This window comes from Mauremys reevesii, linkage group 4 (assembly GCF_016161935.1).
Source record: "Mauremys reevesii isolate NIE-2019 linkage group 4, ASM1616193v1, whole genome shotgun sequence".
Lineage (NCBI taxonomy): Eukaryota > Metazoa > Chordata > Testudines > Geoemydidae > Mauremys > Mauremys reevesii.
In genome coordinates, this window is record NC_052626.1 from 53455311 (window position 1) to 53599489 (window position 144179).

At 40.5% G+C, this 144179-nt stretch overlaps 2 protein-coding genes across 8 annotated transcripts; both read right to left on the reverse strand.

Moving 5' to 3' along the window:
* Window positions 1-2059: 2059 nt before the first annotated feature.
* On the reverse strand, window positions 2060-95886 carry AQR (aquarius intron-binding spliceosomal factor). The gene is made up of 35 exons (XM_039536986.1): window positions 95800-95886; window positions 93639-93695; window positions 89747-89787; window positions 88629-88664; window positions 84545-84665; window positions 82785-82925; window positions 80120-80188; window positions 77570-77670; window positions 76654-76730; window positions 73545-73609; window positions 73251-73367; window positions 69299-69412; window positions 68133-68236; window positions 67403-67505; window positions 65580-65700; window positions 59875-60016; window positions 58779-58957; window positions 56086-56253; window positions 55605-55774; window positions 50118-50359; window positions 47468-47614; window positions 46990-47059; window positions 41470-41580; window positions 39085-39194; window positions 36180-36315; window positions 35005-35214; window positions 33943-34080; window positions 32455-32526; window positions 27982-28169; window positions 19958-20129; window positions 16647-16817; window positions 15889-15974; window positions 14999-15173; window positions 13815-13928; window positions 2060-3911 (listed from the first exon to the last, which is right to left on the reverse strand). The coding sequence occupies exons 1-35, from the start codon at window positions 95884-95886 to the stop codon at window positions 3684-3686; spliced, it is 4383 nt and encodes a 1460-aa protein (XP_039392920.1). The 3' UTR covers window positions 2060-3683.
* A 20329-nt stretch (window positions 95887-116215) lies between these two features.
* On the reverse strand, window positions 116216-124240 carry ZNF770 (zinc finger protein 770). 7 transcript variants are annotated; one of them, XR_005598481.1, is made up of 4 exons: window positions 124017-124126; window positions 117510-120481; window positions 116799-116883; window positions 116216-116405 (listed from the first exon to the last, which is right to left on the reverse strand). XR_005598481.1 is itself a non-coding variant. In XM_039538821.1 (3 exons), exons 2-3 carry the CDS (start codon window positions 120341-120343, stop codon window positions 117569-117571), a joined length of 2019 nt encoding a protein of 672 aa, XP_039394755.1. In that variant the 5' UTR covers window positions 120344-120481; window positions 124017-124126; the 3' UTR covers window positions 117469-117568. The 7 variants fall into 7 exon arrangements, 4 of the variants coding, with proteins under 4 accessions (XP_039394752.1, XP_039394751.1, XP_039394753.1 ...); XR_005598479.1 differs by having other exon boundaries at window positions 116216-117669; window positions 117743-120481; XR_005598480.1 differs by having other exon boundaries at window positions 116799-120481.
* Between the last annotated feature and the right edge of the window lie 19939 nt (window positions 124241-144179).

The window sequence follows — 144179 nt, forward strand, 5'->3', positions numbered from 1 at the left end:
TTGTTCATATTCTAACTTATTCATGATGACGACAGCACTCCCTGCGGGAGGGGCTTCTGGCTTGGGCCAAGACAGCTGACCTTGGGACAGCACCGGACGCGGTGCTGGTTTCTCCGGTCTCTCACTCAGAGAAGGTGCAGGTGGTCTGGACACCGTAGCTTCCTGCATGGAGGAGCGTCGGTGCAGGGACCGGGACCGGTGCACTGAGTAGCTAGCCCTGGAGGGAGGCCCCTGCCGCTCCTGGTAGGCCCAAGGGGTCCAGAAGGTCCAGCGTCCTGGCAGTCCCCACTTGGGTTCCACCCAGCCTGGTGTTGTCTAGTGCCCGGTGCAGGTAACTGTATTGGCCTGAGTCAGCACCGGACTCCGGTGACGCCGAGTGCAAAGGCCATGGTGGTGCCGTCGAGCTGTGCTGGCAGGAGGTTGACGAGCGGCTTCTTGCTGATCGGGACCGGGATGGGTATTGGTGCTCCCGAGACCTGGAGCAGGACCAGTGACTTCTGGAAGCCTTCGGCGATGACCAGCTCGCCTTCTCCTGGTGCCAGTCTCTGGGGGATGCCGGAGAGCATTGGGTCCCTTGCACTAAACCCGTGTGCTGACTCACCTCTGGTACCGAGACTTCCCTCTGTGTCAGGGGTAACAGAGTCCACAGACTTGAAGCTCAACCGGGACCAATGCCAGAAGCAATGCTGGGATGGTGTCCTCAAACGGCGCACCATTGCCGGCTTTCCCCTCAATGGCACGGGCCAGCGGGGATATATATGCATGGCGCAGTGGCACCACTCAGGCGGGGGCCCCGCCGGAAGTCGCTAAGGGAAAAGTTTCTGATGCTCGTGCACGCAGTGCGCACACACCTAATGTGGAATAGACGTGAACAAGCACTTGAAGAACAGGTACAAATTGCTTCACGTGCACTGGGGACCCAAGACTCCTGGAGACCATGCAGAAGGGTCTTCATATGTAGCGCAGCTCAAAGACTCTGTGTGCATCAGCGTGTGGAGTGGGCATTGGGGTCTGCAAATACATTCAAAAGTATCTTCTCATTCCTTTTTCTAAATCTTCTCCGGTTGCTGTAGGCATTCCGTCAGGCTCTGTACTCTTATTGCTACTGAGAGAGTTCCTGACTCCATATTGTGGGCCAGCTTACCTCTATTATATTCTCTGCTTTGCATTATACTCTGCTTTATTATATTCAGCAGTAATGCAAGGAACCTAGAGGCTTGTATACTGTAAGACATTAGCTTCAGCAGTTAGCATGAGGCTTGAAGCCTACGAACTTTGGCATAGATAAACGTAGGTAACCCATATGTTTTGGGGAACAGGAAGTAGAATGTAATGGAGAATTCTGACTACGACACCAGCCAACCATAGAAACATGAGCTAATACCAGCTTCTGGAAAGTTTTGGACAGAACATCCGACCACAAGAGTGCCAGGGCAACAAATTAACATATATGATAATTGCATGAAATCAAATATATTAACCTATTAAAAAAGGACACCTTAACATTGGTAAGGAGAGTAAATGCAAATAAGGAAGAGGGGGAAATCTCCTACTGAATATGCATTAAACATGGTGACAGCATAACATATTATAAAAGCAGCATCCCAGGGCAGTAGGAGAGGGAGATGTAGGCCTTAGGAGGAGCCAGAATGATGACCACTGGTGAAGATGAGGAAGGTGAGAAAGATGATGGGTAACATTTCAGGTTGTTCGGCAAGGGATGGTGAGAGTATGGATGTTCAGATGCACTTTCTGTATTATCTCTATCTACCTTATTGAGTTAGAGTGTTTGTGACTTTGCTAAATGTATTAATAAATTATTTGTAAATATAAGCATTCCTATAGTGTGAAAGTTGCACCTGTGCACATCAGGGTTCCCAACTATATAATAATTTTAATAATACTGGGCCTGATCTTGGGACCTGTCAACCCTCAAAGTGATAACTGCAAATGCTTATTCATAATCTATAGATCAGGCTACCTATTTTAGAAAAAATAAATAAATCCCCCCCCCCTTCAGTTGCTTCATTAATTATGTACAAATACCGCATGCTCTTGCTCCAATTTTTTTTTTTTTTAATTAAAAGAACCAAGATAGATGATTGTCAAACACTCAAATATTTATAGAAAATAGGTTGGGAAGCAAAGACGACCCTCAGCTGAGCTGGTCACATGTTGCCCGAAGGCCTTGTACTATTCATCCCTGATTAAACATATGCACGTTAGTTTATGAAACTGTATCACCCATATATTTAACTCTGCACCATTCACCCCTCCACTAGCAGATAATTTTAAAAGAACCTGTGCATTTTTTTTTCCTTTCTGTTAAAAGTGAAGGATGGAGACACACATGCTTCTCAAGTGATTCATTTGCTGATTTGGCTGAGTTCAGAAAACAAATGCAGCAGCTCACAAAAAGGCTGGAGTACCAAAACTAGATATTGTGATGTGCAATAGTGGAGACATGGGAAGGGAGATTGATTTTAATGAAGATGATGGGGGAGGGGTTATAATACATCATGTTGGCAGTGTGGGGAGGGCGGGGCAAGTTTTGCTTCTAATTGTTTTTCTTTACATTTGAGTCTCATTTTACTATAAAGATATTTAGGAAACTTGAATGTTTTAATTCATTAGTATGAATGATTTTGTCTATATTTTGTGAGGAAATCCTGCTGGCAATTTCACAACCAAATTATCTTTCATTTGTCAGCAACGAATATGAAGGATGGTCCTATGGCTACTGCTTTGTTTGCAAATCTACTGGGAAAGAAGCGTGTGTTTAATTGAATCAATTGCCAAGCTGGCAGATGCTGAATCAGTGGAAAACCTTTTACTCCCTAGGAGCTTATGAAGGATGTGTGTTTGGAAGTTACCCCAGAAAATCCACTCAAGCACTGTCTCACTATGTGTTTGATGTTTTGCAGACCCAGTTCCTGTGTGTGGAAAATGACCTTCACCTTTATTCGATGTTACTTTATCATGGGCAATTACTGTCTCTCAAAATAAAAATGAAAAAAGTTTTTTTTTATTGCCTATGCTGACATACTAAGAATAGCAGCAGAAGACAGCAATGAAAAGAGCACAGCTAGCACATGGTCTTATGCTGCTCTCAGAGGCCCGTGTTCAGCAAAGCACTTAAGCATGTATTTAACTCCCACTGAAGTCAGTGGGAATACTCATGGGTCTAACATTAGGCACATGCGTAAGTATCTCGTTGAATTAGGGCCCATACCAACATCTCTGCATAGAGGCATAGGCAGTTTGGTTCCAAACCTCTCCACTGTCCACTTTATATATCAGCGTTAGGGAAAGTGAATGTGAAGTGGGCCTGAAGATAATTACTTAAAAATCACTAGAAGTTTGATGGCTGAATCAATGAACATATTAAAAATTTCTACTTTTTCTATCCAAAATATTAAAAACAAGTATAAAATATTTTTACTACATTAAAGAAAATCACCAGCCACTTCACATGAATAACTACAAAGTATTGATACTGATAAGAATTCAGTACTCATTAATATTTGCCACTATATACCAATCATTAAATTTGTCCACTGAAATATTCAGTGAAAAAATATGCAGAACAGGTCGCACTACACAGCCAGCTATTAATAAGGTCCAACTTATTTTGGCTCTGTCACCATCTCCAGTCTGTGCCCAAAACATACTGAGGGTAAAGATCACTTTTCAGTCTCAGTCTCAGCTTCACTGTCTTCACTATCACTATCTCTTCCTGGATGTTCTGGCATTTTCCGATGCTCTCCCTCTTCCTTCACCGTCTCTCCCTCTTCCTTCACCATTGTCTCTTCACTCTCCACTAGTGTGCTTTTGGTTTCAATTTCCGCTTCTGCTTCCTGATTCTGAACTGTTTCACTTTCTTCAACCAAGGATGGTGGGGGCAATAAATCCTGATAATATAAGAGGAAGATTATTCAATACACAAACATAACTTCAGGTTTTATGAAAAGACTTGTATACCAATTTCTGTTTTAACTCTAATTGCCCACCTTAGATCTAAAACCTAAATACCTTTAACCATTTGTGCATAAGACCGGAAACACTAACCACCAAAGTCATAAAATGTCTTTCTTCTTTACATTCACAAGTATTTACTGTTTCTGAACGTTAGGAAACAATTAATGCAACTCCTATTGAGATATGAATGAAAATGAATTTAGCATATATTCATGTCTTACCAGTTCATGCATTCCAGATTAACTAAATCCTATAAAAGAAGGGGGGAAATTCACCCCTAGTAAATTGGGGGTAGTGGAATTCACTCAAACACCCAGATAAGGATAAAAGGGGTAAAAAACCAAACAAACAAGGGTGATGTCATGGAGGGGTCTACTTAGATCACCTAAGTAGGAAGAAGAGGTGGATTACACATTTTTTAAACAACAAAATCATCCAAAACACAGGACTTGGTGGTGATGGGGGACTTCCACTACCCAGACATCTGTTGGGGAAACAATACCGCAGGGCACAGATTATCCAGCAAGTTCTTGGAATACACTAGAGACAACTTTTTATTACAGAAGGTGGAGAAAGCAACTAGGGGAGAAGCTATTCTGGATTTGATTCTGACAAACAGGAAGGAACTAACTGAGAATCTGAAGGTGGAAGTCAGCTTGGGTGAAAGCAATCATGAAATGACAGAGTTCATGATTCTAAGGAATGGTAGGAGAGAAAACAGAAGAATACAGACAATGGACTTCAAGAAGGCAAACGTCAAACTCAGAGAGTTGGTAGGTAAGATCCCATGGGAAGCAAGTCTAAGGGAAAGAACAGTTCAAGAGAGTTAGCAGGTTTTTAAAGAGACATTATTAAGGGCACAAGAGTAAACTATACCAATGCATAGGAACGATAGGAAGCCACCCTGGATTAAACAGGAGATCTTAAGTGACCTGAAACTCAAAAGAAGTGGAAACTAGGTTAAACTACAAAGGATGAATATACAAAAACAACACAAGCATGTAGGGACAAAATTAGGAAGGAAAAGGAACAAAAAGAGGTTAAACTAGCTAAGGATATAAAGGGTAACAAGAAAGCATTTTACAAATATATGAGAAACAAGAGGATGCCCAGGGACAGGGTAGGCCCATTACTAAATGAGGAAGGAAAGACAATGACAGAAAATGCTGCGATGGCCAAAGTCATAAATGCATTTTTTTACTTCAGTTTTCACCAAAAATGTTAGCAGTAATTGGACGACTAACATAGTGAACAGCATTGTAAATGGGGTAGGATGAGGCTAAAATAGGAAAAAGAACAAGTTAAGAATTACTTAGATGTCTTCTAGTCAGCAGGGCCTGATGAAATATATCCTAGAATACTTAAGGAACTGGCTGAAGAGATTCCTGAGCCACTAGTGATTATCTTTGAGAACTCGTAGAGGATGAGAGATACATCAGAGGACTGGAAAAGGGCCAATACAGTACCTATCTGTAAACAGGAGAATAAGTACTCCTGAGGGAATTGTGCCCCAAACCAAACATTCTGTGCACAATATTTTAAAATTCTGCATATTTTATTTGTCAATAAATAAACGTGGAGGCTCCAGCATGGCAGTGGGGAGCAGAGGCCACTGGCGCACGGAGGTTGAAGATCACTCTGCAGTCTCCTCCATCTTCTCTCCTACCCTCAGGACACGGACTCGGCGGTGAGGCTGCACCTGACTCCTGACACAGTGCAAGGGCCCAGCCTGCCCCAGAAACACCACAGGGCCCTGCGCTTCTGCACCAGAAGCACCAAGATAGCGAGCAAGAAGGACAGAGTCCTGCATGCATGCCCAGCCCCTGATACAGGTGTGGGGCAGGCAGGTTCAGCTGGGCTGAATCCAAGTGTGGAATGGCTAAGTGTTGGGGGATCCAGGTGTGTGGTTAGAGGGTTCTGTGTGGGGCAATTTGGATGTGGGCGGCTTGGTAGGGGGCATCTGGGTGTGTGTGGGGGAATCTGGATGCACAGGGGCTCACGGGGGGGTTTCTGGGGAGCAGGATGATTGGGACTCTGCAGGGGGGTCCAAGTGAAGGTAGTTGGGATTCAGTGGGGGAATGTGGATGGGGGGAAATGGGGTTCAGCAGAAGGGTCTGGGTGTGGGGGGTTTGGGCTCCTTGGGATATGGGTTTGAGTGGGGCAGCTCAGCAGGGGGTGGTCTGGATGCAGGGGAAAGGGGCTCAGTGTGAGTTTGTATCCGGGGGGGAAGGGGAGGTGGAGCTTGGCAGAGGGTCTGGGTGCAGGGGAGGGTGGGGCTTGGCATGGTGAGGTTTGGGTGCGGGGGTTCTGGGTGAGGGGCAGTGAGGCTCATCGGGGGGGTCTGGGTATGGGAGAGTCTGGATGCAGAAGGGTTGGGTGGACAGGGGAGCAGCTTCCCGTACAATTACCCCTTCCCCATTGCTCCTCAGTCACAGGAAACAGAAAATAGGGGGAGGAGAGGTGTGCAGAGCTTCTTGCAACTGGGGGAGGTTTCTGGGGGTGGGTCTGCCTCGGCCCTGGCCACTCCTTACAGGGGAAGAAGAAATCCCATTCCCCCACCCCACCCCCAGCACATCCGGCACTAGCTGTGAAACTAGCTGGGAAACCCAGGGAATTATAGACCAGTCATCTTAACTTTGGCACCCAGAAAGATAATGCAGCAAAGAATAAAACTATCAATTTTTAAGCACCTAGAAGAAAATAAGATGATAGGTAACAGTCAACATGGATTTGTCAAGAACAAATCATATCAAGCCAACCTAATATCTTTCTTTTACAGGGCAACAAGCCTTGTGTATAGAGGGAAATCAGTTGATGTCATATTTCTCTACTTTAGTAAGGCTTTTGATAATGTCTCACATGACATTCTCACAAACGAACTAGAGAAATATAGCCTAGAAGAACCTATTATAAGATGGGTGCACTACAGGTTGGAAGACTGTACTCAGAGAGTAGTTATCAATGGTTCATAAATGAGTTGCAAGGGCATATCAGGTGGCTCCCACAGAGATCTGCCCTGGGTCCAGTTCTATCCAGTATCTTCATAAATGACTTGGATAGAGTACACTTATAAAGTTTGCTGATGATACCAAGGTAGGAGGGGTTGCAAGGACAACTCTGGAGGACAAGATTAGAATTCAAAATGATCTTGACAAACTGGAGATATGGTCTGAAATAAATGAATGAAATTCAACAATGACAAATGCAAAATACCCCACTTAAGGAATAAAGAACTACACAAACACAAAATGGGAAATGACTGCCTAAAAAGGAATACTGCAGAAAAGGATCTGAGAGTTATAGTGGATCATAACCTAAATATGAGCCAACAATGTAATATTGTCACAAAAAAAGAAAACACCATTCTGTGATGTATTAGCAGGAGTGTTGTAAACAAGATACACTTCCAATTTACTCAGCACTGAGAAGGCCTTAACTGGATTACTGCATCCAGTTCTGGGCACCACACTTCAGGAAAGATGTGGACAATCTGGAGAAAGTCCAGAGAAGAGCAACAAAAATGATTCAAGGCCCAGAAAACTTGACCTATGAGGAAAGATTGAAAAAAATGGGTTTGTTTTAGTCTACAGAAGAGAAAGCTGAGGGGGGAAGACACAATAAGTCTTCAAGTACGTAAAAGGTTGTTAAAAGGGGGAGGGTGATAAATTGTTCCCCATAACCACTGAGGACAGAACAAGTAGTTAGATTTAGGTTAGACATTAGGAAAAAACTTGCTAACTGTCAGGGTAGTTAAGCATTGGAACAAACTACCTAGGGAAGTTGTGGAATCTCCATCATTGGAGGTTTTGTCAGGGATGGTCTAGATAATACTTAGTCCTGCCTCAGTGCAGTGCACTGGACTAGATGACATATTGAGGTCCCTTTCAGTCCTACATTTCTATGACTCTATGGAAGATCACTGGGCTGCACTATGCCTTCTTCCTACTCCACCTATGGCTTGAAACGAGAAGCACAGCCCCTTCACAAACCTTGGTGTAGACATTTACAATCACTGGATAGTCTTGAGATCTGATCCAGAGTTCCTTTTCCAGGTCTGTCTTCAACAACTCTCTGTACCAACCTATTTGTAGCTAGCATGATGCCCCTTCCAGGGAAACACTATCACATAGATTAAAAGGTGTGTGTAGCAGGGTGGACCCCTGCTCCTGGGTGGAAGGGGTTTAAAAAGCGGCTTGGCAGGGCTTGAGAGCAGCTGCTCTCAAAGCTGGGCTGATTGGGGAAGTAGCCACAGCTGGGCCACACCCCAATCAGGCCACAGCTGGCCCCTATAAAAGGCTGTGAGCCAGGAGCCCAGACAGTCTCCCTCTGCCTGTAGAGGGAGAAGGGCCTGGCTGCAGGGAGCTAGACATGGTACCTGAGGGTGAAGCAGGGCTGGGGAAAGGCAGAGGAGCAGCGGAGCTCCAGTCTGGAAAGCCCCACGCTGCGGCCTAGCAGAGGGCTAAAAGGTACAGGGGGTTGCAAGGTACAGCCCAGGGGTAGGCCAAGGCAGCAGGTCCAAACCCTCCTTGCCAATGATGAACAGGCTGATACTGCAGTCTGCCCCAGGACGTGGGGCTAGAGAATGACTGGCAGTAGCCAACACTGAGGCAAAGTGGGGATAGTAGGGTGGGGGTTCCCCTGGGAGGGTGAAACCCAGTAAAAGGGGCACCGGGGTCCTGGGAGGGACACAGGGCCAGTAGCAAACAGGTGGATCACCGGCCTGCAGAGGGCGCTCCCGGGCTGGAAAGAGCTAATTCCCCAGAGTCACCAGCAGGAGGCGCCGCAGGGGTGAGTCCAACCCGTTACAGTGTGGAACGTGTTATACAGGCTCTCTACACTTGTGTGAATTTTATCCAAAGCAAAGCACTTAGAACACAAAGTCTGAGTAGTTGATAAAGCAATCCTTAGATAGCTCATATTCCATCACAGCAATATTGTGAAGATTAATTATTTTATATGCAAAGTGTTTTTGTCCTCAGGTGGGAAGGCACTATGTAAGTATAAAGCATTAAGAGCAGTAGTATTAACAGCATTATGGATACCTGGCAGAGAAGACTGAAGATACAATCAGCTGAAAAAGATTGCTAGTGCTGGGCACAACTCCAGGTTGAGGAGAGATGTGAATGTATGATTCAGCTACATGAGGGATACTTTTTGCCTATACTGAGATTAGTTTTAATGAACCCAAAGTTCAGACAAAGGGAGTTTTCCTTCACACTATAAATTATGTATTTAATTACAGTGAAATCTTATCTACAATTAGCTGACATTGCTATTACGTGTTTATGACAACTCTGGAGAGATCTATATAGCTGTTATTATGGCTAATTATGGAGGTAGAGAAATAATCTTATGAACTTTGAAAATAACATATGGGTCTTTATAATGTATGGTGAATACCAATTATGGACACGTGAAAAAGATGAATTTCTCAAACTGAGATTCTTTTATCCTTACTAAAGATATGCTTCCCAACGGCAGATGTAAACTGGGACTTCTATGATGCAGCTGGTCCCATTTTGCCTCCTGTGTGATTACTGACTCTTTCTTTTTTGTAAGAATGGATTAATATAAAATAAAAAATAACTTCTTGTACTAAAATAGATTATGGAAAACATATTACAATGCTTTCTAATATCTGCATATTTTTTTTTTCAATTTTTGGCTCCATTTTTTCCTGCAGGGAGAGCATGACTCACTGTCACAGTAGGGAACAAGTAGCTGCACTGCTAGTGTTAGCTATTCATGAGTTAGTTTGAGATGCTAGCAATGGTAAAGTAACTCCTCACTTAATGTCCTAGTTATGTTCTTGAAACATGCAACTTTAAGCGAAATGATGTTAAGCGAATCCAATTTCCCCATAAGAATTAATGTAAACGGGGGGATTAGGTTCCAGGAAAAAAAAAATTTCCACCAGAAAAAAAGACATTATATACATATACAGTGTAAGTTTTAAATAATTTTAAAACAATTTAATACTGTACTCACCAGTACAGCAGAAGTAGTATTCCAATGGGGTTGGGGGTTTGCTCACTCCCCGGGAGGAGCGCCAGGCGGGTGGAGCGGGGCAAGCCCCCATGCTCCGACCCTGGTCCCCAGCAGGAGCACCGGGCGGAGCGGGGCAAGCCCGTGCCCTGACCTGGTTCCCGGCAGGAGCGCCAGGCAGGCAGAGCAGTGGGAGTCAAACAATATTATAAGGGAACATTGCAGGACTTTAAGGAGTATGTTCCCTAATAGATCAGCAACCTAATAGTGAAATGACGTTAAGTGAGGAGTTACTGTAGTGAGACGCTAGCAAAATTATGAATGTATCTAAGTTCTTTTACATTCTCAGGTGCAAAGAGCTATGCAAGTGCAAAATATCATCATTAGTGCCTGATGCCACACACAACTGTTTCTAGCATGTAGCATTAAATGATTATTTTTATTATTTCAACTGCTGTAGCAGCTAAGGACCCTAATCAATGATCAAGGCCCCACTATACAAATCACCACAAAGACAGTTCCTGCCCCAGAAAGCTCACAGACTACAATTTAGACAATAAGAAGCAGGTGAATAAACTGACAAATGAGGAGGGAAGGGATAAGAAGGGGGAATGAGGCAGACACGTGTTTGAATAAATTAGTGCCCACTGATGATTGCTGTGTTGGCTGCTAATCAATACGTGGACCCTTCTGCCTAATTAACTGCTAGCAAACCTTATCCCTGACTCTTTTCATAAATGCTGAACGATCTCTCTATCCACCATATGGAACTCCAGAACCACATCACCACTACCACATAGCAAGAGAAAGACAGACACACTTACATAGGTTTTGGGTAGTTGTGGAGATAGCCAGACAACTGGCTGTAGAGGGAAGGAGAGGAGTGGGCTGGTTTGCCTCAGGTGAGAGTGGTGGTATTGGAAGAGAAGAAATAACTAGGGGACAAACTCCATACCACATGATGTGTATATTCTATTTTCCTTTAAAAATGAAGATTTTTATTATTTCAACTGTTTCTTTTTAAAAATAGTGCTCACACACTGTATTATGAGTGAGTCCTCCACTGAGTGAGTCTTCCATTGAGTTTAATGGATGAGCTAGTCACTTATTGTGGATCCTGGGATGAGACTAAAGTCCAATTTCAGACTTGCAGCCCCATCTGCAAGTGCCACAGGTGAAGACAATTGTAGATGAACGTGTGCTACTTTTAACTTTACAGATTTCACTTCTCTCCTTGATTGCAGCAATCAGTTAGCTCTTAACATTTTTCAGTCTGAGGTGGCGGAGCAAATGCTATTGGATTTTGTCGTGACCTAAGGGTTCCCTGGTCAACATTGATAGACAGGCCTTGAGAAAGTCTTTGTAATGTTTTCTTGGTCTGCCCCTAAAATGAGTTCCAGTCTGCCATTCTCTGTAAAAGATCATCTTCAGTATTCTACTGTCAGATATATGGACCACGTGATTGCACCACCTTGGCTGCGCTCTCATAAAAGCTTCAATGCCTGTGATGTTGCAGCACTCAAGGATTTTGGTGGTTTGAAGTAAATCTTGAACCAAATCTTGCAATATCCACTGTAGACTTCATAGGTGGGATTGATCCAAGTGATTTATGTGGCGTTGATAGTCCACGTATCACAGCCATAGAGGAATCTGGTGATGATGATGATGGCACAGCAAACATAAATTTTTGTTTGCAATCTGGCACCGTGTTCATTCCAAAGATGACACTAAAGTTTTACAAAGGCATTGCTGGCTGTCCCAATGTATTTTCTAATGTTGTTGTCAAATCATTCTATTTGGTGAAGCTACACTGCCTAGGTAGCAAAATCTGTCAATGACATTGAATGATACATCATCGATAGACATCTGTCTTTCCTTTTGTAAAGGTGAATAATGTTGGAATCTGTAAGTTTCTGTGGCACAGTCTCCCATTCCTAAAACCTTAAGTAGAGGCCAGTGATGTTCCTGATGAGCTCGTGGTCTCCATATTTGAAGATCTCCACAGGAATACCAGCTGGATTCACTGCTATTTACCACCTGCTTGACAACTTTCCATATTTCACGTATGTTCGGTGAAACTGAGAGTTGGTCTTGAACTGAAAGTTCTTCAAGATTATCAAGTGCTGATGCTGATTGTTATGTATGGGCAGTTCAGAACCTTAAAGTGTTCAGCCATCTTTTCAGAATTTGACCACAGTACTTTTGCAGCAGAGACTCATCTGCATTTCATACAGGGGTGATACCATTACACTGCAGGCCTTACGCAATCTTCAGCTCATAAAAAAAACCAAAACACATTTGGAGTCTTTTTAGTCTGCTGCTGATTGAAGCTGTTCGACTTTCATTTTCCACCGGCTGTTCTTCATATGGGGAAGCTTAGCTTGCATGTTATACTTTAAGTAGCTCATTAACTATACATTACATTAACTATACAATACATTGTTGTATACTTTCTCCCACATACCTAGTGCAAAATTTGTTTTAAAAAAATAACACTTGTATGAAGAGGCCACTGCTCAGAAATGTTAAACTTCTTTAGTTCACCGATGGTAACTAACTTCCAGCTGTTACACCCCAGCAACTGCTGCATTGATACTCTTGTACTTGAAGACACCCGAATAATATATCAGTGTTGGTTTTCTGTGTTTTGTTTTTTTTTTAAATATAGAAATGGTTCTTCCTCCTTCCTCCAAATAACTCTTGCCAGCAACAAAATTTGATTCCTTACCACCATTTTGTTTCTATCCATCGCACTCATATATTTGTTAAATCAAAGGGAGTTTTGAGTGCTTATGTTGCAGGAAGCATTTTTAAATTTAAAAAAGGAATCACTTTCTCCCTGCCTCGCTGATTAAAAAAGCTACAGGGACTATGGAAACTAATGTAAGATGCATCAAATTTTAGCCTACCCATCTGTGACAAAGTGGGGGGTTTTCTTGGGTTTTTCTGTGTGTTCCAGTGGTTTTCATGCAGCGGGAGTGAGACTCAGTGTCCCTGGGTGTTACTGGTTTAACGAGGTGAGGGGAGAGGGAGTTTGTTGTTACAGAGGACTGGAAAGAGAACTTGGGACCCCAGCTGATGGCCTGGAGGATGGATACCCCAGTGACTGGTGACCCGAAAACGCAGCTCAGGAGTCACAGCTGGTTCGGGCCCGTGGGAGGACAATGGGCTGGGAAGAGAGGACCCCAGGACCTAACCAGCCAGTTCCAGCCAGAGAGGGCCAGAGGAAGGCTGAGAGAAGAGGAGGCCAGGCCACCCTGTTTACGACCCTGTTTACCTGGAAAGAAAACAATAGACAGAGACTGGGCTTGGGGCCGGGGATATCAGATGCCCAGCTGGGAAGCAGGGGGGCTCTGGGCTGGAGAGGGGGAGCAGGCAGAGCCCACCGGGATGCAGGGAGACTGGGATATGCTGTGCTGAGGGAGGCCAGGCCTGAGGCCCTGAGAGTTTCCTCTGCTGTGTTCAACTTTCAATAAACCCTCCTGTTTTACGCTGGCTGAGAGTTGCTCCGGTCTAGAGAACAGGGTTGCATCAACCCCTTCAGGTGTGGAGGCCTGGGGGGGTCCAGAGCGAGTGGACTCCCTGAGGGGGCCCACGGCGAGAAACAGGTGTGCTAAGGCTCAAAGAGGTGCGGCTCCGGAAGATGGAGGGGCCTAACCCCGAAAAAGGGTGGACCCCCGAGAAGGGCTGTCGCACTGAAAGGGGCACCCTCCCACGGACCGCCCGTGGCCACAAGTGGGCACAATCTGTGAGTCCGTGACACCATCTCAAAAGCATTCCCTGAATGAGTTATTTTGTACAGTGAATTACATTTTAGATGCATGCTTTCCAAAATTTATAAGCCTGCTTACCTGTCTGTAGTGGCGTGTACTCTGTATCACGTGCATATACATGTTGTACACGAAGTTAGCCATCTGAGGCATGTTCTTTATAACATGTACTTGGTGAGAAGGCCTTTCTCCATTCTAGGGGAAAAATAAGAACAGTTAATATTCAGTAATAGAGAAACACCACAATGGATCTTCAGAAAGGTGCTTTTCCCATGTTAGGGAAGAAATGGGAAAGCACAAAAGTGAAATTAAATGTATTTTAAACAAGACTGTGTGGAGGAAAGGGGACTAGGTTCTTGTCTAGATATGCAGATCCTATAAATGTAATGGAAGGTTATCTATCTATCTATACATCGAGAGAAAGAGACATTTGATTTGGAAAACTTGCAAAGGCATAGGAAAAAAAATTACTAATAGTCTCCTTAGAAACACCTTTCTTTTTTTACATGCACATATTGCTATGAGGGCTGAAAGTCCCATTGCTATGCAGCATCATCTGTTTCATTTAATTTATGGTAGCAACATTAACCTAAGGGTTTGGAATATTAACCTCTTGATTCCAAGATACCAAAGTGGCCACTTGCAAAAGGAGGAACAAATACCATTATAATCTAGAAGCACAGCCTAAAATTCCACTGTTATATTTGTAACTTCTATCCTATCATTCCAGGAAAACACATCTATTGGATTCTAGATATCTCAATTCAATATATATGACACAATCACACAAAAAGAATTCAAGGTAAAAGACAGCGATGATTAATAGATTAAACAGTACTTCTCAATATGTTGTGTCAAATATTAAATTTATACTTCTCTTATTAAGAAGCCATGTGTTTTATTTCAGATAATTTACATGACTCCAAGTAGTGGTTTTAGCATGAACAAAATATCCAACATACTGTACTCATTGTACTTAAGTGGTTAACGTAAAATAAAATATACTGTAGATTCAGTGTTGCACAAGCAAAGCTCAATAAGAAAACACGCATAACTGAACTAAACTGTGCCTATAACTAAAATACAAACAATTCAATTAATGACAGCTGGTGCAACATGGCAAATTCCTGGGCCATAAGTAACAAAACAACATTTGTCTGTAATGAGGAAGCTTTGAAATCCTGTCTCTTACTATGCACCCAGTAAAGAAAGTGGACTGCTAACACACTATTCTATGTAGTACAATTTAGAACAGATGTGCTTACCTGTCTGATTGTTGGAAAATACTCTGAGGGAATTATATGCAGTTGAAGGGGTCGAGCTGTGAGTTGGCTGAAAGCTGGAGTTAGCTCAAAGCAATTCTGGAACAGGGATACTCTTGCAAAGATATAAAGCCCAAGCCGGGCTCTTGACATAGCAACCACTAGACGTCTGACATCCCTTCAGGAAACAAAACATCAAATAGATCATGGTCTTTTTACTACCTATTGTGCTTTGATTGCCACTGAAACACCTTCATAAATCTCACAGCCACACATAATTAAAGGGCATATACAGCATTAGGGAATCTGTAGATATAAGGGAATATCTTTCTCAGTTTTTTCAATATTTTATTCTAGTATTTACAGTACAGATTTACATCCGAGCTCATGTACAGTAACAAGATGTTTCTACAAAACAGTGTCCATCTTCTTCCTCCAAAGGCTCTTTTTTCCTCCACAGTTGAAGTGCAGACATTTTAAAATGTGCACATCAGAAGGATACTACACAAAGGCCAAACACCTCTGATACACAAATCAAGCTCAGACAGACCATTTTCTCAAGATTATTTCAAGACTTTACTTGAACTAGCATTGCATTCTCTACTATTTTAATAAGGTAATATTAAGTTCACTGTACCTGCAATAATATGCACAAATTACAGTATTTAGATAAGACCCAATAGTGAAGGGTCTGTGAAGTGGGTACCAGACGGCTATATATGGAACTGGTTTTGAGCGTCTTTGAATAAGTCACACTAAACTTTGTTACTACAATTTATTACATAATTTGTACATGTAATATGGACACTCATTACCAGAAATTCTGCTCTGGTAAAATTAGGCAAAGTGAATTACACATTTTAATGCATTTGTGAAGATATTTTCTTACATACCTAAGATGACCAACAGCTTTGGTTCGCACTAATGAAAGGATAATATAATCATTTTGTTGACCTTGAAATCTGTCGACAGTTGTCACCTAAAAGGTAAAAAGAAAGATAAATTAAGATTAACTCATCTACTGTATCTTCCAAAAATATTTGCATTTCCAAAGGTATTAAGAACAGGTATTTTGAAATAAATTACTAAAATAATTGATGTTCGTGTGATTAGGTATTTTGACAAATAAAATTTTCAGAATTTTGCAGGGTTTTAAAATCTTTTGCGCAGAATTTTTATTTTTTGGCACAGAATTTTTGGCGCAGAATGCCCCAGTAATAAACGGACTCCTAGAGTTATGTTAGTATTTCTGCTAATTAGGATTTTTAACCAGATATTTCACCAAGTGGGCATCTACACTTTGGAAAGATCTTTTGTTAGTAATTATGATCCTTCTGTTGTGTAACACTGCTAGCCATCTAATTTATCCTTCCTGTATAGCTTGCAATCTGGGATCACCATATTTCATCTAGTTATACAGCCTACACAAGAGTCCAAACAAACAAAAGTAAGCGAAAAGATTACATGTACTGTCGAGTAACATCTTGGGAACAGTGGTCTATCCACATTATCCCAGTGAATATAACATTTGTAGTCATCAAAGAAAGAACTCATCATGTAGATATTGGTGAAACTATATAATTATATTGTTCTGTAATGTATAATTCTAAAAAGTCAGAGAATGGTAAGTATTTGGTTATTTGAAAATTACCTTGTTTGGTCGGCCTATAATTGGGTTATTCCCACAACGCTGATTAATGATATCCCGGATCAGGTGCTTTTGTCCATTATAGGTTGTCAGAATACTTATCTTGTCTGCAGGGTAACCAAGCAGGCACATGTACATGAAGAGTGCTACAACATACTCTGCTTCGCCAAGATTCTGCATTTTAAAAGGAAAATAAAATGTTAGTTGGCTCATTTGTGCCTCTGACTTTGGGAGTGAGTTGACCCTACTGAGGCATCCTGGTGCATTTAGAAGACCCATATTTGAAATAAATCAAAGCATTGAAAAACAAGCTAATTGTAGAAAAAGGAGGAACGAACCACAGATAGTCTTAAATTTCGTCCATCTAATTTAGGTTCCTCATGAATAAAGAGATTGCCAAAAATCCCAAAGTTACCATATTATTGTTAACTGATGTTTCTGTGGTTACAACTGCTGATGCACTGAGCAATTAAAAATACATAAATTGAATACAAATTCTTCTGTGACTATGGGTGTGATACGAACAGACAAATCAAGAAAATATTTACATGAAAAGCTTAAAATCAATAAGCTATGTGTACATACATTAACTCCCCACTTAACGTCCTCTTGCTTAATGTTGTTTTGATCTTACGTCCCTGCTCCATTACAGAACCTGCTTGTTTAAAGTTGTGCAATGCTCCGTCATTTGGCTGCCTGCTTTGTCCACAGCTGGCAGCACCCTTATCAGTACCCTTATGCCTCCCCAGTGCCTCCTGCCCGCCGGCGAACCCCGTGGATCGGTGCTTTCCCCCGATCCCCCTCGCCTCCTGCCCACAGCAATCAGCTGGCTTGCGGCGTTCAGGAGACAGGACGGAAGAGTGAGGATGCAGCGTGCGGAGTAAAGGGGGAGGTGGTGGTGGGGGAGAAGAGCTGGGTTAAGGGTGGGGGCATGAGGGAAGGGGAGGAGTGGGCAGGCCGAGGGTTGAGCCCCCTGCCGCTAGTGCTTGCACAATACGGGAAGCTGCAGCTGTTGCTGCACAACGTGCTTCTCCTAGCCTACGGCACCTTGCCAGCCTCATTGTCTGCAGTGCCAGTGGGCTGTGCCTGTGTGGGGTAAGGCGGGGGCACCTCCTATTGCTTCAAACTCAGCAATTATGACTGTAATATTAAATTGTTTCTTTAAAATTGTTTAAAATGTATATAATACCTTGTGTCTGGCAAAAAAAACATTTCCCTGGACCCTAACCCCCCCATTTACATTAATTCTTATGGGGAAATTGGATTCATTTAACATAATTTCGCTTAAAGTTGCATTTTTCAGGAACATAACTACAACGTTAAGTGAGGAGTTACTGTATGCATAATCAGGCCCACCTACCAGTAACTTCTTGGGAAATGCTCAAATACTCTTAGTTCATTTCAATATATGATTAAAACTGAAGTTATCAAGAAGTCCTTGAATCAGGGACTGTGTCTTGCTTTGTACAGTGGGGTCCTTATCAGGACCTTTGAGTACTACAATATACAAACTGTAATTTTTCATTTCCTCTCATGGGAGACAATGTGAAGTTACAACTCTTATTTATACTGCCTCAAAACCATGGGATCATAGTATACAGATACGTCTAATTAAGTATCATAGTTCTGAGTAAGTTTTAAGGCTGAGATTTTTCAAAAGTGCTTAGCAGTGATTTAACACTGATCCTACTGAAGCCATTGGTAAAACTCCCACTGACTTCATTGGCAGCAGAACTAATCTAATGCTGAGAATGTTTGAAAATCCCACTGTCAACCATTAATCCAAAGAACTTCATATTACAATTTGAAATTGTAATATTTATATAAATACATCCCTCTTTTCCCTGTTTCATTTCTGATTTACTTGGTTGAACTTATTGCTACAAATACTGGAACACTTTACTCATGGTCTACATCTACAAATTCTGGTCACCTTTAAGTCTATATAAAAAGACATACTCATACATTCATGAACACAAATAGCACTCTGAACGCCATATTCATCACCGCCCATTAACAAACCTTGAATCACCAATTACACATTCCATGTGCTATAAATACACACATAGTGTGTATACAAACCCCACACTAAAAAAAAAAATATCAGGAATTACATGGAAATGATAAAAAACATTATGATGAGAAAGTGTCTACATTTTTTAGTATTACAGCTTCCACAAACTACAGAATAATTAAGTTCTTATGAATAAAGATAATGAAGGGAACATGGTGTTATAACAGTGATACATTCACTATACTCAAATATTGATTTAATTTTTTTAAAAGTAAAAGAAGACCTATCCATAGTCTACAAAGATCTTTATAGACCATAGAAAAATTACAAGATTCAAAAATAAAATCTTCACAGACACATACACATGAAAATCCTTAACTTTGTAAATTATATCCAAGACTTTCACAATAGGAACCATAACATAGGATCCTATTTTTGTACATCTGTACCACAGTTTTTAATACAAAGCTTTAGGTAAGAAAGGAACAAAGAATTGAAGGTATGGGGCATGTGATTTTCAGTGCAATAGAGGATGCACATGTGATTAACGGAGCCAGATGACGATTGCGCTTTATCTAAGCTGGTTGTTGACTGCAGTATAGCATTTGACATAATTGAATTGTTAATTTCCTAGTGTTTTAATGTTTGCTTTTGTGGTTATACTTGAGCAGCCTGAACTGTTACACAATGTAATATTACACAACATTGTGTTGAAATATACATATCCTGCACACAATATAGACATAGTACAGTTTGATCCTTTTGTGAAGGCTGTTTTGGGAAACCATTTTTTGGAACACTATATACAGATCAATAAAAACAGTGACTCTCCCAGTCTGGACATGTGTCTCAAAGCAAATCCTCCCTCTTCCAAGGACAGAGAATCTCTGCCACGTATTTTAATGCTGAAGCAGATAAACAAGATTATAACTGGCTGTATTTGGCATTGGTCCAAAAAACTATCTGCAACAAAATATGCAGTCAAAAAAAAAAAAGTGACATTCATTTCTACTTTTGCGGGGTGGGAAGGGAGACTCAAGGAAAATCATAGTTCAGTGTAACAGGCAAATACCACAGAATAATTATTATAATTTTATGACCTCCATAACTAAATAATCATAAGGGTTGATCATTAAAAACTGAATTCCCACTGTGTATGGAAAAATATAAAAAACATTTTAATGCTCTGAAAGCTTACTTAACTTCCGTTACAGAAATCAATATTCTATCTTCATTTCTTTCCAGATTTAATAAGGCAGAATGCTGCATTTCTAACCGGGCAGTGATTCTCTTTTCTTACCTGGTAGAAATAAGGATTGGGTTCAGACTCTCCCACACCATGGAAATCTTCTACATTTATAAGCTGAAAATCATACAGAAATCCAGCATTTGCAGTTCTGAACTCTGGCAGAAGTTGCACATGAGGCAGATTACCCAAATTCTTATAACGCCAGTTGTAGAGGTTACACAAGCTTTCAGAAAAAAAAAAAAAAAACAGTAAGAGGAGCTTGAACTCCTTTCTGACACAGATGAAAAATATTTCTTTAAAGTGATATGCAAACCAGATAGATACAATGATGTTTCTGTTTTTCTCATTACTATGCCTTGCTATTTAAAGGTTGCCTGGTATATTTGCTTCTTTTTCCACAGTAGGAAACTTGGGGTCTCACTTCTCTCTGTTTAATGGGAGGAATCTGGCAAGGTATTTGGAGGATGTGAATGGTGATATCGCACTTGGCTGTAGTCTGAGCTACAAGTCTCCCTTTCCTCAGCTGAGGGGTAAGAGATCATGGACATATCTTGCCAAGGTCCTCTGGTAAAGAGTGACGTGAGGACCCGTCATTCCCATTTTACAAATGGAGAATGCAGGCAGAGACACGCTAATGGCAAAATTTTCAAAAATATTTTTAAATCCCATTTTCACAAGTGACAGACATTTAGGAGCCTAAGTCCCAATTAAAGTCAATGAGTCTTATGCTGCTAAGTGCAAGTCACTTCTGAAAATAGGACTTAAACACTTTTGAAAATTTTGCTGTAAGTAATCTCCCAAAGGTAGCGAAGGAAGACTGTAGGGGAGCAGGAAATTAAACTCTAGTCTCTTGAATGCCAGGCTAATGCCCTAACCTTTGGATCATCCTTTCTTCTGAACTAACCTCTTCCAAGTGCAAAAGACTGTATCTCTCTTACTGCAAATACTAGAAGCAGTTAGGTTCATCCATGGGGATTGAACGTGCCCAATCTACCTTTATACAAAGCCACATGAAAACACTAAATTATTAGTAGATTAAATATAATTTACTGATGACACTTGGGGGCCTTGAAAAGACCATGGTATTATAGGGATATTAAAGAGGGTACTAACAGTGATTCCCCCAAGTGACAGTGACCCCCACCCCCAGTTTCACCAAGTGCAGAGGTCTTTTAGTTCTTCTGTTGGGGCTTGTGGGCTCCTGTCTGCAGAAAGCACTGATTGTATCTGTCCTGTGAAAGATAGTAATAGAGTATGTAAAACTTACAAACAAGTTAATTGACTTTGTTCTTAAAGTAAACACTATGCTAGCCTTAAGCTGTAATTGATACAATGTAAACAAACAGACTCCCACCCTCTGTGATTACGGGGCCGGGAATCTCATAGGAATTAACACACACCCCAAAAGTGGTGGAGACAGTAAATTAAAATATGGTTAAGATATGGAATGTATGTTGATGAATGTTTGATGTACGTGAATGGTTAGGGAGGTGCCAGCCTGGAAAAGATCCATCGGCTGAAGAATGTGTCAAGCGGACCACCAGACAACCCCCGGAGGAAACTGGGATCCACCCCAAACACCTGGAAGGAATGTGCCACTTTAGACAGTGTGGAGCCACCAGGAACGTGCCATCTGCTAATTGAGCCAACAACAGCAGGATGAAACGGTTCCCATAGACTAACATAGGAATTAATTCCTATAAAAATGGACTCTAAAAACTGAGGATTTTGAGTCCCTAGTTCTGCTGCCAACCTCCAGGAGCATCAGGTGCATCTGACACAGACTCGGCTCCATCCTCATGACCAAGATACCTGGCCAGTAACTTGGCATGAACAACTTCTAGCTGGTAACTATAACACCTATACAGAACCTGAATGAATGATTGTGTGAATGAAAATTTTATATATGTGTGTGTGTGTGTGTGTGTGTGTGTGTGTATAAGGAATAAGTAGTAATAGGAATAAGTAGTTAAACAATGTTGTTTATTTTTATCTTTTGCCTTATTATTATATTTACAATAAATGTGGCATCTTTGCCTTATCCTTCTTAATAAGATCCTGCTGGTTTTTATTATATTGGTATAACAGTATAGGGAATTGGAAACTGTATCTCAGATGGGGCAGTCTGAGGAGGAGAAGCCAGTCTCAGAAATAAGGTAACATATGTTCCATTCTGGATTCTGACTGCTCTCCCAGTCTGAGACGTTTGGGATGAAACTGCATTAAGAAAAACTGGTAGGAAAGACGGAAGAAGTGGAACAGAAGAAAGAATGTTCTTCCACCTCCTCCTCTAAAATTAGTCTATTTTCGGCACACTGCTCAGAGAACCTTCCTGCCAAAGGATGTTTCTGCAAAGGAATGCAGGTCACGCCTGTGAGGCTTTTGTAAGAGTGTTGATAGATGACCAGGTGGCAGCTTTACAGATTTCCTTTGTGGTGGCTGATGCCCTTTCTGGCTAGGATGTTACCATGAATGTGCTGAGTGGCCTCTTATCCCCTCTGGGATCAGTTTATTGGTAGCTGAATACACTGCTAATACAGAACTTGATCCACCTAGCCAGGATTGGTTTAGATGCTTCAGACCCAGGTATGAAAATAAAAGAAAACAAAAGATCTTTTCCTATATGGACAGGCTCCACCAACGTACATTTTAATATTTTAAATGCTTTTTCTTTTGGATAGTGAGGCTTTGAGTAAAATGAATGCCTAGTGGATAGGGCACAGGAATGAGATGAGGATCTATTCCTGGCTTTGTCAAGGGCCCACTGGGTGATCTTGGCAAATAACTTCACCTCGATCAGTTTCTCCATCCATAAAATGTGGACAACACTGACCTCCTGTGTAAAGCGCGTTAGAGAGTTAATGATGGAAAGCACTACACCAGAGCTAGGTATTATTTTTATTAATAAGGCAGAATTATTTCCTGTCAGGTACCAAAGGAAGAAGTCATCTTGATACAAATGACTCTGGAGAATGAACAACAGTGTTGGTCCTGTGGAAGATGCAGTAAGGCTAGCGTGTTCTGAGAGCAGATATTTCAGAAACTCATCTAGTTATTATTATTATTTATAAAATGGAAACACAAAGAGTTAGATCCCATAGAGGTTTGAATGCCTGGATCATGAAAACACAGTATTGTGTACAGATCCCAGGTAGGAAAAAAATCCCTAATTGTTGGCTTGGGTAGTCATGCTGCACAAGGAAACTGTTACCATCAGGTATAGGAGACTTGGATGGGCTTGCATTTATGCCGCTGTTTAATGTTGAGACATGTAATGAAATGATGGAATGTCTTGGGCCCAGGTCTAGGTCATGCTGTAAGACAGCGGTTTTCAACCATTTTTCATTTGTGGGCCTCTAAAAATTTTTTGAAAGAAAGAAAGTGCAGACCCCTTTGGAAATCTTAGGCTCCCCACATGTTGAAAATCACTGCTGTAAGAAAATCCTGGCTTCAGAGAGTTGATATATTTCTGTTCTGATACCAGTAGAAGGTTTTTTGTCTAGACTCTTGCAGGACAAATGAGTGAAAAACCTGCACAAAGCTAGCAGAATCTATTATTTGGAGGAGTATCTTGTTTTGGACTTGCTGGTCAACTAACCAAGCTATCAGATTTAGTTAATCTTGATTGAGAAGTGGCAGACAGAAGAGAAAATTCTGCCTGCAAGGAAGACTGAGCAGAGTAATAACTATGCATAAGACCAGAAGACCTAGGAACAACAGATAAAGATGAATAAGACTGTGACCCGAGATGCCTAAGGTAGCCCACACTGAAAATACGAAGGTCAGGGCAGGCTGCTAAAAGGAGAGCAAATTGTACTTGTGAGTCTTAACAGCATTGGTGAGTTTGCTGGCTTGTAAAGTCCCTGTGGAACACATCCAAAGCTTGGGTGGGTCTATCAGTCCTTTGTTCAAAACTTCAGTTTCTAGAGAAGATACTCCAGAGGTGAGAAGCAGGTTTGAAGGCAAAATGGAAAAGATGCAGCTGCTTTTTTATATCCTTTGCCATGTGGCTTGTACATCCTCTGTCCCAAACACAAGTTCACAGCACATGGGCATGGAAAAGCTCTTGGAGTTCCCTGTCCACAAGCGTGTCCCTACAAGTCCTGCTGTCTCATAGGCGGGTTCATTGTACAGCTGATAGCCCTTGATGGGCCATCAAACAGGCTAGATAGCGTTGATGACAATCTGTCTAGGAGTGTCACTCAGAAACACAGCATGGGCTGGAGATGCAAATATACCACACATATTTGTAATTCACAATATAAAGATAATACATATAAACCAGATTATCATACTTAGCAAATCATAACATTTCCACTGATATCTTACATGGCATATGTTGTAAGATTCATTATAATTTTGTAATATTGGTACCAATAATATTATAAATGATCACCCATATTCCATACAGCATCACACCTCTCCACGCAAGACCTCAGTGCCTTGATCCTGACAAACCTTGTCTAGTTCATGAAAACTGGTCTTCATTTTGCTTATCTCAACTGTTAGGGGGATCGTATGGTCACATAAAAACAGATGTCTGTGAAGTAGGGTATCTTGCTATTACAGGTCTGTTGCTGATAAAGGCAGACCAGAGTTCCCTGATTCTACCTTCCCTCTGGTGGTCTTGGGCAAGGTCTTAAGCTATGGAATAAGTAGAGTCCCTTCTCTGATACCTTTGTTGCAGTTAAGAACAAAAATAACTTCTGTCCTCGTATGAGGACTCATTGCTTTTCACTCCAGCAAAGTCCAAGAAGGGCAAACACTCATCTGTGTGTGTCCTCAATCCCATCCTACCAACCTTCTTCCCAACCAGGATTCCACCCAAGAACTTGGAGGCACAGTGGGGATTTACTTTCAATAGTTATCTACTGTTCAAAGGAAAAGCCAGATTTGGCTTTCATTTAGTCTCATGGATCAGTCCTTCACTAACAAATTCATCAAGGGATCAAGGCTTTTTAGCTTATTACACCAGCACACTGTGGTGCTAGAGATTGCCAGGGTGGCTCTAAGGGCTGCTAATGCTTCAAAGTCTCTTTTATGGATGGCTTCTATGTTACTTTCTGCAAGATCTTTTGTGATGAAATCTCCCTCAGCAAAAAATTACTGCCTTTTGCTATGCATGCCACTGTTACATCAACTCTTGGTAGGGTGAAGAGTGTGTGAATTTGGGTTCAAGGGCCCAGTATAATTCTTGATCATTGTGAATGGTCTTTTTTTTGTTGAGTCCCAAAAGATGGAGAGGATGGAATCATTTTTGCAGAGATATCTCCAGAAGAATCCTGACTAGTTTGGGCAGGGGAATGCAGAGATCCCAATAAATTGCCCTAACTTTGAGCTCTTTCCCTTTGCACAATGAGGCTCTTCAAATAAGTTCCGCATCCATGATTCTCAAGGCTGTCACTTCACAGATTGAGCACCTCCTAACTATGGGCTTGCACCCTTTGGTAGGCTATATCATGATGGGGAAGGAAAGATGGAACAAAGGATTTGGTGGGTGGTACTATTTGGGGAGCAAAATGTTAGGGAAATATTGGTTTCCACCCCCAACCCTCCAGGGAAAAGAAAGATGGGGGGGGGAGAAGGGATTTTGCCAACAAATCATTTTAAAGGTTAGCAATCGATAAGGTTCAAGTGCTGCTGTTTGTCCACCATATGCAAAGAATCTGGCAGAAGGGGAACACTCAAACCTGGAGCATCACTGAGAAGTCTAAATTGTTTCTTGCATTTTCAGAAAGGGAAGCCTATCCCAAACATCTCCAACAAAAGGGGAAATGGTCAATATCCAGAGAGACAGAATATTTAAAATAAGTAGCTTCCCATAAAGTGTCCATTACAACTAAAACCGGGGAGGTGAAGGGAGATGGGGCAGGATAAGTGAGAACCTTGATCAGGAGTTGTTTGCATCAAAATGTAGGAATTCTTCAATCCTTTCATGCAAATTTTCCAGGGAGATGCAAAGCAACAGATGGCAAAATTTAACTTTATTTATCGTTTAGTTGCATTAGATACTCAAACATTATAATTTAAAAATGCAAATCTTCCTGAAAAATATTTATAGTGAATATGCTCAGAAAACAAATATTCTGCAAAGCTTTTAATTTTTCAATAAATTTTTATAATGGAAAAATTAATTTTAAAAGTTCTCATTTATTATGTTCATTTTACTTTGTTTTAAAAAAAAGACTAACTTACACCTCACACACATACCCTCGCGTTTGTGTATTGTTTTCTTTCCTAATCTTATTTCTTCTCTTTCCTAGCCCTCTCCTTTTGCCTTCTGTCTAATAAGGGTCTGGCTTAGCCAGGCAAGACTGCATATTTTGCATCACTCCTGTAAGTCTGTGACCAGAGAGAGGCAGCTAAAAACAATGCCCTGAACAGCCCTATGCTGGTACGAGTTTGCCAAGTCTTGGAGTGGATGATAAGACCATGTCGGTGCCAGTGTTGGTACAGCAGTGAGGTTGCAAGTGAGAGTCAACACCAGAAACAGAAGCTGCATTTTTCTATCTTTGTTGTTTTCTCTCCCTTCTAGGAATCAGGATTGAGCTTTAACAGCAGCAACAAAAACAGCCCATCTCATCTTAACTACTTTTCTCAATTTTCCCTAAAAAGGACAGTTTTCTCCATGTAAGAGACTGTAAAAAAGGGGGGTTTTCCTTTAGAAAAAACTCTACAGCTAAAGGGAACAAAGGTTGTTGTTAAAATGAAAGCATTATTTAAAACATTTCAAATGCTTTAACTGTTCTTCTTTCTTTTATGTATTTTTAAATAAAAGTTAAAAGGATTTGAAATAGTGTGTTTGCCATGGTACTAAGCTGGCTGAGGTCTCTGTATACTAAACCCTGAGCCTTGTTTAAAACTGTTTTATGTTGGACAGCTCCAAGGTCATGTTAACACCTTTGACTATCTGGGCCCTTCATTCCATATAAATGAATACAACAGGACCCACTGGGGGGTATGGAATACTGCTATGATGTACTCTCTAGGGCTAGGTTTCAGAGTAGCAGCCGTGTTAGTCTGTATCCGCAAAAAAAACAGGAGTACTTGTGGCACCTTAAAGACTAACAAATTTATTTAAGCATGAGCTTTCGTGAGCTACAGCTCACTTCTTCCGATGCATAGAATGGAACACACAGACAGGGGATATTTATACATACAGAGAACATGAAAAGGTGGAAGTATGCATACCAACAGGCAGAGTCTAATCAATTGAGATGAGCTATCGTTAGCAGGAGGAAAAAAACTTTTTGAAGTGATAATTAAGATGGCCCATAGAAGGTGTGAGGAGAACTTAACATAGGGAAATAGATTCAATTGGTGTAATGACCCAACCATTCCCAGTCTTTGTTTAACCCACAGTTAATAGTATCTAGTTTGCATATTAATTCAAGTTCAGCAGTTTCTCTTTGGAGTCTGTTTTTGAAGTTTTTTTGTTGCAAAATTGCCACAAATTGCCACAAATTGCAAATGTTCTCTGTATGTATAAATATCCCATCTGTGTGTTCCATTCTATGCATCCGAAGAAGTGAGCTGTAGCTCACGAAAGCTCATGCTTAAATAAATTTGTTAGTCTTTAAGGTGCCACAAGTACTCCTGTTTTTTTTCTCTAGGGCTAGCCATTCCCAGGCTCCTGAGTGTTGAGTTTAAGGTTGACCTTATTGATAGAATAAACTTGAGAGTTACGGCACTCCAGCCCTGAAATAACAAATGTGTGAATCATGGATGCAAGGGAGAAATGGAATGTATTGTATGATAGAGGTATTATGAAAATATGAAGATTCAATCATGAATGCCTCTTATATTTAAGAGCTGAAGGCCATGTCATCATAATGTTACATGAAAGGTGCATTTCTCTAGATTTGTAATGTGATCTTGAATTTGATTTCAATGTTCTTGAAGTCTGGGCAATGTACCAGTTCCTAAGAAGGATACTTCCACCTCCACTAGCTGTTAAAGCGATACCGTTAGATCAAATTTGGCCTTAATACTTAAGGAAGTAAGTTATTCAAAACTATATGTTTTTAACCTGGTACCTGTGAATAAGACCTCCTGACTTTTTTCCTTTATCTTACCTTGCTCTTGCTCTGCCTTGAGCATCCAAGTCAACAGTTGGCACCCCCACACGAACAAAGCGTGTAAAGAGAGACTGTTCCATGTTGGAGTATTTTTGAAAAGCCATGTTCTTAATGACAGGTGGCAACTGATGGTGGTCACCAATCATAATCCATCGTTTCAGTCGGCTGAATCCATCTTGGGGATTCTATTAAAACAATTAAAAAATTGCAGAATTAACCTGGGTTATCATATGACCAGGCATTACCTTTATTAAAATAATTCTAGTAAAGTAAGGGTCAAACTGGCTTTGTTATAAGCACTAATTTTCAATATTTAATATCATTTGTTTTTAAACTGCACTGAACTGCAAATGAAATGTTAGTCTAAAGCAGCAGTGGACAACATGCGGCCCATCAGGGTAATCCGCTGGCAGGCCGTGAGACAGTTTATTTACATTGACTGTCCATAAGAACACCTGCCTGCAACTCCCAGTGGCTGCGGTTCACCATTGAACCGCAGATGGTCAATGTAAACAAACTGTCTCGCGGCCCGCCAGTGGATTACCCTGACAGGCAGCGTGCTGCCCACAGGTTGCCCACCACTGGTCTAAAGGCCTCTATTACTGCCCTTCCAATGTCTCCCATGACCTGAAAAAAGGAGAGTTTAATGTTTTATGCTAAATTGCTCATGTTTAATTAACATAATCAGATACATTTATCCATTAACACAGTAAGAGTTATAGCAAGAATGAATTTGACCCACTGCAATGATAATATAACAGAAGTAGTAATGCTCTATTACAGAGGGCAAAAGGAAGAATCATATGTACCTTCAGAAATTCTGGATATGACTTAAAGGAAACTACAGAAGCAATACAACCGTGGATTCAGCAGGCCTTATTGTGCTCCTAGTTTTTACCTTTGACAACACCTCCACTTAAAGGGAGGATGCATGGGGCAGCCAATCAGGGCCCAATGAGAGCTGCAAGGCAGAGCAGGGTAAGTTGGTGTTGGGAGCTAAAGGACTGAGCACTGCTCCTTGAGAAAGCTGAGAAACCTGCACCTTGGACAGAGCAACTGCTGCCAGAGACTAGGGGAGCAAGAGGAGCTGGGTGCCGGGACTGGGTAGTTGCATGCCCTGAGGAAGGGTGATGAAGGTGCAAGGGGCATGGGGAGATATGGCAACTGTGAGAAGATTAAGAGGCACGGCAGGAAGCTGTTATCCACAGGTTCCCTGGGCTGGGAACCAGAGTAGTGGGCAAACCTGGGTTCCTCCCACTCGCCACTGGGGAAGTGGCAGGAATTAGACTGACATAACTGCCCCTCCTCCCTGCAGAAGAGGGTAAACACGGATGGTGGCTAGAGGGCCGAGTCATGAAGAAGACACTGTGGGATTTTGACTGTGGTGGGTGGGTCTGCAGGCAGAGATGACAGAGCTAATCCCCAGCATGGCAAGCAGGAGACGCTGCAGTGAACCTCGAGATACAGGAAGAAGAAAGAGGAAGAGGGAAACAACTTCAAGATATTTTTCTGCAGAAATCAGAATCTTTGTTATATTGGTCACAATGTATTAGTAATGTTAGGTCGCTTTCAGAATGATCCCTTTACTTATTGAGGGATCAGACACAAACTACTTTTTGGAAATCCAGTTAATCAAAGTTCTCGCCATCAAACTGGGTTTTCAAAAAGTGTTTGGATGATTCTTTATGCTGCTAAGAGTCATTGTCCAGGGGTGTGCTGGCCAGAGCAGAGCCCTAAGGGGCATACATTGGCAAAGGAGCAGAATCCCTGCCCCCTCCCAACCCCCTTACATCTCCTACACTTCAACTCCCGCCCCCCACTCCTCTGAACCCCTATATGCCCTAGCTCTGCACCAAAAGTTATAAGAATCTGAACATTTTATGAGCAGTGCATATTAGAGGGCTGTATATCAGGAACCCCTGGACAAAGTAACTCAGCAAAATGCTTTTTTATGTTTACACTCAGGTCCATTGTTCAGGAACAGAGTAAAGTTGTGATTACATGTCTTTAGTATGCATTTAGCGTATTTCATCTTTCCTCCATTTAAATGAATGCTAATTTCCTTGACAATACTTCTAAATTAAAATCAAAACCTGCATGTGGATTTTACAGCACTTTATAATATTGCTCTTAAACAAGAAACTTTGGTCTCAGTGCAAAGTTTCCAAAAAGAAACCCTACAGCACAGAGGCAGAGAGCTAGGAACACACAAAACACATTCTCAGAAAGCTGCCATGGGTAGGGTTTGAATTCACAGAGCTCAGATTCAATGACCACAGCATGTCATCTTGAGTGTCCCAACTCTTCTAGCTGTTAATAGAGACCTAGTCTTGCTGCACATGTGCATTTCACTTTTAGGCATGGCAGTTTAACTCGTGCTAACCTGGAGTTACAAACTTTGCCCTTAACTTTTGCAATGTTGCTTCCCCAAAGGGGCAGTGGGAACTGTGCACTAGCGGAGATCATTCCAGAGTGGCTGTGATCAGTTTGTGGAGGACTAGAATCATAGTTTGAGCCCCAGGTCTGTACAAAGAGAGTGTATGAAAAATCGGGTGATTTGGTAAACAGCTGATTTGGGGGGAGGAGGGAGGTTGTATCTCAGGAACCCCTTGTTCAAATGACTCAAAAACTGGATCAAAATGTCTCACCTGGCTCCCAAGAGGTACAGAAAATGTCAAGAAAATTCAAGTAAGCATGTCTATTTTAGAGCACTTAGAATAGTCAACTTGAACACACAGCCTTAATTACAGCAGAGCTGGTGATTTGCTATAATTATTCCACAGGTTACAAGAACAAAAAAGGAGAGGTCACATGAAATAGCTACATTTATTTTATATGCAGAATATTGTGATTTCACAGTTGCCAATTTTGAAATAAGCAATTGTTATGAAGTGGCAGAGAGGTGCATATAGCTCAGACAAAGATGAGAATTTAGTCACTGAGCCATAGACTGAGCCTGATTCTAATCAGCATGTATCAGGAGCAAATCATGAGTAACTTCATTTATACAGGAGTAGAAACCTGAGATCAGAATCAGGCCCATTATACCCAAATCCACTATACCATTTCCAAACACCTAATTGCTAAGGACAGAGTTAGTTACCGGAAGGCCTGCCCACTACTAGACACCAAGCAGCTATTTTTGCTTCTGCAACTTATGACTTACAGGAACTACGGAGTTCTCTTTGCTTCCTATTACAAATTAGTGATGCATTGAGATGATCCATGTCAAAACTATTCATATATTATTTCAATGCAGATGGGACCATATAGTCACAAACTCTTCTGTTATAAAAAGTCTCTGTACCATTAGTCTTGTCTTTCCATTATCTATATTTATTGTAAAATATGTATGTAGGTATACACAACTTTAAAAACTGCCTGTTTTACAAAAACAAAGACTTTGATAAAATACACTCAATGTTTCTAATATGACGCAGGAAAACATTAAAATTCATAATAAATTCCTGTACTTTATAGCAAAAAATCTTCTACAAAATACTTCCCAAAATCTTGTTAATCAAGGTAAGTAACAAAAGCATTTCAAACCAAAGGGCCTGATCCAGCTATCATTTAAGCCAGACTACATTTCAACCAAAAGTTAGATAAACTGCATAACAAAAAAAAAAAGTACAGAAGAATCAATAACTCATAATAAAGGCTACGATTTAGTCAAAGATTTTTTTAAATAAAAAAGTCATGGACAGGTCACAGGCAATAAATAAAAATTCACAGCCCATAACCGGTCCATGACTTATACTATAAATACCCCTGACTAAATCTTGGGGGTGGAAGGGGAATTGCTGTAAGGGGCAGTCAGGGCCAGCAACACCAGCTGCTGGGGGCCACTGCTCCAGCTGCCCTGAGGGCCACTGCCAGGGGCCACCGACAGTGGCTGCTTCAGCCACCCCTAGGACTGCTGCTCGGGTAGTTCACAGGGCTAGCTGCACCAGCTACTGCTTGGGCTGTCCCTGGGGCCAGCTGTCCAGGGCCACTCGAGCAGCAGCCAGTGTGGCTGATACGGGGCTGCTCCAGCAGCGGCCGATATGGCTGTCCCCAGGGCCACCTGAGCAGCTGGCCCTTGAGCCAGCTGCTTGGGCAGCCCTGGGGTCAGTCACACCAGGCACTGCAGAAGTCACAAAGGTTGCAGAAAGTCATGGAATCCGTGACTTCCACGACCTCCATGATAGACACGGAGCCCTACTAATAATGAAGAGAGTTTATGAACTGATGGCTTGATCCTGAAAGTGCCAACCCTTCCAAACTCCTACTACTTCAGTGGAAACTGGAACTTTCAGTACTGGGCCCTCTTCTGGAGGATGAAACGGATACACCCATGATGCCAAAATCATTTAAGTGTAACAAGCAAATACTATTCTCAAGAATGCATATCACACTTTCGGTCATTAGCAAAAACCTACTGTTCAAGATTTGAGAGAGCAGTAATTTATTTTACAATGAAATTCTCACCTGCAAGAGGAGAGGTATAAAGGTTTCTATCTCCAGAATCTGAGCAGACTCTTCCATTAAGATGTTATCATACTGAAAGAGACGGGGGATTAAAAATTCTGATCAATAAAAACATAAAACAAGAACAGAAACTGGAGTACATTTTTGATGGGGAGAAGTTATTTCAGAACCAGATATACAGACAGTTGAAATTAACTTTTCATAGACTTGTACCAAAGGAGCAGCAACATTTCTTTTCTGTCTGAGAAGCATCGATGAGCATGAAGACACATTTCCATTAGAACCTAAATAAATAAGTCCACATGTATTCGTCTGTGACTAAAATCTCATTATCAGCATCAGCCTATAATGCTGCTCAGTACTCAATCAACAAGGTTCTAAGATAAAACGAATGCTATGCCTACCTTTTCTCTTCCTTTTCAGAGGAAAGTGTGGCTTGTATCAATGACAGAATAAGTTGAATACCAATCTTATTATATTAAGTTCTTTATTTACTTTGCATTGGGTCTCTATTTTATTTTCTCCTTTTCTTTCTTGTTCGAGGAATAAGCCCTAAGCTGCTTCTTCCATTCATATTTCTGAAGGTCAACTGGCAGGAAAGGGGGAGGGGGGGAGGAGGAGGAGAAAACTTGCTGATGAAGACAGATTCACCAGGGAGACAAACAACTCCATTTCTTCTGTTTATCCTACTCCATTCCATTACCCACATAATAGCCATATCTAGTTTGGAGGTAGGGAGGACAGTCCTGCCCAGTCCCAACTCCAAACAGATCTGCCTACTTTGGAAGAAGGACCAAACTCCAAAATCATTTACTTACATTTTTTTAAGTAAACCAATTTTGGTCTAGAATTTATTCTCTCTCTAACTGAAATAGCTACACCAGTATAAAAACTGTGTGCTGACTAAACCTAAGTGAAAATGCAGCACTGATATTTACACTCTACAATGGAAAAAGCAAGTGCTGCTACATGAGCCTCTTCTTCAAATTGTTCATTATTTAGCTAAAGAACATGTTAACAGGGTCTTATTTATTTCAGCTCTCCACCTGCTTTTATCTTGGCATGCAATCACTACAATTTATCACATTAGTCTACTACTACAGAAATGTACAATTTCTTCAAACAGAATGATATACATTTATGGAATGCATAAATAGTAAGAAAACAAGTCATGACCACTACACACAAGCACACAGTTTCATATATGCAAGCAATATTCAAATTAACATCTTTATGCCTTTCAATACTCAAAATATCTTAAAGGATCTCAACTTTTTTTGTTAATATTGATAGTTAGGTTCAATCCTCCTTACCAAGAAGCATCATATAAGGTACTTATGTTGATTATTTTTCATTAAAAGGAAAACTAGGTAATTTAACAGATTAAAAATTGCAGTGAGTCAACATAATGGTCTAAGTTTACAATATAGGATGTTTAATGCAGGAAAATATTTTAGATTAGCATATTGCCATTATTGGAATCATTACCTTGAAGCCTAATTCAACCAGGTCATGTCGTTTCAAGGCCGCATGAGTACAAGTCATTGCAATGATCTTTGCTTCTTTCACCAAGAGGTATTTGGATCTATCCAGGCCACTGCGGAGGAGTTCAAATGCCCTGAATTCCTACAAGAAGAGAAAAAAGCACTCAAGAATGAGAATACAAAATGATATTGCTTACAACAGAACTATGCACTCAAAAGCTATCTGACTTTATTCTTTACATTCTTAACCAAAAAAGATATAGGTAAAAAGTACTAGTCTACAACAATTTCATATCTTAATTTCTTAGCTCTAACGAAACATAGCTATGAAATTTCAAAAGGACCTATAAAAATACACCCACAAAAAACTGGAACACCTATTTATGTCTGCAAATTGAAACATACACACATACAAAATTGCCTGATAGTCTGAGGACACATTCATTTTTAGAAACAACTGGCTTTCAACTGTTCCCTCTTTTTTTGAGCATTGTTTTTTATTGCTTCACAGGATCAAATTTAGAGATTAGAAAATTAGGCTCATACAGTTTTAAAGTCACCAAATACACTGACTAGATCAGTGACTCTCAAACATTCTAGACTACTGTACCCCTTTCAGAAGTCTGATTTGGCTTACGTATCCCCATGTTTCACCTCATTTAAAAACTACTTGCTTATAAAATCAGACATAAAAATACAAGTGTCACAGCATGCTATTACAAAAATGCCAACTCTCTCATATTTAGCATATATTATAAATCAATTTGAATATAAATACTGTACTTACATTTCAATGTATAGTATATACAGTATAAAAAAGTCATTGTATGAAATTTTAGTTTGTACTGACTTTGCTAGTGCCTTTTATGAAGCCTGTTGTAAAACTAGTCAAATATTTGGATGAGTTGATGTATCACCTGGAAGACCTCTGCATACCCCCAGATGTGCACATACCCCTGTATGAGAACCACTGGTCTAGATTTCCTTTTATACTGTCTGGTTTAAAAAAAATGCCCCCTCAAATAATTCCAAAAATGCCAGTAAATTGAAATTTTACAAATCTTACCTCAAGTTGAGTGAATATTTTCTTAATATGTCTGAAACACCCTTCAGCAATTTCCATATCCTCTTCATAAGATTTGCCTTTAAAAATTGGTTGAGGGGCATTTGCAAAATACTGGTGAAAAGGGAAGAAACTAGAGACATCTGCAACATCAGGAAGCTTGCCACCTTTAACTTTCACTTTGCTAATATACTCCTCCCAACGAGACATTACCTGCAAAAAACAAAGGCGTCGTGATGGTGTATATATTTTTCTATTCAACAGGCTTTTTTAAAACCTTAGGCTACCTATTTTTATTTAGTACATATTTGCATAAAAATCACAGGTTTATATTTGGTTTTCAACATAACTTCAAAAAAATAATTTACAAATATATTCAAAGGAGAGAAATTGCATTTTTTAGTAAGACTAAACTATCTCTAAAAGCAGCAGAGTCTCCTGTGGCACCTTATAGACTAACAGATGTATTGGAGCATGAGCTTTCGTGGGTGAATACCCACTTCGTCAGATGCGTATTCACCCACGAACGCTCATGCTCCAATACATCTGTTAGTTTAATATCAGCGGTGTAGCCATGTTAGTCTGGATCTGTAAAAGCAGCAAAGAGTCCTGTGGCACCTTATAGAGCCTGTTAGTCTATAAGGTGCCACAGGACTCTTTGCTGCTTTTACAGATCCAGACTAACATGGCTACACCGCTGATATTAAACTCTCTCTGAAACAGATAAATTACGATTTTGATGCTGTACTCTACCATAAAAATCAAATGTAAAGTGAATTTCCAGTTGTGTGTACCATTTGTTTTCCTTCATTTAGTTATCTAACAAAAGCAAAAGCAAGTTACTGCCTTGAGATCTATCATCAAGAGCATGAAGAAACTTGCTGAGATTGTCTTATCTGAAGAGGAAAATCAAGATCAGAAATGTTGCCAATAGTTGTACAAAAATGCAAGAATGCTGGTGTTTCAATTTGTGAGTCATTAGGCACAGAGTTAAAAACAATAGCAACACAAACAAGTAACATTATAATTATAGCTTCAGTTGCTGTCTACATTTTGAGCCACCAAACAAAACCATTTCTTTAGACTCAATTCTGAGAAATTCACTCCAATATCCACATTGTGCTTTATAACAGAGGGAGATCCAAATCTGCTCTTTGGAAAAATATTTAATCTCTTACTTGGTATAAGAAGAAGTGGCCAGCTGTTTCACAAGTATAAGAAACATCTCCTGGGACTCCCAGGCTCTCTTGTAATCGTCCAACCTCCCGTAGAAGCTCTAGTCTTCGACCTAGGACATAATTAACTCTTCCATACCTACAGAATGGATGCAATGTGATACAAAGAATTATGTATTCTGAGTTTCTTTCTCAGGCGAAATGAATTTTGCTGAATGCCAACACTTGGATGTCGCAAAAATAACTATACAGAACAAGCACTGGACTTTTCTAGTTACCAGTAAAAACAGAATAAAAAACTGCTACCTGCCAGCTGTTACTATATATCTAGGTAATACTTCAATGCCCCCTCTCACCACAGAATCAGAGTGCCTCAAACATGAATGAAGTTATCCTCACATATTCCTGTGAGGAAGGGAAGAATTATCCAAATTTTACATGTGGGGAACTGAGGCAGAGAGATTCAGCAAACTGTCCAGAGTCATACAGGAAGTCTGTGGTAGAACTAGAAATTTCACCAGTAATTCCCGAGTCTCACTCACACAAACCATGATTCCTTATGTGAATGCCAAAGCTCTCTGCAGTTATCCTTTCATAATGCAGCCCCAGCATTCTTAGAAGCACTTCTGTGTCCATCCTCTGATGGCCACACCCTAGACAGGTGATTGGACCCACTTGCGGGGGTAAGGGGGATACCTTCTGTCTGTGCTCTGAATGTTCATTTTACCCAATTCAAACCCATAATGGTTTCCTTTGCACAGCCAGTTTTCCCAATTTAAGTCTTTCACACAACAATGGGACAGAAAAATATTAAAATAAGAAAATGTGACTAAAACTATAACAAGTGGCATAGGAAATCAGGGGTGGCAATAGTATGTGATACTATTTTAACTCTTTCCCCTCTCACTCAATTATACTGACCACACCCCCTAAAGGTCAAAACAAAAATGTGTTATTGAGCTTAATGAGTTTTCCATACGTGTGCTTTTAAAATATTATTTCTGAATGTGAGAAAAGGATAATTTTGAAAGACAGGAAAAGCTCCTAACAAAACATTTATAAATGCAAGTTTTTTCTCATAATGACTAAAAATGGAACCTCCTAGAACTCATGATTATTTCTATTTTCTTACTTATCAAAAAACAGGGAAGCTGAAGCTGGAAATTTGAATACTATAAGTTACAGAACTGAAAAGAGCATTATTTTACAACTGAAGCAACGAAATTACTTTTCCAGTAGCCATAATCAAATATGCTTTCTGGAGTGTTAAAAACAAAATCCAGCCTCCTGAGTTACAAGTGGCCACAACCAGATTTTTCACTAAAAAGAAAAAATGTTTTGATTCATCACAATTCATGTCATGTGCCTAGTTTTGCTTAAATTAATATGTAAAATAGCATTCACACAGGGCTAGAACCACCTTTCATATGTTAAAAAGACAATTGTACTGGTATGAAGAATGAACCCAGGAACAACCGAAACACCAGAAAGTAATCAGTCAGAGAAAAATACCAATCACCCCAAATCCTTCTCTCCTGCCCCAAACCTCAGCATATTGTTTTCTCCCCCAAAAACCTAGGCATAGAGCAGTAGCTTTGCAGCAAGACCTGAAGGTCAACAGTCTTGGATTATTTTGTAGAGGGAAATGTTAATGTATTATGTAAATTACTGGGTGTTAATATTTGTCTGAAGTGTTACTGTAGCCAAATAGATCTCAGGATATCAGAAACACAAGGTATGTGAGGTAAGTCAAGATATTGTCAAAATAATCCAGTACTTGTTCACTTCAATTATTTTCCAATGCAAGCCTCTGATCCTACGAACATTTACTAACGTGTAGCCCCAATGAAGTCAGTGGGACTACTCACATGTAAAATTAAGCATGAGAGTATTTACAAGAACAGGGCCTACATCTGTACAAAAGTTAAGCCGAAGAACTGAAAACTTTATGAAATATGTATAATTGTTAATCATGGACATATTCTTCAAAATTTATTATTTACTATTACAGTACAAGCTCTTTAGTTCAAATGGATGTTAAAAAAATGCTTTAAAAATGAACTATTGTAAGCAATTCTGTAAAATAATTACGAGCAGAAGGGATCTGAGTTTGAAATTTCAACCATTCTATAATATCCAATATTCAGCATATTGCAAGTTAAAATAACATGAACAGCTGCAAAGAAATTTAGAATTGCAAAAAGTACATTATTTTAGCCTTCGATTTGCATTTCATTAAATAAAAACTCCATAAAATGTGTACATGCTTAAAATATATTTACAAGTTCAAACATATAGATGAAGATAGGTGAATACACAACTGCCTTGATGTGTATAAAAATAGAAAAGTGCAGTTTTTTAACCTAATTGGCTACAAAATTGGGGGGAAAAAAGAATTAGCTAAGAAACTATACTGAAAATAAAAGCCCTATACTCAGGGCTCGAAGGGTATGTCTACACTGCAATTAAAACCCACAATTGGCCTGGGCTTGGGCTAAGGGGCTGTTTAGCTGCAATGTAAATGTTTGGGCTCTGGCTGCAGCCTGAGCACTGGGCCCATCCCACCTCACAGCCTGAGCTCTGGTACCATCCCACCTCACAGATCCTAGACACCAGGCTCCAGCCCGAGCCCGAATGAATGGCAATTAAGCAGCTCTGTAGCCTGAGCCCTGCAAGCTCGAGTTATCTGACATGGACCAGTCAAAGATATTTAACTGCAGTGTAGACATACCTTAAGTTACAGTTGCAGTAACACTATGTTAGGACATAATTTTATGGGAAAGGAAGCATGAGTCTAAGCAAACTGCACATTGTTTATTACCAATGAAAGCAGGAATTTAAACATACACTTGCCATGTTTACACAAATTAGCTTATCATTAGCACCTTCCTCTTGCCCATCAGCTCACCTGCTGAAATCTTTCTCTGTCTCCAATTCCTCCTCTCCATGACCGAGACGCAGGAGGTGGCGCTCATCAATGTCTAATGCCATGATTTTCTCAAACAGCTGGTTCAAGGCCTAGAGATTGACAAGAACAGGGGAGAAGGTAGTTTTTAGAAGTTCAGAGGCTCTTGCAGGGAAAACTGAAGATTTACTATTGAGCATGCTAGAAAAGGATGCCTAGTTTGGTAAGAACTGGAATCAAAGCAAACATGAAGGTAACTCTTAAATCAGAGCTCTTAATCTCGGGGAGGAAAAGAAGTCAGTCTACTGATACTGCTGCCTTTACATGCTATAGATACAAAGTTTAAAAAAAAACAAAAACAAAAACACATTCACCTCTACTTCAAGCCTCTGCTTAAAAAAATTGGCTATCAGCTTACAAAACTGTTTCAAGTACTAGACTTCTTAGCATCCAATTATTATTTGCTATGAAAGCAACAAGTCATGAAGAAATGACACCCAAATCAAATTTTGTCCATTTACCATTTATTGTATATGCTTTCCTAAAATTCCCCTGCAGTTTCAACTGGAAAGAATATACTTCACTTTCTGTCTTAAACAGTTATGGAGTAGTGCTGTTTATAGGCTATCACCTCAGGTATGGCTTCGTTTCACTGATGACTAAAAGGAATCCCTGTATACAGAGGTTTGCAAACACTAGCCTATATACAGGTAATGAACTCCCTAAGGCTTACCTCTCCCATCACCTTTTACTTCATCAAAGGCAGGACTGCTTCAGACTCAGACAGAAGCCACTGTACCAACACAGCCTGGATACCATTATCCCAGATTGTAGCCAATCAACAGAAGGGTGGGGAGAGCTATAGGTCAACTGAATGACTGCTTATATTTGTTTTGATGGAAGACGCAGAAGTAGTTGCTCTCTTGTTGCGCCAATTAGAATGCCAGTAAAGGAGTGAGGTGGGATGTGGAGAAAGTTACTTAGAGAGGTTGGGAGGTATGTACAAAGAATGGCTGAACTCCCCCAGATGATGATAAATGTTACATGGCCTAATAACTGATCTGAGCAAAGGGGCAAGCAGAATTGGCGGTTTTATAACGCCTGAAGTGAGAGGAGGCTGCTAAGTAGGGCTTAAGGACACTTTCTGACTAAGAAAATAAGAAATGCAAGGGTGTATGGTGTAGTCTATGGCCAGTGATGAATAACTATATATATATATATATATATAAAACTCTATCTATACATACACACACAGACACACACACGGTGGATGGGTTAAAGGTGCATCTCTGGACTGCTATAGGGGTAGATTTTCCTGATCACATTTGGAAGATGAACAGATGAAGGAGACAATTAGATTTCTTGACTACATAATAACAGGAAAGGTAATTAGGTCTCTGTGGCCTGTGATGAGAAGGTGGATGCAGGGAGGTGTTGTGTCTGGTCTGTATGTGAAAGACAAGACAAGTGTTATAGGCCTGGATTCTAGTCACACAGTGCAAACCTTAATATAGACACACTTAAATGAGTTTAGTTTTGCCCAAATTAACCTAAACTGACTTAAATAAGGATTAAACTGACTTAAGTATGTCTATGTTTGGGTTTGCACTGGTATAGCTACATGAATTTTATATTAATTTAGTAACACTAATGCATCTTGCCTGATATCTGAAAGCCCACAGTATCTGGCTTGTCAAACGAAGTTGGACTGGGATGGTGGCTCAGTAGTAAATGCAAAATTGAGATGTTATTCTGTAGTCCAGATAGGGCGACTGGGGCTATAATAGGTATTTCAGATATAGCAGAAGCAGAAAAGTCCCATACATTTAATAGGAGAACAATACGTAACTTTTTGGATTTCCACCCTAATCACTTAAATGTCCTAAACAGAAAATGCATCTAACATACTCCAGAACGTTTTAAATTTTGATTTCATCATAACTTCTAAATCTGTTTTTATCTAGTTAGAGAGTACATCCACACTACCCACCGGACCAGCGGGTAGCGATCTATCTATCGGGGATCGATTTATCGCATCTCATCTAGACACAATAAATCGACCCCCCAACACACTCCCCGTTGACTCCAGAACTCCACCAGGGCGAGAGGCGGAAGCAGAGTCGATGGGGGAGCCACAGCCGTCGACCCCGCACCGTGAGGACGGGAGGTAAGTTAATCCAAGATACGTCGACTTCAGCTACGCTATTCTTGTAACTGAAGTTGCGTAAGTTAGATCGATCTCCCACCCCCACCCCACCCCAGTGTAGACCAGGGGTAAGACTCCACACAAACCTGTTCAAGTCCACATCAATGGAAATAACTGTACTATTGAAGCCACAGAAAATAGAGCAGTACAAAAAATTTGTCATACAGAAGTTGTTCATTTACCTGGTTGGAATGTGTAACTATCAGGGTTCTCTGTTCTGGGAAATTATGATAGAGATTGGATATTATCTGCACAGCCACATCAGTTTTACCTGTACCAGGTGGGCCCACTACCTACAAAATGAAAAAAGAACAAGACTAGATGTGAAGTAATTTGTAACATATGACAACTATCCAGTTGGAAGCATAAGAAGTTATTATGAGTTGGGTAGAACAAGATGGTTTGCCAAGTAGTATCTTTATTTTGACAAAGCATTGACTTAGGAAGCTGATGACAAAATTCTACTCTAAATTGCACCATTCATTGTCAAATGTGTGCAATTTGTTACTTGTTTCTGTAAACTCCAGACACAAATACAACAAGATACAGTGGAAAATTTAGCCCTGTGCTAATGCAGAATCCTGTGCAACGGGAATATATCTGACCGTATAGACAAACTGCTGACTCTGATTCCATGGTGCGCAATCTGAAACCAGTAGGCTGTGACCACTGCTTAATTTGTCCCAGGGCTTGCCAGGGCTAAGCCCTGGCATCTCTAGGGTTGGCAGTTCATTGCTCCAGCATCACTGTGCTTGCTGCATCAGTTATAAATGTAAAAAACTTGCTTGCGTCCCAGCACCCCTTTCATTACAAATTAAGCACTGGCTGTCACTGAAACTTCCTCATACATGTAGAGTGGTCACAAGAGGCTGGGGAACCTCAAATACTAGTGAGACATGAGGCAACACAGAAAAGCAAGAAAGAGCAGAGACTTAAATATCATAGATAAGAAAGGAGGAGTTGGATGGATTCATAGGTTGGGTGCTAGCTTGATGAGGCCTTGCCCTTTTAATTTACAATAGGTTCCTGCAAAATCTAAGACTGTCTCTGTTGACATTATCAATATATCCGAGATCAATACATTTATAAGAAACTGCACAGAATTTAACATTAATAAATTCATTATAACTCTGCATCTCAGTTACAATTCTTCATATTAAGAGTTTGGTTTTGAAATTCAGACATATTTCACTCCACGCCACGTATTTATGATCACAAATGTAGTATGTTCATTTTTATTCACGTGATTTAGTTACCATTGATGTAGCTGCATTATCCTTAATACCACCGCTTTTTGAAACATATGTATTTAAAAGCAGTTAAATCATCTGTCTCTGTCTATCCAGGTTCTTATATTCACATCTGTCACAAATATATTTTAATTTACTTTACATTTACCCAAACTCAGTAAAGCTGCCAAATGCTATCCTTGAACCTGAGGGAGCTAATGTGAGGAATACTCTGGAAGAGTTCTGTGGAGACTGAGCACCTCACATTTGCATCCTGGAGCCATCAGATTCACCCCTATATATTGAAGCAAACTAACTTTCTCTACACCTAACATTTTAAATATGAGCAAAAATCCAATTTGAGCAAGGTTTCTAAATATGATGGACAATCTCAAATTGTGGTATTTTGAAGAGAGTTAAGAAATACAGCACGCATCAGATTAGAATGTCACAAGAACCTACATATGACATTTCAACCAAAACGGGCCAAGTCCTGCTTGCCTCCTTCAGACAAGCAGTCCTAGGGACATGTAATTTGGACTCCTCATATAGGGACAGCAGGATCACACCTCATTACCATAAATAAGCACAATATACTCAACAGCAGTTCATCTTATTTATCATAACTGGAATGAAAATATGGGTTCACACTGTAAAGTGAATTGGAAAGAGACAGGCTCAAACAGCTGCCAAAAACCAAAAACAAAAGATGATCTTGTGGGCTTAAGCAAGCAAAAATTGCAAGAGGCTTGTTATTTAAGAAATGCTCATTTTAAGTGTCATTTTTCCCATTATGTTTAAGAGAATGCTCTCTGAAATCAGAGAAGATATTTTTAAACTGAAAATAAGTGATTAGCAAAATATAGCCAAAAATTTACATGATTTCTCTCAGTAGTTATTTTTTTTCCTTATGGACTGCTGGAACTACACACTATCAGGTACTACAATTTATCCCTAAAAGCCTTCCCATAAAAATATGCAGATGGTACTTCATAATACATTGTGCTTATACTGGAAAAGTTATTCTTACTGATTCATCAAAGATTAAATTATTTTAATTAACAGCGCATAATATTAGATTTAAAAAAACAAGATTAAAACAAAGAGCGACATCACCTAGAGTTTTTCCCCCCATGTATTTTATGTTTTGATTATATATTACAAAATGGCAATAAAGATTTTAATTTACAAGTCATCTTTCCAGCTGACAAGTAAGGAATACTGGTATGAAAGGAGACTCCCATACACAAATGTGTGTATTCTTAGCCAAACGCTATAATTATTAAAAAGCCAGCAGTTCAAATCAATGGGCTTGTTCCAGAAAAAGTCATTATTAACTAAGCAAATTTTAATCACTTATCACTAGTGAATTTTACTGTCGTCCAAAAACTATCTGACATGGAAAATGTCTTCTTTCATTTTAAAAGAACCCATCAGAAACTGCAGATATAGTCTAACTATAAGCCATTGATTTATCATCATTCACAGGGTCATCATTCGTCTTACTGCAAACTAAGTTGTTAACCAATCCTAAAGCCTTTACTCAGATGAGTAGCCCCACTGATTTCAGTGGGCCTACTCATGTGAGTAAATACCGCAATATCAGTCCATGAAAATGAACTTAACTGTATCTTCAAGATGTATGGTCCTTATCTGTATTCCACACAAGGGCACCATGCACCTGAGTCCAGAGATTGTTAGTAGTATTCGCTGGTCTGCACGTGCAGTTGTTCTCATGCTCCAAACCAAGAGTATAAAGGGCAGTGTGACTGATGCCATCTCCAGTTCCTTTTCTTACAATGAATCTGATTATGATCCGCAGGAAAGGGGACGGAGGGCAGGTAATGGACTACGATCAGGGACCACACACACACACACATCGAAGAACTTCCAATTATAGGTTTTGGAAAAAATAGCAATAAGTAGATGGTCTGATTCATGTGAAACTCTGAAAGTACTTTAGGGATGAATTTTGGGTGGTGGTGAAGAGAGATCTGTTCTTTATGAATGATGATTCATGGCAGATCTGCTGTGAGTGCTCCCAGCTCGCTTACCCTCTTGGCGGATGTGATGGTGAAGGCCACTTTCATTGAGAGACAGGACATAGAACATGTGACTAATGGTTCGAAGGGAGGTTTGGTGAGAACTGAAAGGACAAGACATATCCCAATGTGGTGTTGGTTTCACTCTAGTGGGAAAGTTCTAATAAGTGCCTTCGGGAATCAAGTCATCGTAGGATAGGTAAAGATAGTATGGGCTTTGATTGGAGGATGAAAGATGGACCCACCAGGAATTGACAAAGGCCCAATGTCTTAAAGGTAGTCTACTGGGATTCCTTGTATTCTAGACTATGGAACTAACCGGCATTGACTTGATCAAAAGGAGAAACATTTCCATTTGGTCAGACATTTCCCAGTAGACTCTTGCCTGCTTTGGTTGAGACAGGATTGAACCACCACTGAACATGAGCACTCTATGTCAGATGCCCATCCAAATACCAGGCCTTAAGCTGAAAAGGTCCTGGGTTGGTGTGCTGGATTGTATCATTGTATTGTGTCATCAGATCTGAAGATGATCAGATGTGAATGGGTTGAAATCCTCAGGTGGCCAAAGAACAGAACTGTTTCAGACAGTTGAGTGCGATGAAGATAACCCGAGCCATGTCATGATGGATCTTTTGCAGGACTTGTGGTATGAGTGGAATGGGAGGGAAGGCATATCTGAGATAGTCCATCCAGGACAGTAGCAGGGCATCAATCACCCTTCAAGCTGTGGCACAGAGCTGCTCTGGAGTACTACAGAGGTAATTTCTTGTTCTCGTGGGATGCAAAGAGATCCCAAGATGGTGTTCTCCACTGAGTGCAGATGTCATTCAGAACAGAACCATGCATCTCCCATTCATGGTGTGTGGAAAAATGTCTGTTGAGCTTGTCTTGCTAGGGAGTTCTGCACCTGTTAGGTATGCTACCAACAGGGTTATGGGTTTTATGATATACCAGTTCCAGTGGCTGACTCTCTCTATACACAGGGGAAGGCACATGGTGGGCATGTGTACTCATGTGTGGAATACACATAGGACCATCTCTCAAAGAAAAAACGGTTACCTTCCTTTTTATAATGGTTGTTCAAGATGTGTTGCTCCTGTCCATTCCATTCTATGTGTGTGTGCGCCCATGTGTGCGGTCGGAGATTTTTGCCTTAGAGGTATCCATAGGGTCAGCAGTGGTGCCCCCTTGAGTGCTGCGCTCATGTGTCAGTAGGGCTGGCAGCACCTTATATACCGACGCATGAGTGTGGCACTTGAGGGGCATGCCTCACTTGGGACTCTAACTTCTAACTACACTTAACTACTTCAAACTACTATCAACAAACTATTTACAAGGCCTTAAGTCTCAAAGTCAGTAAAGATGAAAAACCGCTAGCCTGTGGCTATGCAAGGAAAGGCGCTCCGACTAACCACCACAGGTGGTAAGAAGGGACTGAAAGGGCATATGAATGACAGCGCCTGATATACTGACACATGAACGTGGCACTCAAGAGGGCGCCACTGTCGACCCTATGGATACCGCTAAGACAAAAAACTCTGATGACTGTGCACACACCTAGAATGGAATCGACACGAGCAAGCACTCGAAGAACAGTAATTAAGTTTCATTTTCTTTCCTTCCTCTGTGTTTGTGTGCTACATAAGAAGAGATGGAGAGGAAAGCAAAGGTAGCATGAGGCCTAATTCCAAAAAGCAGCATTGAGTGTCTAGACACTCAATCTCTTTGTTGAACAGTGGTGTGGAGAAGAAGAGTCAGTGAGGTATTCTGAGTAGTTAATTTAAGGAGAGACAACAGCTGGCTGGTGAAAAAGACACTCTTAGCAGAAAATTTACTTATTAAGAACTGTGACCCCTGTAAACCCTTCACTGGTCATGACTACATTCAAGCAAAATCAAGTTCAATACTATAGATTATGTCCTCAGTTTTGGAAGTGAGGAACTGAAATTCTCCTGAGGAGCCCAACTGAAGCTCACTGAAGTCAACAGAAAGGTTTTCATTGCATGCAGTGGGTACTGCATCAGGCCCAAGATATTGCAATTACTGTAAATACAACCAAAACAGTCACAAATTCAGCACAGAATCGCTATACTCTAAAATTAGTAATCCCTCTCCCCCCGCAAACACACACACACACACACACGCATGTTAATTCAGTGATCCAGAAAGAATCCCCAACCACTGGAACACAGGACAGAATTCTATTCAGAGGTTTTTTTGGTTTGTTTGTTTGCTTTTTGTTTGAGAGAGAGGATGTTATTGGGTATTTCCTTTTCTTTATCTGCTGGTAGGAAGAAAACACAACACACAATCATAGTAGACATAGAAAATGGAAGTTACCTGCACTTCAGAGAATCTCTCCTAAACTTAAACAGCATAATTTTCAACAAGAAATACGGTAACAACTCTTTATTATTATTGTCCTTACCATAGTCAGCCCAGGTTGCATTCCTGCACGTATAGCCTCAATCTGAGTATGAGTAAACTGAATAGTATTGCTGTAATGAACAAAAATAGGTTCAGTAAATGCAGAAAATAAAAACTTTTTTTTTGTAAGGGACTGTCTATATGGGACACAAAAAAAATTAATCCAAATTAACTAAAGGTCTGAATTTAAAGTGGATTAGCTAAACTGCATTAAACTCCTGTGGACACTCATTCACAATTAAAGCGGCCTTAATTCAGTCTAGCTCACTTCTACTATCTACTGAAATCAATCAATCAATCAATCAATCAATCAAAATAGAATAAATATCCTCTGATTGTTTTATAAGCAGAAATTATTCCTGATTGTGTAACCAAACCAACGTGGAAACTCATTTGAAACCTACAATAAGATTTCAGTCTCCCAGACACTGGATTGTTACTTATGTATTTGCACAGACACAAAGTTATAACAATATTACCGTTTGGGTTGATTGTATGGATATGGTCCCCTGTTGGGAATAACATGAGGTTCCACAATTAATGTTTTAGCTTCTTCAGTCTTTTCTTCATTCCCATCCTCTTCTTTCCGTTTCTTCCCTTTTCCTCCCCTTAGTGGGAAAGTTATCCTGTAAAACATATTTGTAAAGTTTCAACTTCATTTCCTTCACAAGTAGGTCAGATAGTCTTTCATATACATTTTTAGAGCACCAGCAAATGATATGGCACTCTATATACATAAATAAGCCATTCCATTTCCCAAAGATCTTACAACCTGTAAGACAAAACTCAAGACTAGAACAGGCTGGAAAATGCTGATTCATTGGAGTAAAATGTTTCACCAAGTCTATTCCTCACTTGGGAGTAGGACAACCTGTGCAGGCAGCTGGCCCGCAAGTCTGAAAGCCCTGGGGTCCTCAACACAAGGCAGTCCACGTGGCCCCAGACCCTGGGAGCCAGTCTTAAAATTTCCAGGCTCCAAGCTCCACAGCAGGGATTCTGGAAGCTCTGGTTCAAGCAGGGAGCCTAGCAGCCCTGAAAATGCCAGCAGAATGAAAATGACATTCTTTTCAATTTCATGGCTACTATTCAAGAAGTAGCAATCAGGAAATTGACACGAATGTCAATTTCATACCATTGGCCTCAGGAACACAGTATTTTGGTGTTTCAAAAACCAATTTTTCAGGGATCTCTGGTTTGCCAAGAGATTTTGGTAATTTTGCTTTGGTTCCAAATTTGAACCAAAAACAAATCTGGAAATACCAAAACTTCTCCTGAACCAAGACCCGAGTTTCGGCCAGCTCTACTCAAGACAATAGGACAACAATCCAGGAGAGAGAAAATGTGGGATTATTGATGAGGCACAAAAGGATTTGGTTGAAGAGGTTAGTTTTAAGGAGTAATATAGAGGTGGAGAGAACGTGTACTTGGCAAATGAGCACAGGGAAAGTGTTCTAGTCATAAGACATGGGGTAGAAGATAGAGAATTGGAAAAAGAGATAATATGAATAAACAGTAAGGTGAGATAGAACGGAACAGCACAGAAGGAGTGGAGGAGCAGAGTAGGTGGGGGTCAATATAAATATACATTAATGATAGAAAATAAGACACTCTACAGATAGAAGCAATGGACTCTTCTGTAAACATTGGTGATACCTCACTCCTTGTAGTAGTGTTTCCTTTGCAGATCGCCTACATTATTTTTTATGACGACACTAGCACAAAGAGCTCCTGCATCCTCCAATTCCATTTAATATTGTATCATGACAGGCACCTCTTCATGGTACAGCATATTAGTAAGAAATATCTTTACAATGTAATGGGGCTATAAATTAAGGTGAAGGGCTTCTTTTTGTGGCAAGGCTGTGTAAATCAAAGAAAAAATCTGTGATAGGCAAAAAGTGCTCTCATCTTCTCTTTGTGCAGGGACTACATCTATCATCAAATGTTACAGATGAAGCAGCATTTTGAAAGACTTTAATGACTTATAGTCCGCTAAAGACAGGAAATCCTTACAATTCATTTCCCAAGAGAAATTAAAAATAAATGCTACATGGCATTTTGAGATTTATTGGAATGAAACTACAGAAATGCAATTTCTAGTTGTTAGAACAGAGGTTCTCAAACTAGGGGTTGGGCCCTCAGGGGATTGTGAGGATATTATGTGGGGGGGTCGTGAACTGTCAGCCTCCACCCCAAACCCTGCTTTGCCCCCAACATTTATAATGGTGTTAAATATATTTTTAAAAGTGTTTTTAATATATTGGGGGTGGGGGGAGGGAAGTGTCGCACTCAGAGGCTTGCTATGTGAAAGGGGTCACCAGTACAAAAGTTTGAGAAACACTGTGTTAGAACAGATCATCTTGCACCTCACCCACTGGTTGTATATAGTTTCTCACACATATATTGTCCCATTATTATATTGAACCTCCCTTTCCCCTCAACTTATTCCATCACCTTATACTTAGATTGTAAGGTTTTCGAGCCAGGAATCATCATTTTGTGTGTGTACAGTGCCTAGGCTCCCATCCACGACCACAATACAAATAAATAATAAGTAGTCTGGGTGCCTTATGCTACATTGCCCACTATAGATCCACTTCTTCCCTACTTCACATCCTTCAAGACTCATGTCTGCCAAAACACATATCTAATTAAATGATAGCTAGATTGACAGATGGGAACAGTTGACACTTTTTATATTTATGATAGAAAAGATGTCAAATGTAAAATTATATATAATACATACACACACACACAGATTGTAACCTCACCCTTCGTATATCACTTTCCCCTATAGACTGTCAACTGTTTGGATCAGGGACAAGGTTTTCATACACATTTCTATAGGGTGTGGCACAATGACATCCTGATCCTAATTTTGACCTTTGGATGCCACTGCAATATAACATATTAATAATAAATTACAATAGCAGCTCTTATGAGCTATTTTCTCAGGCAAAAGAACATACTGAGTCACTGAACTAAACTGACTTACTTTTCCAGTACCAGTTTCACTATGATACTTTTTAGGAATGAAACTGAAATGACTTAGATTTACACCATGGTTTAATTGGAGAATTATCTATTCAGACTGTCTGAGACCAAGTACATGTGAGATTCTTAGATCACCTGAAAGGGGGTTTCTGTAAAGCTGGATTGTCAACAGTTACTTTTATGTTATATCCAGGAAAACTGGCTTTTAAATGATCAATGGAGAGGAAGGTGTCATTAAAATCCAGAGAAGCAATCTGATTTGGCATTTTTGAATAATGAGCGCTGCTTGGGTCTCCATATCCAAGGATGATGTCATGCAACCAATCAGGAACCACACAGTCTGTGTTCATCAGATTCCTAATAGTCTCCAGAACAGCCTGTGAGTGACAAAACAGAAGATGAATCAGTAAAAGTGACATCTTATCATCATAATGTAACAAACTGAAGATTAACTTTCTGAAGTACCCCAGCATCCCAGTGTGTTTGAGGAAAAAAAAAAAAGTTCTTTTCCACTGACAGGTGTTTGGTTAGATTGAATCAGTTGCTATATTTTCTGCTGATGTCATTACATAGCCTGTTCAACAAAATGTCAGTATTCAAGCAGAACAGTCTAAATACTGAACTATCCCATCAGCGAGCGCTAATTTAGCCCAAATGAAACAATGGATTTTTTGGTTCACAATGGTGTCTATACAGTGCCACCAATCATCATTATCACTTAAGTGTCAGAGCTATCAGAAGTGTGATTCTTTAAAAGTGGCACTTGGATGCTGTAACTTTTCTCCTGTGTGTTTGACCATTATATGCTGAATTTACTAATAATGGCACTTTCCTTTTCTCAATGCTGCAAAGCAAATATATTGTATCTACAGATGGGCATGCTGTATTTTATTCTGCCTCAAACATCATCATCAAAATTTCCAGGAAGTTCATTCCAGAATCCTTATGGATGGGGAAGGTGTCAGAAGCAGAAAAACAACAACAAAAAATAAACAAAATTATTTTGAGATATAAGTTACAGACCAGGAACACAAGGATGTGATAGCGTTATTTTTATAACAACTGTTCCATTTAGAAACTACTGATCTTCCTATTCAGCATTTCATTAACCTGAGGTAATATGTAATTTTGTGCTTGAGCACTGTTCAGGCACTGTACATTTTGGAGCTGTGGATCCCTCAGGATGATTCATTTTTCAGAACTCAACAGTCTAGTACCGGTGTCCCTGAAGAATTATTAATCTAAAACCAGTCCTTAGCTCAAAAAGCAAAATCAGATGAGCTATGTAAAGCTGTCTGCCCTCCTAAGCTTCATCTGAGTGCATACACTACACACAGTACAAGCACTCACAGGTTTAAGCCAACTGAGAAGCACAAATCAGCAGGAAACATCTGGAATTTCATTCTGGGTATAAATGACAGGTTTCCTGGCTGATAAAGCAACTTAAATGCATATTAGGAGTAGGTCAATTTATAATACTTATTTCACTTCCCTCAACTTTAACAGCCCACGATATCAGGAGGACAGGCAACTCAAAAGGCAAATCGAAGGAGCTTGTAAAGTTAAGGACTAGTTTATATTCATGACTTCACAGAGATGCCAGTACACGATGTCCTCGATGCTTCCTCAAACTTCTTTTGACATGAGTCAAAAACATAACAAATGTCACATCTAGAGGATGATGCTGCTTAATGATGGGGGAAAGAAGGGAATAGATTGTGTGGTTTTGCATAATTTTGAATTTAGTGAGATCTTATTTCTCAGAAGCAGTACAACTAATTACAATACAGGGATATCCTAGATTATCTTTCTAAATGATTATATTCAGTCTTTGGGTGGAAAGTGTAGAAATATGTTCCTGATGTTAAATATTACTTTGATGAATGCACAGACATGTAAACTTGGTAAGATAACCCATATAAGATAACACTGCTGACTATCATATCTAGCAATCTGATTATGTTTGCACTTCTGCTGCTGTCATAGTTGCTTAATTTACAACACTGCACAAGTTTTTTGGCTGCTCTCTCCCCTGCAGGCTCAGCATAAAATCAGGCTGTCTTCTATCTGCCTGACACATTATTAACATTAATCATTCTAGAGTAATACCTTGCTTTCTGTTAACTGGCTGAAGTTGGTGAGAAGATATACCCAAGATATGGATAATCTGTACTCCAATTTATGAAAAGCTAACAGCTAATTATTTGTTTTGGCTTCACTGAATAAATATGAAATTAAGGAAAACTAACAAGTAATGCTTTGTGAAGGTGATTTTTTTTGTTCTGTCCATTGATTGTAAATACCCTGTACAAAACTAAAAACTACACTTCCATCCTTTGCCAAACACAGACCAAACTAAAGTATCCACTACTGTTCAAAATTAACTTTGTTTTATTTCTTTATTTGCATCACAACACAGACCTGTGAACTAACTGCTGCTATGACAACAGTAGGAACATAAGACTTTTTGGTGTAGATGAAAAAATGTTTAACTAAAAATTCATCTGCAAACATTAATTTAATGGTTTTCTGACTTTTCAGGGCTTTGCAATTGTAAGCATAGTTTAAAAAAAATAAAAAAGAAGAGTCATGAGTCTGTTTTATTTCAGATACACTCTTCCATATAATATTAAAAAGAGAAGGATCTTTTTGCCTCCCTTCTTAAGCATCTTCACAGATCATATTCCACAATCCCCTATGAAAACTAGAATTTCATTCAACTTTGTAGTGCATGGACATACATATTTCCAATAGAATCTTACTATATCTATTCAATGGCAATTTCCCTTTGGTTAATATTTGCACTACGCACTTTGGCCATGGAATATACATAAAAACCATAACTTAATGTTCTGTTTTGGGTTTTGTTTGTTTGTTTTCAAATCTGAAGGTGTTTGACTATCCAATTGATAACAGGAAGATACCTTCACTCTTAACTGGAGCAGCAGCAGCTGAGATGTTGAGTGATATGTCAACTCCTACAAAATGCACACTCATGAGAATTCTTTCCTCAATTTGGTCTTTTATTTAAAACGACAAAAACTATGTTAAGTAGAAAAGAGCTGAACTAAGATGCGTTTCCCTTCAGCACTTTGTGCTCATGGCACAATAGCTAGAAATTAAGATTTAAAATAGTTTCCTTTCTCTTGCATTATCCTTCCATTCTCTGAACAATGAGAATCTGTACAAGAGATAAGTCAAGGGCTATATCATAGGTTTGTGCTGGGCACGGCTCAGCTATGCCTCTGCTGCTGCTATCCAGGGTAGCAAAACTATACTGCTATTTATACTCATGCTAGCAGGAGCATCTGTACGCAAGCAGGGGAGTCACTTCCCTAGTTTGGATAGTAGATTAGCCAAAGTCGACTAACCTGCACATTTTTAGCCACAAGACCTCTTCCCAACAGTAGCCTAAAACACACATCCTTATTTGGCAACAGAGTGGCCGGAAAAGGTCCTCAACCTCTTGGAAGAAGTCAATACTAAAAATCTCGGAACTTGAACAAAACATGGATAAAGTGGAAGAAACAACAAGTGGGGATAAGATAATAAGCAGTGATACATAATAAGAAATCTGAACAGATAAGTGATGTAACGTTACCTCAAGGCCAAAGCAAAACAACAGATGACATAGATAAGACTGCAAAGAGCAAAAGGAAATACTGCACATATGCACTGGAGACATAATGAAGGACAAAGAAGCTCTTACAGTAAAACAAACTGGAAAATCAATACTGTGCTTCAAACATAAAAATACTTGGATTGTCCAAAACTAAGCAGGCCCTGAGCTTTCTTGACACATGAATTCTTACTTAAGGACAGCTATACCAAGTCAGACCTTAGGTCTATATAGCTCAGTATCCTGTCTTCCAACAATGGCCAATGCCAGATGCCCCAGAAGGAATGAACACAACAGGTAATCATCAAGTGATCCATCCCTGTCCTCCCAGCTTCTGGCAAATAGTGGCTAAGGACACCATCCCTGTCAATCCTGGATGATAGCCATTGATGGACCTATCCTCTATGAACTTATCTAGCCTTAGCCTTCACAACATCCTCTGGGGCAAGGAGTTCCACAGGTTGACTGTGTGTTGAAGATGACTATATCAGAGTGTTATAAAGTATATGGAGTTGCCCCTTCATAATTCTACAAAGAACATGACGATGGTGAATCAAGTGAAATTATTTGAGTGACAGTGACTGTTCCTGTACTGATGTGAAAGTAATGGCCCCTCCTGATCCCCATCACAGCATAGTGACTTGAGTTTCAGTCATTTTATTTCCCTTTGTGGGTCCCATCATTCAGGCGAAACGTTGCGTGCTTATCTCACTAAATGAGCTGACTTTAAAAAAAAAAAAAGTTTCATTACTATACTCAGTCAAGTTGTGGATGGAATACAAAGCAAAATACATACCTTTTATGAGGCTCTGAAAGAGTGATAGGCAATGGAAATTAGAATACAGAGTGCATACAAAGCAGAAGGGAATGATCTCATATGATATGTAGTGGTTTCTCATTAGAGCCCTGCACGGATACACAATTTATATCCGTGGATATAAAGTGGTGAAAGCAGCAGCATGCTGGGCCGCTGCTCACAGAAGCCAGCGCCCAAGCCCACTCCTCCTTTCCAGACAGTAGTGTGCATCTCCTGTCCGGGAGCGTGCGAGATGCTTGCACACACTAGCATGACCAGGGACACTTGCTGGTGAGCCTGATGCCCATCCCAGTGGGCAGGGCAGGGGGTGGCACAGCTAGTCTAATTCAATGTCACTAGAGCCCTGCAGCTCTGTGGATATCTGCCTTATATCCCAAATATAAATTGTGTATCCATGCAGGGCTCTATTTCTTACTGTTTTCTAGTTGCATCATTTTTTGTGACCTTTATATCTGTAGTCTGAAACTTATAAACAGACTTTCAGTAAATATTACCCTCTCAATTGTGTATAGGTTCATTTCAGAGGTTGGCTGAAGTTTCCTAGCATTTATTATTTTTAAGATGCATCTTTACAAATTTTCTTTGTATTTAACATACTGTCCATACCCAAATTAACATGCACTGAGTGCACCTGCAGAGACCCCCCCCCCCCATCTCAGGGGGACCCCGACCACCAAAGGGTAAGGGGAGCAACAAAAACACCTGCACACACAAAAACCCAGGGACAGGAAGGAGCCAGGGCCCCAACTGCGCACTCTGGCAAGAGCCAACAGGCCAGAGAGGTGAGCCAGGCCAGCCCTGCAGGACAGAAGCTGCTCTGGGGTGAGTGTTGGGTGGGTCTGTCCTCCAACCACCCCACCCTCAGGCCTCCCATCTCCTGAGGGCAGGATCCAACCCCACTTGGAAGCCTCCCACTCGGGAGGGGCTGGACCTTATTTCCCCTCCCAACCTCAGGGCATCCCACACCCGGGGGGGGGCAGTCCCAATTGCCATTGTGTACCAGGCCCCAAAACTCTTTAATTCAGCACCAACACTGTCATTGAACAGTTTAGGGAAATAAATTCTAGCCAGCTTTTTTCCACCAAACAATCTTAGTCAATGACATATCAGACATATATTTCAACAACTCTTCCAACTCAGCACATTCAAAAACTATTATCCTAAGAACAGCTATAACGTAGCTTACCTTAAAGTTGTTTTCTTTTGGCTTTCTCCTCATAATTATATTGAATGTCTCATAGACATCTTCTGCTCCATTTTGGATTGTGTTTGTCATGTCCTGTTGATACTGGTTAGGATCCAGAAATACTCTAAATGTTCTTGAGTCTCCTTTAAGTCTTGGTTTGGGTTCTGGTCCTGTTCATATTTAAAACACAAATCAAAAGTAGATTAAAGCAAGAAAAACAGTGTTGAAAGCAGATTAAGAACCACTTTTTAGGAGAAAAATAATCACTTTTGAAACAGAATTAAGACAAATTCACTTTGAAGCTCATATTTACAAGTATGATTTATTGGCATGCTTCCATACCATTTCTAATGTTTTCAGAAATAGGTCTATTTTGTTCTAAAAAAACAAAGACCAATTCGTACCAGCTAATAGACTGGTTCATTATTTGTTCCAAATGATTATATAGATATATATAGTTTAAAAATCATCATCATCATACCTTCTTCAATGACACGTCCTTTATCATCCAACATGCCCTGGATTTCACATCCCCTGACGTACACCAGGCCAGTTTGCTCAACAAAAAGTCTCCTTCGATCAAACTTTGTGCCATAAGGCTGTGTTGGACGCACCGTAACTAAAAAACAAACATCGTGCTTGCGCAGACCTGATTGAAAACAGGAAAAAGTTGAATTATTTGGTTTATTCACCAACAACTGCTGTGTTTGTTCCTTAACAAGCAATAGGAAAGGTGTACAACAGGCAAGCTTCTTTTTAACCTTTTGGCTATGAAGTGTCATTTCCTTTTAGTGGTCAATATAATTTGTACTGGGGGAGTATATCCTGCTTTTAGAGGATATAGAATCAACAGTCTTTTTTAATCTGTCTTTGATCCTACAATTAGGCTAGAATACTTCCAGGTTTAGGGATAATAATGTAAGACATTTTAAACAAAATTCTACAGAAAGTTAAGGAAAATTTGGTGCTCTAGCTAGGTCTCTTCCAATTCTACATTTCTAGGATTCTATAATTTTCCTCCTTCAAAACTCTCCTTTGTCATGATGCCCATAAAAAAACCGTCAACAAGGCCAGTTGTTAAAGGCCATTAAAGGCCACTGCCTATAATGCTGACTAGTATTGTCTCACTGTTTTCTTGTACTCCCCCACCTCTCTATATCCATTTGGTGTCTCTTGTCTTATACTTTGACTGTAAGCTCTTTGGGGCAGAGGCAGTCTTTATTCTGTGTTTGTTCAATGCCTGGCATAGTGGGGTCTTGGTCCATGACTAAAGTTCCTCAATGCTACAGTAGTGCAAATAATAAATACTCTAAAACCAATCCAGACTGGATCAAATGGTTAGGTAATCAGAGAATAATTAAAAAAAACTAATTAAAAATACAAGTAATGACTTCTGGAAAGAGTGTGCTTAACAAACAAGATGGAAATGGAAAAAAAACAAGAAGCAAAGACAGAACGGGGAGCTTTAGACAATATAGTTAGAATGAATTATTTTGCAAAGAAAGTGTAAAAGAAAAATCCATCTATGGAGACATCAGGGAAGAGAGACACGGACTGCAGAATGTTTTTTTAAAATAGACAGTGTGGATTCAGGATACTTGTCTGAGTTCCTAGCACAAACTTCTCAGATGTCCAGCATACATCAGACAACCTGATTTTCAGACAATACACTAGTCCATCTTTTGCCATGCTGACATTGATAGTCAATAATAAATCATTGATCAGAAATATCTGAAACTATATAACCATTGTAGTTGGCTTACTGTACTGTACATAAGGTACTTATCCTTTCCATGTGACAACAATAAACTTAATATAGAAATATCTATTAATACTACTGAGAAGCTACTATGTTACAAAGCCATATCTGAGCTAGGACTTAAACTCATATCACAACCCAAAAGTTATATCTATTGCCATAAACTCAATCCATTTTACTGCCTGTTCTGCATTTAGCATTTGTGCTATGTGACAGCCTACATAGTCAAGTCAATTTAAGGACAATCAGTCAATGTCAGTGCAGAATATGAATAAATGCTTCTATGCAGCTTGCCAACAAGGTCAACTCAAGTGTAATTCCCTAAGCACGAAGTGTTGCCTGCTGATACTACACTAGGAAACATAGGATATACAGTGCCAGCTTGCAATTCCTGATGATATTAAAAAGCGCAACCGGAAAAACACTGGCTTTAATCAAGTCAACGCCCATCACCTTTCCATTGTAATATAAAAGGGATCAGATTTGCTCCGTAACTTTAACAAAAGAAGACTACCAGCATGCAGACCACACCCTCTCTCCACACTACTTCTCTGCTCTGTTCTTGTTAGCAAGCAGGGTATTACTTTTACAAGAGGAATGGCATCATGGTGTAACACAGAAGGTATACAACTGAAATATTCAGCATGTTGGGCTTGCTGTCAGTGTGCTTATCCAACTGAGTAGTTTTCACTTGAATAATCCTGCAATTTTAATTTTGGAGGGCTCTTGATTTCTCAACAGTTTTGGAGGATTTTAAAGTGACCTATGGAGTTTTCCATCTTGATATCCCATTAAAGTAAATCATACAATATAAAAGAGTATTATGGCAAGCTTCATTTTAAAAAATAAATATTGAAGGCAGATCTTATGTAAAATCATTACACCATACATTGCAGACACTTTCCCTATTCATGTTAATCATTCCAACAACAGTATAGATATAGACAATTTTTATTTTGGAGACATATTCCCTTTTCAGAGTCAATGCCAATAAGGGTCTCTAAATCAGTACATCCAGAGATGCAAACATAAATAAGATTTTCAACTACTACTTCTGCAAAAGTGACAGCCAGGCCTTGTCTAGATATAGCGTATGTCAAGAGGAGGAGTGCTTCTGCCAGCATAGTAACGTCACCTCCCCAAATGACATTAGCTAAATGACAGAAGCATTTGTTTATATTTGGGTTTTTTAATATTTTAATTAGATTTTTTACAAAATAAAGGTTTAAATCTCCTGTTAAAACTGAACTCTGTATACCAACCTTAATAGCGTAGCTACTTCTGCGCCATAATATTGAGCGGGATCAGAGTACTTTAACACTAATATTATGAGAGCTCTACACTTATCCTAAATTCTGATAGTACTGTATCTATGATGGGACCAGAATGTTCATTACTGACATAAAAATGAGCACCTTGCCATTCATTTTTGATGTGATCTCTGACGTTCAAATGAATTGTAACATCTGCTCGTACTCGCATTGGCCAGTTTTCACCAATGTTGGGCTTTGCCACCTCTACCACAGTGAAAGACACAATGGGTTGTGCCATTCGAGCCCATCCACCAAACACAATGCCTCCATATTCTGATTTCCTAAAAATAAATAAATAAATGGTGTTGTGTTAGAGCCATTAACCATTGCTTCATTCAGATTTTCTTTAACCGGTGAATAATTTAAAAATCACATAATCAGTTCCAATTTTTGAGAGACATGAGGAAGCAGAATTCCAGAATTTAAAGGCACGAAGTTTCAGCATATCTTGTAGCAAAGAATCAACATATAATGTAAACTAACATTTTAATTTCATACTCTGATCTCCTGTGTAAATGTAAAATTTGTGATGACATTTCAAACATGAAGTCATCCAAGGAAAGCAAGAAGATGAGAACACCACAGAAAGATTTAATGGATATGAAAGGGAGACTATACCCTATGCACTACAGAAAAAGTAGTGAGAAAAAAAAAAAAAGAGTACTGGTGACATATAGGTGGGATTTTCAAAAGCACTTAGCACTAGTGTAACTCTGCTCCTAGTGAAGTGAGTGATAACACTGACTTCACTGGGAGCATAGTTAGGCCAATACTGAGTACTTGTGAAAATCCCACCAGTATTCCCCATCCATAACACTAATGCAAATGATCAACAATTAAGAACAATTGTTAATACAGTGAAGTTCGCGCTTAACATTTAACACAAACAAGGTTTTAATGTTACTAAAGGAATACTAGTCAGCACATAGTAGTCACAACCGTTCTTCATGGGCAACCATACCCAAAATATATTTTCATAATATTATTAGAAGATTAATCTTGCATGAAACAGTATTTTAGAAAAGATTATGGAACACCACATTTAAATCTTTATAACAAATGGAAACAATTGGTCACTACTTAGACGAATGTATCCATTTTATACTATAGACATCACTAATTAATTATTCCCCAAAAAACTTTAGCTACTTCCTACATTGTGGTGTTTGGTTTGTTTTAGTTAATACAGAAATATTACCAAGGTTTCATCCTACTGACACTATCCTCAATGTCCTGTCTGATCTCATATGTAGACTCTAAGCGGAAGAGATTGAAGTTCCGTAGAAGGTAGTCATGAAGAGTCAGAAACTGTAAATTCAGTTTAGGAAGAGCGAGGCAGCCTAAGGAAAAAAACATTAAGTCCATCTTCTGTCTATAAATGTAACAAATTCATTGGTTTTACATATTCATAAACAGTATATAGAATTCCATCATCACGCTTAAGTTATGATACGAGGAGATTTAAAGAGTACTTCCTTCTAAAGCCACATACTACCAAAAAAAGGAGGAAAGGGGAAGTGCACAAAGGCCATCCCTCTCTCCCCCTTTGTAAATCACCTTCAAGCGATTTAACTGTATTATTTTATTCTTGTTGACCATCTCTCTGTATGCAACTGTTGTACTTAAAAGGCACCTGTCTTTGCATTGCCACAGCAAATTATTTGTATTCATTGGTTTTAAAAAAAACAAAAACAACTCACTTCACCAGAAGTAACCACATTTAGGACAACAATATTGGACAATTCTCCCAAAAAGTTTCTGATGTAGAAGAACTGGTCCTGTGACACATGCTGTGGACAAGTCAGGTGGTTTCTTCGCTAGAAACCAAAACAAGAAGTAAGGCTGGAAGACTGATGACTAGAGAACTAGAGCCAAGAGTGTGCCAAGCTGAGCAACTGAAAGAGGAAGGTTTTTTTATTACTATTAAATTGATCTCTTTATTTTCTATGAAGAAATAACATTTAACTAAAAGCTGCTTTGTCCAAAGATTCTTCACCATCATTCCTTCGCTGTATTAGGGCTCACAACAACAATCACCAACACCTATCAGAAACCCCCCCATAAAACGAAAGAACCAAACTTGACATTAACGATACACCTGAAGGAAAAAAAGGAAAAAATCCCCATGCCTTCTGTTCTTCTATAGACACTATGAAGCAGCAGAAAAAAAGTTATCTGAAGGTCACCGTTAATCTTCCTATCATTAATATAGTAAAAACATTTAAGGATAGGGTTCTCTCCATTTTTAATACATCATGGTAATAGTGATATAGAGGCAGAGTAAAGGTGCTTTAGTGACTAACATTTGTGCTAGTGTTCAATGTTTTCCCCCCTCCTTAAGTAACTGATACATTTGTGTTGATAGAGCTACGCAGAGGGAATAGAAGGAGCAGGAGGAGAAAATTTATCTATGAGAGAAGTACCTATTCTAATGGGCCCCTTTCACTGTCCATACTGGCCCCTATCTCACTCATTCAATACTATCCCTCTCACTTCTCAACTAAAAACCACACACCTCCCACCCAGCCCACATAGTTCCCTGCCTTATCTTCCCAGCATTGTAGCCACCCATACTTAGCTCCATGTGGCTACAGAGATTATATTTTATGCAGAAAATGCTTTAAAACAGCTAAATAATGACAGCAACAACCTCTCCAACTATCATTGGCACCAGGTTTGGAGATTAAATAAATTTTGGAGTTTCTATCTGAGCCAAGCTTGTGGAGTTACCATGGGACCAAAAAACAAACAAACAAACAAAAAAAACGATAGGAAAATGTTCTAGAAGTAAAATCACTGCATACTTCAAGCCATCTTGTCCCTCAAATACCCTGCCCAATTAGCTCCAAACCATTTCCACATTGGCATAGAATCATTCCTATGAAATTTCAAGTGGATGGATTACGTTTAATTAAGTCAAGCTAATGGAGGGAGACCTAAGTGTGTTAAAAATTGGGGACAGAATGCCCAAAAAAAGAGCAATTTTGTTGTATCTATGTCAGTCCCAGGATAATAGGCTACTTAACCATAAATGGTCCCTCAGAATATGTGCTTACTACTTATGCTAATCTATCTGTTTGACCTTGTATTTAGCTGTGACACTCCGAGTACCTTTCTCAGAACTCAAGAAGAGCTCTGCACAGTTTGACAGCTTCTCTCTCTCACCAACAAAAAAGTTTGGTCCAATAAAAGTTACTACCTCACTCACCGTGTCTCTCCAAAATACATAGCTGTATTTTTAGCCTACACGATGAAAATACTAGTGTTGCTCCACAACTCAAGTTCTTACACATGGCTCATTTAGAAGGCCTTTTGGTTTTGGTTTTTAATTTTAGCTTCCCAGGAATTTACCAGGTTTTATTTAAAAATGGGAGAAAATTGGTAAACAAAACAAACCACCTCGGGGGGGGGGGGGGTTTATGCACCAAAAGGCAGGTGAGGAAGCCTTCCCTTCCATGTAATGGCCAGGTGGTCTCAGTCGCCAGGACCCAGTTCCCTGCTCTTCTCACTCCCATCCTGCGCACAGGAAGCAAACAGAAGTCATTGCAAAGGGCCAGGATGAGGAGAGGAGTGGAGTGGAAGGCTGCAGCCCATGAGTACCACCCCCTCCACCATTACCCCCTGACAGAGCCCCATCTGCTTTCCCCCCAAAAAATTCCTAAGTCCCAAAAAAGCCAAACTTCCAGTGAGGGGAAAACAAAACAAAACTGTAAAACCCTCTTCTCACATTTAATACTTTCACTTGACTACTGTCCCAGTTTTACACCTTTGTTTATGAACTGTGAAAGCGTGAAAACTCTTGCAACATGCAATATTATCCTTGAAATCTTCCTGGAACACAGTACATGTTGGCTTCCACAAGCACAGAGACACACTGCCAATAAAGAAAGGCGATAGAACACAATTATTTCTATTCCGCGAAGCTATATGAAGATAAAATGTCTGGAGGAATGGGCCAAAGAGTCTGTGCCTAGTACAGCATACACCTCTCCAGAGCCTGGAATGAAACCGAAGACTTCAGAGTCTCACCAGTCCTCTGCTGATTGCAAACATCTGTGAAACCCACTGAAAGTATCCAAACACCCCGTAGTATCAGTCCACAGAGAATGACAGTCTTCTACTGCAAACAGTTACTCCCTTAACTCAAGTGGCAAAGGTTTGTGCAGTGGATCTGAAGGTTCCAGCCCTGCTGATGGCCCATGTGGGTGTCAATACAGCACACAATGGGGTGATTGGCAGACAGTATCCTGTACTACCCTGAAACGCCCTATGGAATTAAGATTAGCTTCATTTAATTAAGTTAAAGTTTACTGAATTAGGAGTAATACCTATTGTGGCATTGCATTTACCTTCTCTAGTAGAAAGTAGGGGGAATGCTAATGTACTTCCTCTGTTATCAACCCTTTGGAACACCCCCAGAGAGATATGCATATACTAGTTCAAACTGGATTCTTCAGGGACCAACCAAAAAAAAAAAGTGTTTTGGGATAAACATTCTGGTTTAAAACTGGCTCATGGCCTTCTTACTGATCCAGCAAATAGGCAGGAATCCTGGTCTGCGGACCCACTCAAGCACGCAGAAGTTAGGAAATGCCAGAATTAAGTTCTGGCATTTCCTACTTTTGAGTGCTTGCCTTTGCAACCTTAATAATGTTCTTTTAACAAAGTTTTGTGTGTGCACAATTATAGACAAATTATATAAAGGGCTGACAGAATTAGCCAGAATGGGTAAGAATGGTGTCCCTAGCCTCTGTTTGTCAGAGGATGGAGATGGATGGCAGGAGAGAGATCACTTGATCATTGCCTGTTAGATTCACTCCCTCTGGGGCACCTGGCATTGGCCACTGTCGGTAGACAGATACTGGGCTAGATGGACCTTTGGTCTGACCCGGTACGGCCTTTCTTATGTTCTTATGACAGCAATTCAGCATAGTATCTTTATAACAGTATACAATATTAATATTTTGCAATGTGAAAGTATGAAACAAGCAACACAGAAATAAGTAATCACACAGGATGACAGGAAGTTTTTCCAGACATCGGTTAAAATTAGTGTTTCAGTTTACCAACGTGAAAATAAGTCTGTCCATTTTTGTTGCATATATGGTTAAGAATGCCATATACTAATAGATATAAGAGCATTTGAAATGGAAGTTTCACTAAAAAGGGCACCACTGCAATAAGGATTACAACAGACTCTCCACTATGAGAAGCAGCACTGGTGCCCTTAGCTAATCTACATTCTGCTGGCAATGAAAACTGTTACTGTAGCTATTCTATTCCATGTCACCCGTTGGCTTCAAGAATACAGATAATTTTTCAGGCTTAATTTTCAGAGGGCGTTCTCCATTTCTGTGTGCAACAACTCATGTACACACTGCTCCTCCACCCATCGTAGTAGGTTTTACACATGACAATTCTGTCTTTTGTAATGGAATCTATCACAGCTAACAGTGCACAAAAATGCATATGCAGGTGTGCACAAACACAAATATGATTCTCTGAAACATGTTAGACTGTTTCAAAGAATGGTCTTCCACTGGTGTCCGTATAAGACTGTGTTGTTGGAGAAAGCTTTACAAGTGCATGGCCTTGTACCCAGTTAAGAATGTCGTCTGTTCTGGAACGTAGCCAGCATGTTTGCCTGATTAAAAAGAAAACTTGATTTTCAAGGAGTATAAGTATTACCTTCCTGGAGAGATTAGAGTGATCAAGTTAACACTGCAATTTCCAGATATCACTGCTATAAGGAAAAGGGAACCTCTTACTCTGGAGAATCTCAATCATGTTACAAGACAAAATACTGCCATAATACTAGTGCTGTTGTCAGTATAAGTTCTGCTCTGTGTGCTCTGATCTCCAAAGAATATCCATGTGGCTATTCAAACTGGAATTTGTTTGCTTTTTAAAAAAGAATTCAGATTAAAAAACACAATTTCAGTTCAGAGAACAATCATGTCCCTAATTTAAATATCTTCCCTGACTATTCTGTTCTCCATCTCAGCGAAGGAAGAGATATGGCTCTACATTTCCTACAGTACTAGCAGTGGCAGAGCTCCAGGCTTTATCACATTACTTAGCTGACAACAGGAACAGATCTATGCCAATGAGGGAACAGGTTAAACCGACATTAGAAATTCCATGAATTCCCTGACTGCCACACAGACTATGGATTCCATCCTGAAGTGCCCAGTGGGACATTCTGTGACAAATGTAGATAGGCACTTTTATCCTTAAAACCATATAAATTGGTTCACTGACAAGCCATTACTGGCAAACGTATTTAAAATATTAAAAAAATTAATAGCCAATATTGAGCATAAGCAATTTTATAGTACAGATGTTAGTTTTCAGGATATGTATTAAGAGTTTGGGACTTCAGTTTAAACTGAAAGTGACAAAACCTCACCACACTAGACTGACTTTTCAAGAATCAATATTGAAATAGAACAAAGTTATTTTAAAAGAACTCAACAGAATTCACTTGCTGCTCACTGTAAAACTATGGCATGAGTCACTTCTCTCTCAAGCTCTGTACAGTTCACTTCTTGGGAGCAGGTAGTAGCAATGTGGAAAGCAGCTTTTTCCTGTGCTTATATATAGATGGAGTAAGTGAGATTGTTTTATGATTTACTCCAAGCTTTTATTATTCTTTTTTAATCTATGTTTATCTAATTGATAATGAAGACATTCATTTCAGATCAAATTTATGCAGTCCGATTCAAATAAGCCTATAAAAATGGATTTTTTTCCCTTGGAAGTTAAAAGGCACTAAAATAGCCAAAAGTAAATATTGTCCAGATTTAGAAGCTATAGAATAGTTCTTAATGAACTAGAATTAACTACAAGTCCTCAGAACTATGAAGTTTTAAGAGCAATCCAAATATATCTGAACAAATATACCTTCTCCAGAATAGTACTCAGTTGGGACAATATTTTCATCCCAAATAATCTTCTCAGTGGGATACAGAGGCATCTGGTTAAGCTGCTGAATCTGAGATATTCGACGTGCATGACGGGACACCTAGAAAAGCGAAAGTGAACATTTAAACCAAAGCCTAACCAAGTCAACATTTTGCTATGCAAGTGACAAATAATATATAGGATGATCATCCAGGAAGTGAACACTAAAAAGATCACGTCTTCAACTAGCACAACAAGCTGAAATGATAAAAGTACCTTAAGACTTCAGAAATTAAAAAGTTACCTCTAAATTGTCTATGTTTTATTTTCCTTCAGTTAATCAATCTTGTTTGTACATTGAAGGAAATCATAAGATGCATTACTAGCAACGTGATGTGGGCTATTTCTTTAAAAAACAATGAAAGAGATCCCATTTTACTAAGAGGACAAACAAGTTGAGGTGTAATTTTAGAGGCCAGGTTTATGCCTCTTTGAAAACTAGGCCTGCTTAATAATTCATTAATTAATGGCCTCATCCAAAGTCACCTGTAATAAAGACTCCCATTAACTTCAAAGGGCTTTTGGATCAGGCTCTTGGAGAGCACAGGTGGTATCCAATGATGCATTATCAAACACAAATGAAGTCATATAATTATCACAGAATAGTCAGCATGTAGCTCAATAGTATCAGATCATAAATAGTTCAAGCATGGATCTTAATACTGGAGTGTCCCACTATAATTTGGATGTCCTAGTTTTAACATTACTCTTTGACAAGACAGGAGAAGAAAGGTTCTCTTTCCCTATTAAAAAATGGCATTTTTTCCCAGTAGATTTAAATAGCATAAAAAAGGTATGAATTTCCCTCACAAGGTTAGAATTTAAACTGAAGAAACAAATTTTCACTATATTTTTTCTGAACACCAATGTTTGCCTATAGTAGTTAAGTCTGATATTTATTACTGTGTATAAAGTATTTATATCAAGTGCCTATACAGAAAAATGTATCTGATACCACTGCATCCTGTTTGAATAGGCCTTGTATTAGCAGGAGGATCAGTTCACAATCTGACTTAAAACTGCTCATACAACATCAAGAAAATATTCCAAATAATTTTAAAATATGATCAGCTACAGCAACGTCAGCCTTCGAAGAGGAAATGGAACAATGGATATGTTGAGAAGTGTCCCATCATTACAACACAGGTTAGAGTTCCTTGCTCAGAGCAGTATCTACTCAAGTCAATTCCTCCCCCCACCCCCACCCCATTTCTATACTCGTGGAGATTTTCAAACCTGCCTATGGGATCTGAATGCTCAATTCTCACTTTAATTTATGGGAACTGAACGTTTAAATGCCTCTAAACAGCACTGAAACAAAAAAATCACAGCCTAAATATATTTTAAACAGGTCTAAACAACTAAGGACGCAGGTATCATGCAAGCATCTACACATGCTGTAACAACTTTCATGATATGTGGAGCTTAAGCAACTGCTGATGAAACACTGGTAACAGTCCTCTACAGTTGCCATTATTCAGACACACCACTACTTTCCCAGAGAAGCCATATTTCCTAAGTCATCCTTTTCCCTGTTTGAAGACTAGTCATTAATTACTAGATTTGAATTCACATCTGTTTCCAACTCACTCAGTCATCATACTGCTATAGTTCATAAGGCACTCCTAACTGTGAAAGCCATCATGTGGCTGGCAGCATTAGCATTGCAATTGTTGTGATTTTATTCAGTTTGAGGAAGTGAACACAAGCCTTCTTGCAAGAAAAAACATAGGTGATCAATTTAATTTGCATGTGCGGTTTACCAGTAATTCTAGCAGAAATTCTTTGTCATAGCTTGTATCTTCCCCTTCAGGTAGAGCCGGTAACAAGCAGAGGTATGATGCCACCTGGTGGAGTGTGTTTGGGCTGCATAATATGCGGGGGAGAGGGGAAAAATACAAAAGTCACTCAGTAATTTTTTATATTTTATAAAAGCTGCTGTTTAAAAACAAACAAAAAAAAAGACTTTAATATTTGCTAAAGTGGTCAAGCTAAAGCCCAGGGTAGAGCCTGTGTGTTAAAGGCAGAATACCTGTCCACATTAGACTTTTAAAATGTGTTAGCACATTAGCTAATATTGCTAATATCAGATTTTTAAATGTTAGTCTAGAAAAGGTCTACATTTTTCAGGATGAGGCTATTATGCTTGAACAGGAGAAAGCCAACTCTAACAAGTAGTTCAAGAGAAGATGGCTTTTTTGTTCACTGCTTCTGCACACTCAGATGTGGCAAGTAGTCTATGTAGTAGGTTCCACAAATGAATAAACTGAAGCACAAATGATTTGCCCAAGGTTAACCAGCAAGTCAGAAGCAGAACCCAAGAGTCCCAACTCCAAATGCCTTCTTCCAACCAGGAGTCATAATTTGCAATGTGACACATTTAATTTCAGCATTACACATGTATACTACAATATACATGAAATTAAAAACAAACAATGGGGAGAAATAAACTTGAAACAGAAGAAAAATTGAATTTCCATCTTTATGGCTTACCTCAGGGGTCCACACAGCTTTTCCAATGAACCACGAGTGTCCACTGCTGCCACATTTGAAAGTGCAAAATCGTATAGTTCTGGGAAATGTGCAAAAGCTGCTCTCTAGAAAGGCCCCCAAAATTTAATGAGAGGTTAAATTGACCTTTTCATAGTAACTTCAAGTTTATTACCGGGGGGGAGGGGAGGGGGGAATTGCACTGACAAGAGTTTAATAATAAAGGACCCTGATCATAAACATGTAAGAACTCCATCTTCCTCTGCATGTGGCAGCACCTAGCACAGAGTGGGCACTATTGGAGTAAAAATAATGAAAAAGCAACTATTTTTCTGCTTAGTATATGTGATTTACTATTCTTGTGCTTCTGAGATGTATTTATTTTTCTAACACATCTAATAAACACTAGATGTTTTGGCTTTACAATAGCCTCCTAATTGGCAGTAATGAAATTTGGTAGAGACTGATAAGGTTGTGAAACTCAGGGATTTCACTCATCAAAGTTCATCTAGTTCTGAACTTTAAAGGACATGAAAATTTCAGTGAACCTCCAGAGGCGCAATTCAAAACTGCAGTGAAAACCCAAAAAGAAATCTCTTAACAGTCCTAATTAGCACCATGTGAAACATGCATAATGCTCTTGTGAAAAGTCCCATAATGACCATAGGTAGTCAGGATTTGATTTCTCTCTCACCTGAAAGACAGCACTATTAGCAGCAGGTGCTGTCCAATGCTCAGTACTTATTCTGGGGAAAAGTGACAATACCACTTCCTTCTGCACCTAGGTTTCCCACACAAATAAGTCTTATGGAGACTGACTCTTTTTAGTTAATGAGTTGACAAGATCAAAACTGGAAGTGGTATTGTTTTGCTGAATCAGATAATAGGCTTACTAATACTGACTGTTACTTTAGTTAGGTTCTCTGCACACACATAGGCTATTTGCTGTTTTATCTGCTCATGCAATTTGAAGTGTGTGTTATATGAAGTTCTTCAGGATATTTTTGAACAAAGCTAGGATGCAAATATAGGAACTGAAAGACTAGCACCATTCCTTCAATACAGCAGAAAAAGCAAGATGTTTCCTTTTGGAAAGACCAGAATCACCACCTTACTTGCAAATTATATTTAAACAAATACATTAAAAATTAAACCGAATGTTTGCCTACCTGTAAGGAAGTAATTCTATCATAGTGAATTGTAGTCATCTCATTCTCTGTCAAAGCATTCCCAGTCTGGTCATTAATTTCAAAGCCAGTGTAGAATTTAAGCATGTCTAAAAGCTGAAACACAATACATGTAAATTAGTGGCGTATGAGAATGGGACCAGCAACTACCATATAAAACCTTGAACAAAAAGAGATGGAGGCTAACATCTCAGCTTCAGGCACCCCTGTACAATATATATCTTACCAAGGTACCAATAATTTAGACAGAGAAATATGCATGGACTGACTAATTACATGTTTTGTGCATTAGCCAAAAATAACTTGAAATCAATTTTATTTGAGATTCTAGCTACAGTTTAAGGAAGTCCTAGAAATGTCCATAATACCTATCTCTGTATGCAGAGAGTTGTAAAATATTTCATATAGGAAACCCTATATTGAATTTATATCCACATGGCCAGCCACATTACCCTGAATGCCATTCATATTAATTCTTGTAAAAAGACTATACATGCAAATAAAAATGAACTGTTCAAATATCACTTGATACATGTACAATACAACATTCCACATGTGTGCACAATGAACTTCAAAAGTGACAATATATCTCATAGGAATGCAAAGGCTACAGTTCCAACCAAAAAGTAAAGGTCTACTATGAAAGTAATCTCTTAAGAGACTAAAATAATTGCTGATTAACTTTTTATCAAGGAAATTCTCCTAGGAGCTGCCAAGAGTTAAAGTTGAGACTAGTTACACAGGGAATGTAGCTTAACTGCCATGAGATAAAGCTGCAGAGAACATCTCAACAACAAATAACTTCAAGTACATAAAGTGAACTTCTAGTGCCTGCAATAAATGCATAACAAGTGAAAAACATAAAACCCTAGTCATCTGCCATGAAGTGATGAGTTATCATAATCTGGTAGTGTTTGCTTCAGTAGTATCACAATGAAAAAGTAGACTTAATTTTTGAATGCTGCACTAGGATCATAACCACCTCTTTACCGAAAAAATTAAATGAGATTAAAATAAGCTAGAACATCTTGAAACCGCCGGCACACTGTTTGCATAGATGCAGAGGCCTGGTACGCTGACTGTACTGCTATATGCTATGGGGTTACTGGCTAGCCTGCTTTGGCCACAGAAGGCACCTTTCTTTAAAGAGGATGCTAACCCCATACAGCACGTCTGGAGGGCAAAGCTCCTCCTATCAACAGAGGGAGACTATATCTGGATACATCCAGGTAACATGGAATTTGCTATGAAGGCAATGAAATCCAGCTGAAAATGATGGGATCAAAGTTCATTCTCTTATGATTCATCCAGGACAATTGCTACAAATACTGGTCCTGAAAATACATCAAGAGGACTCAAGCCTTTCTAGCTTTGACAGACCTCAAGATAAAGGACCTGAGCAGAAAAAAAATTCACATCACTCTGGTTACCAGGTTTCTTTTTCATTTCAAGCTGGACTTGATTAACAGCTGCTAGAGTATTAAATTTAGAAATAGAAACAACAAGGAGTCCTTGTAGCACTTTAGAGACTAACAAATTAATTTGGGCATAAGCTTTTGTGGGCTAGAATCCACTTCATCAGATGCATGGAGCGGAAAATACAGGAGCAGGTATAAATATATGAAAGGATGAGGGTTGCTTTACCAAGTGTGAAGTCAATCTAATGAGATAAATCAATTAACAGCAGGATACCAAGGGAGGAAAAAACTTTTGAAGTGGTAAGAGAGTGGCCCATTACAGACAGTTGACAAAAAGGTGAGATTAACAGTAGGGAGAAATTAGTATTGGGGAAATTAGGTTTAGGTTTTGTAATGACTCAACCACTCCCAGTCTTTATTAAGGCCTAATAGGACGGTATCCAGCTTGCAAATTAATTCCAGTGCTGCAGCTTCACATTGGAGTCTGTTTTTCAAGTTTTTTTGTTGAAAACTTGCCACTTTTAGGTCTGTTATTAAGTGACCAGAGAGATTGAAGTGTTCTCCTACTGGTTTTTTAATGTTATGATTCCTGATGTCAGATTTGTGTCCATTTATTCTTTTGCATAGAGACTGTCGAGTTTGGTCAATGTACATGGCAGAGGGGCATTACTGGCACATGGCCTATATCACATTGGTAGATGTGCAGGTGAACGAGCTCCTGATGGTGTGGCTGATGTGGTTAAATCCTATGATGGTGTCCCTTGAATAGATGTGTGAACAGAGTTGGCACCGGGGTTTGTTGCAGGCTTTGGTTCCTGGGTTGGTGTTTTTATTTTGTGGTGTGTAGTTGCTGGCGAGTATTTGCTTCAGGTTGGGGGGCTATCTGTAAGCAAGGACTGGCTGGTCTCCCAAGGTCTGTGAGAGTGAGAGATCATCCTTCAGGATAGGTTGTAGATCTTTAATGATGCAGCTGAAGAGGTTTTAGTTGGGGGCTGTAGGTAACGGCTAGTGGTGTTCTGTTACTTTCTTTGCTGGGCCTGTCTTGTAGTAGGTGACTTCTGGGTACCCTTCTGGCTCTGTCAATCTGTTTCTTCATTTCACCAAGTGGGTATTGTAGTTTTAAGAACACGTACTAGAGATCCTGTAGGTGTTTGTCTCTGTCTGAGGGATCAGAGCAAATATGGTTGTATCTTAGAGCTTGGCTGTAGACAATGGATCGTGTGATGTGGTCTGGATCAAAGCTGGAGGCATGTAGGTAAGTATAGAGGCATGTATAGGAGAGTGCTATTTATACCTGCTCCTGTATTTTCCACTCCATGCATCTGATGAAGTGGGTTCTAGCCCATGAAAGCTTATATCTAAATAAATTTGTTAGTCTCTAACATGCCACAGGGACTCCCTGTTGTTTCTGCTGATACAAACTAACATGGCTACCACTCTGAAATTTAGGAATGTTTTTTTACCAGCTTTCTAATGGTTTAAAACATTTGTGAAATATTAACTGCTAAGACTTTGTCAGCACATTAAAAGAAAAGAAGGATGGCAGTTAGAATAATGTGATTCTAATGTCAAATTCAGTAGGATGTTCATGAAGCCTTGTCAGTTTTGGAATTCGCTCCCCAGCTGTCAGGATTCATGGCCTGCAGCAGGGCTAGTCTCCACCTAGCCTCATCAGTATAGCAGGCCTGCAGCTGGCGGCCTGACTAGTCACACAACCTGATTGGTTGCAGAGGCCAGCAGGGCAACTCTTAAGCCAGCAGCAGCAGCTCACTAGCTTCTCAGTGCTCATACCCACCACTGTGCCTGATCCTGCCTTGCACTCAGCCTTGTCTCTGTCCTGCCCCTGCCTTGAAACCCTCCTTGCCTGATATCCTGCTCACTCCAATTCCTGACCTCCAATTTGACCCTCAGCTCCTGTTCCGATTATGGACTCCAGTTCAACTCTTGGGTCTGGTACCCAGTTTCTGCCTTCCAGTTTTACCCTTGGCTTTGGCTCCAGCTGCTAGACCTGCTGCCCACTCCAGCCGCTAGGCCGAACTGCCCTCATCCCATTCAGCTGACACCAACCCTTGGTCAAAAGTAGCCTAAACTGTTGAACTTCTGGGCATGCTACATAAATCATTCACTTCCTATGGCTTCTGGGGAGGACTAAGTTGTGCAGAAGAAAATCTGAGGTCACAAATACGGCAGAAGATTTAAACTGATTTTTGTTTTATCTGTGTTAGGACACATTGGGTGAATGCTGTGTAGACTATTTTTAAAACTGCTCAAAACACAGAAACAAGGATATAAACACACACATACATAGGTAATGCAAAAATAATGTTTTGAGGATTTAAAATAAATCTGGGCACAAAGTGTACTCAATAATAATCCAATTTTTAGTTTATTTCCAACAAAATGTGACACAAAGTAATCATTTTCAGCAGACAAAGACAGATAACATGAGAAGAGGCAGCAAATATTTTGAGCTGCTTCAGAAATAAAGAGCTCTCTTCAGTAAGATCAAAACTCACCTGGCAGAAGAGATGGCCCTCCTTTTCCCTTTTAGCAAGGCTAGACAGGTAACAATGAACAACAAGGTGGGAGTCATCTAATACTGTATTAAACCAGCGCCGTGTGGGAAGCAAGGCCTAAAATAAATATCTTGGCATTAGTAGTAGTCTTAACATACATGATTTTGAAACCCTTGGCTTTCCATCTGGAATAGTCTGTGTACAGTTAGAGGTAAATGAGCAGTATATGTTCAGAAAATATTCAGTATGTTCTCCCCAAAGCTTTGGAGAGACACTGCCTTATAGCTATCTTACCTCTAGATCTATCATGAGTTCGATGAATCTTTCACAGTAATGAACTTTGTCCATGGAAAGAGGACCTAAGCACAAAAAACAAACAAAAAAAATCCCTGCAACTCATCATTTATTCCTCAACATTGTTGTTCCACCACAATTCAAAAATTAAAAATATATCACATTTAAACAAGAACTAAAAAGCTGAAACTCTCACAGTAACACGGTTGTTAGCCAATAATTAACATTAATGTTTCTTAAAGAGACAAGGTGGGTGAGATAACATCTTTATTACCTTGCCCACCTCTTCTCTCTAATATCTGGGATGCAACATGGCTACAACAACACTGCAAACATTAATGTTTCTTAGCATTTAATCCGTATTAGATTTATACATTTACTGGCTCATTCTTCCAGTATTCTGAAATGCTTCCCCAAAACTAAGACAGATTTTCAGATGTAATGAAGTCACAGGCCAAGATTGTCAGAAATAACTAGTGAGTTTGAGTGCCTCAATTTAAGACTGGCCAATCTAACAGACCATGAAGGGACCAGATTTTCCCAAAATGCTGAGCACCCATTCTCCAAAAATCAGGCCTCTACATTATGTCAAAAGCCGAGCACACAAAATTGAGGTTCCTAAAGTCACTAGTCACTTTAAAAATTCTTGGCCATGACTTTTTTTTAATAAAAGGTCTTTATAATTTCAAAGCACTCAGTTCTGATTTTTGGAACTGCCTATTAGAGCTCAATTATGGATCCTAAGACTCTGAGTTGCACTAGGAAGTAGGGGAAGAACAAACAACAAGCAGCAAAACAGATACCCTCTTAAGACTCCTGTTCAGATCTAGCAAGTGTACTCAACTTTAACACAGATCACTCATTGGGCTTCCCAGTGCCTGCAAGCAAACTGTGGCTATCCAATATAGGGCACAACTAACATTCAAAAGTAATAAAGGACAGTGAAACAAGAAACTAGATTTCACTTGGAGAAAACATTTTGTTTGATAATTAAATTTGAGATGCAAGTTATCCTTGGACCAGTCACCTTCAAGTCCTTTCCCTAGCCTGACTGTATAATAAACATACATACTGTGGCGATGCACTTTCATCAGATAATACAACTGCATTTCCATAAGCCAGCATACTGTAGTTAAGAAAAGCGGTGTGAATCCAGTGCATGGAGGGTATAGAAGCATGCACAGGATGAGGACACTATGGAACCCAGCTTCAAGAGGATTGCCTGAATGGCTCTGCATAGCAGCTAGGTTTGGAGGAGGTTGACAGCGGTTGGCCAGGGAGGAGCAAAGTCAATGGATCCACTACTATACAAATCCAGTAGATTTTGCCCCTGGACAAACCAAGGACATTGGAATGGAAATGGCTGCTGCAGCAGCCACAGCTTGGATTGTATAGTGGAAGATTCTTTCCCCTAGCCCTCATGGAATCCCCCTGCATCAAGCTTGATTACTCTAGATTGGTGCAGAAAACAGCCTTAAGCGACATTCACAAGGTCACACAGCAAGTCTACAGCACAGCTGTGAATCATAAGGTTTTATTTAAATAAAGCTTCTCCTGCTAAGGTATTACGATAAAAATATACAAGACAAGCACAAGATAAAAATATAATTAAAATACAGTTAAGAATATAATAAACCATTACAACTCAAAATTCAAACAAATAAAACCAAATCACAAGGTTCCAACATAAAAAGGGAATAAGGGCATGGAGAAGGGGGCCAAAACAGGGGGCCAAGACTAATCTTTCTAAAAATAAACTCTCAAATGAAATAGCCTTGAGGCTTTTATTATTGGGAAGAGAGATGAGGACTGACAGATGTCACTGTTATTGATTTAGGAAGTATCTTTTCCACTTTCCCTGCTGCTTTACAAGATGAATCACTAAGGGTTACACTGACCCAGAAGGAGGAGGCATGAGCAGAGCAGTCATACAGGAGCCTCAAATAGGCCTGTGGGGGAGACTCTTAGGATCACACCAGTGAGGAGGGTACTGGGTCTGCATTAATGAATATCCAGTTTTCTAGCATCTTCCAGATGCACAGAATTTTGGTTTCATAGAAACCTAATGCACTACTACAAGCTAACGTTTTCCAAAACTAAGAACAGGGGTCCTGCAGGAGCTATAGCAGGGGTAGACAACCTATGGCACACGTGCCAAAGGCGGCACGTGAGCTGATTTTCAGTGGCACTCACACTGCCCGGGTCCCAGCCACCAGTCTGGGGGGCTCTGCATTTTAATTTAAGCTTCTTAGACATTTAAAAACCTTATTTACATACAACAATCGTTTAGTTATATATTAAACATTAAAATGTATTACTGGCACGTGAAACCTTAAATTAGAGTGAATAAATGAAGACTCGGCACATCACTTCTGAAAGGTTGCCAACCCCTGAGCTATAGCCTAAGCTGATGCTGAAACTGGCAGCATTGTAGTAATAGCCTTTATTGGAGGTTTAACACTGCTTCCTGTACTAATACATTTTCCTTCAAAATCAGGCATGCATATTTTCTTGTCAGACCAATTTTCTGGTGAAGACACGAGACCCCACTTTTCTTACATGTGTTCTCCTTACTGTAACCCCACAGTACTGAAAGTGCAGGTTTATGTTGTGGATTTAAGTGCTTTGCTGAATGTGGGACTTTAGTATGTGCTTAAATTCTATTGTCAATGGGACATAAATCCTTTGTTGAACAGTGATGGACTTCAGCACATGTTTAAGTGCTTTGCTGAACTGGGGACTTTGTTCACTCTGAAGCATCTGGCACTGCCAATGTCAGAAGACAGGATACTAGGCTAGATGGGCCATTGGTCTGACCGTGCATAGTCATTCTTATATTATTACAACAGAGAAGAAACTCTGTAAAGTAGCATTCCAATTTATTTTATTTTACAAAAATAGAGAGATTTAGACCCCTTGAAGACTGATCCATGCAGGCAGATCCCTACATTAACACAATATCTCACTGAAGTAAATTGAAGTAAATACCCAAACCTATTGGATCTGTCTGAAGGATTGTGGCCTTACGAAAGTTGGTTCAGCACCATAGGAGCTTCTAAATGATACCTGAAAAAATACATATATATTATATACATGCACACAAAGTTACCTGAGTGAGGTATTGATTTTAGCACACAGATAAATTTCTGGATGAGCTGTGAAAGAAATCTTCTCTCTCGATATGCCCTAAAATCAGACATAGGATCAAAGCATTAATATTTCATAAATGCAGGCAAGAAGTATATTACATCTCTTATTAGCACAAAAGGTTCTAAACTGAATGCAATTTATATCCAAGGTAAGTTTATTTTACTAGAACTGTTTCCGAGAACTTTGAAATCGTACCTTAACTCTTTCGCATCATTTTTTAACAGCAGCAGCAAAACCAAGATTTTTTTTGGTCAGCAATCATTTTCTCTTACCACCAATCAAAGTGACTTACCAGTTAGCATAGCCAATATTTGTAACTTTACTACAAAGAACTGGCTCACCGATTACCACTTTACCATTGAGTCAAAGAAAGAAAGTGATCGCAGTGCAGGTAATTACTGATGCATCACAGATGTATGCTACATCTTGCGCACTGCAGAATGTAAGTGTTTGGAAGAGTTAATATTGCTGGGTAAGAAATACATAAACTTCTTCAAAATAAACCATTAAGTGTAAGCAAGAAGACTTAAATAATCTCTAAAACCTGGGAGACAGGGAAACATTTATTCATCAACTGTATGGAATGTTAAATGTTCTTTTTCAGCTTTCATCATATAGGTTTTTTTAAGACATGGTTAATCTGTTAACTGGTGATGATTCAATAAATAACCCCTATAAGCATTTCACATAGGATAATCTGCTGGAATGCTGTTCTGCAACTCTCTGCCCAGAAGCAGCACACTATCAGCTGCTAATTTCTGTCACTCTCAGATCTATTTAATTCAAACAGATTTATCTCAGGAATACTAAACTGAACCACTAGCAATGCATTACATGCTTTTAATTCAATATGAAAAAAGGTTTCTATAACATACTGCATTCGTGTCTTTTCATCCATTTTCTCATCATTCTTCTTGATCAGATTCCAAAATTTTCTAAGCTTTGGTGTCTTTTTCAGTTCTTGTTCCAGACGTGCCTGAAAAGGTGAAATGGTAGTCAGCCACCAAAAACAATTATGAACCCCCTTCTATTATACAGGATATAAATCTAGTTAGCAGGAAAGGAAAAAAAAATGTAGCACCATGCACAAATGAAAATCTAAAGCCAGCCATCCAACAACATGATCAGGTTTCCCCAAATCTATTCTCAACAAGTACCTATTACAACCAAGGTTACAACATTACACGAATTAATAATCTACTGATTAGTCACACCTAGATGGTCTGCTGAGAGTCTTTAGAAGAGAATCCTTTTCCAATATTCACATCCCAGTATAAAACATTTTTAGAAAATAACAGAAAACCTCACCATCAAAAAAAACCTGAAAATCTGGTTACTTTTCATTGACTTAATCAAAAGATCTGCAGCAGTGAAGCCCACAGAGTATTTTTGGTTTATGAATTAATACCAGATAGTAATGTCTTGTTTAGTGAATTTCCTTCTTTTTGTGTGATTACTTTCAATTGTTTGCATTAAGAATAAATAAAACACCAGACTCTATTATATATTGACTTTCCTGGTCTCTAAAAAGGAACAATTTTTCAAAATACACAAACAATACTTTTTTCCTGAGAAAGATAAAAAACAGATCAAGTATAAGCCATCACAGACCATTCATTACAATAAGAGACATAATGTACTAGAAGCTCGTTAAAGAAAGTTAAGCTGTGCAAGGATCAATTCTGGGAAGAGAAGCATACAGGAACATAAAAGTGAATGATCATGCTATCCCTTAGTGATAATAATTAGAAATAACTCATTTGGACACCCCAAAAAGATTTTACTTAATATTGCCTTTATCTCACAAGATGACATAGGTATGTAATAATAAACATTAGCTCAGTATATATATTCAATTAAAAAATCATTACAGTTGCAAAGTCAAGCACTCAAAAGTTAAAAAAATGCCAGAAGTAAAGTTTTCCCTGTGGAAAAATAGTATGTGATCATGGACTATCATAATTCATACAACGGAGCCAATTTAAGATTTTATGGGCCACCTTAATTCAGACATTTCCTAACTTCTAAATTTCTCATTTTGCAATTATATAGAGGGTGTTTTTGCATGCAATTTTTAAAAAATGCAAACTGAAACAAGAAATTTTATCATGTGGAAGCTCATTGACTCCAACATGGTTCATCTGTATGGTTAGAATCTTTGGACTAACAGCACAGAACTGTGCCATTTAAGTTAACAGATAGTGTATAGGTTATCATCATCTGTGTGAAACCGCCACTATAGGGAGATTAGGTACACCCATTGCCAGTGTGTTTCAGGGCTACTTGCTGACAGCAGGGGAATAGAGACCCAGGAATCCTAGGTTCTATTCCAGGTTCTGATGATAGTGTATCTAATGCTTACAGACCTTTCTGTCCCTAGCCCCTCCAGTGTGTCCTTATACCCGTCTCCCTGTCACCACACAGCTCCTCATACCAGTCCCAGTCCCCGCCACAAACATACACATCTTGGTTCCTGATCCCAGCCCCAGGTCCCGCAACTCAGCACCATGTCCCAATCCCTAACTCAATTCTTGCTCTCTTCATCAGCTCTATCCACTAGTCTCGATCACCCCTCACCACCACCCCACATTCCTCTGCATTCTAGTAAGGGGGCATTTCAGTCACGCCAGCAGGGAAGTATTAACACAGGAGACATTCTCTCTGCTTGCAGTTCATGTTGCAACAGTGGCCCCTTGGCTGCCAGACAAAGCAACTGCAAGGAAGGTCCTTAGCCCCTACAGGTGCAGCCTAAAGCTGGAGAATGCTCCATACAGATGGAGTCTACAGAGAATTTAGCAGTCACAGTAACAGGTACCTACTGAGCATATGTAAACTGCGATTTTTTTTAGAGGTTCATAACTTGGCCAGATTTGAGCCCTTTTCACAGGGACAGCAGAAAGCACATCCCTGACACCAGGGTGATCTCCCCTGACAAATTTCAAGTCCTTGCTCCAAAGCAAGAGGTGCTAGAGTTTCTCAAATGATAAGAATTTTTTTAAATTGTCAAAACAATGCATTTTTCCCTGAGCTTGTTCTGAGAAACAGTTGATTTGTTTTTGCTGAATTTAAAAATTAATGATAATAATCAGACACCTGGCATGGAAGCTCTCTCAACCCAACTCATAAAAGTTTGACAAAGTTACAAACAACAGAAAACGGGTCTCATAATGGAAAGTATTAGGAAACCTTAACTGCAATAAATGCTACCCCTGCCGCCTATAATACAATTAAAATGATTTTTGCAAGAAGATGCGGTAGGTCAAGTAAAGAGAAAGTTTTGGCAAACATGAAGGAGTCCATTTTTAAAGAATTGCATAGGATTTTAAAGTATGTGTCTTCCATTAATGTTAATGGACATTTCATACTTAAAAGCCCTGTGCACTCTTTGGAAGGTTGTTTTGCCATTTTTGTGATAAAATACTTACAGGTTGTAGGCCCATCCACATTGGCAGGGAGATGAGCTGCTGCACCTGACCCCTGATCAAATCCACTTCCTGTTACAAGGTATTAAATAAAGAAGTCAACTTAGAGCATTTAAGATCTGTTTACAGAAATATTAAGAACATAAGAATGTCTATACTGGGTCAGACCAAAGGTCCATCCAGCCCAGTATCCTGTCTAACGACAGTGGCCAATGCCAGGTGCCCCAGTGGGAGTGAACCTAACAGATAATGATCAAGTGATCTCTCTCCTGCCGTCCATCACCACCCCCCTGACAAACAGAGGCTAGGGACACCATTCCTTACCCATCCTTGCTAATAGCCATTAATTGGAGTTACATTAGCTATCTTCCAGTCACTGAGTACAGAAGCCGATTTAAAGGACAGGTTACAAACCATAGTTAGTAGTTCTGCAATTTCATATTTGAGTTCTTTCAGAACTCTTGGGTGAATGACATCTGGTCCCGGTGACTTGTTACTGTTAAGTTTATCAATTAATTCCAAAACCACCTCTAGTGACACCTCAATCTGTGACAATTCCTCAGATTTGTCACCTACAAAAACTGGCTCAGCCGTGAAGACTGAAGCAAAGAATTCAAGACTGAAGCAAAGAATTATCTTGCAAGCATATTCCTAATGCCTTTATGGCCATAAATATTATGGGCTCTACCCTTCACTTTTCCTCAACCTGATAGTGTTTTTTCTCCACTCTTAATAGAAGCTTCTTATAGTCTCCCCAAAATCTGAAAGAAATCCACCCTTGACCCAACTTCCTCCTAATGCACCATCTCCAGAATTACTGAATGCTCCATCTACAACTCTGCCCTTGCTCTCCATCCATTTAGTTTCTGCCCTTTCCACTCAACTGAAACTGCTTCACCAAGGTCTCCAATGACCTCTTTCTAGCCAAGCATGAGAGGCTCCACTCTATCCTCGACCTTTCAGACCTCCATAATTCAGCATCTGCCTTGTTAACCACTATTCTAACTTATCTTGTTCCTTATTCCATGTAAGATTCCAGCCTACATCACCAGTTTGCTCCCAGTTCCAGTCTCCTATCATAAGCACCTTCATAATTCCTTCCATACTGTGCTATGTATATGGAACATCCTCCCCATATTAGTCCACGAATTCCCACCATGTTCTCTTTCACAACCCTGAAGATCTACTTTTACCATGATGCCTCTGAGAAAAATATTAACTCATAATAGCTAAGTAGAAGAACAACAGAGACACCTAATATTTATGTTGTTTGTTTTCTGACAATATATTTTTACAAAAAAATTAAAACCACCTAGTTATGCATATATCTGGTCAATGTAAAACACATTTTTATTACTATTTCTCTTAACCACTCGGTCCCATACCTTCTGCTCATTACTTCTTAGATCCTGTCTTAATTTTATCATAAGTTCTCTGGGGGACAAACTATATTTTAGTCCATTTCTACAGCACCTAGTGCAATACATGTAGGCTTGGAATCACTAAATATTTTATCTGTAAACATCAGTAAAAGTTGATTTCGCCGTACACACATAACCCGATCAAAAATAATTTGTATCAATAATTGAAATGTACAAATAGGCAAAGTAAGAAAAATGATGCTTGAGAATAATTTAAATTAAACTCTAAGGATATTTACTTTATATTTTGACATGTGGACAATTTGCGTTTTAACTGTTATAAAGCTTTAACTTTTTGAATCTCAGTAACTATTGTCATTAAATAATTATTGTCTGACCCTCCCCCATAACATCCCACAACAGTGAAAATTTAAATTGATTAAAAAATTTAAAAAATCCTTAAAAACAAACACTGATATTATCCATCAATATTTAAAAAAAAAATTCTATCAAGCTTAACTACAACACTGAATTTGACTGGGGATTTGTAGGTGAAAGCAAAATACAAATAATGAAAGACGAGGGAGCAATATTTCAAATAATGTGTGTGTGTAGAAAACTTATGCTCCAGAGGAACCACCCTTTGAACAAACGCTAGTTCAGTTTCAAATATCCATTGTATGTATCATGCCAATTGCATCAAGTTATGATCTATAGTTTAATACCACTTCCACTAGAAACTAAACACATACTTTTATGTTTGCTCTTTAAAACAACTATTAGTGCAGCAATACATTAATAACTAGAAGTGGTTAGAAAAGTTAAAAAAATTGCTAAGTCTTCTTTCGGTGTTTCATCAAAATTTCATTTACATGGAAGTTTTCCAACCAGTTCTTAAAAGACACAATTATAAAATAAAAGCACATTTCCCAGTATAATACAGTTATAAATTTAACTGAACTTAGGACTCCAATAACTAATAGTCTTATGCCGTCTTAAGTCTTCTATAGTACACGCTCCCTCTCTCAATAAGTGTCCCTCTCTCAACTTTGAGATAAGACACTGCATCCCCTTGCATGCCCTTCCCCATAGCAGGACAGTCAGTAGTTGGAAGGAGGGAGAAGGGAATGGAAGAGTACACATGGGCCACAGCAACTACCACAGCCTTCCCTGCTGCTCCCAACTCCTGAGGATAGAAATTTCAATGTATGTCCTATTTAGCAGACTCACTAATTAAATCAATCTAGCTCTCACCTGGAGCAGTACAGCCATATGGAAAATATTCAAACATGTTCAGCATAACTTACTAAACTGTTGAAGCAGTGATCAAGGAAGAGCAGAAGGACTGTCTGTTCATGCAGAGACAGTTCACTGTCGCTCTCATCTAATGATGCTTCCAAAATACATTTGAAAAAGAAAGGAAAGTGCTCTGGCTTCTTTTTGAATGTCTAGGAATAGAAGGGAAAGTTGTATTTTCAATTAGCTCCAGTCAAAACTATTTACTGTCTTTAAAAAACAAAACAAAAACACACACACACAAAAATGTAAGTAAGTTCTTAACAAAATGCACACATGAAAAACATTGTGGCTGATTCTCTGACCTACTTTGGTCCCTTTATGCTTCTTACACAGTACAAATAGAGCAGAGATTGGCCATATCTTCCTGTTCCAGAATTCCTATGATGTGCAGGAGTCCCTGGGGCAGAGCACTGGCTGGCTTTGACACACACTCTACCCAGTTTGTGGCACAGGTGGTGTGTTGGGTAGGAGGTATGTCAGAATTCTGGCAGGAATACTCCATGTTCTGGTTAGGCTCAGCTAGCCGAGGATCCCGTGGGACTGTTACCAGCTGGTACCAGTTGGATCAGCCCCCACACCACTCTAACCTGTGTTCAGGCCCAGTCAGACTATCAGGTGGATTCTGACTAAAAAAAAGTCACAGCTGTTTGGTGGTCAAAGCAATGAGTCTTGCTCTAGCTCCTACCCCACAAAGCCACCATAACAGGGGCACTCAATCATCTCAGCAGAGAAAACAAGGCTTGGATAATCATGGGGACCAGCTGCCCCTCCAGAACAAGACTCAAGTACACGGATAGGAAGGTGTGAGGAGGCTTGCACCTGTCACTTCCCATGCAGTACCTGTGCTGATACAGAAGCTGCAGAGACCTGGGCAAACGGAGTCACTCATCCATGCTATTTATCTGGCCTGTTTCACTAACACTAAAGTAATTCCCTTCCCTTTCTCTTGTAAGATCAATGTAATGGGCACTATTAAAAAGTAAACTAACACACTACTGACTTTACTGTACTGTCACCTGACTATACTTGGAATGTATTGAGGTACAATGAGATTTTTAGTTTTAGGTTTTTTTTAAAAAAAACATTGCACATGGTATATTTTTACATCTAATCGTGATCACTATTTCAGCAGTGCTTAAAAGGTCTCTATATATAATATATATATAAATAAATCAGTAAATCATATTAGGAGGAAAATGTGCCTCTGTTCTAAGGTTTGCATATTATATTTCTGCCTAGATTATATTGCTGATACCTGCTTATATATATTTAAAAATTAGAGGTTTACTTAAGAAATGGTATTCTGAAGGAGTTACTAATAAGTATATTATACATAAAACATTTTCAGTTTATATAAGCTACAAAAATATACTCAAGGGTTTCAAACAAGAAACTGACAGAGATAAAATAGTTGTCCTACTTTCAGTGATATATTTCTACATATACAAATGTAATTTCCTCTCAGCATCTTTTTTCTACCACCAGAAAAAATCCTTCACCAAATGCCAGACTTTCTGTCAAGTGCCAAAAAAAGAGGAACATATCTGAAATGCAAAGGCATTACACAGTAGAACAAATGATTTCATATCAAAGGAGAAATCCCTCTGAAAAGAAATCTTTCATCTGTCCACTGCTTTTCTCAAAAAAAAGAAACCATTTACTTTTAACATTGTAAGCTCTGCTACCTTCCATTACTTTAAGTGGGCACAGTGTGAAAGCTGCAACTTGTGGATCAAAGTCACTGCAAGCTGTAACTGAAATTGGTTACCTCCCACGCAGGTACATTTTCTCTGAACTTCTCATTCACCATACAGCAGATTGACATTAAATAGGCCTTACTGGACACCTCTGGAGAATAGTTCATCCACAGGTAATTTTCGAGGTACTGGCTGTGAAGAGTGAAGAGAAAGAATTTCTCATTAGTTCCCACCACCCACCTAAGCTGTCACTTATCTGAAAAAAGCATAATTAGCTACAGATTTTTTTTTTAAATCCATCTTTACAATTTGTGAGTAGTTCCTGAAGTTAAATCTAATCTAGGTCATTGCAGCAAAACTTATTGGATAGGCACAGTATATGAAGAGAGATGAATTACTCACTTGGAGAACTGTTGATTAAAGAGTTTTTACATGTACTAGGTGGTCATAATATCATAAGCCTGGACACTATTTCACGTTGATTTTCCAGTAGAAGAGAATAACTCAATCTACTGCATATGATAAACACTTCAGACACTTCTTCTAGTACTTAGATACAAATGCCAGCTTTCCCTCATGAGAGAAAGCATTATGGCATAACGCCACATTTTATAAAATGATTATTAATATACATGTTTTAGTTGATATTAGAAAATGACTAAGCATCAGCAAAGATTATACATATAAAGTAGTCTACAAAGGCAACAAAATGATGTAGTTCCACAGGGCAAGCAATCTAAAGTAATTAACACATTGGACTGAATAAGACCCCAAATCCTAATTTGCTTTTGCAACTGCAGAGCCCACAAAAGCTCCATGAGCTCATTTTATTTATTTACAGCAGTTCTACTCCAAAACCATAATGCCTGAACACCACACACAAACATTAATGGCTTTAACCTCACAACATCCCCCTGGGAAGCAGGTAAGTATAATTATACTAGTTTTACAGATGGGGGAAACAGTCACAGAACAGTTAAGTAATTTTCTCAAGTTTATATCCAATATCAATGGCTGAGTCAGGAATAGTAATCAAGTCTCCCTAGTCCCAAGATTTGGCCTTACTTGCCCCCACCCCCTTTCAAAGATTGCAACTCATCTGTGGTTTGTGTGACAACTGGACTCAGAGGAACTATATTGGGAAAGAAAGGGCATACTCTGTTTTCCTGTAATGTCTTAGCTGGGAGGCTGTTTTTTTTCTTCTTTGACTGATAAGCTAAAGCCCTCTATATGGGAAACAACTCTAAAAATAGAGGTCAGTCAAAAGAGATGAATCATGGTCACTTCTGACAAAAATAGGCCTCCACTCTTGATGGGAGCCATGATTGGATGCTACAAAACAGGCAGCCTCCAATTCTCCTAAATCCTTCACTCCTGAGGGGAGCATACAAGGAAATTCTGCATGATGAACCGCATGGAGGAAGACAGAATATTTGGAAAGTTTCCACAGGCTTTTCTTTGAGAGGGCACAATATGAGCCCAGAGTAAGTACTTAAATAAACAAAGTCACTAATAGTTACAAAAATTACTCAAATAAAATAAACCACTATAAATTAAACAAGAAACAGTGCTCTCACTAATTCTTGTTTTTTTTACAATGTATGAAATCAAATTTTTTAATTGTAAAGAAATTAGTTAAACTCCAACTAATATGTTAGAGTGTGGTCTGCAGCTTCACAAATCCATACGTTGCTTATAATTGAGAGGTAATCTAAAGCCCTTTATAAAAAATAAATAAGTCTTGAAGTATTACAGTTTGAATAAAGGAATGCTACCTATTTAATTTGCTATTAACCACTTTTTCATTCCTATATTTTTAATATTTTGAGTAACTTAACATGTAAGTAAGTGCTATCAGTACAAATATTTCATACACACTTATCCATCTGACAACAAATTTCAGGTTACCCACGGATATTAGATGAGCTATCCCAACAATTTTACAGAATACAAAAATAAATTTTATATCATAAGGGTATATAGTGCTGCACAAGAGGAGAGCAATGCTTTAGCAGTAACTTCTCTGCCCGAAGGGACTTGCATTCTAAGGACAAGATTGGTGCACCACAATACAGTGCAGAAATGGAGTGGCACGTGGCCATTCTAAAGACAGAGGACTAATCCTGCAAACCTTCTATGTATAGTTCATTGGGAGTTGCACATATGGACAGTTTGCGCAATTGGGCCCAGGATATGGAGAGTGGTCAGCCCCAATAGATGGAGAGAAAGCCTCACATCACTCAGATTCTCCTGTGAGCTTTGAAGATTCTCTGGTTCTTGCAAAGGTGCTTGCCCAGTCATCCTCAACTTGTAGAATGGTAGCTGATGGGGCTCAAGGATAGGGAAATATGAAATGTGCATATGAAGATGGAAAAGATTGAGGTGCTGATAGGACATGGAGATGGGGAGAGAGATAGAAAAGACCCGGGGTTTAGGGAAATAGTGGGGAGTATATACTGACAAGCAGTATCAGCACGAAGAACCTCTACCACAACTTAAAGAATGGGGGATTATTGGAAAAATTAAAACAGTGCATACTACAGAATACAGTAAAAGCTGTGTTATCCAGCCTTGTACCAGCCAGAAAGCTCTATAAACCGGCATTTCTAATCTTCATTGAAAGTCTGGTTTACAGTCCGGTTGGCGCGAGGCCGACAGGCTCCCTACCTGGCTCTGCGTGGCTCCTTGGAAGTGGCGACATGTCCCTGCTGCTCCTCGGTGGAGGAACGGCCACGCAAGGTTCAGAGTGCGGGAGGAAGCTCGGGGCGGGGACGCAAGAGGGGGCTCGGAGTGCCAGATCCAGGGGGCACTCACCATTGAGCTGAATCTCCTCATGGGTGGCTTCCCGCAAGCAGCAGCCCGTCCCGGCTGCTCATAAGCAGAAGTGCAGCAGGGGGTCCTGCACGCTGCCTCTGCCTGCAGGCACCGCCCCTGCAGCTCCCATTGGCGACGGTTCCTGGTCAATGAGAGCTGCGGAGCCAGCACTCGGGGCGGGGGCAGCACACAGAGCTGCCTGCCGCGCCTCCACCTAGCAGCGGCCGGGACAGGTCGCCGCTTGTGGGGATCCGCCCAAGGTGAGTGCCCCCCATATCCGGCACCCCGAACTCCCTCCCACACCCAAACTCCCTCCAGCGCCCCAGCCCCACACCTCCTCCTGCACCCAAACTCACTCCCTCTTAGTTAACCAGCATTTTTCACTTACCAGCACCCCCAATTACCCCATCATGCTGGATAAGACAGCTTTTACTATATTTCTTTACAAAAAGGTATCCATGCCAACTGGAAATGAAATAAGAAGCTACTTAATCATCCTGGTCAAAACCAGAATTGTATTTGATGATGTCCTCATATCTTTTCAAATACAAAAGGGAGGAAAGGGGAGAAAATGCCAACATTTAAAAAAAATGAACATTTTGTTTCTAAGCTTATCCTACTTTTCCAATAAATGGTCCCATTTGTATATCACACTCCTTCCCTTCATCTCTTGCCAGCAGAAAAAGGGATAAAAAGCTTGTGTTTGACAGAGGTGAAGGGACAATTTAGTCGTGGCCAAGTGCCAGCTCATGCTATCTCCCCAGTAGGTGAGCCAGAGAAATCAAAGTGAAATAAAAGATTAATTTACAATTAAATGTTGGCATTTCATATATTTTCTTTTTTTTGTGGTTTATATTTAATCCATTACAGTGAAACTTGAAAATAGTAAAGCAGACTTTCTTAATCATTTCTGAATATCAGATTGCCATCTCCTATCAGGTGAACAAAGTCATGCTACTGTCCTTAAAATGCACCATACCTTACAAATGTTGCACATTAATTATGTGCCTGATCCAAAGACTCCCACTGACTTCCATGGGCTTTGAATCAGGGCTTGTAAGATGTGTCCACACTTTATCACTCTTCTCTGCATACTTGGTACTTCTTTTCAATGCTCTATATTTATTTACATTACAAATTCAGGATCATGAAACAAGACCTTCTAAAAAGTGTTATCCCACATCATATCAAGTTTTCTGCACTAAATTTTCCTATTTATCTCATTCTGAGCTTTAGCAGGTGTGGATGGACGAAGTATACTACCTTGCAAGCTCCTGTGTCTGACCTTTACTTTCACTGGTTACTATAGAGAGTTAAGTTTTATTTCACTCCAAAACTTACCTAAATTCAAGCAGCATTATCTTTCTAATGGCAAACCTAAAAAGGAAAAAAGGACAAAAAGTGAAACAGAAAAGAAAAACTCTCATGTTTATCTTTAGTCTAGATGACTCAGAAAAAGAAGCGTAAAACTTTTCCTTTACTTCGTGATTTGTTAATAAAAGTTGTACTCTTCTTCTAAAGCTTCTGTGCAACTTCTTTCAAATATTGCCTTGCAATGACAGCTAAATGGATCCCAAATTAACTTCAGCACCTATTCTTCAAAGGCAATGGATTAGATTTTAAAGGAATCCCACATGAATTCACTGTAATAAAAATCTACAAATGATAATTTTTAATCCAAATGATTTTGGTTATTTTATAGGTAAAGGGGATTAAAAATAAAGCAACTGTAAATCAAACTCTGATGTCCTAGATTTTAAAATCAGAGATCTCCAGATCCCAAATTTGCTTCCAGAGATATTAACTTATACGGATTCCATGAGCCTTCAAGGATATCAGTTGCTGCCCCCTCTTCTCTGGATACAGTCATGGAATGTTGTTTTTAACCTTACATAATCCTTTGCCTCATCTTCTCTATTTAACATTAAGGCTCATTAGAATATGTTCAATTGTTTGTGCACATGAAACATTCTCTTTAGCAAACTGTTATTAGTAAACTAAGAAAAAGACATGAATAAGACAACCACCAGAAGAGGAGGTCTCCCTAGCTGTCAGCTCCTTTACATATCTCAAACAGGAATACATTGCAGGAAGATCACAGAGAGTAGGAAGGAGAGACTCATCTCCACATTGACTGGGAACTGGGGTTGGGGGGGAACGACTCTAAAATTAACAATCACTACAAAGACCACCTTACGCTACGACAAATCACATAAAGGGAACAGAGAATGGAATGCAGAGAATGATTTATTCACTATATCAGACCTTAGATCATAATTCTAAAAACGTTGTCATAAAGAAAGCTTACATTTAATCTCTGAAATCACATAAGTCAGCCAACAGCCATTACTACACTTTTCATTCATTTTCTAACTTTAATAATATGAAAGTACTTTAAATTAGCACAGATACATGTCTCCAACATATTCTAAATAATAAAGGAGCAACATTGTACTGACCTTGATTTGACAATTTCTTTTATATACACTTCTTCAATAACCTATTGCAAATGATATATTAAAAAATTATATTCATTAAGAGCTCATACTTTTGGATGGATTCATTTTTATATTCTAGACATTAAGGTTTCTGAAATCAGAACTGCCATTAACTAGATGCTCTATGTTTAATGACACTTGGGGAGTCCTCAATTATATCAATACTACCTTGCATCCTTATTGCACTTTTCCTCCACAGATCTTAAAGCGCTTTACAAAAGTGGGTAAGGTCTCACAGGAAGTCTTTGGCAGTGCTCAGACTAAACCCAGTTTTGAAACTAACTAGTAATTCTGGGTAGCCAACTTGAGACATATTAAAGAGGCCTGATGTTCAGAAAGTATTGCGCAACTGCCCTCAGAAATTCAGACCCCTTTAAGATCTTTCAAGTTGGGCAAACACACACACAAAAAGAGGCATCCAAAACCACTAGAAACTTTTGAAAATCTGGGCCCCATGACTTGTATGCTAGACGATACTGTCACTACAGAACTCCAGCAACCACACACTATATTTTTCATTATTTTTGCTTCCTTTAAACCAAGAATTGAGTGGTAGGGCTGTCCCTGCAAAGCACATGGGACCTGCCCGTAATATTTCATAAATATTACATATTCCATCTGTTTGCCTTTGTTATTGTGCTGTTTATAAGGATTTAATTCAAAAAGGGGATAGTTGCATGTAGGCAGAAAGAGAGACAATAACTTTATATGCCCATCTCCATAAACACTGGATTGACAGTGCTAGAGCCATCTGCTATGATGTGATGGCCAAATCCCACAACTGGGCTTGTGAAACACATTTCTTCAGGAACGTCACAGCCCTGTAAAGATTGTGAGGGGATCAAAAGCCTCAAAGTTTTAAAGACAGACAGGAAGAGGGAAGATGGTAAGAGTGGGACAGACTGCTGGGGAGGAGACTGAAACCCAGTGCCCAAAGGCAAAGGGGGTCTGCGATAAGTTAGGCCTACATCTCTTTAGGTAAAAACAGATATGTGCATAGGCCTTGTATTGTGTTAAAATCTCTTTTTAATTTTATGCTTTGTTTTGGGTCACTGGTCACAGCTCATGAAGGGAAGCTTGCAAGTAGTCAAACCCAGTCAGCTCTGCTAAGCAATCATGGTTGGTGCATAGGGTACTATAGCCCAAGGGATGGTCTATGATTGGTAAGATCATAGTATTCCACTCTAAGACAGGTGAAGGCAAGACACCTCTAAGGGTGGTACACTCTAGGAGAGAAAAGGGGTCAGAAATACAAACGGCCCTCTGAACCATGAGTCCCTATAAATGTCACTGGCTGCCAACACAACAACTTTGTTCCTTCTCTGTGGAGAATTTTGTATTTAGAGTGTTTAAAATTATACTGATCATGTTTACATGAAGACAGCCAGGATAGATCTACACTGCAATTAAACACCTGCAGCTGGCCCGTGTCAGCTGACGCAGGCTCGCAGGGCTGGGCAGGCTACTGGGCTGTAAAACTGCGGCATAGCTGGAGCCTGAGCTCTGGGACCCTGTGAATTGGAAGGACCAAACATCCACACCACAATTTTACAGTCCTGTAGACTGAGAACTGCGAGGCCAAGTCAGCTAAAATGGGCCAGTTGAAGGTGTTTGCTTGACACTGGAAGTATGTCTACACTGCAATTAATCAGTTTCATAGACCTGGTGCTTCCGTAAATGTCAGAAAATGCTAGTCAAGTTTACAAAGAGAATCTAAAATATTAGGTCTCCTGAGCATGTATTCCTAAATTTCCTTGTATAACACTAATAATAAAATAATAATAATATTGATAATACCTATTTCTTATATAATGCTTTTCACTGGTGGATCTCAAAGTTTCACAATTTTTCAATGCATTTATTCCCACAACATCGTTGGGAAGTAGGAAGGCATTTTATGGATGGGGAACTGAAGCACAGAGACAAAGTAACTTGGAAGTCTACAGCACAGCAGGAAATTGAACCCATGTCTCACATGTCCTAGGCCAATGCCCTAAGCACTGGACAATCCTTCCTCTTAGTCTATGCCAGGGATCGGCAACCTTTGGCACACGGCCCGCCAGGGTGCTTACCCTGGCAGGCCGGGCCAGTTTGTTTACCTGCCGTGTCTGCAGGTTCAGCCGATCGCGGCTCCCACTCGCCACGGTTTGCTGCTCCAGGCCAATGGGGAAGGCGAAAAGTGGCGGCCAGCACATCCCTCGGCCCGTGCCGCTTCCCGCAGCCCCCATTGACCTGGGATGGCAAACCACGGCCAGTGGGAGACGCAATCAGCCAAACCTGCGGAGGCAGCAGGTAAATAAACCGGCCCGGCCCGCACCGCCATGGCGAGCCGCATGCCAAAGGTTGCCGATCCCTGGTCTATGCTATCACTACAAAGATGATCTGATGCATCAGAAGACCCAGAACATTAAGGAGTCATCTAGTATACAATTATAACAGGTACATGAGCTAATTACAGCTCAGTTTCAATTTATTTATAGTGCAGACAAGATCTTAACTAAAGCCCTAGACATGTTATTGTGGAATCTATTGTAATTAGATCCACTGACTCACCTGTAGTTGTTGGGTACACAGAACCAACACTGGGTTTGGATTACTCCTGCCAGAATTCTGCACCACCGTGTAATGCAAAATTTGCGCAGAACTGATGTTCCCCACAGATTTTATTTTTCCCCTGCAGCATTTGTGATTTCTACCACCCACTGACAGCCCCAGCCACCTGTGGCTGATAGAAGGAGCATGATTAAATTGTATTAACCTGATAAATAAAATATGCAGAATTTTGCAGACCTTTAAAATATCGTGCACAGAATTTTAATTTTTTTGGCATATAATTCCCCCAGGAGTAGTTTTGGATGCTCTATTATGTCTGATCCTGCAAACGTGTACTTGACTTTACACACAAGTAGTCCTACATAAGAAACTAATGTTGCTGACAATAAGAAAACTGCAGCCCTTCAACATGGTGAAGGCAAAGTCTCTTGTCTATCTCCTGCTCTTATGTTAGAAATATTATTGGACAGAAGCTGACTTATGTACTTAGATCACATCAGGTGAAGAGCTGGAAGTAATCTTGAGAAAATTATCATGGAAGAAATGGTAGCAACTCATCATAGTAGAGGACGACCAGTGAGGCGAGAATTAGCTGATGTGAGACAGATTACAGGGTGGTCAGTTGCTGAGCATGCAAAGTTAGCAATAGATCGAGAAGTCCTCAGACTATTATGTCACCAGCATTCAGATATGAATAAATGGATTTACTACAAATAAACAGGGGAGACAGGGATAGCTCAGTGGTTTGAGCATTGGCTTGCTAAACCCAGGATTGTGAGTTCAATCCTTGAGGGGACCACTTAGGGATCTGGGGCAAAATCAGTACTTGGTCCTGCTAGTGAAGGCAGGGGGCTGAACTCAATGACCCTCAGGGTCCCTTCCAGTTCTAGGAGATAGGTATATCTCCATTTATTACTACTTCCTAGTCCTACATAAAGTTAAGCACATGCATTTGCAAGATTGGGGCCTTATTAACATGCAAGTGTATTTATCAATAAAAATCAGAAAGATTAGCATGATAAAAAGTTAACTAGGTTGTTTTGGGAAATTTTCAAGACAATACAAAAAAAATAGAATATCAGCATTAGTTGCCTAATACCCTACCTACTAGGTTTTCTGTTTTGTGTCTGTAGTAGGGTTTCTCTAGTGATGAGCTCCACCGGAGGGGGCGGGGAGGGGCAGAGGAGGGGAGAGAAGAGACGACAACATTCTTACATACTACTAGCCAAGAATTTTTTAAACATTCGTCACTCTATTACATCCTGTTAATACCAATGCAAGTAATAACCTAAGTTTTTACCTTTGAATCAAAAGGTAATTTTTTCTTCACATGTGGAGCCCAGTACTTATTTGCCAACTGTAAGGGGAAAAAAAAGTATTTTCATTAAACATTTGGACAAAATACACAATCATCTAAAATAGATACAATGTAGTTACATAGTGAACCAAAACCACAATGTTTTTATTCCACATGCTAGCTAAATTTAATCTCCTAACAGATATACCTAATAAAAAGGTGCCATTTAAGTCATTCACTGCTCCGTAGATGATGTGGGAAGGCTCAGTTGGATGAAAAACTCCGGAGCGTGAGGACTGCGTGTTTCTCCTAAATCTTGATGGTGGGACAGGAAGGGCAGGTGGGCTCCCCACAGTATGCATTGGCCATTGGCCTCCACTCAAGCAGATATTCTAAGACCTCCTGAGAAATTTCAGAGGTTTCAGGATATTCAGAAAGAGCCAAGGGATTTCTCTTGAAGGCCTAGCACCTCCTCACTACTCCCCATCTCCTGATTCAGCAAGATTAATGAGATATGCTGCCACAGGCTCCATGGTCATCTCTGAGCAAGCTTCATTCTGAATGAAGGAGGGTAGGATCCACTGGACAGAGCAGAGCAGGAATTCACATCAAACTGCTTAAAACCCACCTGTTTCATGATACATTCCAATTACACTGAACCTTCGGCCATAGTTACGATGTTCTGCTTATTTTGTACCATTACAAATTGTTTTCTTGTAAGTCCCTCAGGTCAGAGCAATTATTGTACAGCAATATATTCCAACACTACCATACAATGAACTTGCAAAATCCACTCCCCTACAGTAAATAGACAGCTTACTCTACAAGTTTCATGAACATATGCTGAGTCAAAAACTGCAACTAAAACTTAGATTGACCTAGCTGTGTCGTTCAGGGGCATGAAACCATGCACACCCCTGAAAGACAGATAGTTAAACTGACCTATGTCCCGGTGTAGACACCACCGGATCAATGGAAGAATTCTGCCTTTCTAGGGAGTGGATTTACTACAGAGATGGAAAAACCCCTTCTGTTGCTGTAGTAAGCATCTACACCACAGGGGCACAGCTACAGCCCTGAGGTTGTAAGGGCTTGTAACATAGACATAGCCTCTGTTGTTGCCATTCCTTGTACCATCTCCTTTCATAGGACATGTGCAGGCGTGCTAAGTGTGCATCCCCACAGGCTACGTCTGGGGAGCCACAAAGAAGCAGCAGGGGACAAAAATTAGGCAGGGCAGTGGGCATGATAGTGAAGCGGTGACTGTCACTGTTCACTCAGTCTCTGTTCATTGACTGGGGTTGATGTAGATGGGATGGGAGATGGAGGCAGGGATGAGGACAAGATTTTACGCATCAATGGAGCTTTGTATAGTGATGGCTCATGCTTGGCTTTGCAGCTGCTCTTGCAAAGGAATTGTTCAGGAGCCCTAGCTGGAGGAACAATTGGAAGAGGTGGACCTGAGCAGCCAGGACATCCTTCTTAGGAGACATAAACAGTCTTCAGCTTTCTGCCTTCTGCATAACTGGCTGTGAGTAAGCAGTCAGTGCTTTGAATTCCTCATCTGTACCCACTGTAGCTCTCTTCACACGTCACGTGCTTCCTCGGTGGGTACGGAGCTCTGTGGGATTAAGGCTGGAGAAGGGACCAGAGTCTGCAGTGCAGTGTGATTATTTCAGATGCCATTGCATGGGGTTTTTTTTTGTTGTAATGTTTCCACTTAAAGAAGAACGAGATTTTAGTCCTTGTAGTTATAACAAAAACCCTTCCAAACATGACCCAAGTGTGAGACAAAGCTGCCGTGTTGAGTCTGCGGACAGACAACTCAGTGCTCATAGCATCGCCACGTATCACGTAATTAACGAAACCCAGGCCAACCCTCCATTAAATCACTGACCGGCGTGCACTGTGTCGAACTGCTCCGAGGCTGAACGCACCGTGCCCCGTGAACCAGGGCAACGCGCTGCCTAGGGACGCCCCCAAGCCAGGAGCTCAGCGGGATCCGACACTGCGAGGCCAAGGGGCTGACCCGCGCTGCACCGGGACGAACGTCACTAGCCCCTGAATGAACTGGCCCGGCCGGGAGAGCCCAGGGCAGCTAACGGGCCTGGCAGCGCACGGGGCGGGGGCGGATATTCCCCACTCCGGCCCCTCCCGCCCTCACCTGGGTCACGAACTCCGCGTTGATCTGCGCCACGGTGGGCGCCACGATCTTCTTGGGCTGAAGCGAAGCCGCCGCCGCCGCCGCCATGCCGAAGCGCGTAGGGGGTCCCGGCGCCTCACTCACCCCGTCTCCTCCCGGTAACCGGTCTCGAGGCGCGAATGTTCTGTTCCGTCCCTCCGCCCCCGAATGGACTCTCCCACCCAGAGCCTCAGCCAGCCCCGCTGAGTTACCCGCCTCACACCTGGCGCTTGCCGCTTGGGTCAGGAGAGCGGAAGTTTAGGGAGAAAACGGAAGCAGAATTGGCGTCCGGGTCATCATAGAATCTCCAGGGCTAGAGAGGCAGACCGGCGAGGTCATAGAGATCGCGCGCTCGTTGCTAGAGCGGCAGTCAGGGGGAGACAATGCGTTGGCTGCACCACCTGCTGGGCACTCAATGTAACTGCAGCAAGATGGTAATAGGCGCCCTCCTCCCACACCCTCTACTCTTTTTTGGCCAGGTGAGTCGGCTGGGATCCTGTGCTGCCGTGGGAGCCAGGAGGGAGTGTGGCAGTGATGGGGCACCATCCCATTATACAGCACAGCTCAGTCTCCTCTTTGCTCACACATCCTGCCCTGTGCCCCTAACCCAGAGATTGGGGGCAGGTGCTGGGGTCGCCCTTTAACCCCATCGCACTATTCCAGGACCAAAAGTATGAGTGAGCAAGCGATGCCCAGGGAAGAATATCAGTAAGAGAGACAATGGCAGCTCCTGACCCTGGTGCTGCAAGGGAGAAGGCTCTCTCCCCAACAGTGATAAGGCAATGCCTAGGGACCAAGAGACTAGTGATACCAGCTGTAAAGAGGGAACAGAGCAGCAGGAGTGACAGAGCTCAGCTACCCCAAGCCTATTTCCAAACAGAGCAATTTTCATGTATTATTAGTGATTCATTTTTCTTCCGCACCTTCTGCCGACATTGCACTTGCCTTTGCCCACAGCACCAGCCCACTGAGTGGTTGGATAATGTAAGAGTTTAATAAATCATTAACAGCAGCCAACTAAGACCCAGTGCTTCAATTCGCACTTTAGAGGCTCATAGTTATTGCACTATAGGTCCCCAGTTCAAATTCATGTCAGGCCAAACAGCGTCAGTTATACCAGCAGATCTCTGTCAGAGGAAAGATATAGTAATACTACAATATGGAGGAGATTTTACAAGCTCTAATGTCAAAGGGACAAATTCTCCTCTCAGTTATGCATGTACAGCTGTGAAGCACTGCCAAGGAAGTGCTATTCCTGTCGGGTTTTGGAATTGGGTTGGACAGAACAAAGTCTCCAGCAGATTGGGAATTCATGACACAGAATCTGGCCCAGGCACTTCCAAGTCTTTGTGGTCAAAGTAAATGTATCTTGTCACCTTTTTATATATGCTGTACACTATTTTGTGTTAATGGCTGTGGTGTTAAATTTTACATTTTAAAATACATATTTCAATGTGCCAACCATAAATGCAGGATAAAACCAACTGTGCTGGCATCTTAAAAGGTTGTGACATTAAATTGTATAAGATTATAAGCCTATTTCCTGATTTTGCATTTGTAATATGAATATAGAATAATAAGAAATAGATAGTAGCTTGATATAGAACAGTGGTAAATTCACCTCTAAAAAAGTGAAACAAAACAAAACACACTTCTACTGATGACACAGGAATTGCATATGATCTGAGCAACTTAAACTCATGAAGCTATAACTTTGAATTCCCTGATGGTCTTAAATTAAACTTCAGGTTATTTTTAAAAACCTCATTTCACTACATTTATTTAAATTTCAGTCCTACCTCTTCATTTTAGATTTTACCATGTACTACTGTACCCCAGAGCCAGAATTATCCTTTAGAAGTGAATTATTTCATTGTCATCTCATTGCAAGTTGCTCCTGTTCCATCATTCATTTAATAAGCCTCATCTCCTATCTCTAAGAGATCTGGAAACATAGCAGGACTCCTAGATGTTATGGTAATACACAGTAATAATGTAAGATCCCTAATTTGACTTCAGATGTTCAGTAACATTTTGTCTGAAATATATAGCCAAATATTGAGCCTGATTCACATTGAGTAGTATGTTATGATGTTCTGCACTAGTACTTTGTAATCTACCCCAAGTAAAGGACAGAGCAAAGCTGTGCTATTCCAGGAGCAAATTAGGGACTGAATTGCAACTCTGAGGGTCATAAAATGATCCCCCCCAGCTCCTTGGAGGCCTTTTTCTGACCCAGCTTGCTTCCCTTTCTGGTACTGAGCAGCTTATTGGGGTGGGCTGCACAGCCCAGCCTCCATCTATTCCCTTCTCTGCCCTTTAGGATTATCAGCCCACTGGCAGCTCTCCCCCCCCACACTGCTGCCAGCGATAGGGGAAGCCTGCACAAGGAAGTCCTTAATGGCATATATATAATGGAACTAATGATTTTTAGATGATATGAGGTTTTTAATGCACAAAGTAAAATACTGATATCAAGAGTGAAGCCTAGCTGACAATCACCACAATATAAAACTTTTTCAAGTCCAATATGCAGTAACTGGGTGTCAGACTTAAAGAACTTGGAAAGATGCAATGAATTATGGATACAGATATAGATGAATATAGTGCAATAGTAGATATATGCGTGGTAATTGGCATGTCTGCCATTTTCAGTTACCACAAATACGTGCAGAATATGTATCCCTTGCAAGTGCCTAAACCTCATTAAATGGAAGGCAATTGAGTAAGGTAGGATAAAAGGAAATGCCCGCTTTACCCATCACACTGGGTTCCATATTATCCCACACAATTCACCATTACTTAAAGTAACATGACAAAATTGTACCAAAGATGTAAAGAAACTGGGAATCTTCCTGTTGCGTAAAAAGGGCCAAGAATAGTGAAATAATTATATGAACCTGGGAATCCTGCATACACAGAGTCCTGAAAATGGTTTTCAGCAACTCATTGCAGATCTATGGAACAGAATTTTATAAGACTAACTTGGGGGAGCATATATTTCCTTTCTCAGTAAACAGATAATACTGTGGCATCAAGACATTCTAATGTAAACAATTTATTTTTCTAAAACCACTTAAGATTCATTTGATTTCAGTTCCTTTAAAATAAAGTATGGGAGGTGGGGAGAGTGATTCAAAATGTGTATTATGTTTGCCGTGAAGACACAGAAGCAGACAAAATATTTTCTACACAGCAAGCAGAAGACTTCTGGGATCAGTATTTTTCCACAGCAACAACTAAAGGAAGATGTGGGGACGTGGAACCTGCAAACACCAATCCCAGCCATGTAAACCGCTTTATCAGTTGTCTACACATTGGTAGTTTTTGTTTCAGTTTTTAAAATACCATAATCCTTCAGTGGCAGCAACAGAAATCCTTAGTGGTGCCAGAAATATCAACTGTTAGTAAGTGTTGTCCTCCGTGGTATATTACTTACAATAACACAGGATGCTTTCTTGTAATAGGCATGTTTCCATGGTGCACAGGAGACTAAAGAACTGTTAAGCTTAGTCAAAAACTAGCTAACCACTATGCTCATGTCTTTATGTGGTAATTCATCTAGATTCCATTTTTAATTTCACCACAATTCTCAATCTTCTCCTTCAGAAAGAAATGGACAGTGAGTGTCTTTCAAACTGATTTTCACTGAGTTTCAACTTAAGCCATTTGTTTAGTATCCTTTACCTGAAGCAAGACAGCAGGGTCCAGGAGACTTGTGCTCTTTAAAGTAGGCTTCTAGCTCTATCTTGTTCACAATTATACACGAGCACAAGTTCTTTGAGGGGTATCCCTCTGAGAAGCTCTTCAGTATAAGGGAACTCCACATGTGATAATATTCAAGAGGACAAGCCCATCACACATGCACACACACTTTTTTTTTTAAATCTTGGAAGGAAAATGCTTACCAATATGCAGCAGTTTTTAATCAAAAAAGCCCAATAACATCAAAGAGCTTTTGAAACAGGTACTGAGGGGATGGGGGAAAGGGTTGAAGAAAGAGAATGTTATTTAAATGATATGAAAAGGAGAGGGACTCCACAGGGGAATCCTGTCTGTGGAACCTGATGGATAAATGTGCTCAACCAGCTCCAGGTACTCTGAGATCATATGTGGCAGGCATTAGAACTTCTTGAAAAAGGTTACAAGAATCTTTTATATTGGAAAGCATTAGGCAGCCTAATAATAGGGGGTGCTATCAGCTCCCCATCTCGTAAGCTTTGGTTTTATTTTATTTGTGTGGGACTCAGTACCCACAGAAAAACAGCCACTACTGAGTTTATTCCAATTCAAAAAAACTTCAGGACCAGACTTCAAAGAGAAACTGCTGAGCTCTAGTTCATCTGCAAATTTGACACCATCAGCTCAGGATTAAACAAAGACTGGGAATGGCTTGCCAATTACAGAACCAGTTTCTCCTCCCTTGGTTTTCACACCTCAACTGCTAGAACAGGGCCTCATCCTCCCTGATTGAACTAACCTCATTATCTCTAGCCTGCTTCTTGCTTGCATATATAAACCTGCCCCTGGAAATTTCCACCACTTGCATCCGAAGAAGTGGGTATTCACCCACGAAAGCTCATGCTGCAAAACGTCTGTTAGTCTATAAGGTGCCACAGGATTCTTTGTTGCTTTTACAGATCCAGACTAACACGGCTACCCCTCTGATACATATTCCAATTCAGTGGTGTGTCACGTTGTTTTTACTGATGTGTGTATTTGTCTAATTCCAATAGTTTCATTCTGGGTACATCTCATTAAATAGTGAATGTGGGTACTTTCAAACATGATGCCTCAGTTTAGTAACAGATGTGTCTTAAAATATTTAGAACTTTCAAGTGTAAAGAAGCCAACAGCAATGTTCTGCTTTGTTGTATAAAAATGTAGGACACATTCTGAGCAGTGTTCTGCCCTTGATTCTTTTGTGCAAAACTTACATTAACTTTAATGAGAATTCTGTCTTCATGACTGGATTATGACTGATCTGTAGGTCAGATTCTGAGGTGTGCCAGAGGAGTGAGGGGTACACCTAATGAGAGGGGGAACATAGGTTACTGCATGCCACTTTTAGCTTCCCCAACGCTAGGAATTGATTTGGCTTCCAGCTCAAGTTAGAACAGCCTCAGAGCTGTTTTAGTTTTCTTAGCTTGTGATATCTCCTCAGCAGGCATTACCTAGGATATGTCAGACTGGATCAGACCACTGGTCAGTCTCATTCAGAATCCTGTGTCGGACAGTGGTCATTACCAGATAATCCAAAGGAAGGTGCAAGAAAGCCCACAGCATGCAATTATCTGGTAACTTCCCAGGGGGGATGGGAGTGAGGTACACTTCCTCCAAAAACAATAATTTGAGATTGGCTTAAACTATCCTTTCAAAAGCTTTTTACTGTAAGTGTTCACTAGTATAATTCTGGCTATTCTTGCCCCATAGAGTCTGTGATGTGGTGGCATCAATGGTGGCTTTATGCCTATAAGGGATTCCTCTGTGCTAGGAGAATTCATCCATAATAGGGCAGGCTTGTTGGAGCTTATGATCTACCTCAGTACACATGTGGAAAATACTTCTTAGTTACTGTGTAATAGTCTAAAATATACTCTGGATTTTGCTAAGTCCTCAAAAGAGCATGAAAATGGCACAGTGTCATTTTAATTATCTTATAGACATGTACACAAATTACATTAAGAGAACACTAGTGTTCCAAAGTCAAACACTAAAGAGTTAGAAAATGCCAGAATTTAGATTGAAACAGAGAAAGTAGATGAGATAATATCTTTTATTGGACAAGCTTCCCAACCTCACCAAGTTCATCGTCCAATTTCACCACAGACCAAGATACACCAACTCAACTCCACTACTATGATGATCAATCCCTCCCCCAAACACACCTTTCAAGAATCATAGGTCCTACACATGCCTATTACAACGTGTGGTGTACCTCATCTGTGCATTAAATGCCCCAACAACTACTGGGTGGGTGATAGACAATAACTAGCCTCTCAAATGAACTCACACAGAAAAATGATAAAAGAGAAAAACCACAGTATCACCCAAGGATGAACACTTTTCACAAAGTGATCACTCGATAACCAACCTTGAGTCCTCATCCTTAGAGGAAACCTGCACAACAATTTCAAAAGGCAAGCCTGGGAACTTAAATTCAGAACTCTGCTAAACACACAAAAAAAAAACCCATGGACTTAACAGGGATACTGGTTTTATGGCTCATTACAATTTGTAACTCATCCCACTGCCTGCTAACTTTTCATTGCCTACTTCATTTTAAATGGTGTCCTACAGCATGTGTAAACACCTTATGCATAACAATCTAGCCCTCCATTGCCCACTTTAGCTTAAGTGATTTATGCTTAACAATCTGTCACAATTTATATTTAGCTCAGACACTCTGATTTCCTTCCCCAGACCTGAAGAAGAGCTCTGTGCAGCCCCAAAGCTTGTCTCTTCCAACAACGGAAATTGGTCCAATAAAAGGTATTACCTCACCGACCTTGTCTCTTGGATCCTGGGTTACAAAATGGCTACAACAACACTGCAGAATCAAGACTGCCTGTGAAATCTTAGTTCACCTCTCCCCATCCCCGTACAAATTCATTATAGTATATTCTTTAGTTGCATGATCGCATACTATATTTTATACAGGATGGCTGCCCCATTCAGACCAGTTCTTGAGATGACTCAGGATTGTGTGCGAAGGAAGCTGTCTATAGGACCCCAACTCATTTGTTACAGAAGTTGGAAGGTGTACAGTGAATGAGGCAGGGGATTATTACAGAAAGAGAAAGGACATTTTCATCTTTATGGTCATTGAAGGCTGTATCCTACCCTTGCCTCTACCATAGAATTCCTATATGATGCTAGTTTTGTCACGTAAACCAAACTTTTCACAGAGGTAGATCAAAGCACACTAAGGAACTTTTAGTGCACAGCGGCAGAGTACACAGACAGTTACTGCACAGCAGGGACTAGTGGAAGGAAGATTTACACCACAGCTGGCTGTGCACTAACTGTGTGTTTAAACAATTCCTTGATCACCAGATTATTGCCTGATTGGCCAGGATGACCTGAAAAATGGGGAGAGAACACACACAACAAAAGAGCAACAGTACAGATACGCTTAACACCCCTTTCACTTTTAGTCCTAGATTCTATAAATTCTGTATGTTCCATATTTCTCAAGTATAAGTAAAACCTTTTTTTCTTTTCAGGAAACCAAAGTTCAAGTTACCTTTAAAAAGAGGCGAGGCCCAGCCCAACCCATGCCTAAATACTCACTGGTTCAGTACCTTCTTTTTCAAGGATCTGGCAAGGTTCTCCACCCTGCTCCTAGGCTCCACTTTAGCTTTCCTGGGTTACTTGTCAGTCTCCACACTCCCAGTTTCCACTACATCATCTGTTAAGAAGCACACCCCTTAAAATTTCTCTTCTCCTGCCCCCTCTGGAATAAACTGGGTCTGCCTTATATAGGTCTCAGATGACTGCTAGTCCTGGCAGCCTCTAAGGAGATTATGGTTGACGGGACCACTTACAACTGCCTGGATTTTGATTTCCTTTCCCCACAATCTGACCCCTCACCATGTGACAGTTCACTCTGTAACAGACTCAGTCTCCCCTCTGTAAAATGGGGATAATCTCTTAGGGGTGTGTGAAAATAAATTCATTAGTACTTGTGAATCACTCAAATACAACAGCCCTGAGTGACATAAAAATGCCCATGAGGAAATTAATTCCATATTAAGAGCAGGGTTTGAGTGGTGTATAGTAAATCAGGCATAGGTCCATGCACTGAACAATGAGAAAACAAAATACTGAATAGCTGCTCATCATATTAGCACTTTGTGTACCATGCACTGAATGAGACTCAGATCCTGTGGAAAAAATATGTGATCGTATAATTAAAGACTATATCACAATGCATACACACAAGAGAGCTGAATTAAACTTGCACAGGCAATTCCTAACTTCTGAGTGTTTGATTTTGCAACCTGAATGTTCATTTAACATAAATGAGTGTGTACTTTTTTATATTTTTTAAAAAGCAAACTGAAAACAACAGAAATTCCATCATGTGGCATCATAGACACCCACATGGTTCATCAGCAGGGTTGGAACCTGTAGATCCACTGCACAAACCTCTGCCACTTGAGCTAATGGAGTAGATGGTCCCCATAGACGATGACAAACACTAGAGGGAGATGAGACACACAGTTTGCTAGTGAGTTTCACAGATACTTGCTCACAGCACAGGAATATTGAGACTCAGTAATCTTGTGTTCCATTCCTGGCTCTAGAAGAAAACGTGCTCGATTGGTTACAGACTTCTGCCTGTTCCCCACAAGGTTGATCCCTTCTGCCCCGTCCCCTACAACCTGTCCTTTACCCAGTAGTTTCTGTTCCCCACCCCTGCCTCCTCTCCCCAGATCAATTCTCCTTGCCTGCTCAGTTACAATCTCCACTTCTCAGGTGTCTCATCTTGCACAGTCAGTTCTAGTCTCCCCTTTCAGCTCCCTATTCGAGTCCCAGTTTCCCACTGACTCACAGGCTGTCACGGAGTCCCCGGGTGATGCCTTGGCACTGCTCCCCACAAAGCCAGTCAGGACTTTGGGGCGCTTCCTCTCCCTTGGAGCAGACTGTTTTTAGGGCAAGAAGCTCACACGGCTTCACTTCCTGGGTCTCTCCTTGGACCATTCAGCATATGTCCCTCCGTGCACCTCCCACAGCGAGTCCGCCCAGGTGGGATCCTGGGGAAGCCAGACGGTCCTGCACCCCCACTTCACTTCGCAGTCAGACGTGACTCTTAGCCAGCCAGTAAAACAGAGGGTTATTAGATGACAGGAACACAGTCTAAAACAGAGCTTGTAGGTACAGATAACCGGACCCCTCAGCTGGGTCCATTCTGGGGCCCAGCGAGGCAGACCATCCCGTCTGCCCTCACTTCCCGTCCCCAGCCAGCTCCCAACTGAAATCCCCTCCAGCCCCTCCTTTCTGGCCTTTGTCTCTTTCCTGGGCCAGGAGGTCACCTGATCTCTTTGTTCACCTTTAGCCATCCCCTTTCAAGGGAGGGGAGGGGCCCCAGCCATTTGTTGCTAGGATACAAAGTGTCAGCAATTTATGCACACTGGAGACTTAAGAAATGCATAGGGGAAACTGAGGCACACACAGTATTCAGAGGAAACATTAAGAACAGTCCCACTTCATCACACATGCCCAGTCTCCTTGTGAAGCCAGTCTTACCTCCTCCTACCCCAGAAGCTAGCCATGGAGTGCAAAAGGGAGAGCAGCCCTGATGTAGAAGAAAAAGCTGGCAGTACGTCAGGTGTGAAGGAACATTCTAGTCCTCTCCCAACCTCCATTTTATAAGGCCATAAGGTTTCTCATTGTGCACCAATCCAATGTAACCTGGTCTTACTACCAAAGGTAACGATGGCTGTCTTCCCCGATGGTCAGCATTTCTGAGGTTTACCTGAGAGAGCACCGCTTACTATACAGGCCCTTGACAGGCAAACAAGTCCTAGCAGGCATCCCCTCAGACCACTACCACTCCTTTCGGCATCAAATTAACAAATAATTAACAAAAATCACGAAGTGTCATTTAACATCCTCCACTTGCTTTCCCAAGCTACGCTAACACTACAGTATTATCAGACTGGTCCATCTCCAACTAAAATTCCCATAGCTTAAACGCGTCTCTCTGAAAAAGATACTGGGACACATTTGATTCATGCAGATATATGGGGCCTTCATCACTGAGAACACATGCTCAGGCAAATCATCTCCCTGCTCTCAGTGCTACAGTGGAAAACTGTCTGGAAAGCTGAGGCTATTCATAAAGTCATCCAAAAAGTAGATTTACAATCTTAGCTCCTGCCAGCTACTACAGAAAGGAATACAGGTCATATAGCAAACTGAAGCAGTGACTGAAATACAACAAAAAAGAATGCCACTTTGCATATGGTAGCTGGAACAAATTCAAGCCTGGTCTACACTAGGCGTTTAAACCGGTTTTAGGAGCGTAAAACCGATTTAACGCCACACCCGTCCACACTAGGAGGCACCTTATATCGATTTTAATGGCTCTTTAAATCGGTTTCTGTACTCCTCCCCGACGAGAGGAGTAGCGCTAATATCGGGATTAACATATCAGAATAGGGTTAGTGTGGCCGCAAATCGACGGTATTGGCCTCCGGGTGGTATCCCACAGTGCACCACTGTGACCGCTCTGGACAGCATTCTGAACTCTGATGCACTGGCCAGGTAGACAGGAAAAACCCCGCGAACTTTTGAAATTCATTTCCTGCTTCCCCAGCATGGAGAGCTCATCGGCACAGGTGACCACGCACAGCTCATCTGCACAGGTAACAATGCAGTCTCCTGAGAATCGAAAAAGAGCCCCAGCATGGACTGCACGGGAGGTACTGGATCTGATCGCTATATGGGGAGAGGATTCAGTGCTAACAGCACTGCGTTCCAAAAGACGAAATGAAAAAGTATTTGAAAGAATTTCTAAGGCTATGACGGATAAAGGCCACAGCAGGGACTCAGTGCAGTGCAGAGTGAAAGTTAAGGAGCTCAGACAAGCCTACCAGAAAACCAAAGAAGCAAACGGAAGGTCCGGGGCAGGTCGAAAAACATGCCGCTTCTATGCTGAGCTGCATGCAATTTTAGGGGGCTGCGCCACAAGTACCCCACCCCTGACCATGGATTCCGAGGTGGGGGTTGTAATCTCTGCCATGTCTGAGGATTATGCAGATGGGGAGGATGAAGAAGAGGAGGATGACCTAGCAGAGAGCACACAGCACTCCGTGAGCCCCAGTAGCCAGGAGCTTTTTCTCACCCTGACGGAATTACCCTCCTCCCAGCCCTCCCAAGCAACTATCCCAGACAATGACACCATGGAAGGGACCTCTGGTGAGTGTACCTTTGCAAATAGCAAACATTGTTTTTTAAGCAAGCGTTTTTTAATTATTGATTTGCCCTGAGGACTTGGGATGCATTCGCAGACAGTATAGTTACTTAGAAAAGTTTGTTAACATGTCCGGGGATTGAGAGGAAATCCTCCAGGGACATCTCGATGAAGCGCTCCTGTAAGTACTCCAGAAGCCTTTGCAGAAGGTTTGTGGGCAAGGCAGCCTTGTTCCGTCCACCATGGTAGGACACTTTACCATGCCATGCATGTAGCAAGTAATCAGGTATCATTGCATGGCAAAGCATAGCAGCGTATGGTCCCGGTGATTGCTGGCATTCAAGAAGCGTCCGTTCTTTATCTCACTGTGTTACCCTCAGCAAAGTGATATCGTTCAGGATAACCTGGTTAAAAATCAGGAATTTAAGTAAGGGGGATGGCCATTTTCCTACTGGGTTCGTGGACTGCAGCAGCTTAAAAAAAATCCTTTCCTGCACGTAGCCAAGCGGGGGGAGGGGAGGAGTGAAATGCCGATGATCTTTTTTGTGTTTGGTCAGCGGGGATCTTCCCCAAGCTACCAGCCACGCAGTGGGTGGGGGGGTGGGAAGGGTGTTGATTAGCAGGGAGCTAGCGTGGTATTAGCCATGCGTTGGGGGGAGGGGTAAATCACTACAGAAGCCGAAAGACAGTGGCTTACCATGGCCGCATGCAAGCTGAATTCTGATGCCCGGACCTGTGTCTGTGAGATCTGTAACTCCAGAGCTGCAGGCACTCAGTATTAAGATGAAAAATGCGACCTTGTAGGGAAATCACATGTGCTATGTAAGGTGAATAATGCTGTTCACTGTGAAAGAGTATAACCATTGTTCTGTAAAATGTATCTTTTTAAATATTTCTCTCCCTCATGCAGCTGCAAATTTTTCAAGCGTCCCTCCTCCATCCCAAAGGCTAGCACAGATAAGGCGGAGGAAAAAGAAGACGCGAGATGAAATGTTCTCGGATATTATGGAAGTTACACGCAATGAAAGAGCTCATCTGAATGAGTGGAAGGACGTGGTATCAAATTACAGGAAAGATTCCAGTGAACGTGAGGACAGGAGGGACACCCGAGATGAGAGGTGGCGGCAGGAAGACCAGCAGGAAAATCAACGGTGGCAGCAGGAAGATCAGCGGTGGCGGGATGCAACTCTGGGGCTGCTGCATGATCAAACTGACATGCTCCAGCATCTGGTGGAGCTTCAGGAACGGCAGCAGGATCACAGAGTGCCGCTGCAGCCCCTGTATAACCACCCTCAACCCTCACCATGTTCCACATCCTCCTCACCCAGACGTGTAAGAACGCGTGGGGGGAGGCTCCGTGCACCCGCCCACTCCACCCCCATGGACAGCCCAACCAGAAGGCTGTCGTTACTGTGAAATTTTTTAATGGCCTTCTCCATCCCTCCTATCCTCCTCCCAAACCACACCCTTACTTCTCTCCCTCTTTTTGTAATGAATTAATAAAGAATTCATGATTTTTAAATGAGTGACTTTATTTGCATAAGTAAGCTGTACTCGAAGGGGGAGGGTGAGTTGCTTACAGGGAATGAGTCAATCAAGGGGGTTGGGTGTTCATCAACAAACACAGCAGTCACACTGTACCCTGGCCATTGATGAAGCTCGTTTTCAAAGCTTCTCTGATGCGCACCGCTTCCTGGTGTGCTCTTCTAATCTCCCTGGTGTCTGGCTGCGCGTAATCAGTGGCCAGGTGATTTGCCTCAGCCTCCCACCCCGCCATAAAGGTCTCCCCCTTACTCTCACAGAGATTGTGGAGAATACAGCAAGCAGCAATAACATAGGGGACATTGGTTTGGCTGAGGTCTGAGCGAGTCAGTAATGTGCGCCAGCGCGCCTTTAAACGGCCAAATGCACATTCCACCACCATTCTGCACTTGCTCAGCCTGTAATTGAACAGATCCTGACCACTGTCCAGGCTGCCTGTGTATGGCTTCATGAGCCATGGCATCAAGGGGTAGGCTGGGTCCCCCAGGATAACGACAGGCATTTCAACATCCCCAACTGTTATTTTCTGGTCTGGGAAGTAATTCCCTTGCTGCAGCCGTTTAAACAGAGTCGTGCTTCTGAATACGTGAACGTCATGAACCCTCCCTGGCCATCCCACGTGGATGTTTGTGAAACGTCCCTTGTGATCCACCAGTGCTTGCAGCACCATTGAAAAGTACCCCTTCTGGTTTACGTACTGGGTGCCCTGGCGCTCCGGTGCCAAGATAGGGATATGGGTTCCATCTATCGCCCCCCCCCCCACAGTTAGGGAATCCCAGTGCAGCAAAGCCATCCACTATGGCCTGCACGTTTCCCAGAATCACAACCTTTCGTAGCAGCAGCTTAGTGATTGCTTTGGCTACTTGCATCACAGCAGCCCCCACAGTAGATTTTCCAACTCCAAATTGATTCCCGACTGACCGGTAGCTGTCTGGCGTTGCAAGCTTCCACAGGGCTATCGCCACTCGCTTCTCTACTGTGAGGGCTGCTCTCATCTTGGTATTATGGCGTTTCAGGGCAGGGGCAAGCAAGTCACAAAGTTCCATGAAAGTGCCCTTACGCATGCGAAAGTTTCGCAGCCACTGCGAATCGTCCCACACCTGCAACACAATGCGGTCCCACCAGTCAGTGCTTGTTTCCCGGGCCCAAAAATCGGCGTTCAATGGATAGAATCTGCCCCATTACCATCAGGATCTCCAAAGCACAGGGGCCCGCGGTTTGAGAGAATTCTGTGTCTACGTCCTCATCACTGTCATCACCGCGCTGCCATATCCGCCTCCTCCTCGCCTCGGTTTGAAGGTCCTGGTTCACCATATACTGCACGAGAGTGCGCGAGGTGTTTAAAACATCCACGATTGCGGTATTGAGCTGAGCAGGGTCCATGCTTGCTGTGCTATGGCGTCTGCACAGTTCACCAAGCAAAAAAGGCGCGAAACGGTTGTCTGCTGCTTTCAGGGAGGGAGGGGTGAGGCTGTACCCAGAACCACCCGTGACAATGATTTTTGCCCCATCAGGCACTGGGATCTCAACCCGGAAATTCCAACGGGCGGGGGAGGCTGCGGGAACTATGGGATAGCTACGGGATAGCTACCCACAGTGCAACGCTCCAGAAATCGACGCTAGCCTCGGACCGTGGACGCACACCACCGATTTAATGTGTTTAGTGTGGCCACGCGCAATCGATTTTATACAATCTGTTTTGCTAAACCGGTTTATGTAAATTCGGAATAATCCCGTAGTGTAGACGTACCCTCAGAGTGCTGAGGCAAGGTCTGTAGCTGCCCTCAGTTGCTTCAGAGCTATCTGCAGGACTTCCAAACAGCCCCATCTGGTGTTAGAGAGAGAGAGAGACACACACACACACACACCCTCTTTCAATACAGGCAAATGGTTACCTACAACTCTGGTCAAAATGAGGTCACTGGACACTCCATATTCTTCAGACTTTAGATGTGGTGCAGCAAGTTTTTATAGAAGAATTATAAATGCAAAAGAAAAGGAATTTTACTTGAAATAGTGACACCTGCATGAAATAGTTTGAGTTGGTGTCTTAATACTGTGGAAGTATAGAAAGAATACTATAATAAGAATAAGAATACTATAATAATCTTAAATACCAAAATTAGCCCACTGCCCTTACAAACACATCAAAACCATCTAATCTATAGCCATAAAAATACTAAAAACTTTCTAAATAAAAATATAAACATTCACAATGCTCCTTCCAAGCATTTAAACCAATTAAAAAAATAAGCTCCCACATACCAAATCCTGCCAAATTATAAAAAAATGCATATAAAATTAAATTATTCACCAAAATATCTAAAAAATTAAACCACCTAATATACCTAACTAATTTATAATCAGTGCCCCTAAAATAACACCTAACATTTTAAATAAAAATAAAAAATTAATAAACATTTTAGCCATTAAAATCTCTACAGCTTAAATATATACATAAACTAAAGATAAAAAAAATCATCACTATTAATAACATTTACTAAAAAAATAAAAAACAAAAACAAAACACTTACTTTTTCAAGCTAATAATAGCTATATGTATGTTACAACCACCACACTGCAAAATATACATTTTAATCTCCTTACCACTGCAAGCAATCATATTATTTACTAGCCTGCAAATGCAACAAAGAATCCTGTGGCACCTTATAGACTAACAGACGTTTTGCAGCATGAGCTTTCGTGGGTGAATATCAAGTTGCATCCGAAGAAGTGGGTATTCACCCACGAAAGCTCATGCTGCAAAACGTCTGTTAGTCTATAAGGTGCCACAGGATTCTTTGTTGCTTTTACAGATACAGACTAACACGGCTACCCCTCTGATCCTAGCCTGCAAATAAAATTTTGCAAATAGCCTTAAGTTTCAAATACCCTTTAATTAAACTAGTTTAATACCTAAATAGTTTCAAAATTTGCTTTCATTATTACCAAAAATAGACTGGCGTCTCTCAGAAGTGAGAAAAAATAAGGTATCAGGATGACGTATAAACAAAATGCAGCTGTTGCTTATTATTGTCTGTAACAAAAGTATAAATGCTTGTTGTAATTGTTTACCTATTAAAAGACCTGTCTAGGAAGGGAAGACCCTATGTCCTAGTGCACTCTCTCCCTGTTGTAGCTGCTAAACAGAATAAAGTATCTGACTCTGCTGCACCCAAACAAAAAGCGAAAACTGAGTTTTTCTCCAACAATACTTAACAATTTTCCCTTACTGAAAAATGTCTTCTACTAGGTTATAAACTAAAATAGTGCAAACAACCAATTATAGATAATCAGTAACTAACTCATTTTCCTTCTGCTAATTGCACTAGTATCAGATGCACTAATGCAGTGGTTCTCAACCTTTTTTCATTTGTGAACCCCTAACAAATTTCAAATGGAGGTGTGGACCCCTTTGGAAAGCTATTTTCTGTATATATAGTTAAATTCTGTTCAGTCACTTTTCAGTCTAAGTCTTTCACAGACCGCTTAAATACAGTCTACAGATCACAGGTTGAGAACCACTGCACTAAATTAGAGGGAATTTTTAAGATTTTTTTTCTCCACCTTCACAGATGTCATAATTAAGACCCAGGATATACAGAGAAAGATAATGTACCTACAAAAACTTGTCATATTGACTTGCTTCATGCTAAAAAACTAACGCAAAAATTAACTAATACTTTTGGGGGCTAGGTGGCTGTGACACATGGCCAGAAAGGGTTAAGCAGCTCACAGGCTAAACAACAACATTAGAAAAGTATGTAAATTGTAACTAAGGCCCTTCCATCTTAGATAGGCTAGAACTTTGAAATGTAAACCTGTATTGTTAGAAAATTAGAGGTGATCATAATTGTATGTGTTTACTTATATCTTGTTAGATGTTAGCCATGTAAACAGACAGTTCCTGTCTATTACTATAGCTATTGATTCAGAGATCAAAAGGGAATATTAACATTTAGCTGGATCTTGGGTGAAATAATGTCATTGTCTATATGTCTCTTTAAAGTTTGTGGTAAACTGTATATGAACCACTTTAATGGATAAATTACCTTATGTTAATCCATGTAGTTGATTACCAGTGATGTTTGGGAAACAGAAGGTTACATCAAAAACTTATTGTTCACCCAAGAGGCTGCTAGAAAACTGTATAAAAGACTCTTGGGACCTGATCCTTTCATCTCAGATCTGCTTGATGTTCACACAGGGGAAGCTCGAGTCGTAAGACTGAGATCTTCAGTCCCATCTGGGTCACCCTGAATATGAACATTGGACTATAACCCATGGACTAATTCTGAAAGATTTCTTTGCAACTACAAAGCTCACCATCTCTACTATGAATCTGATCTCAGAACTGTACTCCTGTCTGTGTGTATACTGATCTGTTAACCAATACTCACTCTCTTTTCTTAATAAATTTTAGTTTCATTAATAAGAATTGTCTGTAAGATATAGACTATTCATTAACCTGGGAGGTAATGAGTCTTTAGGATTGGTAGAATTCCTTATATGATAAGATTTTCAGTAATCGTCATCATATTTGACTTGGGTATCTGGGTGGAGACCTAAGCCTGGGTTGCTTTAAGGGAACTGTGTTTTGACTTCTGGGTAACCAGTTAGGTATTGTAGAAGCTGTTCTGAGGCTAGCTTGATGGATCTAAGTACTGAAATTACCACCAGCTTTGGGAATTGTCTGTCCCCTTCTTTGCAGTTTGCCCTAATTAAGTAACCTCAGTGTGGCTCCCCTGGGACCCCGGTCACAGAGGCACAATGTATTTCTATCATCATTTGACCCAATTGTGCACATACTACTGAATAGGACAATACTGGGACTATTCACAACATTATACTCAATTGTGTTTATGGGAGCATGCCCATATGTTCAAAGTAAAATGGAATTTGAGGATCTCATCTTAGTTTCTGCACATCACAAAACTACAATTATGAACAACTGTTCAGCACAAAATTTTAGTCTCTGCTCAAAAGGTCCAAGACTGGAAAGATGAGGGCCTGCAAATCAGGACTGTAGGTGAATCCAAATCCATTAAAGTTAATGGTGATCTGTTCATCAACTTCAGTGCAATTTGGATCAAGCTATAGGTGTGTTGGAAGCTAATGGGAAGCCAGGTGTGGGGCGAACTGGAATGGTAGGTCTCTGCAGATCCAGATTAGGTGCATTAGCAGAATCATGGTAGGCAGGAAATAACTAGAAAGGTGGGGGTATGTAGATCAGGACTCAGATACATAAGCAGCATCAAATTTGCAGGATGGGGGGATATACTGCAATCTTGCAGGTATGTAGCTCAGGATTACTGTACATTCACAGATCTTTGAAAGGAACAGAACTGGAATGGTGGAAGATAGAGGGCGGGGTTAGCAGAGATGTAGGGACTCAGGGCTGGCATAGTGACAGGGTCTCAGGTTTTTAAATAAGGAAGCATTCACTGTGCCTGCACACAGGTTTCTTGGCTCAAAGTACTGTAACATTAATCCTTCATTGTGAGCACTAAAAGTTTACAATTATATTAGAAAAAAACAAAAAAGTGTGCTATTCAAAGCTACTAGAGAAACATTATTACATAGTGATCACATAAGGTAGTACAATTTATCCACTCAGACTGGGAAAAATAATGTAGCTGGTAATAAAAAAAAGTCACTCTGTAATTCAATTTTCCTTATAATGACTGCCTCTCAGACATACATTACCCAGAGCCATCAAAGCATAAACCCAGTTTATTAAGTTATAACTCACCATTTAAAAATCCCCCAAACTCCTGTGCAACTAATATGAACACAAGCCTCTTTATAGTTTAGGAGACCCAGGCAGTTTGAACATTAAAGACACATTACTACAAGGGACTATTATAGGGAGATATCCTGCAGTATTTCCTGATGAGACCAGTCCCGCTGTACTCACTAAGGATTACTGAAGTCTGTAAAAGGGGCAGGATTAAGATTTACAGAGGTTTACATGTACTGTAGAAGGAAGCCAAGGTAATTGAGCATTAGAACAGAAGTCCCAGTTTGAGATTTGAAGTCTCATCAACTTCGGTGGGTTTTGGATTAAGCCCAGATCCACAAAGGTACTTAATTGCCTAGACTCCAGATTTAGATGCATACGTCCCAGTTTTAGGCTCCACTGTGATCCACAAAACTCCCACTCAGCTGCCGCCTAACCCTTTAGGTGCCTAAACTGAGTCAATACCTGGATCTCCACTGTGCAGGGCCCTATCTGGTAGGCATGCCCAGAGGCCACCTACCAGATGTAGTCCCATTCAAGCTCTAGCTGGAGGAGTTGTTGCTAGTGGTGCCCATTTTATAATTTTCAGTCCAGTGATTAGAGCACTCATTTGGGATGTAGGAGACCTGGATTCAAATCCCCCCTCTGTCTGAGGGAGAGAAAGGATTTGAACAAGGGTTTCTTACCCTTTAGGAGCATGATCTAACCATTGGGCTATGGGATATCCTGATGCAGGGCTCTCTCAATCTCTCCCATTGAAGCTGTTTCAATCAAGGATAAACAGTCATTGAAGCAAGGAGACAGGACCGTGGGTCTCGAAACTCCCCGCTGGGTGCCCTAACCACCATAGCAAAAATGGATCTGTGCTTCCCCAGGGCAACCTCGCTCCTCCTCCTGGTTTCCATGTATGAAGCCTGCAGAATTTATCATCCTGCAGGTTTGCCTGCTGGCTGCTACTCCAGAACATTCCTTCAGATAGGTTTCCACGTTGTTCCTCGGGACAGCCAGTAATTCATAACAGTTGTTCACTTGCCACAGGTTTGTGGTAGGATATCACCACCAGTAGAAACAAAAGGTAAACTAAACCACCATTAGAAAGCCTGGAATTCAGAATGAAGGTTACATTTAAACTCTTCAAGGACACCAGAATGAATGAGTTAACATGCCTGGACATAAGTCTGCACTCCGAATGATATCTTTGCAAGGAAAAGACCTAGAGACACAGGGAAAAATCCTGGCCCTATCTGAATGTTGCCATTGACTTCAAAACAGCCAGTTTTTCACCCTCCTAGATTTTTCCAGTTCAGTTTTAGGAGCCTGATCCTCCACTTCACTTCACTGCATAATTCCTCTGAAGATTAATGGAATTACACTGGTATAGAAAGGAGAGGAAGATCAGTCCCTCAGTCTTCACCACTAACTTAGGGCTGAATAAAATTCCCACTAAAATCAAGGGAAAAGACCCCCTGATGCCTTTTAAAAAGTTCCCTAGAGCCCTAACAATTATTCCATGATTCCAAAAATAACCAGTAAATAACATTTCCCAAATGTGCCTTTCCTGATCTCAAAATTGGGCTTGTGCATAAAGTCCTTCCAAGATCTTTCAAATCTCTATTGAAATTTCTAGGAAAAGCTATTTTTGAGATAAGGCATGGCAAAAAAAAAAAAAAAAAAGCATTCACTTTTTAAAACAAAGTGGACACCCATTTTTCTGAAGCCCACTCCCATCTATCAATACCAGCTCATTTGGATCACCTCAAATTTGGGCAAAGAATATTCCAATGACTATAGATTACGTATGCAGAATTTGAAAAGGAAAGGACTCTTGAAAAATTTAACTGTGTCTGGGCAAAAATCAATTATGAAATACACTTATTGTAAGTCTATGTTACCTTCATTTGGGGGAGGAGACTGTCGCTCCATAATATTTATACATGCAGATGTATAGGGAAAATAAAATATCTGGTAGATAATAAAGTACTGGTATATCCGTATCTCTATAGTAGTTATTAAAATGCTCTTTTGTATATTCCATTAGAGTGATTAGGTCTGTACAAAGAGATTAAGAAATTACCATAGTTGTATTCCCCAGACTCCCCATCAAGTTTAATAGCAGTGCTCTTAAATTTAACCTTGTTTCAGGTCATTAATCTGACTCTCAAAACTTTTTAAAACATGAAAAGTCTGGTTCTTTATAAATATGTATTGAAAAGTTTATTGTTTTTATAAAGCAGAAAAAATGGTTTCAGAAACAATCCTATTTGTTCTAACATGCGGCAATGGTTGGTTACTGTGACATCTAATCTTTTTCCTTCTGCATATCAAATTTCACATAGTTGGTCTTCACACCTCTAGAGTCTTCAAATGAAGTGCACAATAAAAGTACTACATAAATAAAAAGATTTGTTACAGGTATTTCAAAAGAGCTCTACAGCACACCTCAAAACACTTTTTACGGTATTCTGTCTTTTAATACAAAACAACCTGACAGAATGTGGGGGGAGGGACAGGAGAGGAGAAAAAAAAAGTCTAAAAGTATAACCAATAGCCAAGTATGAGATCATACCAGCAAGACCATTTTTCTATGTTTTACTCTCTCACATAAGGGAGACAGACAATCTCCAGATAGGAGGAAATCCTCACTTCATTCATACCAAATATTATATAGCTTATGCCATTGTCAGACTTAGGTTAATCACTTGAAAGACTGCAAATATAAGTAAAAAAGAGTTCATTTAAATACATCTGGATCTACTTAAACAATGAAAAGAATCTCACCAATCTTCTGTTAGTTGGAAACTTTAGGGTTCAAGCATTGAGAAGTTACACAACAAAGACACACTTTAGCTGGCAGCTTTTCTTTCTGAGGGGGAAAAAAAACTAACTTCATTCTTATCTACGAGTTCTCAGTCTTTCCCCAGCATGTCCATAATTATTTTTGCTTATGCATTCTTTCAGCGTAAGGGAAAAAGTGGGCATATCCCAACACTTACCAGAAAATTCATACTGTAACTACAGCTTTTAATAATACAAAAATGGATTTACTTAATAGGAGCTAGTTGTCATTTACAATCCCATTATTTCATGTTATAAAGGAATAGGACTTCCGAACATTGTTTTCAGTTATCATCTTATCCCATCCTAAGGAATATTTCCTTAACTTGTGCAGTGTGCACTACCAGGAAACAAGGAGGCTGTTACTCAGAATTTTGGCCTTGCAGAAGAACTAAGGATACAAGGTGGCTGAGTGGAAAGGGGACACATTAATGACATCATTACATGAGAAGAGGGGGAAAAAAAAGAAAAAAGAAAAAAACCACCACCAAAGAGTCTCATCCACTTCTCTTGCAGAACAACATTTGAATATTGTGTGGACTGACCCAAAAAGCTAGAAGAGGCAGGGAACAAAACTGGAAGAGTCAAATGAGGTTAAGAGGACTGTACTGACTCAGGAACACTTTGTTATTTTAATGTGCATAGGTTCAATACCTAGCTATTACATAGCACTCTTCATCCATAGATCTTAAAGCAGGTAACTATTATCTCTATTAATCTTGTGTTACTGTTGTGGAAGTTATTTTTCCCTCTGGGCTTTCTCCTCCACTTCTTCCTTTTCCAACTCCTTTCTTTTTCTCTTGTATTACCTGATCTGCAGAACAAACAGGAGCATAAGAAAAATACTATCGACCAGGCACAGCATGCATCTTATGCTTTCTACATACCTGGAGACAAAGTGAAGTGGATCAAGGACAGTCTTTTTACATTTGCTTTTTGGCAGGTGCAGTCAGAAAGCATATTGTCATGAAATAACTCCTCTGGCTGGGGAAGAGGCACAACTTTTAAACATGTGATTTATATTGCACTACAGATTGCTGAAACACTTTTATGCAATAACTACATGTATTCACAATTAAAAAAAACATTTCTGGAAGTTTTCAAACATCAACCCTTATACATCACAAAATATATAAGTAGACAGTCTGAAAACAGTATATTAACCTTTCTTCAGGTCATCTCTTTAACATAAGTAGTAGCTTTCCAGTCAATCTAATGTAAGCCTGTTCATAATTATGTAATCTAGAAGTTTTAGACTTTAAAAACAAACAAACAACCTCATTGGACACCATCCACTTTTGTTGAACACAAAATACCTTCTAGTGTTTGTTATTCCACTCAGTGGAACTCTGCCAGCCATTTTATCTTTAGGATTTCTTTTTAAAGTGAGTAAGGTGATGCCTTTTCAAATGTGGGGCCTGTCTGAAAGTTTTACCACAAACTGAACATTCAAATGGCTTCTGTCCAGCATGCATTAAATAGTGCCTTTCAAGTTTGGAAGGTGATTTGAAAGTTTTAAAGCAGACACTGCACTGATAAAACTTTTTAATAGCTTCACTTTTTTCCATACCTCCAGAAAAATCATACCAGTGACTGTAATGGCTTTGCTCCGTTTCCAACGATTTACTACACAAATACGGCAGTGTGTTTCTACTGCTGGTGCCAAGAACAAAGTCCCCAGAGTCTAGCTCAACTTTGATTTCACCTGCTTGATTTGACTGAATCAGCTCAAATTCTGGAAAGCCAGATGCCTGTGAAGGTCTTTTGGAATAACCCACAGGCTGAGAAGACTCAAATTCAATGTGATCTCCCTGATGACTAAAAAGTTTGTTCAGATTTTCAAATTCCACCTGGCAAACAGGGCTTTTATATGGTGTCTTTTCAGTATGGGTGAGCTGGTGTCTTTTTAAGTGAGCTGACTGTCTAAATGTCTTCCCACAAACATTACAGCCAAAGGGCTTCTGTCCCGTGTGAATAAGATAATGTCTTTGAAGTTTGGATGAAGAAGGAAAGATTTTTTCACATCTGTCACATTTACACACTTTGTGTCTATTATGTATATTTTTAGGAGGAGCTGAAAAAGCACAGTGAAGTGCTGCTTCTGGATTATCAAAGAAATCAGCATCCAATGAACCATAAAGTGAGTCATCTTTATTATGAACCGAATCATCCATGTTTAACATGCTTTCACCAGTAATTATACCATTTAAATTAATTTCTAATTTGTGCTTTTGTAGGTGCTCTTGCCAGGAAAATGGCATGACAAATGTCCTTTTCTTTTTATTGCTAATTGTCTTGTGCCTGACAAGCTTGCTATGATAATTCTTAAAAGTTTTAGGCGAAGCATTCCAATCAGAATGCTGCTCATTAGATGCAAACAGGTCATGACTTTTAAAGTGACTTGTTTTATTTTTTTTTCTGTCAGACTGAGATGAATCTGATGCCTTTTCTCCAGCATGTTTGAGTTTCATCAGGACTTTACTTTTAATGTTGGCTTTGTGGCTGTAGGCTGATTTGCCACTGTTTGAATTTTTGCCATCTCTCAGGTAAAAACATTTGTGCAAATTTAGAACCCGCTCTGTTTCAAAACACTGCTCGCACACTGGGCACTGAAAAGGTACAATATAAATAGAGTGAACATCAAGTGGATCATTCTCCAGGGGCTCATAAGTATCAACATTCTCAAAATTATCCCTTTTTCCTTCCAGCGAGTTCTGAGGTCTAGGATATTTAGAAGTCTTTGCTCTGTAAAGGACTCTGGGAAGAGACTTATTTCTGACATGGAGTTGCTTGTGCTTCAGGAGTTTGCTCTGCATCTTAAATCCCTTCTGACAAAAACAACACTGAAAAGGCCTCTCTTCTGTGTGTGTGAGCTGATGGATTTTCAAATGTGTTGACTGCCTGAAAGATTTCCCACACAAGGAACATTTAAAAGGTTTCTGGCCAGTGTGAATCAGCAAGTGTCTTTCCAGCTTAGATCGTGATGGAAACATCTTGTTACATGTTTCACACATATGAGTTTTCTTTCTCCTCCTGGCACTGTGCAGATGATCTGACTTTGTGCACTGATGCAGCATCCACAGCTCTTCTGTTGTAAAAGATTTCTGGCAAACAGAACAATGAAATATTCCATACAACTGCCTATCTTGCTTAGCATCCACTGATTTTTTAGCTTGCTTAATATCACTCTGGTAGTTTTCATTATGAAGCTGTTGATGCTTTAAGAAAGTAATTAAATTTTTGAAGTTCCTATGGCAAATGTTACATTTAAAAGGAAGTTTATGGGTTAGCTGATGTCTTTCCAAATGGACTAGCTGTCTAAAAGTTTTATGACATACATGACATTCAAATGGCTTTTGACCAGTGTGTATAAGATAATGCCTAGCTAATTTTGATGGTGTTTCAAATTGTTTATAGCAGATGTCACATCTATATGGCCTTTTCCTGGGTATCCTGTTAGCTGTTACACATTGCTGAATTTTGAACATTTTAAAAAAATAAGACTCCTATTCTGGTCAGTTTCTTCAGAAATGTACTTCAATTGAAACCATCACAATACTGAGAAGGAAGGTCCGGAACAGCAGCAAAGTTATCTTAGAGAAGGATTCCTTAAATTCCACAGATCCCTAAAATAGTAAGAATGAGAAAAACAGGTATTTTAGGGACTAATTTTCTCTTGCCTTTTAGACAACAAACTGCAGTTATTTTAACCAGCATACGCAAAATTTAACTTGGTTTAAAATGCTTCCTAACAGACTAGCCACAAATTATATCATGTGTTAAGAAAAAAACGGGCCTATTCTACAGAAGGAGAGTCAGTTAAAAGCCAGCTGTAACAAAGATTCATTTTAATCTAGCCTATTACCACTCAATGTTACTCCAAAATCATATCAATTTCAGCTACGGTAAAAAATAAAAAAATATAAAAACACTGCTCTTGTTAAAAAAAGTTGTTGGTTTGTTGGTTTTTGGGGGAGGGGGGTTTGCAATACATTTTCCATCACTATTATCACTGTAAATACTAGCTATTAGCAGCTTTGGTTATATACTACATGTAACATCTGGGAGGATGAAGAAAGCAAAAAAACTATGAGATTCTTGGATCCTAAAATAATAGTTAAATTGTAAAAAGTGCCAAATTAACAGTCCTTTAAACTGAAGTCCAGAGAACAAGTACCATACAGGTTTCTGCACCTCACTAATTTACCCTCACTTCTAGGAAGGAAAGCATAACTCACACTCCTAGCCCATTCAAGTTGGTGACCTCTCTGCTGAAACTGCAAAAAGAGTGGTAACTAGCACTAACTGTTAGTCATTTGTGGGATGTGGCCAGCTGTCCCTTTGAAACTGGACTCACATTATTTCAATTTATTTCATGGACCACCCAATAACCATCTAACGGTATAAAGACTTTTGTTCACTCTGAAATTGACCTATATTTGAACCAGTGCCTAAGGGGTGACAGACTCTGTAACACATAAGCAATTCTCTGAGCAATACAATTTCCCTTCTTAAATAATAATTATCTATAAAGTCATTTCATTGTGCACGCATTTGGATATTATTCACCACAAGTTGTGTGTTGAAATGAGTACACCAGTGAACACAAAATACTAGATGTTTGACTTGTTTTAGAACACACACAGAGATGCAGGTACACACAAAAACTACAGGAATCCAAATTTTCCAAAAATTAGAAGTGATGCCTAAAATTAATGCCTTTAATAGTAAACATTTAGAAAGAAATATCTAAAAAGATTCACACACCACAACACCCTCCCCAAAGTTAAATAGAGAATAATAAACTGGGGCAGTCTGAGTTATACGGAGAGGAGCTGTACCCAGGTTTCCAGTTTTTCCCCTTCATACTAATTCTGGGTTTTACGTACGGGAAGGTCAAGTGAATTTATTAACTACCAGTTTTTGAGAACCGGACAGCCAACTATCACAGCTCTGCTTCCTTCTACTCTACCATCAGGTGGTCCAAGAGACATTTATACAGAACACGTCACAGGACACCGACAATACCACATTGAGTAATTGAGACCGCCGACCAGGGAAATAACTCCCTTCCTTCCCTGACGAACCAAGGGATGCACCCCACCCATGTACTTATTCACTACACCGATACTGACTTGGAATCCTTATACAATCTATGGGTGGCGTACCCAAGCTCACTTATCCACTGATACTTTAAAAACTCTTGCACCCCAATCTGGGTCTATGCTGGTTATGTGATATGTATGTATCTCTTCATCCTTGCAACCGATACCTGTAATCCCTTGTGACTCAAGCCTGACCCCAGATGTACAGTACCTTCCCTCTTAACTTGTGTATATTTAATTTTAAACATTAACTTTAATAAAAAAATTATTTCTGAAATTCTCTTCTGAACAGCTTGCAATTCTCACTCTGGATGTCACCCCCCCCCCCCCCTGCTATATTGTCAGTAACAATCCTTGTCTTGCAAAGGTCGGCATTGGCAATTTTTGACAGAATTTATGGAGGTAAACAGTAATGCTCCTTTGAAGCGGTAGCTACAACATTCAGAATTTCTCAATCTTTCTGAAAGACAGAAAACTTATGTCCCTCATCTCTCTCATAGGTCCATTTCCAGACAAAAAGAACTGGATGGGCCTCCCAGCACAGCCTGACAAAGCGAGTTCATGCAGTGACCAAAGCCAATTGTTTGACAGTAACATACTCCTTTCACATCTAGGGAATGAATGGGCTGCTTCTGCAAAACAAGGAGCAGAAGCCAAGCCTGGAATCGTCATTTACCCTGCCTTCTCAAGCCTTGACAAATAGACATACTAATTAATGTCATCAGATCTATTTCTCCACATGACCAGGATATGGTCTTTGGATTGCAGTCCTAATAGATATAAAGCCAATACTACATTTCATCTTAGACATAAGGGCATGGAATCAAGTAATATTATATTCACTAATTTTGAGGCCAAAAATATAATTCAAACAAGGCCTTCACTTTCCCCAAGAATTCTGCCCTGTTATCACTAATCTATATTCAGACATACTTAACTCTCTACCCTAAAATAAAAAGAATTATCCTGATCCCAAGATTGAGTTGCTATGCACTCTATATGTATCTTGTAAAATTATCTACAGAACATGCAAGCACAAGCCTAGTTGCTTATTTTATAAGATGCATATTACAAGATACAGAGATAAGAATCTGAATATGTCTGACATATAGTAACCTGCCTTTCTTCACTAACTTTCCCTTAGGAAAAAAATATAGATCTCATTGATAAAAATACTGTTTTCACATACACTGTCTCCACCCACAGTTGTTTGCAAATGGGCCAAAAGCCCATTTACACAACTAGGCTAGCACTCTCTTTCTCTCTCCAGATTTTCCCATAAACGTTTTGAAACATTTTATGAAGCAAAACAAAAGTGAAACAATGAGCATGAGAATGGTACCATGTTTGAAGGAAACTTAAACTGACACCCCATGCCAACCTTTTACAGATACGTCCTGGATCATCTCCATTTAAACACATTTTTAAACCTTTGGGATCAGATCTTACAAGTGGATTATTCCCTCCCTGCCCAAAATTTAGAGGATCACAATCTGGGGTGCTAGTTTTGGAAAGAAGTAAACCAAGGATTAAAAAAAAAGTCTCAGATAAAAAAAAAGTGAACAGACTACATAAAAGACCAGCTTTTTCACTGTGGAAAAAAAGTGACTTCCACTAGCCCTAACACACCGGCACCCCCCAAAGCAGAGCGGGTTTAGAAACTCCGCATAATATAGGGGAAAGGGAAGGCTGCTGCGGTGACACTTCCTACAAAGGGGTGGGGGACAATCCCAGTTATAGTCAAGGCCAAATCCTGCTTCCACTTAAATCCACTGCAGAAATCCCAGGAAACTCACTGGGGCCAGGACCTGAGCCCCCAGTGAGCAGAAGGGCAGAGAGGAATCAGCAGCAAATTGATGCCTCACCCCAGCTGGGGGCTACAGCCTGCAGCGCGCTGAGGGGAAATGCCCGAGAGGCTCCTCCCGAGAGCAGCTGCGCTGGCAGCCGACAGCGCGGGGGCTTCCCGGGCCGCCTCGGGAGGTGGAGCGCAGCGCAGCGCTCCCGGGACCCGGCGACGCCCCAGCCAGGCAAGGGGCTGGGGGGAGGGGGAAGCAACCTGAGAAGCGGCCGCTGCGCCCTCGCCTTCCTCATCCCTCGCACGGTTTCTGCCGTGCAAACTCTTCCCCCCGGATGGCACCGAGTCTCCGGGACTCAGGGAAACCCAGCGCCGAGCTTTCAGTTCCCACCGTTCAATCCCACCCGCCTCCTTCCCCGGGCCGCGGCGCTGGGCGGGGCTGCACCGCTTGCCGCTGCATGCCGACGGGGAGACGCGGGAGAGGGGCCGGGGGTGTCTGCCTCTCACCAGCACAATGTACAAAACCGAGAGACGCAACCCCCCCACCCCGCCCAGTGGACAATCACTGGGTGGGGAGCGCTTGGTGGTGTCATTCACAGAGATCTGCCAAATCTCTCCCCCACTCCAGCCCCGTCCTTTTGGAAGCCGAGTCTCTCATCTTGCGCCAAAGTGAGTCCTTAGCAGGGGCGGCTCTAGACAAGCAGGCGCTTGGGGCGGCCGTTTCCCGGGGGGGCGGCATTTGGCTCCGGTGGAGCTCCCGCCGGCATGCCTGCGGCAGGTCCACCGGAGCCCGGGACGAGCGGACCTGCCGCAGGCATGACTGCGGCGGGTCCCATCTTCCCGCGGCTCCGGTTGAGCTCCCGCAGGCATGACTGCGGCAGGTCCGCTCGTCCCGGGCTCCGGTGGCATGCCGGCAGGAGCTCAACCGGAGCCGCGGGAAGAGGGGACCCGCCGCGGGACCGGGGAAGGGCGGCGCAGCGCTCCGCGCTGCTTGGGGCAGCCCGATTTCTAGAGCCGCCCCTGGTCCTTAGGCAAAGCTCTGGCGGGTGTGTAGTCTTGTGCTAGCCGGGCAGTGGAAGTTTTGACCCAGAGGGAGTTCAGGTTTTGTCCCAACGGGTTATGTTTTAAAGATGCTTTTCTGGCCCGCTGCTGAAAAAGGGTTGTACAGGTGCGTCTCCCAGTGAAACGTTTTAATATCGCACTCATCAAACAATCCAGGTGGAGAGGCTGCTTGGGGGACTGAAACCTTTTCAAAAAGTCTGATCGTTCTATAGGGATGTTTTGCAGGCAGATCACTCAATGCACAAAAAGGATCTGGGCAACATCGTAGACAGCTTTCTGAAGATCTCTGCTCAAGTGCAATCAAACAAATAAAGTTTTTGGGCACCTAAGGAATGAGATGGAGAGTAATATTGGAAATATTCCCATGCTGGCATATGTCAGTGGAATACTGTGTTCAGTTCTGGTCACCTCATCTCAAAAAGAATATGGTAGAAATAAAGAGGAGTTCAGAGACAGGCGACAAGAATTAAGCGCTGAAAAATGGCCATAGGAAGATAAATTGAAAAATCTGGGACTTTTCACCTAGGTAACAAAATGGAGGAACTAGAGTGACAGGTGCAGGAAGTGAAACCGGCTATTATAGGGATAACAGAAACATGGTGGAATAGTAGTCATGACTAGAGTACAGGTATTGAAGGGTATGTGCTGTTTAGGAAAGACAGAAATAAAGTCAAAGGTGGTGGAGTAGCATTGTATATCAATGATGAGGTAGACTGTAAAGAAATAAGAAGGGATGGAATGGATAAGACAGAGTCTGTCTAGGCAAAAATCACATTGGGGAAGAAAGCTACTAGAGCCTCCCCTGAGATAGTGCTTGCGGTGTGCTACAGACCACCAGGATCTGATTTGGATATGGATAGAGACCTTTTTCATGTTTTTAATGAAGTAAATACTAATGGGAATTGTGTGATCATGGGAGACTTTAACTTCCCAGATATAGACTGGGGAACAAGTGCTAGTAATAATAATAGGGCTCATATTTTTCTAGATGCGATAGCTGATGGATTCCTTCACCAAGTAGTTGCTGAACCAACAAGAGGGGATGCCATTTTAGATTTGGTTTTGGTGAGTAGTGAGGACCTCATAGAAGAAATGGTTGTAGGGGACAACCTTGGTTCGAGCGATTATGAGCTAATTCAGTTTAAACTAAATGGAAGGATAAACAAAAATAGATCTGTGACTAGGGTTTTTGATTTCAAAAGGGCTGACTTTAAAGATTAAGGAAATTAGTTAGGGGTTGTACCGTATGACTGGAGAATTGCTAACATAGTTCTTATCTTTAAGAAAGGGAAAAAAGTGATCCTGGAAACTACAGGCCTGTCAGTTTGACATCTGTAGTATGCAAGGTCTTGGAAAAAAAATTGAAGGAAAAAGTAGTCAAGGACATTGAGGTCAATGGTAATTGGGACAAAATACAACATGGTTTTACAAAAGGTAGATCGTGCCAAACCAACCTGATCTCCTTCTTTTAGAAGGTAACAGATTTTTTAGACAAAGGAAATGAAGTGGATCTAATTTACCTCATTTTCAGTAAGTCATTTGATACTGTTCCACATGGGGAATTATTAGCTAAATTGGAAAAGATGGGGCTCAATATGAAAATTGAAAGGTGGATAAGGAACTGGTTAAAGGGTCATACTGAAAGGTGAATTGTCAAGCTGGAGGGAGGTTACTAGTGGAGTTCCTCGGGGATCAGTTTTGGGACCAATCTTATTTAATCTTTTTATTGCTGATCTTGGCACAAAAAGTGGGAATGTGCTAATAAAGTTTGTGGATGACACAAAGCTGGGAAGTATTGCCAATACAGAGAAGGACCGGGATATCATACAGGAAGATCTGGATGACCTTGTAAACTGGAGTAATAGTAATAGGATGAAATTTAATAGTGAAAGGTGCAAGGTCATGCATTTAGGGATTAATAACAAGAACTATTGCTATAAGATGGGGAGGCATCAGTTGGAAGTAACAGAGGAGGAGAAGGACCTTGGAGTATTGGTTGATCACAGGATGACTATGAGCCACCAATGTGATATGGCCGTGAAAAATCTAATGTGGTCTTGAGATGCATCAGGCAAGATATTTCCAGTAGAGATAAAGAGGTGTTAGTGCTGTTATACAAAGCACTGGTGAGACCTCATCTGGAATACTGTGTGCAGTTCTGGTATCCCATGTTTAAGAAGAATGAATTCAAACTGGAACAGGTTCAGAGAAGGGCTACTAGGATGATCCGAGGAATGGAAAACCTGTCATATGAAAGGAGACTCAAAAAGCTTGGCTTGTTTAGCCTAACCAAAAGAAGGCTGAGGGAAGATATGATTGCTCTCTATAAATATATCAGAGGAATAAATACCAGGGAGAGAGAGGAATTATTTAAACTCAGTACCAATGTGGACACAAGAACAAATGGATATAAACTGGCTATCAGGAAGTTTAGACTTGAAATTAGATGAAGGTTTCTAACCATCAGAGGAATGAAGTTCTGGAAAAGCCTTCCAAGGGGAGTAGTGGAGGCAAAAGACATATCTGGCTTCAAGACTAAGCTTGATAAGTTTATGGAGGGGATGGTATAATGGGATAGCCTAATTTTGGCAATTAATTCATCTTTGACTACTAGCGGTAAATATGCCCAATGGCCTGTGATGGGATGTTGGATGGGGTGGGATCTGAGTTACTACAGAGAATTCTTTCCTGGGTTTCTGGCTGGTGAGTCTTGCCCACATGTTCAGGGTTTAGCTGATCGCCGTATTTGGAGTCGGGAAGGAATTTTCCTCCAGGGCAGATTGGCAGAAGCCGTGGGGGTTTTTCGCCTTCCTCTGCAGCATGGGGCATGGGTTACTTGCTGGAAGATTTGCTGCACCTTGAAGTATTTAAACCATGATTTGAGGACTTCAATGGCTCAAACACAGGTTTGATACAGGAGTGGGTAGGTGAGATTCTGTGGCCTGCATTGTGCAGGAGGTCAGACTAGATGATCCTAATGGTCCCTTCTGACCTTAAAGTCCATGATTCTATAGGGATGATACTATACAAAATAATGAATGATATAGAGAAGGTGGATCAGGAAATTCTATTGATCTTCACAATACAGGAACATGGAAGCTGTCACCACATCACTAACCCAGTCTGGGATCATGCTCATCACTGCCTCAGTTTCTTCTCTTGGACTCCTCGATGACTCACAAAAGCTTTCACATGTCCAATAACACCAGGCCTTTTTGGGGTCTGGTTTATTAACATAAAGCTCACAAGGAAAGACTCCCTGTTGAGGCTTCTTCAGTCAACTTGTTCTCTAGACTTTCTGCTTGGTACTAACTCTCTTCATTCCCCAGGCCCTGTCCCTGGGAGCTAATTCTTTGTGTAGGATTGCTCACACCACCCTTCTGCTCCCTATTAAGGAATAGGCTCCTAGAGTCTCCCTTCTGGTTCTCTACAGACCTCTCTTACATGTGCCCAAAGACCTGATTTAGCCATATGATCCACCTGTCACATGACATTATTACTCATTCTCTTCACCTGGGAAACTGAGTTAAGTGTCTCACAAGTGCAGCTCGACCCTTCTCTCCTTAAAGGGGGCAGCCACACTGTGACATGTGAAATGTGACAAATTAAAACTGATAAAAGGAAATACTTTTTCACATAATGCACACACGGCCTGTGAGACTCATTGCCATAATATATCACTGAGCGGGATTCACAAAAGAACTGCATGTTTATATGGATAATAAGAATATCCAAAGTTACAACAGAAAGGATTAAAAATAAAGAGTTTTGGAAGGACTAGAAACCTTCATATTTCAGGGCATAAGCCCACCTCTAACTAATGGGACTAGGAAGAAATTTTCTCTAGGCAGATTATTCATTGACTATAATCTTGCAATTTCCGCTGAAGCAGCTGGTACTATTCAGTGCTGGAGACAGGATACTTGTCTATATAAATCACTGATTTGATCCAGTATAGCATTTCCCGTAATTAAGCTCCAACATTTATCTTCCTATAATGTCCTAGACCCTCACAGTTAGGCTTCAAACAAGCTCATGACACAGAGACTGTCCTACAAATACTTATTGAGGGTCTACTGATGGCCTTGGATGAGGTCACATCATTGGGAGATGGCCATCAGAGCCATCACTGAGTTAAGCATCTGTCACTGCTTGCGATATACAGTCAGAAATGCCTTTCCTGGAGTCAGGTGGCTCAGGCAATTGGAGCTCCACACAAAATGGTCAGGGAAAGGAGGAAGATGACTCCTTTATTTATAATCTTTAGCCCAGTGGTTAGAGTAGTCACCTGGAATGTAGGAGACCCAGATTCAATTCCCACCTCTGCCTGATAAGGAAAAGAGATTTGAACAGGGATATGCCACATCTCAGGTGTGTGCTTGAACCACTGGACCATACAGTGATTCTCATGCAATTGTTGGCCCAATTCTTCCTCTGGTTTGACGATTTACTAAGGCTTAGGTGAGAAAGACACTTGCCTGAGACCACAGAGTGCATGCTTAGAGGTAGTAAGGTACCTAGGAACTTTTGGGGCAAAAATTTAGCCACTGAGTGAGTTTAAAGTTGGGGACAAAATTTAGTCACTGAGTGAGTTTAAGTGCCTACAGGGTTAGGCAGCAGCTGAACAAGAGTTTTGTGGTTTGCAGTGGTGCCTGAAACTGGGTTTTAGCTGCCTAAAACCTTTGTGGATCAGGCCCATAATCTCTGAATAGTTTGAAAGTGGAAGAGAGAGATAATTAAATCACTCAATAAAATGGCTGCCTTGTGTGTTGTTTTCTTAACATAGATAAATTTTCCTGAACTGCTTTGTGTAAATGTCATTTATTCACATAGACTCTGAACAGGGAAAACAGACCTGTTTATTTGAATAGGTTTGCATTTACTTTCCACAAGGTGACCTCACTGACACCCTTTCCTTCAATACAGAAGAAGTCCTTTATGGGGGATCTTGCAGATTCCAGCTCCATGTACAGAGTAGGTCTAGGATCTGACCCCTGACGAGTAGAAAGGAAGAAGCCAGAGAGGAATAAGTAGCAAATCAAAGCCTTAATCCAGCAGGTCGTCTGTGGCCTTCAGTGAGCTGAGTGGAAATGCCAAGCAACTGCATTGGCAGCTAGCAGCTAACAGATCTCCACTGTGTTTTCCCAACATCCAAGAGAGAAGACATCTGTAGTAGCTTGTATTGCCTTCCTCCTCCCTGTTGTCTGTACTTTTACCCCCAACTTTATAGGGAATTCTAGGAGCAATGGTGGTATGAGGAGCTCCTGGCTGCATGCCTCCTCAGAAGCTGTTGAAACCAAGGCTATGGGAAGCTGGATAAATGAAAAGGGAATCCCAGGTGGCAGTGAGGAGGTAAAGGATCTCCCTGAGGATCAATCAGTTTATGGGATGGAATCTCAGTTTTCTTCTGCAGGGTAGGGTAGGCTGCCCTCTGTTGCCCTGACAGCTAAGATACAAAAGAACTCCATGATTTTCATTTTGTGACAATGACACTTTCCTTTGATGTGGGAATAACCCATCGAGGGGAGATTTATTTTGTTTTTTGGCCACTGTTTGAGTTTAGCATTTATAATATACAGTTACTTTAGCTTCTCGTATGTACAAATTAAACACAAAAGCTCAGCTGATTTTTTTAAAAAGATGATACATTGATAAACATGCTTAATAAACAGGCCAGAAACATTTTTTTGACAATAGAAATATATATTGGTTGACATTTTCAAAGTATTCTATGGCACTATTATTCATAGAAGATAAAGTGTCTAAATCCCTTGTCTTGAGGCCTTCACCCTTATTTCTATTACTTTGAGGTCTGATCCTGTACTCTTTACTTAGATAAAATTCTCATTGATTCCCATGGGAGATTTACCTACAAATGGATGCAGGGTCAGAGTCAGAATTCATACCTCCACACTGTTGTTATTAGGAATAATTAATCCTGGGAGTAATTCAGCTTTTACTGATGTGAAACATATGCAGTACAAGTCATTGCAGTACTATTACCAGATGTTGCCAGTATGGTAACAGATGATTAAACAATAAAAAAGAAACATGTAATTAGATTACCATAAAGTAACTACATCTCTGGATATCAAGTGCACCTAAGCACCTCTCTCACACAAGTACAGTTAGGTCACAGTTACCACCCTTCTGTATTTGCCTTATTGTTGTATAAAAGCCACTAATATGTTTATAAATGGATTCTCTGTGTGCTAGTGGTGGAGGGAAAGTTGGCTGCATTTACTGGTTTAAAAAAAAACGTTTTCCAGACTCCCGCACCTCTTGGGGACAGTTCTTGCCAGGAGTTTTGAGATCCAGAAATTTATTGCCTGTACAGTTGCCATTCCTTAGTTTGACAGTGGGAGAAATCAAATCACAGTCTCTTGTCTGCAAAGGTTCTAAATAATGTCTGACCTGAGGCAGCAGCACATGGATCAAGTTTTAGTACTGCAGTACAAAATTTATTTGCAAAGAAATTTACATTAGCAATGAGACAATCCCCATAATATTAATGATTGCTTTAATATATTATTTATTTCTTTTGGAAGGCAACTTGGTCTTGTGGTTAGTGTTGAGCAGTGGGAGTTAGGAGACCCACTCCTGACTTTGACACTGACTCACTACATGACCTTAGGCAAGTCACTTAACCTCTCTGCGCTTCAGTTATCCAACTGTAACATATGGATAATGTTTGACATCTCATATGGAAATTTAAAGTCTTAATTAATGATATTGTTTTTTCTACAGGCCCTTCCAGAACTCCTCTGAATGACAGCACCTTTCATAACAGACCAAAAGTAGCCTCACTATTCCACCCTACGTACTATGTGCTATTGCAGGATTGTCTGATACTGAAGCAACAGCACTACCAGCTGAGTTATGCCAAAGGACCCAGATCCACAATGGGACTTAGGCTCCTAACTGCCACTGATTTCAATAGACATTAGGCCACTAAATAATTTTGTGGATATGGGCCCTAAAGCCCAGATTTCGGCACTATTGTGATCCACAAAACCCCTGCTCAGCTGTCACCTCACCTGTGAGCACCTAAACTTACTTGGCACCTATATTTTCACTCTGAAGGTTCCCTAGACACTCCTCATCAGTCATGTGCCCCAGCCCCCTAATCATTTTTATTGCCCTCTGCTGGACTCTCTCCAATTTGTCCACATCCTTTGGGCCAGGGAGGGGGGGACGACTGGATGCAGTACTCCGGATATGGCTTCACCAGTGCTGAATAGAGGGGAATAATCACTTCCCTCGATCTGCTTGCAATGCTCCTACCAATGCAACCCAATGTGCCATTAGCCTTCTTGGCAACAAGGGCACACTGCTGACTCATATCTAGCTTCTCACCCACTGTAATCCCCAGAACCTTTTCTGCAGAACTGCTGCGTAGCCAGTTGGTCCCCAGCCTGTAGCAGTGCATGGGATTCTTCCATCCTAAGTGCAGGACTCTGCACTTGTTCTTGAACCTTATCAGATTTCTTTTGGTTCAATCCTCCAATTTGTCTAGGTCTCTCTGGACCCTATCCCTACCTCTCCCCACAACTTAGTGTCATCCGTGAACTTGCTGAGGGTGCAATCTATCCCATCATCCAGATCATTAATGAAGATGTTTAAAAAAACCTGCCCCAGGACCGACCCTTGGGGCAGTCCACTTGCTACCAGCTGCCAACCAGACATCAAGCCGTTGATCACTACCTGTTGAGCCCAATGATCTAGCCAGCTTTCTATCCACCTTATAGTCCATTCATCAATAATTCTTTAATTTGCTGGCAAGAATACTGTGGGAGACCGTATCAAAAGCTTTGCTAAAGTCAAGATATATCATGTCCACCACTTTCCCCATATCCACAGAGCCAGTTATCTCCTCATAGAAGGCAATCAGGTTGATTGGGTATGACTTGCCCTTGGTGAATCCATGTTGACTATTCCTGATCACCTTCCTCTCCTCCAAGTGTTTCAAAATGGATTCCTTGAGGACCTGCTCCATGATTTTTCCAGGGACTGAGGTGAGGCTGTAGGTGACGCTGAGGTCTGTCGTTCCCTGGATTCTTCTTCTTTTTCCCTTTTGAAAAGATGGACACTATATTTGCCTTTTTCCAATCATCTGGGACCTTCCCCGATCACCATAAGTTTTCAAAGATAATGGCCAATGGCTCTGCAATCACTTAGCACCCTTGGATGCATTAGATCCAGCCCCATGGACTTGTGCATTTCCAGCTTTTCTAAATAGTCCTTAACCTGTCCTTTCACCACTAAGGGCTGCTCACCTTCTCCCCATACTGTGTTGCCCAGTCAGCAGTCTGGGAGCTGACCTTGTCTGTGAAGACCGAGGTAAAAAAAGCATTGGGTACTTCAGCTTTTTCCACATCGTCTATCACTGGGTTGCCTTCTGCATTCAATAAGTGTCCCACACTTTCTCTGACCTTCTTTAAAATACAGCCAGCTCTCCTGGACTCCTTTCTCCCACCTATTAGCCTCCCAGGGGATCCTGCCCATCAGTTCCCTGAGGGAGTCAAAGTCTGCTTTTCTGAAGTCCAGGGTCCGTATTCTGCTGCTCTCCTTTCTTCCTTTTCTCAGGATTCTGAACTCGACCATCTCATGATCACTGCTGCCTAGGTTGCCACCCACTTCTACTTCCCCTACCAATTCCCTCTTTGTGAGCAGCAGGTCAAGAGGAGCACGGCCCCTAGTTGGTTCCTCCAGTACTTGCACCAGGAAGTTGTCCCCAACATTCTCCAAAAACTTCCTGGATTGTCTGTGCACTGCTGTATTGCTCTCTCAGGGTCTCATCTAGGCATGCACAGTGCTGCCTGAGGCAGGCATCTGGATACCTATTTGATGCCTTATCCACAGTGCAATTCTCAAACCAGGTGAAGATAGACCCTGCCTATGCGGCTACAGGACCATATCTGGTAGATGTGCACTGAACACACCTAACACCATACAAAACAGCTGGGGAAGGAGAGGGAGGAGAGAAAGGTAGCAACAATCTCTTTTGTAACCTTTAGCCCAGCAGTTAGGAAACTTACCCAGGATATGGGTGACCCTAGTTGAGTTCACCAGAAGAGATGGGATTTGAATAGAGCTGTGTCATTCACATTCTACCTCTGGCCCAGTTATTGAATGCCAAGTTGAACAAGATTCAATAAGCGAGAGACCTGTGCCAGAATATCTCATAATCCAGTAGTTAGCATACACTTCTGAGAGGTAGGGAACTCCTGTTCAAAGCTCTTCTTGCAAGAACAGCTTAGTGAATGACTCCAAGAGAGGTTTTCCCATCTGTGGATTCCAAGCAGAGATAGGCACCTCCCTCCAGCCCAGATTTAGGCCTATAACTCTGTGAGAAGGGTAGGATTTAGGACACACCAGAGTGTCAGCATCTTCCATTGGCTAGTTTAGGCAACTCCCACCTAGTGTTCTGGCTTTTGTGGATTCCATTGTCAAGCATCTATCTCTCAACATGCATCATTTAGGAAGCCTAGGTGCTTACCCCAGGGTTTGTGGAGTCCAGTGATTTTCAAGGCTTTGTGGATCCAGGCCATGACCAATAACAGGTTAATGGGACAAACCCTTAGCTGGTATAAATTGTCACAGTTCTGTTGAAGTCAGTGGAGCTAGGACAGTTTATGGCAGCTGTGGATTTATTTGTATAGTTCTGCAAGTTAGAACAAAGCGTACTCCAAAAGTATCAGATGTAAGCTTAGGACTCAGTTATTACAAAACAGATTAACTCCTTCAATATGTTTCAGAAGAAAATTCTGCAAATACAAGAGGGGAAAAAAAATAAAAAGTCTAATGGGTGGAGATTCATCAGCAGACATCTAACCACAGAAATAATATAAGGGCATACTGTAAACCCTTTACACACGTATGTTTTGATTTAACATTGGAGTCTGTTAAAATCCATTTCTAAAGATGGCAACTAATTGTCACATGTAATTTTTTATTTTTTCAACATAAAGGATAAAAAGAAAAAAACAGAACATAACAAAGGAACATTAAACCTTCCCATGACAGACGTCTGCAACTACTGTAACTTTGTTCTTTGGAACTGAGTTTTCAGGTCTTGAATTTTAAGCTCTTTGTTTTCCGATTTTAGGTGGTCTGTTGGGTGACATGTATTGTGTAGTTTTTTTTAAATTAATGTTTTAAATGTATGGTATGACACCCATTCTCAGAGAAGCCACATATTTTTTGTAAATGCCAGTGCTTCGTATTTAATAATAAATAATAATAATAAAATGATTTATTGTTTTTATTGTGGGGAGCCCATTCCAGAATTTCTTTGTGCTGAGACAATGCCCTTTTCTACTAATCTTCTATTCTACTTGATTAGGAATCTTGCCCCCTGCAAGACTTTGTTCTAAAATTAAGACTCTTCAAAATCAAAAAGGGTTGATTGTGGTGTCTCCGCAAACTCAGGGACAGTTGGCAATTCTAGAACTAAAACTACAGGAGAAGCATGTTAGTTACCTGGCGCACATTGGTATTAGTGCAGTATCTGTCTCTTTAAGAATGCATTCTGTATTTCAAAACACACGTGCTCTATATGCTGTGTGATACAAGTATTTCCTACTAGTATTAAATACAAATAATATAATAAATAGGCATATATCAGTTAAAGTCACCTCAGGATGAAAGCAAATTGCACAGACTTTTAAAACTGTATATGTACTTTTTATGCATCAGTGCTGGCCTTATCCTTTTTTCCTTTCTAAATAGTCCTCCCCTGGGAACCCTCTGGTGCATAACAGTGAATTGCCTGGGGGAAAATTGGCATTTAATTAATCTTAGAACTATGTATTCTATGCATGTGAGCATCATATTTTTTCTGGACTAAACATTGTGAGTAGCAAAAGTTCCTTAATCCTCAGCTCCCTCTGTTACCCTCCCAACAAAAAAGAATACATTTTAATCAGATTTTAAAGAAAAGTAAACTTCATTTAGCTAGATTTGTTAATAATTAGGCATATGTCAAAGTGCTACATTTTAAGTACAGTAGTATAATGCAACATTATGAAAAGCACATTTGTTTCAATGCATTCAGTATAAAATATGAATACAATTACATTTTAATATAGTTAAACTATTATAATAAATATAATTAATGAAAGCTGCTATTTGGCTCTGTCTGGCAATATATTTCAAGATTAACTTCAATCATAAGTGCTACATTATAATTTATGTAAACCAAGATATTTCAACCAATACTCACTCCAACAGTTTATTTATCTTGGATGTGCAGTTGTTGAAAAAACAATCAAAAACATTTGGCTCATATCCCTTAATCATTAGAATCCCTTAAGAATCACTGCTTTGAAATTAGTTTCAGGCACTATCAATTATATCTATTTAAACGGACAAATATAATTACCACAGACGAGCAATTGATTTTTAAATTACCACTGTTTGCACGGTGGGTCTCTCAGTGGGAAGACAGGTACATACGGACTCTCAAATGCAATCAATGTATTAATTAATCTACAGATTGGCACACACTGGAGAAAGTTCTCTCTCCTTGTGCTCCCCTCTCCTAGAGTTATTTGTTTTAGTTGAAAAGGAAACTCTGGTGACCCAGGAGTGAAAGACACAAATGCAGAATAAAATTATGCACATACTATGAAATATGTGCTTTTGTTTTCTGACTTTTCACATTTTGTGGCATTTGCTAGTTTAGATGAACTCTAGAACATAAGTAAACATCCCCCTACAAAATCTGTAAGCCAAACATTGCAATATTGTGCTAGTGCTTGAGTAGCTAAAAGTGGATGTGAAACTGACTAGAAACAGAAATGAAATTGACTGATCTATTTTTCAATTTACAGGCTGAAAAATGAAAGTAAAAAGAAATGGTGAAAAGCAGAGTTTTAAAATTCTTTCAGGGTTATTAATCAAAGACATACTAATAATACAGGTCCTGGTAGGGGATTTTTTGTAATTATTTAATTTTGAACCTCAGTCCCTTTTAGGGACCTGAGGGACTATGAGTTACCAAGCAACATGTGATCTGGGAATGAAGCAGTCAAAAGTTTTGAAACTCCATTGGGCAGACCTAGTTCCAGTGTCCCTCCCTAGCATAGTTGTGAGGGTAGGATTAACTTTAGAAGAAAAGAGTTTATCCCTTTTCACTCTACATGGATTGATTTTTGAGAACTGAAAATTGCTGTCAGTTCCAGTTATAATTCATTACAATTTATGGATGGTATGGAAAAGGGTTTGTGTTTTAACTACAATATCTAAACCCACTAGCCACTATACCTGAGCTATTTTGCAAGAAGGGATTTTGTTTAAAAAAAAAAAGTGACTCTTACATGAAATTTGAATACACCTCTACCCCAATATAACACTGTCCTTGAGAGACAAAAAAATCTTACTGCATTATCAGTGAAACCTCATTATATCGAACTTGCTTTGATCTGCAAGAGTGCACAGCCCCGCCCCCCCGGAACACTGCTTTACCTCATTATATCTGAATTTGTGTTATATCGGGTTACATTATATCGGTGTAGAGTTGTAATTGCACAATTTTTATACGCTTTGCTTCATCATTCTAATAATTTCCATGTTGTTTTTGTAATATAAAAGATGAACAACTCTTGTATTTAAAAAAAATGGTATCTATGTTATTGTCTCCAACCAACATTCAGGACTCTAATTCACCCAAGACCTTAAGTCTTTTAAAATATTTTGAGGGTTTTTTTGTTGTTTTAAAGAAACAGTAAACAACAACAACAACCCAAACTTATATCTTGTTTTCTTACCAAAAAGACTATGTAACTTCTTTGATCATCACTACAGTCTTGAATGGTAGGTGGAAAAGGGCGTGCTAGACATGCTATCTCTGTACAAAGATCTTGTCCATCAATAAGTTTTTTGAGATAGATAAATAATGTAAAAATAAAAGGAACTTCTCCACATCCAGATATCCTGTATATTATGTATATATATATATATACACACATATATATATGTTCATTTAGGTCTGATCCTACAATTCACAACATGTGGAAAAATTGGTACCTGATCAGAGGCCCAGTGAAACCACTGGGGCTCCATGTGGGTGCAGCTATCTACTTTATGTGTTATAAATTGCAGAATCAGGTGCCTAGTAACAATTTAGGCCCCCTTTCTGCAAGTAGCTCCATGCAGGTGGATGCCTGAACCTGTGTGGAGCCCGCTTAAAGTCAATGAGGTTCTATGCTGACACAAGAATCTCCCCGAATGGAGCAGCTTGCAGAATCAGGGCCTTAGATACTTGCCTGGAGTTGCTAGCAGCCTAGGTATTGCAATGTCTAATTTTTAGGCATCTAGCAGTGGAATCCACAAACCCTGGAATAGGAGCCTTTTTAAACCCAGTGGGTGAGTTGCTTCCAGCCATTCCTAGTTTCCAAGGTGTCCTCTCAATAATAGTTCCTATAGGGACTTTCTGCCTTCTGACTCCAGTTCTACTGGTCATGATACATTAGCACCTCAATCTAGGGTGCAGAGAGGCACCTATCTCTACTCGTGATCCTACTGGTCTCCTATCACCAAGGGGGGTGCCCTAACCACCAGGCTATAGTGCCATTTTCTTTCCTCCCAACCTCTGACCCTGCAATGCTTTAATTATTTAATACACAGCAGAACAGCTTCTACAGGGAAGCTTGAGGAAGGCTTCCCCTCCCCTCCCCCATTATTCCATAGCTCAGTGCTTTAATCACTCTTAGATTTCAATATTTTCATGTTCATAAATCTGTTTATTGTGATAGAAATATATTTTTGGCCAACAAAAAATTAGACTTTTGCCTGCAGCAGGTCTGCAGGATTGGGTACGGCAACATAAGACTTGATTTTGGTCTCACTTATAAAGGTTTCCACTTATGTAACTCCACTGACTTCTCTGCCTTACACTGTCATGCTAGAAATCAGGCTTATAGTCTAATCCTGATGCATGGGATGACACAAGTGTAACAGAGAGATTTGTTGATAGGTGATAGGAGACCAGTAGGATCACGAGAATACAGTCCTTATTTTATAACAAGTCATCATAAAATGAGTTTGAATTAGAGGTTGTTATGCCCATTACAAATGTCCTAATTTCTAATTAAACTCAATTCTAGAATCTGGAGGGAAGAAAAATCACATTGTAATATTGCATTTTGTTAGACTACTTAAGCATCATGTTTAACAACATTTATATAAATGACACAACATTGAAAAAAGCTGCAAGGTATTTTATTGTAAAAATTTGGCAAACACAATATGAAATCAGCTAATCCTGGAAGAATATTTTATTTGCATATCATTGTTAACCACTTTCATGTAGTACTTAACAGTCGTGTCAGATTGTAACAATATACTTAATGACTTAATGGATGAGATACATTGTTCTTAAATTCAATTATACCCTTCCACCTGAAGTGTTAAGGTTGTGTCAGCATTTCCATTATATGTTCATATTTTGCCGAGGTTTATGTCGCAGTTGTAACAACTTGCTTCCAACCCAATCTTGACACCCAAGGCTGCTGTCTAAAGGAGAATAAATATATAAACTGGGAAAATATAGTTTTATGTGTATTGCCATACAGCTGAAAATAGTTAAAGAATTTGTAATATACAGATCAAGAGACAAACTTGCCCTCAGCCCTCCCTGATAAATAGGAAACTGTGAGCATTTCAGTTCATGGAATTTCCTGGCCTTACAATGCTGTTTTCTCATATAGGCCTTAATTTGGCCCATAGGTTTCATGTGGTTTAAAACCACTCCAACATAGGGCGTGTGTGTATATATGTATTCAAATTCAGTTTCAAAAGAAATCTAATAAAAATCTAATCAGGTGAAAATGAAACTATCAGGTCATCTGAGAGACAGGAAATCTACTAGCATGAGCTACAGATTTGAATGTAGTAGGAAATACAGAAATTTTAGGAAGCCACTAGGGGTTAATATTCCAACAGAGATCACGAAAGGTTAGTTTGAAATTAAATGCACTTTTCATATCCCTAATATAATTAAAGCAAGTAAAACAGTTGTTGAACATGCCACTCACTTTTTAGATACACGTCAGAACTGTCCACATGTTTGCCACATCACTCTCTTCATTTTTTTTACAGTTTTTAATATGAATATCAATCCCCCTTTTCATAAATGTAACCTATAAAGGCCATGAATCCCTGAGGAGTTTTCCCAGGCTTGCTTTAATGCCCCACAAGAAAGGATGTAAAAGAGACCTTTCTTTTGTAAAGTGATCCTATAATTCTGTTCAATATCCATCATTTTCAAGGCCAAGTAATCATATTTAATAGATGCTAAATTATATTCTGTCAGGCAAGGATTCCCTCGATAATATTAACCAGTACAAAGGACTGACACTTGGCGAGTTGAAAGTAAGATGTTTTTATAGTAAAGAGCTTATAAGAACTTTCACTGGGGCAGCACTCACTCGCATCGTGGTAGTTAAGGGTCAGCGTTTCCATTATGACTTGCACTTTCACGGGTGTAGCCATAAATACTCACACTGGTTTCTGCCAAGAAGCAATACTGAGGGTGACCTGCAAAGGATTTTGTAAAATGCTGTGTTTCTATCTTTTTATTGTTTTTTATGATACCAACATTTTTTTCTGCTGATATTTCTAAAAGCAAAAATAAGCAGTGGCAAGTCTGATCTTTTGTTTTGAGATTGTTTTTGTGTTTCTTTCAAGGGGAGGAAAGGAAAGGACATTACATCTTAGGGGTGTCAAAGTTATATAGAGCAAGCTTTCACACTTTAATTGAAGAAGTGGTGGTCCTGATATTTTCATAATGACATTCTTTCTCCTAGGTGCTCATTAGGTACTTGAATTAGAATTAGAATCAAATCTAGCTTGAGTAACAACAACAGTAAAGCTATGGCAGCACAGGTGGTGGTACTTAGCCACTTGACTAGCCATACCCAGGGTCCTAGAAGGGTATGGCTAGTCTGTGTCATTTCCTGTGGTGCTACAGCTTCATTGCCATTGTTTCTTGAGCTAGCTTTGCTCCAGCTAGATCAAGCTAGCTCAGATATGTCTATACATGCTGCAATCATATCTCCAGATTCGAGTGTAGACAAATCTGATTTACATTCCTAATTCTGCCATAGACATCCTGTGTCACTGTGGAATAGTCACTTGTCTTTTAGGCTGTCTTCACTGCAAAGTTAACTCGATTTATGTATGCTTGAGATAACTCCATTCTTGTTAGCCTAGCTCGAGTGAGAGTAGCCACCCTGCTGCACAGGGTGATTGTGTTAGCAATGACAAGTTGTGCTACCTTGAGTTGTAATCTGTCCCCACTGATGGGCCAGCCAACCTGAGTTAAAAGCAAGGCAAAGGTTTCTGCATATGGACAGGACTTGAATTAGGGGCAATACTCAAGTTATAACTTGGTTAACTTTGCAGTGTTAGACAAGTCCTTAGGGTCGGACTCTCCACTGCTTGGTATCTTGTGTTGTTATTTACAATGTGAGCAAAACATGTTACTACATCTGAATGGAAGCTTTTTACACCCACCTTACACAGATGCAAATGACGGGAAGTGGAAGAATCAGGTCTCATCTACACCTGAAATTTAGGTCAGCCTAGCTATGTTGTTCAGGGGGGTGAAAAATTCATACCTCTGAAAGACATGGTTAAGCTGACCTAAGCCATGGTATAGACACACAAGAAGAATTCTTCCATCAACCCAGCTACCTCCTCTCGAGGGAGTGGATTTACTACAGTGACAAAAACTCTTCTGTCGCCGTATCAAGTGTCTACACTACAGTGGTGTAGCTGCAGCACTGTAACTGTGTGCGCTACTCTATCTAGTCTCTCTGTGTGTCCCTAAGCTCCCTTGTTGTAAAATGGGGATAATACTGCTTTCCTACATCACAGGAGAGTTGTGAGGATAAAATCATTAATAATTGTGAGGTGTTTGGACACTACTAGTGATCAGTGCCATAAAAAGTCCTATAAACAAACATAGGGTGTGGGGAGGTCACAGAGGAAACAGTGATAGCAGCCCTTGTCAGTCCCTCAGGTCCAGGATTCCTGTTCCACACATGTATTGCAACATGATGGAAAAGTAGCAAGCCAAGAAACAAACTCCATAGCCGACATATTTAGCATTCAAAGCCTATTCTAACAGCAGGCAAGCCATTCAATAACGGTATGAAGAACATTCCCCCGCAGCCAGTAAGAATAATTTTAATCAGTGATATGAAATGTTCTTTTTCTTTGGTAGCTTCTGTTGCTTTTCCCCCTTATTCTTTTTCACCATCAGCCACTGAAATAAAAGGAATCTCCTCCCTTGGTTTCTAATGTAGAGCTCCTTTACACAGATTCTATAGATAGAGGAATAGAATGGGCAACATTTGGAATATAAATAAGAAAAGAGTGAGGACCTGGAGGGAGTAAATTTTTCCTGTTACCCCAGGCAGCCATAAAAAATATTATTCATGACTTAGGGGAATGAAGTTCTGGTCCCTGCAAGAAATCTTCTGTCACTGCAGATTATATATATATTTTATTGCTAAGAGACAGGTTCCCTGATTTTTCTTCTTTAGCTGGTGGTCAGAAGCAGTGAGAGAAAGGAGATTCATCAACAAAGTGAGCAATTTTATGCTGAAATCTACAGAGCTGGCCATTACAAACACAAAGATGCTTGTAGCAAGCCACATGGAGTAGATTGAAGAGAATTTTGGCCTTTTTGAAACTTTATCAGGCTATTTAGTTTCAAATGCTTTTATTATGCTCCTGCGAAAGCAAACAACTTGTTTACCAGTATTTTAAAGAGGAGACTCCAATGGGTAGGAACAGCTGCAGAAGCAGCCAAGTGGGGTCTGCGGCTCTGGGTGGAAGTACTCCCCTCCAACTCAGAATTGCTAAGAGAGGATTCCCCCATTCTGGGGAAACTAGGACCCAGATGTACCACATGTTCTTGGGGGAAAACTGAGAGAGAATCCAGCCAGACACTCAAGCTAATAGGACAAGCTGCAGAAGCAGCCAAAGCAGGGACCTTGGCCAGTCAGAGAACTTTCCACAGTTTTGACCAGACTTTGGCTGTTTGTTCCAACCCTCCCTCTCCCTCAAAGTCACTCCACACCTATCCCTCATCTGTCTTGCCCTGCCCCCGTCACCTGCCTTCCCTTTCCTTTGCCTTCTATTTAGGTTATCCCCTGCTAACTAATGCCCTGCCTTGCCCATCAAAAAATATATAATGGAACTAACATGCTGTTTGCCACTACCACATAATTCTCTCTGCTTGTGCCCTTCCTCTACCCTGGATTTGTCTTGTCTATTTACACTGTATGCTTTTTGGGACAGGGACTGTCTGCTCTTCTGTGTCTGTGCAGCACCTAGCACAATGGGGCCCCGATCCTGGCTGTCCCTTAGGCATTTCTGTAAGAAATATGATTAATAATATTTCACTTACAAATCTTTACCAGGTCATTTACTAATTCCCGCTGATAGGTAACTGACCCACCTACCTCTTCTCAGGCATCAAGACATCATTCCATTTTTGCAAAAATGTTCAATAGGTTTTGTTTTCATTCCAATGCAAAACTAAAACAAATGTTGAAATCTCAAAAATGGTTTCAAAATGGAATTGTTGTTCTCTGGTCAGCTCTAGTACATAGTATCTTCATTCAATGTGCACAAGCCCCAACATTTACCATCTTTGTTTTGGCACTTTAAACCATGATGGATCTCTACACACTTCACTGGAGGAAATCAATAGGAAACTCTAATTTGATCCAGTAAGCAACTTCCAACTTGAGCAAGAAGTTTGATGAACTGCTGTCCCAAGTAAATAATTTAGATAACAGAGTCACTGGCGCTGAAAGGTAACGCTTCATTAATGGACATCACCAAGAAAGCAAGGAAAGCAAAATGGATCATTGGTCCAATGCCTTTAGTAGTAGGATTAAAGAAAATATGGTACTGAACTATAGAATGCAGGGACAGAAGAGTAAAAGGACAAAGAGAATAAAGTGTATCCATTTGCCATATGGAGAGGAAGTGGATGATCTTGTTGGTTATTAGTTTTTAATTGCCTTTGCAGATTTTACTATTGAGAACTGATGATCATTTAGGCATTGACCTTGCACCTACTGATATCAACGCCAACCCCCCATTGATTTCAATGGTGCAAGACCAGGCTCTTCATTTACATATAAAAGTACATTAATGCCTATACGTTAAGAGGCCCCAAAGTATTATTAAAAACCAAATCATCTTCCTACTGAAGTCCATGGCAAAACTCAGAATGATAAATCCATGGTATGCCCACATCTTGAATACTGCATGCAGATGTGGTCGCCCCATCTCAGAAAAGGTATATTGGATTTGGAAAAGGTTCAGAAAAGGGCAACA

Coding starts and splice junctions, on each gene's coding strand:
- AQR (XM_039536986.1), bottom strand. CDS start 95,886: ATGGCGGCGGCGGCGGCGGCTTCGCTTCAGCCCAAGAAGATCGTGGCG. Junction 50,360..55,604: donor CAAAAGAAAACAACTTTAAG/GTAAGCTACGTT, acceptor TGTCACTCACAG/GCTGTTCTGGAGACTATTAG. Junction 15,975..16,646: donor TTATAGGCCGACCAAACAAG/GTAATTTTCAAA, acceptor TTTACCTTTTAG/GTGACAACTGTCGACAGATT.
- ZNF770 (XM_039538818.1), bottom strand. CDS start 120,343: ATGTTCAAAATTCAGCAATGTGTAACAGCTAACAGGATACCCAGGAAA.